We start from the raw sequence: 144,179 nt of genomic DNA on the forward strand, positions 1-144,179 counted from the left end.
ATGCGACCATGGGGTCCCCTAGGCGACTAGGGGCCACAGGCTATCAGGGGCCCCCATGAGACCAGGCCCCCGGCTACCAGAGGCCCCCTAGGCGACCAGGGGCCCAGGAAACTGGGGGCCCTTGGATGACTACAGGGGCCCCTCGGGTACCCAGGGCACATAAATGAAACTTTAATACATATCAATTTTTCTTCCGAGTAAAAGACGTTTTATCCAGTGTTTAAAAAAATATCCTGGGGCCTGAGGGGCCCCCTGAGCGCCTTCGGCGCTCAGGGGGGGGCCTTGGCCCCCGTGGCCCCCCCTTGGGTACGTCACTGGCTGATGCCACATGAACACACAAGAATCCGTTTTCGCCGGCCGATAGGCGTTATCACAAGTGTATTCGCGGCCATTGGGGCGACGTAAGAAAAGAAGAAAACAACAGGCCCCAAGAACTTTAAATCATCAAATAGCATGCACCTTTTCCTTGATATGTAGAGAATTTACCATTAATTGTTAGAGAAAATTGCATTTAAAATCTTCCAGTTATGCTTTTTTCATCGTTTGCACAGTATGTTCTTTTACTAAGCTAGAAACACTAATTAGAAATAGTTCCCGCATCATCAAGAACAATAGGGAAGGCTTGAAGTGAATACAATAATCTAAACGGTTTTGTAATCCATGTGAAGACACTTCTAAAATTGCCTGTAGAAATATTAAAGGCAAAAGTTCAACTTTTTCACAATACGGATGGCTACAAACCTATTCAACGTGTGACAACTCAGCCGGTATTTCGTCGCCTACAGCCCAGCTTTCCCTAGTGACCGATAGAGGCGCTGCTATCGATGTCCGCCCGTGCCGCCTAACGCATTTCCATCTGCTCCCTCCCTCCGCTCCCCGATACAAGCCGTTGCCAGGCAACCGTTGCCATGACAACCAATCTGGGCATTCCAATTGGCCGAGTTTCCCGCCATACCGGGATCCAAGATTGTGAAGGATGCACAGTTCACAGTTCGCATGTCGCATTGGCCTGGGGGGGGGGGGGGGACTTCCCTTTTCGTTGATTCACTATCCACCCACAAAAATGCCTGTTTTTTGTTATATGGTGAGCTTGAGTGGGGTTAACCCGCCCCCCGTATGGCCGTCAACCGACCCTGCCACCCGTGCCCCACACCCCCTCCCAAAGATCTCGGAAAGTTACCGACCGATTTTCGAATTTCAAACGACATTCGATAGCTTATTTGTTTATTTGTTTATTTATTTCATAACAACCACAGGCCGAGGCCTATATTAACCCGGCTGGGCCCGGGGGTAATCCAAACTAGTGATGTCAATTTCAGAAATTTTGGAAACCAATACCAAACCGATACCGACCAAACCCACTGAGAGTATACCAAAACCGAACCGATTTTCAGAAATAGGGGGGAAATACCGACTAGATACCGAAATCAGGGAATTATCAGACATGTGCTTCAAACTTTCTCAAGACATACGAGTATGATTAGCCTTGAAAGGTATCTAATACTTTAACCCTCGCATGTGTAGGGGGGGGGGGGTCGGATGGACCCCCCCCCATGGTTTTTCGCGAATAACTCGCGTGAAAAGCGGCCGATCGCGACGAAACTTTCAGTACCCTCGCATTGATCAATTTTACACCTACCCTGAAAATTTCATGACCCTGACCCAAATGACCTTTGACCTGTGACCTCTTTTCCGAGACCATGTATGGCCGGAATCGCGATTTCGCGTATGTCGGCTCGCACTAGCCGCGTGTTTGCAAGCTTTTCGTGGTTTCAAACGTTCGAACATGTGATTTGATGTTACTCCCGTGTGTGTCAAGGTCACCTGAAGGTCAGGTCAGGTCATTGACCTTTGGTGACCTCGGGTGACCTCGGGTCACTTTTTCGAGTTTTACATGTTTCTAGGCTAGTTTTTGGAGCTGAATTCGAATTTAGCAACCATTTTAACATTTACGAAGTAGTTTTGGTGCTTTCGTAACATGTTACGAAGCTGTCAGAGGCGGTTGACACGTACTACGAATACCCGTCACGACGCCTACTGGTTGACCTGACCTGACCTGACCCGACCTGGTCTAAATGCTTCAAGACGTCATCTGTGATCAAAACTAACACGATATTCGTGATCAGCACCCCGAAAAACCCCTTAGCAGCCACACTTTACGACTTTCTAATAGGTCCCGATTTTCCCGACTTTGGGTCATTGACCTGACCTGGAAGGTCAACCAATAACCTAGGACCTTAAAATTGGGTATCATCGGCTTCCTCTCGTCACGGGCAACACGCTCGTTTTTTCCGCGAAGCTCTAGCTCGATCAGGGGCCAAACGGCAAGGGGGGGGGGTCCAACCGACCCCCCCCCCCCCTACACATTAGAAGCTGGCAAACGCCGCACACATGCGAGGGTTAAAATAAGGGAACAAAAACAAATCAGGCAACCTCTTAACTATTTGCACTGCAAAAAACATTCATAACTGTATTTTGTAACTATTAATATTCAGGTCAGTTATTTAACTGGAATGTGGATTCAAGTCATCTGCATAAGGTGTTAGAACAATAACTTGTCCATGCCTGAACCAACAAACGTTCTTTCAATTCCAGTCATTCATTTCGAGTCCGGTCAAGACAGGGTTAAGTGTGTTATCATGATCCAAAAGTGGTGACCCCATTGACAATGATAACCTACATCTTGGGCTACACCATTAATGTAAACAAAACCCATGATACCTACAGTTCAAGGACAACACTATTCGACCGCCACCCTTGCAGCCATTCTATAACTCAGGAACTACTGGACCGATCGGAACGAACGAAACACCAATCGAATCAGGAGGTACGATTTTATCAGCCGTTTCGAAGCTCGTGACCCCAAGTGACCTCGATGACCTCAAGAGGTCAACTCGGCATTGACGCCTATTGCAGCCATTCTATAACTCAGGAACTACAGGGCCGATCGTGACGAAAAAACCACCAGTCGATTCAGCGTATGCGATTTCATCAGCCGTTTCGAGTATGAGGTGACCTCGGTGACCTCAAAAGGTCAACTTTACGTTTTCGCCTATTGCAGCCATTCTATAACTCAGGAACTACTGGGCCGACCGTGACGAAAACACCACCAGTCGATTCAGCGTATGCGATTTCATCAGCCGTTTCGAATATGGTGACCTCAGGTGACCTCGGTGACCTTGGGAGGTCACATGACCAATGTGGCCTATTGCAGCCATTCTATAACTCAGGAACTACTGGGCCGATCGTGACGAAAACACCACCAGTCGATTCAGCGTATGCGATTTCATCAGCCGTTTCGAATATGGTGACCTCAGGTGACCTCGGTGACCTTGGGAGGTCACATGACCAATGTGGCCTATTGCAGCCATTCTATAACTCAGGAACTACTTGGCCGATCGTGACGAAAACACCACCAGTCGATTAAGCGTATGCGATTTCATCAGCCGTTTCGAATATGGTGACCTCAGGTGACCTCGGTGACCTTGGGAGGTCACATGACCAATGTGGCCTATGGCAACCATTCTATAACTCAGGAACTACTGGGCCGATCGTAACGAAAACACCACCAGTCGATTCAGTGTATGCGATTTCATCAGCCGTTTTGAATATGGTGACCTCAGTTGACCTCGGTGACCTTGGGAGGTCACATGACCAATGTGGCCTATGGCACCCATTCTATAACTCAGGAACTACTGGGCCGATCGTGACGAAAACACCACCAGTCGATTCAGCGTATGCGATTTCATCAGCCGTTTCGAGTATGGTGACCTCAGGTGACCTCGGTGACCTCAAAAGGTCAACTTTACGTTTTCGCCTATTGCAGCCATTCTATAACTCAGGAACTACTGGGCCGACCGTGACGAAAACACCACCAGTCGATTCAGCGTATGCGATTTCATCAGCCGTTTCGAATATGGTGACCTCAGGTGACCTCGGTGACCTTGGGAGGTCACATGACCAATGTGGCCTATTGCAGCCATTCTATAACTCAGGAACTACTGGGCCGATCGTGACGAAAACACCACCAGTCGATTCAGCGTATGCGATTTCATCAGCCGTCTCGAATATGGTGACCTCAGGTGACCTCGGTGACCTTGGGAGGTCACATGACCAATGTGGCCTATTGCAGCCATTCTATAACTCAGGAACTACTTGGCCGATCGTGACGAAAACACCACCAGTCGATTAAGCGTATGCGATTTCATCAGCCGTTTCGAATATGGTGACCTCAGGTGACCTCGGTGACCTTGGGAGGTCACATGACCGTTGTGGCCTATGGCAGCCATTCTATAACTCAGGAACTACTGGGCCGATCGTAACGAAAACACCACCAGTCGATTCAGTGTATGCGATTTCATCAGCCGTTTTGAATATGGTGACCTCAGGTGACCTCGGTGACCTTGGGAGGTCACATGACCAATGTGGCCTATGGCACCCATTCTGTAACTCAGGAACTACTGGGCCGATCGTGACGAAAACACCACCAGTCGATTCAGCGTATGCGATTTCATCAGCCGTTTCGAATATGGTGACCTCAGGTGACCTCGGTGACCTTGGGCGGTCACATGACCAATGTGGCGTATGGCAGCCATTCTATAACTCAGGAACTACTGGGCCGATCGTGACGAAAACACCACCAGTCGATTCAGCGTATGCGATTTCATCAGCCGTTTCGATCGGCCCAATAGTTCCTGAGTTGTAGAATGGCTGCCATAGGCCACATTGGTCATGTGACCTCCCAAGGTCACCGAGGTCACCTGAGGTCACCATATTCGAAACGGCTGATGAAATCGCATACGCTGATTCGATTGGTGGCATTTTCGTCACGATCGGCCAAGTAGTTCCTGAGTTATAGAATGGCTGCAATAGGCGAAAACGTAAAGTTGACCTTTTGAGGTCACCGAGGTCACCTGACGTCACCATATTCGAAACGGCTGATGAAATCGCATACGCTGAATCGGCTGGTGGTGTTTTCGTCACCATCGGCCTAGTAGTTCCTGAGTTATAGAATGGCTGCCATAGGCCACATTGGTCATGTGACCTCCCAAGGTCACCGAGGTCACCTGAGGTCACCATATTCGAAACGGCTGATGAAATCGCATACGCTGAATCGACTGGTGGTGTTTTCGTCACGATCGGCCCAGTAGTTCCTGAGTTATAGAATGGCTGCCATAGGCCACATTGGTCATGTGACCTCCCAAGGTCACCGAGGTCACCTGAGGTCACCATATTCGAAACGGCTGATGAAATCGCATACGCTGATTCGATTGGTGGCGTTTTCGTCACGATCGGCCCAGTAGTTCCTGAGTTATAGAATGGCTGCAATAGGCTACAACGGTCATGTGACCTCCCAAGGTCACCGAGGTCACCTGAGGTCACCATATTCGAAACGGCTGATGAAATCGCATACGCTGATTCGATTGGTGGTGTTTTCGTCACGATCGGCCAAGTAGTTCCTGAGTTATAGAATGGCTGCAATAGGCGAAAACGTAAAGTTGACCTTTTGAGGTCACCGAGGTCACCTGAGGTCACCATATTCGAAACGGCTGATGAAATCGCATACGCTGAAACGACTGGTGGTGTTTTCGTCACGATAGGCCCAGTAGTTCCTGAGTTATAGAATGGCTGCCATAGGCCACATTGGTCATGTGACCTCCCAAGGTCACCGAGGTCACCTGAAGTCACCATATTCGAAACCGCTGATGAAATCGCATACGCTGAATCGACTGGTGGTGTTTTCGTCACGATCAGCCCAGTGGTTCCTAAGTTATAGAATGGCTGCCATAGGCCACATTGGTCATGTGACCTCCCAAGGTCACCGAGGTCACCTGAGGTCACCATATTCGAAACGGCTGATGAAATCGCATACGCTGAATCGACTGGTGGTGTTTTCGTCACGATCGGCCGAGTAGTTCCTGAGTTATAGAATGGCTGCCATAGGCCACATTGGTCATGTGACCTCCCAAGGTCACCGAGGTCACCTGAGGTCACCATATTCGAAATGGCTGATGAAATCGCATACGCTGAATCGACTGGTGGTGTTTTCGTCACGATTGGCCCAGTAGTTCCTGAGTTATAGAATGGCTGCCATAGGCCACAACGGTCATGTGACCTCCCAAGGTCACCGAGGTGACCTGAGGTCACCATATTCGAAACGGCTGATGAAATCGCATACGCTGAATCGACTGGTGGTGTTTTCGTCACGATCGGCCCAGTAGTTTCTGAGTTATAGAATGGCTGCCATAGGCCACATTGGTCATGTGACCTCCCAAGGTCACCGAGGTCACCTGAGGTCACCATATTCGAAACGGCTGATGAAATCGCGTACGCTGATTCGATTGGTGGTGTTTTCGTCACGATCGGCCCAGTAGTTCCTGAGTTATAGAATGGCTGCCATAGCCACATTGGTCATGTGACCTCCCAAAGTCACCGAGGTCACCTGAGGTCACCATATTCGAAACGGCTGATGAAATCGCATACGCTGATTCGATTGGTGGCGTTTTCGTCACGATCGGCCCAGTAGTTCCTGAGTTATAGAATGGCTGCCATAGGCCACAACGGTCATGTGACCTCCCAAGGTCACCGAGGTCACCTGAGGTCATCATATTCGAAACGGTTGATGAAATTGCATACGCTGAATCGACTGGTGGTGTTTTCGTCACGATCGGCCCAGTAGTTCCTGAGTTATAGAATGGCTGCCATAGGCCACATTGGTCATGTGACCTCCCAAGGTCACCGAGGTCACCTGAGGTCACCATATTCGAAACGGCTGATGAAATCGCATACGCTGAATCGACTGGTGGTGTTTTCGTCACGATCGGCCCAGTGGTTCCTGAGTTATAGAATGGCTGCAATAGGCGACAACGTAAAGTTGACCTTTTGAGGTCACCGAGGTCACCTGAGGTCACCATATTCGAAACGGCTGATGAAATCGCATACGCTGAATCGACTGGTGGTGTTTTCGTCCCGATAGGCCCAGTAGTTCCTGAGTTATAGAATGGCTGCCATAGGCCACATTGGTCATGTGACCTCCCAAGATCACCGAGGTCACCTGAGGTCACCATATTCGAAACGGCTGATGAAATCGCATACGCTGAATCGACTGGTGGTGTTTTCGTCACGATCGGCCCAGTAGTTCCTGAGTTATAGAATGGCTGCAATAGGCGAAAACGTAAAGTTGACCTTTTGAGGTCACCGAGGTCACCTGAGGTCACCATATTCGAAACGGCTGATGAAATCGCATACGCTGAATCGACTGGTGGTGTTTTCGTCACGATCGGCCCAGTATTTCCTGAGTTATAGAATGGCTGCCATAGGCCACATTGGTCATGTGACCTCCCAAGGTCACCGAAGTCACCTGAGGTTACCATATTCGAAACGGCTGATGAAATCGCATACGCTGAATCGACTGGTGGTGTTTTCGTCACGATAGGCCCAGTAGTTCCTGAGTTATAGAATGGCTGCCATAGGCCACATTGGTCATGTGACCTCTCAAGGTCACCGAGGTCACCTGAGGTCACCATATTCGAAACGGCTGATGAAATCGCATACGCTGAATCGACTGGTGGTGTTTTCGTCACGATCGACCCAGTAGTTCCTGAGTTATAGAATGGCTGCAATAGGCGAAAACGTAAAGTTGACCTTTTGAGGTCACCGAGGTCACCTGAGGTCACCATATTCGAAACGGCTGATGAAATCGCATACGCTGAATCGACTGGTGGTGTTTTTGTCACGATCGGCCCAGTAGTTCCTGAGTTATAGAATGGCTGCAATAGGCGTCAATGCCGAGTTGACCTCTTGAGGTCACCGAGGTCACCTGGGGTCACGAGCTTCGAAACGGCTGATAAAATCGTACCTCCTGATTCGAATGGTGTTTCGTTCGTTCCGATCGGTCCAGTAGTTCCTGAGTTATAGAATGGCTGCAAGGGTGGCGGTCGAATAGTGTTGTCCCAGTTCAACCGTTCAACCCACTGAACTCTATAATGTGGAATGCGCATCGGCCGCCAGATGGTGTCCAACGGTGCCGCCATGTTGCGCAGACCAGGAAGCGGCCGCCGCCTGTGTTGGGGAATAGGGAATTCGGGACCTCGATTTACGTTTGCGGTCGCTGCATGCGTTACGTTCAAGCTATGTGGACACGGAACCCGGCATCTTACGCAGAATTGAGTGGAGAACAAGATGGAATCCTAAAAAATCCTCAGATACAAGGAACTAATACGTTAAACCCTTATAAGTCAATGGGGAAATATGAAAATTGCTATATTTGCGCCGAGAATGATCTGAAACTATCTCAAGCATATAGAATCATGATTTCATGCACTCCTTGCAAGGTTCTATGCTTCATATTTGCATTGTTGCCCTTGCGTGACGTCATTTGTGACGTCACAAGTGTCACAATTTTTCTTCAATAACTCCCGATCAAATTGAGCTAGCGAGTCGGGAAAGCCACCAATGGACTCAGGAAGACCTGCCGAATCGAATGATATGCGACATGACCTCTTTCGACCAACTTCGTGACCTGGGGGTGCTGACCTGACCTTGACCTGAGGTCAACACCCTAAGTTGACTTGACCCGAACAAAAAGTATATCACTCGATGCGCCTGAGCTAGCTGAACACGATGGTGCCAAAATCGCGGCTCTATGGCCATTTTTGGCGAAGTTATTAACCAAAAGCGAACACGTGCCTTAGATCACTTGACCTGACCTCAGAGGTCACCGGTTGACCTGAGACCTTTACAGCGGGTTCCTACCAGTCATTCTGCATTATACTTTGCCGCATACGACCACTTTACCGCTTAATTATAGTTTAATTAGCGGCGCATTAGCGAGGTGGGTTCAATCAACCCCTTCGGCCGGGGCAAATGTAGGTCGGGCGAGTGAATTTGAGGAATTCTGAAGATACGATCGTGTTCCCCATTCAATTCTGCGTAAGATGCCGGGTTCCGTATCTACGTAACTTGAACGTAACGGATGCGGCGGCCGCAAACGTAAATCGAGGTCCCGAATTCCCTATTCCTAAACACAGGCGGCAGCCGGTTCCTGGTCTGCGCAATATGGCCGCCACCGTTAGACACTACGGCCAATAGGGTTGAAGCGGCATTGCTCCCCTGTGGTTCAACCCAAGTAGCATGGTGATTGGTGACGATACTGACGCAGCCAATTTTTCTTCATAAACAAATGTTTAACACAACAAAACTTGATAAATGATTACTTACGAGGCACACTGATAGATAGCAGACACCACGGTAATGATATCGCGATGAAATCTAAGTAAAATGTCCATAATTTTACGGAAGCATTGACACACGTCACGTGTCATCTCTTTCATAATGGCGGCCTTAGAGGCGGCGGCCATTTGCATTAAGCTGTATAAAATAAAGTTTTTCTTTTCTTTTCCTTAAGTCCACTTAAATCAAAATTCCTTGTATAAATTTCGACATCTTAAAATTAATTCAAAAAAGCTTGTAGGCCGTTTTTGCTGAAAAATGAAGTACCAGAAAAACAAAGTTGTTCAATTATTTTCAATTAGCTATTGAGCTACATCGTTACTTGGCGCAGCTGCGACATTGAAATGTTTTTAGATGGGGACCGTGTATATCACACCACGGTGAGATTTACACAATACCGGCCATTTGTGTAAATCACACCCACCCCGGTGTGATATACACAAAATCTACTAGGTAGTGTAAATCACACCCGGGTGAGGAATACACAGAGAGGGCAGCTGTGTGTATATCTCACCACGATGTGACGTCATAGCAACGCTGAACGTCCATTGGTCAGAGCAGTGACTCTGCTCGCCCATTGGTCAGATCAGACTAAGCACTACGAATATTCCGGCGGGATTCCGGGCGTCCTCTCTCCCGGAATCAGTTGACCGCGTGGCCTAGTGGTGAAGGTGCTTGCACCATGATACGAATGTTGCGGGTTCGAGTCCCGTCGGCGCGGGCGCTTTTTCCCGCATTTTCGCTTTTCCTTGGTAGCGGTTAGAGTTCTGCACGGCTGCAATTTTCCACAGCCTAGCCGCCCAGCAGCCGTGGCTCCACAGCCACAGCCGCCCACAGCCGTGGCAAACTGTGGGCAGCCAGCCGTCAGCCGGCCGTGGATACTTTCAATGAAATGCAACCAAATAGTATATAATAAGTTGTTTTTAGTTGAAACATATAGCCAAAAGCACATTGCAATGGGCTATAGATTCTCAAGCTCATGAAGCATCATAGGTTAAGTGGTTGTGTATCTGTCTTTAGGCCAAAGGCCTGAAGCCTGTTGCGCAACGCATGCCTACACAAGCCCTTGCAAGGGGTTAAGAAAGATGGGTAGGTAGGTACCTACATCAATAGAAAACATAAACAATGAACCACAATAGAAGCACTAACAGTGTAGACATCTAATGCCAAATCCTGAAGCATGGTTGTGGGACAGAACAACAGACCCTGATGCTTTTCATTATGTTAGTATGAAAAAATGAAACTGAAGTTGATGGACTGTCAAACAGTGATTGTCTAGTCAAAACTCTTGCTTCTTTCTTACCTTGCATATTTTCTGGGGTGTGATATGCCAGGCTTGAAGCAGCCTTCTGAGCAAGTCTCAAACTAATTTGATATGCAAGGCATCGCCTGGACGCCGGTGAAAACAGGGCGCCGGAGGGCATATTAGTCACGTGATATTTGGAGCTTCTCCCCTTCCGCGGGCCTTCTGCATGCTAAACGTCACGTGTAAATTTCACGAACCTTGATCAAATCGCCCCAGGCGCCCTGTTTTCACCGTCGTCCTCAAAACACTAGTGAGCATCCAAGAAAGAAAAACATTCATCTATTTTAATTTTTCCAAATAATGATCTTCGCTCAAATCCCCAAGGACGTGCGAGCCACAATTGCCTCTTTCAATCAAAAATTTTACTTGAGTTTAAATGACGTCAGTAGCAAAGAACTGACAATAAATTGTTTTGTGTCACTATTAACAGCCAGAAAAATATAACTAATAAATAATAATGCTGTACAGCAAAAAACTTGCTCTCAAACAAAGAAAAAGTATCAAATTTTTACATTTTTAGAAGAAGACGTCATTTTATTAGTAAAGTCAACAGCTCGCGTAAGAAATATTGTGTTCAGGGCAAGGCTATATAGTTCAGGGTTTTCACCGTCATGTAAATTACGTGTTCAGGGTTTTCACCATCATATGAATTAACCGTAAGTAAGGTTCATGCTCACTTATAATATAATTCCATTGGCTTCGTTGATCAGCATTTTCTGTTAGCGGTCACTCACACACCAGTTAGAACATAAAGCGCCAGTTTTGTATTATGTAATTGGGCTTGCCGAAAATCCAGAAATACATCTAAGAGTTATTTTAGATAATATTTTACGAAGCCTTTACCTGCCTTTACCTAGGCGTGATTTCTTTTTCTATTACCTGAAAGAATTATTGAACGCTCGTCTTCAATAGCTGTAAGGTGCTCTCCTAATGACCAGGTGAGATTGGTTTGAGAGGGATGTGACAATGCAACATGTTGCATTTTCTGAAACTGTCAAGCTCTTGATGATGAAGGAACAATTGGTACCTATAATTAGTATTCTGTACCAGAGTGCAAACTCCCCTACAGCAAATGGTAAAATCATTACAGGTTTTCAAAGGCTTCACCACTTTCAATGTTGCTGGGCATGATTTTTGCAGGCTAGACTGCTTATCAGAATGTAAGATTAAGGATTTAAAATTAAATATTTGAGTACTTAAGATTGAGCTTGAAATCTCACAGCCGTGGCCACAGCCGTAGCCGTGTTCTTGGAGATATTTGCAGCCGCCCCGGCCCACAGCCGTGGGGCTGCAGCCAGCCGCGGCTGCAGCCGGCCGGTGCAGACCTCTAGTAGCGGTGGGTTCGCTGCCGACCGACAAGTTTAAAAGCACCAATACAATATGGAAAGCGACGTCTGAATGCTCGTGGCGAAGCGGTGCAGTGTCGAAGGCAATGCCTTAGGAGAGATTACAGGCAATGGTAAGTCAAATATTTTTAGGTTAAGTGGTTGTGTATCTGGCTTCAGGCCGAAGGCCTGAAGCCTGATGCACAACCACTTAACCTAAAAATATTTGACTTACCATTGCTTGCAATCTCTTCATGCGAGTAACTTCTTCCTCATCCACGGGTAGGCAAAAATCAGTAGGTCAGGTTAGGTTAGGTTAGGTTAGGTTAGGTTACCTTAGGTTAGGTTAGGTTAGGTTAGGTTAGGTTAGGTTAGGTCAGGTCAGGTCTAAGGTTTGGTTAAGTGTCTTGTTACCGTGCCTACTGTGTAAATCTCACCCAGGTGCTGCGTGGTTTGACACCCAGGTGTGATTTACCCACTACCGAGCACACAGTGTATATCACACCCTGGTGAGATTTACACATTGGCTAGGCCTACTGTGTAAATCACACCCAGGTGCTGCGTGGTTTGACACCCGGGTGTGATTTACACACTAGGAGCACATTGTGTATATCACACCCCGGTGTGATTTACGCATTGCCGGCCCACTGTGTAAATCACACTCTGCGTGGTGTGATATACACAGGAGTAGTGTATTGTGTAAATCACACCCGGGTGAGGTTTACACTACAGTGCGATGCATTATGTAAATCTCACCGTGGTGTGATATACACGCGTCCTTTTAGATGTGTTCAGTTTTGAAACTGCTGTGTGCGAATCAAGCCAAGAACCAACTATATTTTATTAATGCTTATGATAACATTGCTAGCGATCTGTATCTGTTGAGGTGAGCAGGAAAGAGAACACTAATTGAAGAAAATAAATTATCCACAGGATCATGACAGGATCGCTCACTACAGAGGCTTTTGAAGTTGAGCGAAGTTGAAGATTTGTGGGATGATGATGAAGTGACAAATGCTGCCTTCAATATTAGATGATAATGGTGAATCTAGTGCTGTATTAAACAGGGTTTTGGATAATGTAATTGCATTGCAGTGAAATGGAGAGCAAGACAAGGTCAAGATCAATCACAGACTCCTCAAAACAAAGTCAAATTTGTTGCTAATAAATGCTTTGGAAATTTTGAGAAAGGCACACTGAAAAAACTTACACCTAGAGAGTTATTTTTGGAGTTTTTCCACTCCAGTTTGGCGAATAATCACGCACCAATGGCATATAATGATTATGTTTTGTAGCGTATTCTTACTCTCTGCATTGCATTAAGGGCGTTTTTGAAAGTTATTCTTAAGCCTGGTACTATAATCATCTCTTTTGTGTTTTAGCAAGTGGTAATTTTATCTTCTAATTTTATCACGTGTCCTTTTCATTCTTTCGGGTTATAAATTTATATCAGTCTCAAAGAGGCATGGGGTAATTTTAGCTTATTTCACAGTGATAAACAAGGTCATTGGAATATATTTGTGCTGAACTCCCATTAGATGGTAATAAAATTGACAGCTAGAGTACTTTTATCAAAACTGCATAAAAATAAACCGCTGTGGAGTAATTAGGGTAATTTTTATACTCCATTACGGCTGATAAATTGACGCGACAGAATAAAACTATTCTCATGTAGGTGTAAAAATTACGTCCTTCGTGATAAAACTATCATGTCCGGACAATAATTTTATAACCATGGAGTAATATTATGTGGTAGCATTACTAACATTATTCTTCGGGAGTATTCGGGAGCGTATTTCAAGCAATACTGTATCACTTTCTTGATAATCCTATTCCGTTGTGACATAACTAATCTAAAAGTGATTAATCTATTCGTCCAGCACAGTATTATTCCAAGAATAATATTTTCGGAATGTCTCTTCAGTTCGCGACCATTCGCGACCGCCATTGTGCTCAAGTCGTCAGAACCAAGGCCTTCTGTCAGAGAACCGAGCAAGCGTCCCAGTCCTCGAAGGTAAGCTGAAATTACTTTTATACTTTGTGTTTTGTTAGTATGACTTTACAGTAATCCGTAGTAGGGGAGACCCGGGAGGTATGGGCCCCCTGGAGGTATGGGCCATCGCAGTTTTGAAAAAGTGTTGCGTATTTTTACACATTTGACGGCGTTAACTGGTAGCAGCCATTCCATTATACAACCCACGTGATTTTCAAAATCTTCCTCAATCTTCTTTGGCAATGAGCGGTGATAAAGCGTTTTTGCCCTCTTCGAGTAAAATACGGTGCATACAGAAAATTCGTGATAAATTTCAACCAGGCTCGTTTTATGATGTCAGACCATCGCTAACATAAAGTTTGAAGCATGGAAATTATGACTGGATAGACAATTTGAAGCTTTCTTGCAAGATTATGAGCTAAGATGCTACGCACATTCTGGCGTCCTAGCCGGGAGGTTCGGGCCACCCACCCCGTTGATCCTAAATAAATAAAAAGGGTGCTTTCATTGATTGTCCTCGTCAATAGCTTTTATTTTTGTCGCGCAAGGTCAAAAATTTAACTTCAAATTTCATTCGAACAGAAAAAAATATTTTTGATATTATTTCATGGTGCATGATTGAGTTAACCAAAATACATATGGGCCCAAGTGACCTCCATGAAGTAAGCTGTTGGCCGCTTATGCGGTTCCTGAGCTCTAAGAGAGATCAAGGTAGATACCAGCTACGAGTATTATTCTCATTGTCGAGAAAAGAATATGAAACATGGCACCGGCCCATACCTCCCGGGCCATGGCCCATACCTCCCGGTGTATTTTGATGGATCGAAAAAGCACATGATTTATTGAAAGTTATCTCAAGACAAAATAGTTGATCCCCGATGCCTAAAATCAGGCACACGTTGCAGGCGAAAGGTAATTTCACGCACACAGAGTGAAAAACCGGGTCTAGCCACTGCCCACTGGAAGAAAATTGCCTTTTCACAAAACCGGCCCATACCTCCCGGGTCTCTCCTACCTATGACCATACAATTCAAGAAATGCGTTGACGTAGATTTGCGGACGAAGATTTCCGCGATGATGAAATTCTGGAAGACAAATTGTCAAAACAAATTGACAAATTGTTGTTACAAACAAACAAAACAAATTGTTAAAACGGTCATATCCGGACATCTACTTTTTGTTGTTTCTATCCTCCCAATATCACGATAGAAGAAAACACGTTTAATGAACGTATTTATATCTTGTTCAGTGTTCATTGCCTGATAAAGCTGTCCATGAAATTTAAAAAAAACGGTTCTTTTCTTTCTCAAAGGTGACTCTGCGGAAGAACAGCTTCCGACAGAAACTTCGGAACAGTCAACAGATTCAAGAACTGTCGAAAGCCACTGAGCATTGAGCAACGCCGTCATCGACACGGAAAGACGAGCCAGGGGCATCGTTGTGAAAAAGCGTGCGGCAGCTGAAGAGGGGATGCCGGGGATGTTTCCCAAAACGAAGAAGTCGAAGCTAGACATCTGCACCGAAACCGCCAAGTTCAGTGCCAAGCTAAAGCACGCCGATGTCACTAACAAGACATCTGTTCTCAAAGATTCCTTCGAGGTTCGGCGGATATGCCTCACGAGCAACCGAAACCGGAAGACTGGCGAGGAGATGAAGGAGATATTCCCGGATATGTACCTACAGCGAAGCTGCCGTAAGTGTTGCTTTATTCGGTATTTAAAAGTCTTGTCTAATGTTATGTGTGATTGAACTCGAGATTCCTTTACTAACAGGGTAGTTCAGTAGGAAAATTTGACCGCCACGGTGACGTCACAGTGGCTATGCGTAAGCGTGGTGTAGTTAAAATGTCACATTTGACTTCTGTGCCTTTTAAGGGTGGATTATCGAGAAACGGGGCTTCAAACATTCATGTAAACGTGTTGTTTTTATAAACTTCCCAATTATAAGCTCGCCAGTTGACCCAGATGATCATCATCTTCCTATGTATTATGAATGCGTGGGAACTTTTTTCCCGCCAGCGCGGCAGCGTGATGTAACGGTAAAGGAATTTTGAAACTCGTTAACGGGGGATGGTTGAACTGAACTAACTATATAATTAGTGGCACCATTTTATATCCGCGCTATCAGGGAACAACATTGGATAGGAAAACATCTGGAAAATTTGTATAATTTTTAACCCACTCCCTCTGGTTTTTCTACCGCCTGCCGGGAAGTCACCCCCCCCCCTCTCCCATCTAACTTGGCGGGTCCTAAGCAACGTAACCGTAACGAAACGCTCAAAGCGGAGTTGGGAATCTTGTCACAAACCATGACGAAAGCATTCCAGTCATTTTTATCAGGTAAAAGATCACCAGAGGTTGACACTTGACGTGGCGCGCTTTCAAACTTTTTGTGAGCTGGAGTAACTTAGGTACCTGACCTGACCTTCCACAATGATATAATGTTCACTTGATGTTGCTTGATGTTAATTCCATTCATTAATGTGATTTTGCGATGTTTCCAGGTGTGGACTGACTTGGGAATGATCATGGGGCTCGAGGAGGACGTGAAGGAGCATGTCCTGCACAAAATCAGACATACCGCGAAGAAGTATGCCCAGACGATGATAAACGTGGAGCCGGCCGACAAAGACGGTGAGTTTTGAACGAGCACAAGCACACCTTTTCGGATGAGGTGTTCCGCTAGCAACAATCGTGCCGGGGGGGGGGGATACTCTTCTTCTATATTACTGGGCTCGAGCCGATCATCGTAGACAATATATTCCTGGCCAGGGCTGGAATAATGTTTAGATCTGACTGATTTTTTTTTAGCGAATGTAAAGTTAGGCCCGAGGTATTTTCGATATATACGAGATCAGGCCAAAACATTAGCCAAGACCAAGTGTAGGAAGGTATTTCCCACGCATGCTTCTTCCTGCACGATGGAGAAATGACGTTTCACATATCCCAATGGCGTAATACATTAATAGCAGAGGGCAGGACAACTGTTTATTTTCTTGATGATTTTGTTTGGCTTAAAGGAAGACTGCCACCTTTTTTACACAAAACGGTTTTCACTAGACCTAACCCACCTATGACCTACCCTGAAGTCTGTTTCCCGAAATTCGGCCTAGTTTTCAAGATATCCGCAATTGGACTTCAGATTAAAGCCATCACAAATGTGTGGAATATGGGAATGTAACATTACCATGTTAAAATCCCATCTCCCACACTTTTTGTGATGGCATCAATGTGAAGTTTGAATGCGGATATCTCGAAAACTAGGACGAATTTCGGGAAACGGACTTCAGGGTAGGTCATAGGTGGGTCAGGTCTACTGAACTGAAAACCGTTTTAAACCGAAAACCGTAAAAAGGTGGCACTTTAAAGGAAAAGGGCCACCTTTAACATGGGGATTGAAACTGAGATAGCCATCTTGTAGCCCGTGTCCGAAAACCAAGCTGTCTACCTCCTTACGGCCGATTTCGGCCTCCATTCGTAGTTATCGGCAATTTTAAAAGAAAATACGCCAGGAATGCGTCCTTATCCCAGGAATGCGTTCTTATCCGACAATACAGCCACCCGCGGCGAGGCTTTGGTTTTTTACCAATCAGCTCCAACCAGCTCAGCTTTAACCAATCAGTTTATCTGACACAATCCGACGAATCTGTCTTCTGAACGCTGATTGGCTTGAGTGTGACGTCATCGCTATGCCATCATACAGTAGGTGCCGTAGAGAGTATCAACATAGTACCAATATGTTAAATAGTTTTAAATACTTTTTTCGCGAATTGTGCACTTCTGGCACCAGTTTTAAAAAGAAAATGAAAAATAATAATGTCAAAATGAAAAACAACGATATCTTCATATTTCACGAAGGTGGCCCTTTTCCTTTAACGACGGGCGGGACAACATGTTTTACCACATGCCGAGATATCCCTTTAACATTAGCACGTGCATTTGGGAAATGGCTTCGGCCCGCCTCGGCTAATGTTGAAGGTATTTGGGAAACGATTCGGCCCTAGGGCTTTTTGATTTTCCCAGACAAAGTTTTACTGAATATTCTGAGCGGAAGAACCAATTTCAAAGAAGATATTTACGAATTGTGTGTTCACTAACAGCAACAGCAAAAGTGAGTGACTGCGTGTTTACATACTTTTGCTGTCAACGTAATTCAACTAAACAAGGTTATCGTTCCAATGCCAATGTATTTATTGCTGCAGAACATGTTCGGAATAATAATTATTTCTACATAATGCACGCAAAAAAAAAAACGAACAATTTAAATGCGTGAAGCATCTTAACGTGCCACAATGAAACATTTGATATTGTTCCAGCTGGGATCCAAGACGCGTTTGATTCAGCGTTTCACCCAATTTTTAGTTTTCATCACGGTTTCCTCACTCCTGCTGGACTCCATATCTTTATTCTAACTTCTGGCGCTTCACCATCTTCATCCTCAGCTTTTTCAAACCCTAAATAGGTAAGGGGGAAGTAGGAATTTCATCTTTCATACTCAACGGCCAACGCAGCCTAATAATGAAAAAGAAAAAATAATAATCACGGTGACTATAAATATGAACATAGTATTGATATAATATTAACACAATATTAAGATTAAAGTGTAAAATATCAAATGAATATGATATTAACTATTGCGCCGGTACGGCATGTGGTAAATCTCTTCCCAACCTTGGGCTGTGAAAATGCAGTTTTATTCACCTCGGTTTTTGGCTACGGACCTCGTGCCTACCGGCACTCGGTCCTCCGCACAAAAACCTCGGTGAATAAAACGCATTTTCCCAGCCCCGGTCGGGAATATATAGTACCTCACCTTTGGACAGCCAATCGTCGTTGGTTTTGCTATTAGTCAAAAAGTGTTGTTTAACTCTAGTGATATTGAAAAGTCGTGGTTGTCTCCATTCAGGTTGTCTCCATTCATGGTTGTCTTCATTGTCTCCAAATATACCACAGTTACATGCAGTTTGATACCTATACTTGCACTTCATACTTAACCATGACAGCGGAACATCGGGTACCGTAAACGGGGGTGACTTTGCCTTGCTGGGTGACTTTGCCATGCTTCTCAAAAAATGCTTTAGGGTGATCTCCAGTGATATTTTACGAAGAATGTAATAATTTTTTTATGCACAAATGAAAGATAATTGATGGGTCTCCCAACATAACCAGCAATGAGTGATAAATTACCACTAAATACCTAAGTGGGCTCCGTTTTATTTGACTTATTGAGATGGTCAAATTTGAAGAGGTCCGAACTTTTTATTATCTAACCATGTTCTAGACCAACTGCGATGCTGAAACTTGGTATGGTTGATAATGACAAGGCTGTTGAGTTAACATATCCAACAAAACTAGAATTTGTCACTTCATTTAGCTTTTATTGTTGGTGGCCATTCTTCCATGGTGAATTGCAGGCCACATGGGGTGACTTTGCCACCATGTTATCAATGCAAAAATGAATTACTTATCCGATGCAATTCAAAATAAGTTTTAAATATAGCATCATTTTGATCTTCAAACTGGTTTTTAAAACGTAAAAGTTTATATGTTGAGCATTAACACAGGAATGCACAGTGGGAGTATAGAAAGGCAAAAATTACCAAAATAAAAAAATGGATGAAACTGGGCCCAACTTTTTAGAACAGCCATGATCATCTACAACTCCTGAGTTTGCCAGAAAGACTGACTGAAGAAATTTGTATCATTTTATAGATCAAAATGCTGATAATATGGGTGTCGGTATGTTCCCGCAAGAACGTCCTTTTTTTGTTCCTCTTAATGCCGCTGGAAAAAAGCGACAAGGTCCTAGAGTACCGATACAATAAAATATGTGCTTGTTTATCTATTCTGAACCATTTTTCAGTTATTTTCTATCAAATCTCAATTATTTTCAACAAATATAATGTACTATAAAAAGTTAGGTAGGTATCTCTCCTTTTTGGTAAATCGTTTAAGAGCAAAAAACCTCGAATTGCTTTATTTTTCCTATTAACCCGCGCCCCGCTGGGGGGGGGGGGGCAGAATCTGCCCCCCTCCCGTTTTTCGCCAATAACTTCTAAACGCGTTACGCCAGCGACGTCAAACTTTCAGTACCTTATCATACATCAATTTGACACGTTCCCTGAAAATTTGAGCGAAATCCGTCGGAAAATTTTTGAGCAATTGACGTTTTAGTGACGTCATGTTCGCCATTTTCGCCTAAAAAACGGCAAAATTTCAAACGCCGCTAACATCTTCATTTTTAAAGGAATCAAGACGTAACAAAAAAGGTTATACGTGATTCTACTTTGTCTATCAAATGGCAATCTCGGTTTTTTGAAAATTTTGGATTTTGGCCAAAATTTTTCAAAAAACTGACTTTTTTGGGAAAATATTTATAAAATCCAAAATTTTGAGTTTATCGAAAAAACCGGAATATATGTCAAAGAAGTGGTCTATGTGCACCTACATACCAATTTTTTGAAGAATCGGTTTAAAAATGTGGGAGTTATTCAAAATTTTATGACGTCACGACACACAAAAAAATTGAAAAATGATTTTTTGGAAGTTCTAGACCTCGTACGGAAACAAAAATAGCACCATTCGATTCGCCGTGAAAAACTGCATCGAATAGACACCTTTTTAGGCCTTAACAACCAACTTCAAAATTTGACCTCACTTGACCTGACCTTGACCTGACCTCGACCTGAAATTCATCCAGAGGTGGTCCATATCACTTATTGAGTGTGCCTATTGAATTCCATGAGTAAAATGACCCATAAAACATGTGTCGCACATGCCCTTTTCTATATTTTGTTTTTGGTGGCCTGACCTGACCTGACCTGACCTTGACCTTGACCTTTGAATGACATTGTGTGCAACGAATATTGTCTTGGTAGTCTAAGAACACGTTTTGGGCAATCAGTCTCAGTCCATTCTTCGGCAACTACGGTGCAAGACCGATACTGTAGAAACTTGTATTTTGTACCCTTGACCTGACCTTGACCTGACCTCTGACCTACTTAAGCAAAAAAAATTGGGCTCTTAAGATCCGCCTTGTTGAGAGCTTTCGATTGCCGTTTTCCCCGTCTTTCTACGACCATCGGTTCGGAAGTTAGACAGGGGGGGGGGCAGAATCTGCCCCCCCCCCCCAGCAGGGCGCGTATGGCTGAATAGCCCAGCGGGGCGCGGGTTAAACAATTAAGGATGGTTGCCCTTCCTCATACAATTGAGCAAAAATGCTTGAAAAGTATTTGATAGCGTTACAAAAACATTATTTGGCATAGTGGCAAAATCAACCCTTTTTCAGTTTAACTTTGCCACGACTCATTTTCCTTAAAAATTTATATTTTTAGACAAGCTATAGATACGATAATAGCAAAACCCAAAGAGCTAATCTTCATCCGTGTTTTGAACATAGAGTCATCCCAATGAGTTAACGAGTTAAAAGAATACAAGCGTCTAAAGTTGAAAACATGGCAAAGTCACCCCCGTTTACGGTAGGGGAAGTTGGGGCAATGCCGGAGTTGGGGCAAAGCCGAAATTCGAGATATTTCTAAAACCGTACGACATGGATGCCACGTCTCAGTGATGCTCTGAAGCATAAGTGACTACAATTATCGCATGTTTGTTACGAGTTGTCATTTGGAATACTTCGGCTGTGAGGGCGCCAAAAGCGTTTTCAAGGTACGTTTCCCTTGTACTACATGCGCCTTTGAAGCTGCATTTCTTACTCATCATGCTACCGTTTGTCTGGCCAATTCGGTCAAGTAATCTTCAGCATGTCTTTGCATAAGTGTGCTGCCTATTTGAAATTTATACAGCACGTTTAAAAGTTATGGGCCTGCAAATGAAAGTATGGCTGGCTGGGGTACCTAATGCCGAAAACGTGCAATTACGCACGTTAAAGCACGCTACGTGGACTTTACTGCTGTAGAATAGCAACGCGTATTTTTAGTCAAACAAATTACACTTTCAGCCGGCACAACGGCCTGTTACCTATAAGGAATGATTTACCTAGCATTTTTTTTTTTTTTATTATATCACACAGTTATAACTTCCAGTGTGCACCAAGCGTCCTCAAGCTCTTAAAACGCGTGTCAGCTTTGATGAATTTTGGATAAAGTTTAAGATAAATTGGCAAAACATCAATGTCGGCATTCCTCGTAGATCATTTATCCCATTTTCGGCTTTCCCCGCAGTCCGGGGCAACGCCGAAAAAGTCAGTTCTTTGATATTTTTAGTTTTTGCGCTTAACGGTATGCGAATTCATCAAATGCGCCTGGTATGTTTGAAAGACAAAAGACTGGCCTCTCGAATGACGCCAACAAGAATAGCTTATGTTGTCTACCTTGCGTGCTACGGGCGTCAGAAAAAAAGTATTCGGCGTTCCCCCAACTTCCCCTACTAATTTCTTATTTCACTGAAATATTTTAACGACGTATAATTATTTTGTAACTATGCACCACGTTTAGTTGTAAGAGTGTATCGTACTACGCAAACGTACTACGCATCGTACTACGATTTTGAGAGTGAAAAGAAATCAGGAAAAAGCGAAGAATCGTCTCCAGATACTGTATATAGATGGCATAGCCAGCTACTGTACGAACGCGGTTCCTTGTTTCTCTCCTAAGTTTCCTTTACGTTTATTTGTACGATATGCATTGATGCCAACTGACAGCAATATTCTTTTTCACGGCAGACGACGAGCTGCTAGCTCTACTTGCCTATAGTTGTGGAACAACCATTGGCACCTTGGCGGATCCGAGAAACGGGGTTCGTCAGGCAGGTGAGGAACTATCGGTGGACGGTGTGGTGGTCTGCCAACTGCCGGCCACCAGGTTGGAGACCGTGGCCCTAATGACGGCCGCCCACGCTGTCTTCTACACAAAGTTCACGGGGCCCTGTAGGGCCCTGTTCGAGATTCTTTACCGGAGTGTGGGATTCGATGCAAACCTATCTGGCTTATCACAGAAGGTGTGGGAGGTTACCCAGGTAGTGTAGAACCAGCATCGGAGATGCCCACTTCGAATGACTGGCGACCTGTGGCTCACCTGTGGTTCAAGTGACTCGTGACTTGTGGCTCACCTGTGGCTCAAGTGACTCGCAACGTGTGGCTCACACTACTGGAGCCTCTGTATTATGACTAATTCAGCTGCGGCGGTCTCAGTACGCCAATGAGTCTCAGTACGTCTTTCATAGCCCAGATCACGCTCGTTTTATATGCCATCCGTGGCGGTGGTTCTGTGCGCAGATGTTATTCGTTAGCCTCAGTGTTAACCATACACGCTCGTTTTATCTGCCATCCGTGGCGGTGGTTCTGTGCGCAGATGTTATTCGTTAGCCTCAGTGTTAACCATACACGCTCGTTTTATCTGCCATCCGTGGCGGTGGTTCTGTGCGCAGATGTTATTCGTTAGCCTCAGTGTTAACCATACACGCTCGTTTTATCTGCCATCCGTGGCGGTGGTTCTGCGCGCAGATGTTATTCGTTAGCCTCAGTGTTAACCATAACGTCCTTGTGAGTTGTGACCTTGAACGTCCTTCCAGTGATTTCGCATTGCGGCCGGCAGAGACGAAGTTTTGCCTCCCAGTTGAGACGCCGCTTCTCAACTAGGAAGCAAAATTACGTCCCTGTCGGCCGCAATGCGCCATCACTGGAAGTGCGTCCAAATTAAGATGTACCTGCTGATGCTCAGGTACCATTCGTTAATCAATTGTTGGTGTTTCAATACATTGTTTAAATGCATTCCTTATTTTACACTTGGTCATAATATTATCACATCACCCCGCATTATCAGGGGTGGTACTTTTACACCGGGGCTTGATTTTACCGGGGAGTTACTCCGGGGTAAAATTATCGAAAAAAGGAGTGCTTTTTGGCATGGCAATATTATTCCCCGAATGGGAGTAATTTTGGTATTAAGTTAATAAAATTATCATCTGGTGTAATTTTATCCAAAGATAGCATACTTTTATCCTCCGTCATAAAATTACTCCCTAGCGCGAATAATATAAGCGTTCGGATACTAAATATATTCTATATGCTAGTTTTATTCCCCAAAACTCCCCATTTTAGGCGCTTATGCCAGGTCATAAAATTATTCGATTGCAGGAGTGCTTTTTGGCATTCTAAAATTAGAAAATGGGGAGTAAGTTTTTTTTCAGTGCAGTTAAAGTAGGGTAGACCGGGGCAAGTCGCCCCGCCGAGGTAAAACGCCTCGCCGATGTTTCTCGGAACTGGCAGAGTTCTGGGGAAACATCCTCTCTTCTATAAAACGTGCACTATATGATCATTATATGAGCAGACTGGAAAGAAATTGTGATGACTCTTTCGGGAGACATAGCCAAAAATGTGTTTTTTGAGTGATTTTTATGTTTTGTTGTCAGATTATGCATCATGGCGTTCTTTTATGGGCCACATCAGGTTAACGACTTTTATGTATTTTGAACAACTATTGTCTAACGCTTATCATGCCGGGTTGGTTCGTGTTCAATTATGTCTTGCTGGAGTGCAAAGCGTTGTTCTCTGACCGAACTACGTGATGGGGTAAAACGCCCCAGTAGGTCGCGGGGCAAAAAGCCCATGGGGCGTTTTACCTCATGTGTTGTTCGGGCTACCCACTTTCTAATGTTCGGTAGCTGGCGAACAGTAAGTTTCTATGCCTTTATGTGTATTTTTCCCAGCAACTGGGTGGCAAAGGAAGTATTCTGTAAACATTTGCATTGCAATAATTTATTATTTGGTCTTATGAGGCAGGTGAAAAACCTGCTCATACAATAGTGTCATAGCTGAACACCTGACAGGATGGAAAGTGGTAACTTCAGCGCCGTGCCCTCAGAGGTGTAACGGAGCTCTCACATAAGATTTAGCCAACTACCACGTTAAATCTGTAATCTAAAGTATGGGGCTACTTGCCCCATGCCGTGGGGCGTTTTGCCCTGGGGTTGGGGCAAAATGCCCCATTTGCAGTTGCTTCACAAATCACTTCCTAGCTTGGAGTCCGATCACAAGTGAATGAATTTGAGGGGTGCAATTTAAAGTAAAATGTCCAAAGAACGCATTGAGCACAAATTTGGCCTTCCAGGTGATTTGGGACAAAATTTATGCGGCAAAATAAATTATCTGGGGCGTCTTGCCCCAGGCTACCCTATGTTTTCCAGCATACAGTGAGTAAAACATTAATTCATGTTCATGTCTTGCACATTGGCTTTCTTTGTAAGATAATTATCCTCATGGTATTGGAATTTGCTAACACTGATAACTGATAAGTTGCCATTTAACATTGGTGGTCTGATGTATTTGATATTGCAGCTCATGTGTTTGCCCATTTGTTAGGACATCATGCATTTGGGAGAAATGTGTCATGATTGCCATTTTTCTTCATCCAGTGTCATTTAGCAAATCAATTTTGAGTTCAGAAGGTTTATCAAAAATGCTTTCAAATCTTTTATGGCAGTAGTTGATTTTCATGATACCGACAAAATACCAAATGCTTTTGGTATATCATACCGAATACCGAATCGGTTTTGGTTCGGTATCGGTATACCGAAATTTTGGTAACCGATTGACACCACTAATCAAAACCACCGCAGCCCGGGGGAGCGTTTTTCGCCCCCCTGTCTAACTCCGTAAATAAGGGAGCTACGGAAACAAAAGCGAAACCAAACGAAAGGTCCTTACGAGACGATTCTAAAGCACCTAAAATTTTTGACCTCAGGTCAATTTTCAAGGTCAGAGGTCAAGGTCAAAGGCAAAAACCGGCACATGTGTAGTGATCTCAAAGTAAGCCTTCTAGAGGACGGCAGGCGGCATCAAACCAGCAAAATTGGGTGTCAAACGAAAGAAGAGAATCTGAGACAATGCCATCGGAGAGGATTCCGAAAATGTGCTCAAAATTAAAGGTCAAGGTCAAGGTCACGCTCAAAATTGACCTCAAACTTGGCACTTTTTCGCACATCTTGCATGCTAACTTTCAAGATGTTTTAAAATGTTTTGAGGCTTATCAGTTCCCTATTTGTGGTTCCTCTTACGATACAAGGCTGCTCAAAGGTCAAGGTCACTGAAGAGTATCCCTGCTAGAGGCTGTTTCACTAATTCAAGTTAGTAATAATAAATAAGACAATTTTGCCATCCGGAAGCTCTAAATGAAGACTTAGAGGAAAATAGATGCCAGATTCGTGATCAGCGGGTACAAATCCATCATAAACGACCTTTCATGCGTCAAGGTCAACCAGAGGTCATTCGAGGTCACATGAGGTCAATATAAAACTTGACCTTTTCCGAACAAAATATATATATATATCATTCGACGCGGCTTGACAAGGCGAATGCGATGGTACCACTGCCGTAGCTCTAGGACCATTTTTGTCGAAGTTATTTGCGAAAAACTAAAACCACATTCGGGGTCGTTGACCTGACCTCTGACCTCAGGTCACCAAAACTATTTTTCTATTTTTCTCTAGGTCAAACGCTACACAACCGTGCTCGTAATTTGTCTTTATCTCTAAAACTCTATTTTTAGCAGCTATTTGAAGTTTGCGTCTGTGACGCCGAAGTTTGCCGTGCAGGGGTCTAGAAAAATGGACCTTGTGACGTCATCAAGGGGGCTAGGTCCAAATTTTTTACTTCAGAAGATGTCAAATTGATGGGACAAAAGGTACTGAAAGTTTCGCTTTCCTATCCCTAAGCGTTCGGGAGCTATCGCAAATATTCGCCAGGGGGGGGGGGCGAAAAACGCCCCCCCGGGCCCGCGAGGGTTAAGGCTGCAGTCGCAATAAAATCTAATTTCCCATCCCACCCCCTCAGGCATTCAACCCGCACTGCCGTCCCCCTACACACATACAATCCCCTCCCAGCATACATACACAATACACATACACCAGACGCGATCACAGAAAGTAAGTAGCAAAGAGTGCTGGCTGACATCAGTCGATATCACTCATTAACCCGCGCCCTGCTGGGGGGGGGGGGTGTTTGAACACCCCCCCCCCCTTGTGGTTTTTCGCGAATATCTCAAAAACGGCGGCGCGGAGCGCCGCCGTTTTTGGTACTCCTTATCATACATCAATTCTACACATGTTGTGAAAATTTCAGACCAAGGTCATTCAAGGTCAGGTCACCAGGTCACTTGAAGTGACCTCACCTCATAACAAGTTTCAATGTCTTTCATAGCTACACCGAGTGACCGATCGCTTTGAAACTTTCAGCGATTGCTAAGAGCAATAGCCTGTACAAAATGTATATCTCAGAATTTTGATATCGATGACCTAAGGTCAGGTCAATTTTGCGACCTCCCCATTATAAGTCAATGGGAGAAAATTGAAATGCGCCTCTTTTGGACAAAAGACATTATAAACACTCCCAAACACCGAATTACAAGTGGTTTAGACACACTGAACATGAAAATGGTGTCCGTGACCCTTGTTTATGCCCTGAGGTCATCTTAGGTCACGAATGGTATCTAACAGTTTTTCGCAAATAACTTTTGATAGAGGCATGCTAGAGCGATGAAAACGCCTTAGATGTGTTCAGCTCGACGATACGGATCGACTGATATGCAACATGACCCTTTCCGGTCAGGTCATGACCTTGACCTGAGGTCAAATTTTCAAGTTGACCTTTCAAGGTCAACTTTGACCTTTCAAGGTCAACTTATAGTTCATTCGATGCGTCTTGACGAGAGGAACACGATGCCGGTAAAAGTAAGCTCGTACAAGGCTTGGGTCAAAAGTTATTGCAGAAAAACTGTTTCCGAAAAAATCCGCTATTTTTGCAGTTTTTGCCCCCTGCAGGCAAAACCGTTGACGTTAGGTCAAATCTGAGAGAATTACCCAGAAAGGGCTTTAATAGGGCTATCGAATGCGCTTTTCCGCAGCGCTGTAGCTCTATTGCTTCTCGAGTTATGCGTTGGCTTCTTGGAAATTTTCGACATTCGACCTGGAAATCGGCGAAATTTTGCCTTCAATGACCTCTGGTGACCTGACCTTTGACCTGACCAAAAAATTGACCGAAGTGATTTCGTCATTATTTTTGACGCTCTTTCGAACGCCGCCTTCCGCGTATCGCTACGTGGCCCAGGAGCCGAGTTACAAGGGGGGGGGGGGGGTGTTCAAACACCCCCCCCCCCCAGCAGGGCGTGGAAATCCAGGACCCCCAGCCGGGCGGCGAGTTACCTAAGTGTGGAACTACAAGTCGATTCTAGGGCTCTGATTGGTGACTTTGGTCGGGGGATGACGCTTATAGCATGACGTCACTCGCGTACTTGGCCGGACCAACGGCGCAGCGCAGGCGCGCCGAGCCAACCCAGAGGCTCTCAAACGCAATTGTACAGATCCTGCGCATTGAATGGCGAAACTTCGGCGAGTTCGCTTGAGTTTGGAAGCCCCTGCCAGAGAACTGGAGACGGCCGGATTATTTGCTGGACAGTGGGCAGCGCAGATAGCGATTGACGGTGCCAAAAAGATGATAGGGGAAAAGGAGTTGAGACTTTAGCAGTGAATTATAAGCCTGTTGCATAGCTGAGTGGTAAATTGTAAAATACTTAGGGTTTGAAGAGATGCAGTGTAGTTTAGCCAACTCAGGGGCATTCTGCCGAGTTATGTAAGGCGGAAGGGTCGCAACTCGCAAGTCGTTTGTTTCCATGATTGCCTGATTAAAATGTAAAGCGTATCTAATGTTTAGTTGATAATACAGCGAGGTTGGGCATCTGCTCAATCCATTTCTTCTCTGCAATAGTGCATTCGCCACTGTAATTCATTGTAAGAGGCACTGGGCTGCGCCGCCTGTTAATTATTCCGAAACCACCAGTGAATTCATTTGCTGTCGTCACAGTCACTCACAACAATACGAATCGTTCAGTCGTGCGCTGGGGCCTGGGGATCCGCCAGGTTTAATTGTGCTGCAGAATGCGGACTGGACCGCCGAGAATATAACACTTCCGTCTCCCTGGGCGAGCGGCGCATTGGAGCCGAAGGAAACTGCTTCAGTTTTTTTTTTGTGGGGAGGATACCCATGTTTGAAAATTATGTTATGGAATGGTGTGATAAGGAAAAGGACGGTTTCTTGAATTGAGGGCTGTGGAGAAGAGGCAGATTTTCTCATTTGCTACCCGATGCAACGCGAAACGACGCAAATGTTGCACATTGGGCTTAATAAGTCTAATGAAAGATAAGGGACTTCGTGAATCATGCCTAATTGACCGCGACCAAGTTATTTGCCAATGCAGGTAGGCACTAGGTAGGTAGATACTCATTTGTGAACAGAACGTTCCACCACCCCTCGCCAGAAATTCAATCAGCAGTTGCTTATTAAAACGTTTGAGTGCATCTGACAACCTTTAAAAATGACGTCCTCCCTTTCAATGGTTCGTGCGAAGACACAAAGCCAGAATCAGCCAAGCAATATCGGAATCCATTGCGCAGTGTGTCGGATGTACCCCCAGTTTTCAATCCACATAGCATATAGCACACACTGCTAAATGCAGGTACGCTCACTTACACATTAGGTATTCGAAGGACTTAATAGCTCATACACATGGAAGAAACACATGAAATGTGATTTATAGCTGCAGCAGAAGTTTGGCGTTCGATGCCTCTTCGCCAAGTTAAGACCATGCCAATCTCGGCCAGTCTGCCGCTGCGCCGGCACTGGCCGTGGTGTGACGTCATCCGGCCGGCTCGGCGCTGGGTAGTTCCACACTTAGGTAACTCGCAGCCGGGCGCGGGTTAAAGGTGGGATAGTCCCTTTAAGTTTCTTTGACTGTATTTTTGGTAAAAGCTTCTCAATTCATGATCTCATGTAATATATAATAATAGGGACACACAAACCAATCGGTGCACACATCACTATACACAGACACAAACACAGACATACAAACACATATCATTGACCTTGACCTAACCTGACCTGAATTGACCCCAGTCAGCAAAAGTTAGTCGGATAGTGTAACAAAGAGCTGTTCTAGCTGGCTTGACACCAATACTGCAGCGTCATCGGTATATGGTAGGCATTAGGCACTGCACGTGATATTCCAACGGTGGCCCCAAACAGGAACATTATTTAGTTTGACCTGACCTGGAAGGTCAATGACTGCACATTGAGGTAAAATTGGATACCATTGGATTTGTCTCTTCTAAAAGAATCTGTTAGTTTTTACCGCGAAACTCTATCTTCAGCAGGAACGAAATGGCGCGGGAGTATAGCACCCCCCCCCCCCCCCCCTGTGCGCTCTACGGTGGAAAAATGGCATGTGCGGGTGAGGGTTTAAAAAACTAACTCCGACCACTCTAAGTAGGTACCCTGTCCACCGACTGCCGTCCTGTGTTCTTATCAAACATCAAGGGCTAGATGGCGATAGTAATGACGCTGATACTGAACAGTTTTAGTCAGGTACAGTACCGCGAGTCAGCGTCTTATTTGTTACATTATCACCGTGAGGCACGATGCAGCATTATTTGAACAAATCGTAAAATTAAGAAAATCATTATCCCGCGCCCCACTGGGGTCTGCGTATAACACGCCCTACTAGGGGGGGGGGGGGCTATTCATAGCCCCCCCCTCCTAACTCCGAAACTACTGGGCTGATCGTCAAAATTCAAACGGCGTCTGATAGCCCCGGAAAAACTGTCGAGCGAAACCTAATTTCATTGACCTCGAGGTCACCGATGACGTCACAGGTCAGGTCAAAGTAAAAATTATTAGCATTTTGGCTTCTTCACGTTTTGGGCTCTGGCCGCCGTCTTACAAGTCAGATCAGGCTCATTTTCGGTTCACACACTCGTGAACAGATGCTCTAGATGCCCTGAGGGTACCAAACTTGTACTTTGATTTTCAGGTCAAGGTCAGGTCATCACAATTCACAGGTCACGAAAATATTATATCATGCGTCGGTTACGTGACACATGTTTTATGGTCCATTTAGGCCAAAAATTTCGAATTTGATGTCTGTGTCATTCGAGGTCATTTTGAGTCAAATTTAGCTTAGGTCAGGTCACTTTCAGGTCAAAAATGGTCAAATTTTGAAGTTAAAATTAGTCAACAAAAAAGATGTCTATTGGATGCAGTTTGAGCTCAGGAATACGATGGTGCTATTTATATTGGCGTACGATATCAAATACGTGCTGAAATTTGATTTGAAAAATTAACCCGCGCACCGACGGGGGGGCGGATATCCGCCCCCCCCCTGAGGTTTTTCGCGAATAGCGGGAACGCCGCGAAATTTGGTACGACTATTCCCTCATCAATTTTACACATGGTGTGCAAGTTTGAACCTCCTACCTTTTAAGGTCAGGTCACCAGGTCACTTTGAATGACCCAACCTCAAGTCACTTTTTTGCAAATTTGTCACCGTGCCAGAGCTACAGTAGATGTCGGAGGCCTTTGAAAGTCGCAGGATGTTATAAGGTCATTAGTAGCTACAATTTGTATATCTCGGAATTTCGATATCGGTGACCTAAGGTCAGGTCAATTTCGCGACCTCCCCATTATAAGTCAATGGGGGAAAAATCAACTCCCTATTTTTACCACTAAAACGGGTCGGAATGGCCCCATATACCATACATGACTTCATATACGATCAACCTTCACTACCTTGAGGTCTGTTTTGCTGTTGGGCAGCTGTGAGGTCATGTGACGTCATCAAAGGTCACCAAAGGTTTTTGGCCAATAACTCCGTACAGGAACAAGATACAGCCGCGTGAATGGTCTCATTGTGTTCAGCTCGTCAAGACGCATCGAATGATATACATGATGACCTCGAGGTCACGTGACCTGAGGTCAACCTTTGACCTTGACCTTTCGAGGTCAACATATATATCATTCGATGCGGATTGACGAGAGGATCACGATGATGCCCTTAGTTTGCTCCTATCTTGACTAATTCGAAAGTTATTCGAGAAAAACTCTCTCCATATCTAGCGCCGCCATTTTGAATTTTTCGACCCCTGTGACGTCATCTTTGACCTGACCTGAAAATGACCTTTGTAAAAATTGTAGATCTTGATCGTGCGTATCCGATGCCGTTTACCGCTTGTCGCTATCTTGGTTTGTTCTCGAGATCTCAGGGGGGGGGGGGCGGTCATCCGCCCCCCCGTCGGTGCGAAGTTGGCGCAGACCCCCGTCGGTGCGCGGGTTAATAATTGTGAATTTTTTGCAATGATGCGTATAACTTGGCCATTTTTGAAGATATTTAGCTTAAACTTGCTAGAGTTAGTCATAATAATGTGTTCTATCACATATATTCCGTTTTTTCGAAAATACAAAAAGTTTTTGAAAAAAATGTAAAATTTTATTATATTAAATTTTCGAAATTTTCAAAATTTCGAAAATTCGAGATAGCAGTTTGATAACGCAGTCTATTCTAAGTCCTCTCATGCAAAAAAATTGGATCTAGCTTAAAAACAGAGCTCTTAGGAGCGATTGCCGTGATTCAATGTTTTGCGTCGAAATCGGCCGAACATGACGTCACTCTGAAGTCATTTCCGGCCGACCTATGGTAGGTACGAAGCTCAAATTTTGACACAAGGTGTCGAATTGATGCAGCCGAAGGTACTAAAAGTTTGGCGTCGATACATCAAGCGGCTTGGAAGTTATTGCAGAAAAACGGGAAGGGGCTATAAATAGCCCCCTCCCCCAGTGGGGCGCGGGTTATTTAACCCTCGCCCGCACATGGGGGCGGGGGGGTGGTTGCCACCCCCCCCCCCCCCCAGGTAGTTTTTCTGCTCTGCACTCGACATTTTTAGAGCTAGAAGGCTGATTTTTCGTATAGCTGCTCCTCTATCCTTCCTTGATGTTCACTGAAAATTTCAAGTTTCTGTGACTTTTGGTTTCGGAGATATGGCCTTGTTTTTCAGGTCATGTCATGGCCCAAATGGCCAATTCTCAACATCTTGCGTTTGCTATGGGCCTTGTGAGCTTTTGACACCTTGATTTCGGCCTTTTTTGCCAGTCTTACCTCCCACCTATCATGGAACATGTTGTTCGACGATGTACAGGTGTCAAGGTCAGGGTCAAGGTCAACCTAGGTCATCTAAGATAATTGCGTTTTAGGCAAGTTAAATTTACTTTTTGTGAAGTTTTTTGACTGCATTTCTGGTAAAAGCTTATCAGATCATGATTTCATGTAATATGGACACATAAACAATCGGTGTACACATCAGTATACACACAGCCACACACAGACATACAAACACATATAAATGACCTTGACCTAGCTTGACCTGAAATGACCTCAGCAACAAAAATCTGGTCGGGTAGTGTGTCAAAGAGGTTCTAGATGGCTTGGCACCAGAAAACGGCATCGTCATCGGAATATGCTAAGCAGCGCACTTGATATCCAACGGTGACCCAAAACAGCAACATTTTTAAGTTTGACCTGACCTGGAAGGTCAATGACTGACCTGAGAAGGTAAAACTGGGTATCATTGGATTCGTCTCTTCCCAAAGAATCTTTTTGGTCTTAACCGCTAAGCTCTATCTCCAACAGGAACGAAATGGCGCGGAGGGGGTGGCAACCACCCCCCCCCCCCATGTGCGTTCTAGGATGGGAAAATGGCATGTGCGGGCGAGGGTTAAACAAATCGTAACAAATCGTAAAGATAAATGCATAAAAACATGTTGAGCGGAGTAACCAGATTTGGCAACTCTCTTGCCCATGCTGATAAATGGCATGCCATAACACATGGTTTTTACCTTGTACTATGAATAGTGATCCAGTTTTATTTCGATTTGGTCGCCTATCGACCGTCCTCCCAGCATATGACTTCTGCCTGACCTGCTGTGTTCCAGACTCGTCGCATGGTGACCGCGACGGAGAGATCGAAGACGAGGAGCAGCACTGCGATGAGGAGGAGCGGCCATCAGATGGTCCTCCTCGCCCAAGCCAAGGTCGATGTCAGCAGCTGGAACCGCGAGGTGCCGCACACAGTCGCAGCGGTCTGAACAAGAAACACGCAGAGGAGCGTCGGCAGCAGGAGCAGGAGCACGACGATCAGCGACAGAGCCTGCTGGCGCGCCACCAGGAGGAGCGCGAACAGCTCCTTCAGCAGCACGAGGAGGACTCTCGAGGTGTGAGCGTGCTGGCAGAGAGACAGTCGCTCGTGCGCAGAGCTCGACTTCAGCTGGAGCGCCAGCAGCTGGATCAGAGACGGCGAAGAGAGCTGGAGAGTCTGGAGCGAAATCACACACTCCAGCTGGAGGTACTGCGACTGAAGATAAGGCGTGAGAGAGAACAACTAGAAGAACAACACCGACAAGAGTCCAGGGAGCTGGATTGCCGCGCAAACGACTGAGAGAAGCATCGAATGAAGACGAAGTGTTCGAGGCACCACGAAGGATGTCCGAGGCACCACGAAGGATGTCTCAGGCACCACGAAGGATGTCCGAGGCACCACGAAGGATGTCCGAGGCACCACGAATGATCTCGCATCAGGATCTCACATGTCTCAGGCATCAGACGCTGAAAATGTTCTGGCGACGAGACCAGAGTATGACGTCATCACGGTGTCCGGTCTCCGCCGCTCCCTGTTTACGGTGAGTCCCGGACGCCGCTGGGAGATCCCCCCCGTGGTGGCCATACAGTCACACAGGGGCGCCGCTGGGAGATCCCCCCCCCGTGGTGGCCATACAGTCACACAGGGGCGCCGCTGGGAGATCCCCCACCGGGGTGGCCATACAGTCACACAGGGGCGCCGCTGGGAGATCCCCCACCGGGGTGGCCATACAGTCACACAGGGGCGCCGCTGGGAGATCCCCCACCGGGGTGGCCATACAGTCACACAGGGGCGCCGCTGGGAGATCCCCCACCGGGGTGGCCATACAGTCACACAGGGGCGCCGCTGGGAGATCCCCCACCAGGGTGGCCATACAGTCACACAGGGGCGCCGCTGGGAGATCCCCCACCGGGGTGGCCATACAGTCACACAGGGGCGCCGCTGGGAGATCCCCCACCGGGGTGGCCATACAGTCACACAGGGGCGCCGCTGGGAGATCCCCCACCGGGGTGGCCATACAGTCACACAGGGGCGCCGCTGGGAGATCCCCCACCGGGGTGGCCATTAGGGTGGTTCGAAAAAATCGATTTTTGGAAAGTGCAGCCTACAACAAGTGCAAAAGTGGCCTCATACCTTTAGAACACCACATGCAAATTTTTAGTGCGATTGGAAAAGTGTCTACATGGGCGCTTTGCTGTTGAACGAAGGTCTGCACTCACGTTTCAGGCGTTGCAGTCTCCTATAGTGGGGCGGGTCGGCGGGTTGTATCTAACACCAGGTGGTGCGGCAACTTCTGTTAAGTATGCTGGGAAACGTTTTCCGGGCCAGATTGGTGATTTATTGTTACATTACGACTAAATGGAAGCATAATCATGCATTTATGGGAATTTTTAAAGTACAATACGTAGTAAGCTTGCATTGTTGCTATAGTAAACAGTCAATAATACCAACCTAGTGGCTTCGCTGAGGAGCCATATGCTAGCAATCCTCCTGGGGTTGCTTGGTACAAGTATATTAATGCCCCTAAACGAGTAGACCATTAAGAAATTTGATATTTTCCTCAGTTGTAAAATTCTTATGAAACTATTTATCCTTCGATAAAAGGTGTTTCCGGGAGGAGATTTTCTCCCATTGTGCTCGCTGTTTTCATCACTCCTCGTCACACAAGGCAGCCGGCAGCCGCCCCGTGCCCTTCTCGCCGTCACATGCCCGACCTCCAGGCGGATGCACGAGCCCGTCGTAGCCCATGTCAATACAAAATGCAAGCTCACTGCATGTGCCAGAAAAAGGCAAGGTGCCTCCCGCTGAATGGAATTTTTTTACGAGACTAAAGAGGAAAAAGACAGCAGGTGATTGGAGCAGTAGACGTGAAAGGGACACGAGCCATAGCTAGAAGGAGACGACGATCTGCAGGTCGGGACAGTCCTGCTGATGCCATGGTGGTAGCACAGCACAGGAGCTGCAGGAGCACGCTGATATTAGCGTGGGTGCTGCACACCCAAGTCCTGCTGACTCTGTCAACGAGGCTGAAAATACGATATCAGGTACGACAGCGACGTCCTCCGAATCGGTGCAGAACCGAATTGTCATATCAAACTTCAATCCACAGTGTATATAAATATCAATCAAACTTCAATCAAACTTTTCAAAGCGCGGGTTAGACCTCACGGCAAACCACATCGGCGCGTAGACTTGTGTATACCTTACCAGGTGTACTAGGCTTTCGCTGGGTTCGTCTGTTCGGGTGTATAGTCGGTCAAATATGTATCTTTCCCGGCCGGCCCTCCCCACGCTGGGCAGGTCGGTAACTTGGCTGAATCCGCCGGCCGCTGCGAGTACTACGGAGGGGAGGGGACAGGTTGTGCGGTTGCCGCGTCGGCCAATGAGCGCGGACCTGGCGAGCGGGCTGGGGCCACGGCGTGTTGACCTAATATGGTCAAAGGTTCATGCCCTGCGGGTATGGTCTGCGGCCAGCTGGCCCACTGATTGAGCCACAGCACCGGGTCGCGGAAAGGTTTCGATAGGTATCTGAATTGGAGAGTGGAGACCGTTAGCTTGAACTTGAGTGTAGTCGCTCTAGGTTTGAGATGCCGTATCACTGCACCGTTTTTGAAAAGGGGAGAATTATTCAGTTGAGTGATGAGGGTAGAACGGTTGCAGAAATTTAACGGTTTTACGGTTTTACGCCGGTTTTACGCCCCCCCCCCCCCCGTCTAACTCGACTCCTGAGCGTCGTAGAGACAAGCGGTAGGCGGCGTTCGAAAGAGCGATAAAAAACGTTTTTACTTCTGATACTTTTTCTTAAATAGCTTTTGATCCAGACAAGATAAAGGATCGATTCGAACGTCATCGTTCTTAGCTTGTCAAAGCGCATCGAAAGCTATATCATGTGACCTCGAAAGGTCAAGTTGAAAATTTGACCTAAGGTCAAGGTCATGACCTGACTGAAATAGGTCATGTTGCATATCATTTGATCCGCATTGATCAGACAAACATGATAAACGTCGAACGGAGTCTCTATTTCTATTCACTCAAAAGTTATTGCAGAAAACCCCCGCTGGTGACCTCAGGTGACCTCGGATGACCTAGCGACACCTTCCAAAGGTCACCGGTGACATCTTTCGGTAGAATGACCACCAGGGACCTGCAACACCATGCTCCTGAATATATTGTGTGGATCGGGTGGCATTCAGATGAAGTTGAAATTTATCCCATTGACTTGTAATGGGGAGGTTGTGAGATTGACCTGACCTCAGGTCATAGATAAAAAAATCCGAGACATACATTTTGTGGATATTGTCACCGTTACTAACTCCTGAAAGTTTCATATCGATCGGTCAACAGTTGTAGCTTTGGTGCAAGTTCAAACTTTTTGTGACGTTAGGTCACTCAAACCGACCTGTTGACCTGACCTTAAGTCATATAAGGTCAAAATTCGCACACAGTATGCGCAATAGATGGAAAAACAGGTATGCAAAATTTGGTGGCGCTGCATGCCGCAGTTTTTCGGCTATCTGCGAAAAACCTGGGGGGGGGCGCAAATCGCCCCCCCCCCGGCCCGGCGCAGGTTAAGATTTTCAGTAGATATGGCTTAACACTTTCCCGTTAATGCCAAAAAAATGAAAAAAGTTTTTGCTTTATCAAAAAATAACCGGTCATAATTCGATTAAATATTTCTCTTGCGCTAATCATCATATCACCAAGCATTCGATCGTATCAAGAGCAACCATCTTAATTTTTAGGTCAGCGACCCCTGTTGAAACACCAGATAATCCTTTGATAGCTCATAGCACTCAGTCTACAATTTACACGGCGCATGAAAGCAGAGCCATCATTAGACCATCGCGCTGCCCTCACATTCGTTAGATTCCTAACGCATCCGCTTGCTCGCCTCTCCCGGCCAGACCCGCCGGAGCACCCGGCGGCGAGGCCGTCCAGTGCTGGTCTGCGGTCACTCTCCAGCCGGCCGCTGTGTAGCTCCGCCCCCCGCGCGTGACGTCACAGGGCCGCCAGAGCCGCCAGGGCAGCTGGGGTGTGGGCTCAGCCAACTATCGAATCCAGACCGTAGCGCCACTTGGCGGCCGGGAAAGATACATATTTGACCGACTATACAGTATCAGCAGCCGGGTGGCCAGTGTTAACCCGCGCGGGGCTGGGGTCTCCAGCCGAACGCGCGGGGCTGGGGGGGGGGGTAAATTTTACCCCCCCCCCCTGTTATCTCCCGAACTAATGGTCCGATTTGGAAAATTCAAACGCCAATCGAAAGCTCTCATCACGAACTACTAAAAACATGTACTTAATTTTAAGTTTGAGGTCAAGGTCAAGGTCAGGTCAAGAGTACAAATTGCAAGTTCCTACAGTATCGGCCTTGCACCGTAGTTGCCGAAGAATGGAGTCATGGACTGAGACTGATCGCCCAAAACGTGTTCTTAGGCTACCAAGACAATATTCGTTGCATACAATATCATTCAGAGGTCAAGGTCAAGGTCAGGTCAGGTCAGGTCAGGTCACCAAAAAACAAAATATAGAAAAGGGCATGTGCGACACATGTTTTATGGGTCATTTTACTCATAGAATTCAATAGGCACACTCAATAAGTGATATGGACCACCTCTGGATGAATTTCAGGTCGAGGTCAGGTCAAGGTCAGGTCAAGTGAGGTCAAATTTTGAAGTTGGTTGTTAAGGTCTAAAAAGGTGTATATCTGATGCCGTTTTTCACGGCGAATCGAATGGTGCTATTTTTATTTCCGTACGAGGTCTAGAACTTCCAAAAAAGTCATTTTTCAAAAAATTTGTGTGTCGTGACGTCATAAAATTTTGAATAACTCCCACATTTTTGAACCGATTCTTCTAAAATTTGGTATGTAGGTGCACATAGACCACTTCTCTGACATATATTCCGGTTTTTTCGATAGATTCAAAATTTTGGATTTTATAATGATTTTCCCAAAAAAGTCAGTTTTTTTTAGAAAAAAATTAGGCCAAAATCCAAAATTTTCAAAAAACCGAGATAGCCATTTGATAGACAAAGTAAAATTACGTATAACCTTTTTTGTTACGTCTTGATTCCTTTAAAAATAAAGATGTTAGCGGCGTTTGAACTTTTGCCGTTTTTGAGGCGAAAATGGCGAACATGATGTCACTAAAACGTCAATTTCTCAAAAATTTTCCGACGGATTTCGCTCAAATTTTCAGGGAACGTGTCAAATTGATGTAAGAAAAGGTACTAAAAGTTTGGCGGCGCTGCGCGCCGCCGTTTTTGAGATATCGCAAAAATTCGCGAGGGGGGGTAAAATTTACCCCCCCCAGCCCCGCGCGGGTTAGCCAGCGGGAGTAGTTTACTGGTCTGGGCTTTCTTCGAGCAGTGGTGACTGGTATCCGACCAGCGGCGAGTTCCTGGCGATAGCTCAGTAGTAACTGCTGATCGGCGGAGAGATCCGACTGTGCGTCACCGGTCGGTTGCTAGACGTAGGTGGGTATGGGTTGATACTCAACCACGGGGAGCTGGTAGACGTCCCCGCACAGCCTCTGTCCCAGGGGACACTTTAACGTTTTTGGTCCAGTAGTGCCATGGCCACCGTCCATTGCCGTAAACAAGTGTCTGAGTGGCAGCTCATTCGCGTTAGGTAAGCATATCAGCCACTGGAAGTTTTTAATCTCAATGTCCCTCTTACTTCGACTATTGCGCCGTTTCTCCAGCCTGCAGTGTTCACATTGGCTCCATCCGCTAGAACACCTTGCAGAGTGTCTTTAGGTTCTGTTTCTCGAATGCGGTCAGTCACATTTCTCGCTACAGTCTTGCTGGTGCCAGAGTCGCGGGTGCTGTGGTCGATATATGTGCAGCCAGGCTCTGCCTCGTATATGTACTGGATGGTCTTCCCGTTTAGTGTTTTTAGGTTGAATAATTTCACCACCTTCGACGGTTTCCTCTATCACTTGTGATGTCTCGTTTACCATCAAAACCCGCATACGTAGCTTTCCATTGAGCTGCTCCTTCAGTATTTTTTTTTTCTCTCTCTCTAGGTGTCTGTACACTATTATTAATGTAGACCTCCTCACCTTGGACCTGGTAATAAGGCTCGACTGGTCCATCTCTGAAACTATTTCGACGTGTCATCAGTGCAGAACCCAGTGCGGCAGCAGCTCCGTCACTGAGCTAGTACCGGTCGCATTCTCGAGCGAAGTTTGATATGACGATTCGGCTCTGCACCGATTCGGAGCCCGGAGGACGTCGCTGTCGTACCTGATATCGTATTTTCAGCCTCGTTGACAGAGTCAGCAGGACTTGGGTGTGCAGAACCCACGCTAATATCAGCGTGATCCTGCAGCTCCTGTGCTGTGCTACCACTGGCATCAGCAGGTTTGTCCCGACCTGCTGATCGTTGTCTCCTTCTAGCTATGGCTCGTGTCCCTTTCACGTCTATTGCTCCAATTACCTGCTGTCTTTTTCCTCTATGGTGTCGTAAAAAATTCCATTCAGCGGGAGGCACCTTGCCTTTTTTCTGGCACATGCAGTGAGCTTGTATTTTGTATGGGCATGGGCTACGACGGGCTCGTGCAGCCGCCTGGAGGTCGGGCATGTGACGGCGAGAAGGGCACGGGACGGCTGCCGGCTGCCTTGTGTGACGAGGAGTGATGAAAACAGCGAGCACAATGGGAGAAAATCTCCTCCCGCAAACACCGTTTATCGATGGATAAATGCTTCATAAGAATTTTACAAATGAGGACAATTTTAAATTTCTTAATGGTCTACTCGTTAAGGGGCATTAATATACTTGTACCAAGCAACCCCAGGAGGATTGCTAGCATATGGCTGCTCAGCGAAGCCACTATTATTGACTGTTTAGCAACAATGCAAGCTTACTACATATAATTAATTGTACTTTAAAAATTCCCATAAATGCATGATTATGCTTCCATTTAGTCGTAATGTAACAATAAATCACCAATCTGGCCCGGAAAACGTTTCCCAGCATACTTAACAGAAGTTGCCGCACCACCTGGTGTTAGATACAACCCGCCGGCCCGCCCCACTATGGGAGACTGCAACGCCTGAAACGTGAGTGCAGACCTTTGCTCAACAGCAAAGCGCCCATGTAGACACTTTTCCAATCGCACTAAAAATTTGCATGTGGTGTTCTAAAGGTATGAGGCCACTTTTCCACTTGTTGTAGGCTGCACTTTCCAAAAATCGATTTTTTCGAACCACCCTAATGGTGGGGGATCTCCCAGCGGCGTCCCTGTGTGACTGTATGGCCACCCCGCTGGGAGATCCCCCACCGGTGTGGCCATACAGTCACACAGGGGCGCCGCTGGGAGATCCCCCCCGTGGTGGCCATACAGTCACACAGGGGCGCCGCTGGGAGATCCCCACCGGGGTGGCCATACAGTCACACAGGGGCGCCGCTGGGAGATCCCCCACCGGGGTGGCCATACAGTCACACAGGGGCGCCGCTGGGAGATCCCCCACCGGGGTGGCCATACAGTGACACAGGGGCGCTGCTGGGAGATCCCCCACCGGGGAGGCCATACAGTCACACAGGGGCGCCGCTGGGAGGTCCCCCACCGGGGTGGCCATACAGTGACACAGGGGCGCTGCTGGGAGATCCCCCACCGGGGTGGCCATACAGTCACACAGCTTGAGCTACTTTGGTAAGGGCGCATGTGTTTTTGATAGGTGAAAAGAAGGGGGGAGTAAAACGAATCGTCATGGTGAGGGTGAAACGGTTACTGATGTGATGGATCTAAAAATATGTCCGTGTGGTCAGAATTGTATGACAGGGCTTACGTCTTCTTTCAGCTCCAACATCACCATCAACCCCAGCATGACCATCATCATCACCATCAGCAGCACCATCACCAGCACCACCACCAGCACCACCGGCTCCGGGATCGATCCCACCACCACCAGCATGTCCGTAAGTGTCAAATCATAAAATGACCATGAGCTTGTGAAACGTATTCCTATCGTCATAGTTTTGATCAACCTGTTCGTCTTACTTCTTTGTCTTACAGTATTCAACACGCTGATCTAAAATCATACTGACTGTTTTTCAGATAATCTACCAGCATCACCAGCAGCATCACCAGCAATCACCAGCACCACCACCAGCACCACCGGCTCCGGAACCAAGCCCACCACCAGCCTCCGTGAGTACAGACGCGATAACCGGGCAGACTGTTGCCTGTTGCTTGTCTCTGGGAAACTCAAACATTTGACGATGCTCGATGATGCGGAGACAAAAAAAAAAAAAAAAGAAATAAAAGCAATGAAACAATTGGTTCTGTCAAGGTCTTCGTTACACATATATAGATTCGATATATCAAACTGTCAGTTTCTACTCTTTTTCCTGTTACCAATAGTCATATTTCTGTGGAAAAATAACATCCACATGGAACTTTTGTAGTTATATATTTCACGGTTAAGTTATATGTTGTCGAAACCTTTTGTGTTACATGTAGGGATGTGTCAGAACAATTTTGTTCACTGCCGTAGACATGGCTACCCTGTATGCTAGGGCGACCATTTGGTTTGTCATATAGAATAATTCAATTGTTTATATTACTTCAGGTCCGCCATCACCACCGGCCCCATCACCATCACAATCACCAGCACCACCGGCCTCAGGACCAAGCCCGCCACCAGCCTCCGTGAGTTTGGAATTATTGTTTGAACCTGAAAATATAAACATTGTTATAAATTTAGGGGTTTTTGTGCGTTCTCCTCCACAAATAGATAGACAGGAATACTATCATACTAATTGAATATAAAAATATATTGTTTGTTTAGATCATTTACATTGTGCTTTTAGAATTATGCTCACTTGTCAAAATGGTCAGGTGTATGTAGTAGTAAAGCAACTACCTATTCCGCGCCCCACTGGGGGGGCTATTTATAGCCCCCCCCTCCCGTTTTTCTGCAATAACTTCCAAACCGCTTGACGTATCGACGCCAAACTTTCAGCACCATCGGCTGCATCAATTTGACACCTTGTGTTAAAATTTGAACTTCGTAGCTACCATAGGTCGGCCGAAAATGACGTCAGAGTGACGTCATGTTCGGCCGATTTCGACGCAAAACATTGAACCACGGCAATCGCTCCCAAGGGCTCAGTTTTTAAGCTAGATCCAATTTTTTTGCATGAGCGGACTTAGAATAGACTGCGCTATCAAACTGCAATCTCGGATTTTCGAAATTTTGAAAATTGCGAAAATTTTATATAATTAAAATCAAAATTTACATTTTTACATTTTTTCAAAAAAGTTTTTGACTTTTCGAAAAAACCGGAATACTTGTGATAGAACGCGTTATTATGACTAACTCTAGCAAGTTTTAGCTAAATACCTTCAAAAATGGCCAAGTTATACGCATTATTGCAAAAAATTCAAAATTATTAATTTTTCAAATCAATTTTTCACCACGTATTTGACATCGTACGCCAATATAAATAGCAGCATCGTGTTCCTGAGCTCAAACTGCATCCAATAGACACCTTTTCTGTTGAAAAATTATAACTTCAAAATTTGACCTTTTTGACCTGAAAGTGACCTGACCTAAGCTAAATTCGACTCAAAATGACGTCGAATGACACAGGCGACATCAAATTTGAAATATTTGGCCTAAATGGACCATAAAACATGTGTCACGTGACCGACGGATGATATAATATTTTCGTGACCTGTGATGACCTGACCTTGACCTGAAAATCAAAGTACAAGTTTGGTACCCTCAGGGTATCTAGAGCATCTGTTCACGAGTGTGTGAACCAAAAATGAGCCTGATCTGACTTGTAAGACGGCGGCCAGAGCCCAAAACGTGAACAATTCAAAATGCTAATAATTTTTACTTTCACCTGACCTGTGACGTCATCGGTGACCTTGAGGTCAATGAAATTAGGTTTCGCTCGACAGTTTTCCGGGGCTATCAGACGCCGTTTGAATTTTGACGATCGGCCCAGTAGTTTCGGAGTTAGGAGGGGGGGCTATGAATAGCCCCCCCCCCCCCCAGCAGGGCGTGTTATACGCAGACCCCAGTGGGGCGCGGGCTATGTTCCTCGTTTTCGTATATCTAGCAGTGCTACTGCAAGGTGCGAATTTGTCTTCAAGAATTGATTACAAACATTTTGCCTTGTTTCAGGTCCGCCATCACCACCGTCCCCAGCATCACCATCACCGTCACCAGCACCGCCACCAGCACCACCGGCTCCGGGAACAAACCCGCCACCAGCCTCCGTGAGTGTGTAATCATTGAATGCAACCTACAACGCAAAACTTGTTCTTTTCTCAATGTTTTATAGGATTTGTGGTCCATATTGTTTTTTTTTTCATAATCAGATCGATAGGAATAACAAATAGTAATATTGATATAATTATACCTACAACTATAATAACGGATTCCGTCATAATTTTTATGACCGTAGGGCTGGTTGAGAGGTGAATCCACTGTATTTTATAGGAGTTCTATCGGATTGTGGTCAATTTGTATTATCTCCCTTTCAGGTCATCTACCAGCACCACCACCAGCACCACCGGCCTCAGCACCAAGCCCGCCACCACCAGAACCACCGGCCTCAGCACCAAGCCCGCCACCAGCCTCCGTGAGTGTCTTATCATCAAGTGACCAAAATGCTATATTTTTTTATTTTAGTCGTAAGTTCGAGACACACTGATATTTTATTTTTCATCACCAAATTTATATCGATAGGCTATATATTTTACTGTAACAAATATTACATCAGGAATGCAGTGCTAATGAGCGAATGATGTGTAATAAAAGTGGCGCAATAATTTTCTTACAGTGAATACAAGTGGAACTCAACATGTGCTACTTCTTTTCAGGTCATCTACCATCACCAGCACCAGCACCACCGGCCTCAGCACCAGGCCCGCCACCAGCCTCCGTGAGTACAGACGGGATATCGGCGGACACACTGTCTTCTCCTTTGCCACACGACTCAGTAGTTTGATATTTAGCCAACAGATGGCTCTGGCATACAGCACCTGAAGCATGCTGTACCGCACTACTCAGTAGTTTCTTATGTCGCCAACAGATGGCTCTGGCATACAGCACCTGAAGATTGCTGTACCGTACGACTCAGTAGTTTCTTATGTTGACAACAGATGACTCTGGCATATAGCGCCTGAAGCATGCTGTACCGCACGACTCAGTAGTGTCAGTGTTAGCCAACAGATGGCTCTGTCATACAGCACCTGAAGACTGCTGCGCCGCAGGTCTCAGTAAATACATAGGGAAGACCACCACCGGTCTCTGAGAGCTCGGATACGATGTCATTTGGCACACTGTCGCCCGTGGCTAGTTTCTAGCAAAGGAACGCTTGATGTTGATAATTGATACACAGACGAAACAAATGGAATAATTTGTTCCGTCATTGTCTTGGACACACTTATTTAGATTCGATATACGAAATTGTCAATTGTGACTCTTCTTTGCTGTGTCCAATAGCCCTCTATCTGTGTGAAATGCACCATGAACTTGTTTTTTAGTTGCAGATTTCACGGTTTCGTTATATGTTATCGAAACTTTTTGTATTTTACTGTCAGACTAATTTTGTTCATTTTGCCGTAGACAGTGCTACCGCTCTGTCTGTATGATAAGGTGATTATTTGGTCTGTCATGTACAATAATTCAATCGTTTATATTATTTCAGGTCTGCCATCACCACCAGCCATCACCAGCACCAACACCAGCACCATCACCATCACCAGCACCACCGGCTCCGGAACCAGGCCCACCACCAGCCTCCGTGAGTGTCTGATTTTTTATTGAAACCTGAAAACGTAAAACTTGTTCTTCTCGCTATGTTACATAGGATATTTTTTTTCGGTAATTTCTTCTTCATAATCAGATCAATAGGAAGAATAATATGTAGGTATAATAAAGTAAAACGCTGTAATAATAAAATATAATAATAAAACGCTGACAACGGATTCCGTCAGGATTTGGACTGGTTGAGAGGTGAATCAACTGTATTTAATTACAGTTACAGCGGTTTACGGTCAATTTGTATTCTTTCGCTTATAGATCATCAACCAGCACCACCGCCAGCACCACCGGCCTCAGCACCAAGCCCGTCACCATCGTCCGTAAGTGTCTTATCACATATTGACTTTAAAATTGGAGGTATTTGATTTTGGTCGTAAGTTCGAGGCACATTTTTAGTTTGTTTTTTCATCACCGAATCTATTACGATAGGCTATACATTGTACTGTAACAAATATTCCATCAGGAATGCTAATGATCGTAAAACCTGTTAAGAAAAGAAGTGAAGCTATATTTTCTTACAATGAATAGCAATTAAAACTCAACATGTGCTGATTCTTTTCCAGACCATCAACCATCACCACCACCAGCACCACCGGCCTCAGCACCAAGCCCGCCACCAGCCTCCGTGAGTACAGACGCGATATCGGCGGGCACATTGTCGCCCGCTTTACTCGTCAATAGGAAATAAAATATTTGGCAATTGTAATGAATGTTGATAGGATACAAATTTTATCTAAATGATTGTTTTCAACTGCCAGACGATCAGTTCTGACTTTTCATTTTGTTATGAATGGTCGGGTTTCTGCGTCAAATAACCACAATTATCATTTTTTTGTTTTTTTTTTACGGGATTTTTATCAAAATAAAAGAAAAAATTGGTACAATATACCTAGGCCTATTTGACATTACGTATGTAATGTCAAACCAATTTCAGTAATAAATGTTGTGTGATTAGCAGTTTTACTATATCTGTATTATATGCGGCGCTAGTTGGTCTCTACGTACCTAATAATTGAAACCTTTGTATTATTTTAGGTCCACCACCATCACCAGCGTCCAGCACCGCCACCAGCACCATCGGCTCCGGGACCAGGCCCACCACCAGCCTCCGTGAGTGTCTGATTTTTTATTGAAACCTGAAAACGTAAAACTTGTTCTTCTCGCTATGTTACATAGGATATTTTTTTTCGGTAATTTCTTCTTCATAATCAGATCAATAGGAAGAATAATATGTAGGTATAATAAAGTAAAACGCTGTAATAATAAAATATAATAATAAAACGCTGACAACGGATTCCGTCAGGATTTTGCTGACGTTTGGACTGGTTGAGAGGTGTATCCACTGTATTTTATTACAGTTACAGCGGTTTACGGTCAATTTGTATTCTTTCGCTTATAGATCATCAACCAGCACCACCACCAGCACCACCGGCCTCAGCACCAAGCCCGTCACCATCGTCCGTAAGTGTCTTATCACATATTGACTTTAAAATTGGAGGTATTTGATTTTGGTCGTAAGTTCGAGGCACATTTTTAGTTTGTTTTTTCATCACCAAATCTATTACGATAGGCTATACATTGTACTGTAACAAATATTCCATCAGGAATGCTAATGATCGTAAAACCTGTTAACCCTAGAACGCCTAGGGGGGGGGGGTTGTATCAACCCCCCCCCCCCTGAGGTTTTTTCGAAGTGCACGCTAAACGGCTTGTCGTAGCGGGCTGAAATTTTCAATACCCTCTGGGGCAACCTTTGCGCATCTTTTGCCGAAAAAAAATTGATCGGGTCATGTCAGGTCACGGAGTTATGACGTCATAAAGGGAACAACCTCCGGCCAGATTTACGCTAAATTGGAGATTGCTTCACATTGGTATAAATGCCGACTGACCTGACACACTGATGGATTGTTTTAGAACCATAACTGGCTGATTTGACATTGGCACAATGTCCGTTGACCTTTTCAAGGTTACTAAAGGTCAAGGTCAGGTCAGTGACCTCGGTTGACCTGTAATGACTTCTTGCACTTGTATGCCTTTTCGGGGTATTTTGATGCCCTGAATTCGAATTTGCTATCCATTTCAGGCATCGTCGGTTGTTTCTTGTAGTTCATTTTGGGTCAGGGTCAGGTCAGTGACGTCACACGCCTGACGTGACCCAATGCACAAATGACCTTGCAGACTTCCGATGCTCCCAACGCATCATTTTTAGAGTTATGACATCGAAATACGCACCAAACGATAGAGAATTGATCAAGGATCACGATAGTGAAGGTTTCAAGTCGATATCTCTTACCGTTTTGCCGCAATCGGCGCGGAAATCTGAAAAAGTTAGATTTTTCCGAAAATTTGACCTTTGACCGGTCATAAGTAGGTCAAATGTTGACCTAGGACCAAAAAATATACCACCAATCGCGAGATCTCGTTGAGAGCAATCCGTTGGTTTTTTCCGCTAAGCTCTACGACCTTCCGTTTCGAAACGCCAGGGGGGGTCGTAACAACCCCCCCCCCCCTGGTCGTTCGTGTTATGAGAAATGGCCTGGTCGTGCGAGGGTTAAGAAAAGTAGTGAAGCTATATTTTCTTACAATGAATAGCAATTAAAACTCAACATGTGCTGATTCTTTTCCAGACCATCAACCATCACCACCACCAGCACCACCGGCCTCAGCACCAAGCCCGCCACCAGCCTCCGTGAGTACAGACGCGATATCGGCGGGCACATTGTCGCCCGCTTTACTCGTCAATAGGAAATAAAATATTTGGCAATTGTAATGAATGTTGATAGGATACAAATTTTATCTAAATGATTTTTTTTCAACTGCCAGACGATCAGTTCTGACTTTTCATTTTGTTATGAATGGTCGGGTTTCTGCGTCAAATAACCACAATTATCATTTTTTGTTTTTTTACGGGATTTTTATCAAAATAAAAGAAGAAATTGGTACAATATACCTAGGCCTATTTGACATTACGTATGTAATGTCAAACCAATTTCAGTAATAAATGTTGTGTGATTAGCAGTTTTACTATATCTGTATTATATGCGGCGCTAATTGGTCTCTACGTACCTAATAATTGAAACCTTTGTATTATTTTAGGTCCACCACCATCACCAGCGTCCAGCACCGCCACCAGCACCATCGGCTCCGGGATCAAGTCCTCCACCAGCCTCCGTGAGTGGCTGATCTTTGATTGAAACTGAAAACGAAAAACTTTTTTCCTATGCTGCACATGATATTTTGTCAGTAATTTCTGCTTCACAATCAATGCAATGGAAGAACTGCAGTACCTACTATCCTCACTCAAATATTGATTACGGACTTCGTCATGAATTTTTTGTTTCTGACCATTAGACTGGTTCAGAGGTGAACCCATTGTATTTCTGAACAGTTGCATCTATTTGCGGTTAATTTGTATTTCTTTCCTTTCAGACCATCCACCACCAGCACCACCACCAGCACCACCAGCACCACCAGCCTCAGCACCAAGTCCGACACCGGCAGGTAGGTGCAGCTCCAGAAATATTCCCCTTTTCCAAACCTTTGACCTTTGTGTTGTTTCAGTTTGTATGTTTCAACTAACGTTAGAATATCGACTGCGTGTTTGTTTGTTTGTTTGTTTGTTTGTTTGTTTGTTTGTTTGTTTGTTTGTTTGTTTGTTTGTTTGTTTGTTTGTTTGTTTGTTTGTTTGTTTGTTTGTTTATTTGATTGCTTGTTTGTTTGTTTGCGTGTTTGTTTTATTAGCAGGCTGAGGTTCGTTACGACGAAACAAACACATCCTCATAAATGTTTGGCTGTTACGTCAAAACTGAGGTCATTTATCTCCCGACTGTTAAGCGTTAAGTTTTCTACAGAATCTCAGCAAAATAAATGAAAATATGCTCAAGTATTGATGAAAATTACCATCTATTTTAGGTCCACCATCACCACCAGCCATCACCATCACCACCACCAGCACCACCGGCTCCGGGATCTCCACCACCAGCCTCCGTGAGTGTTTTAGTATTGTACTGACAGTGGACAGACACGCATGAATTGTGTATGTGTTATCAATACATTGAAAAAGGATTTGATAGTTATCTCAAACAGCTTTGTGTATGCTTAGTGTTAGTTTATTTCTACCTTCATCTTAGAAATATTGTGAGGAGTCTTGCAAGCGATACCTACCTAGGCCAGTTGTCTTTTAAGAATAAAAAACTGTACGAGTTACGATGTATACCTACAAATGGTGCAAGTGCTAAATATTTATATATTTCAGATCCCCTGCCAGTATTGGCAGCACCGCCACCAGCACCGCCGGCCTCAGGACCAAGCCCACCACCAGCGGGCGTGAGTTCACCAGCGGAATCAGCTTATTGATGTACATGTTACAGGCAATGTGTGGAATCAGGCATTCTATAGAATGCCTAGGCATTCTATAGAATGCCTGACCGACCAGGCATTCTATAGAATCCCTAGGTATTCTATAGAATGCCTGACCCACCAGGGATTCTATAGAATCCCTAGGCATTCTAAAGAATGCCTGATTTTCAGGCAATATATAGAATGCCTAGGAAATACACGAATCTTTCCAACATATAAGTGTATGTTGTATAAGATTATGAGCACAGACCGACATGTAACATTAAGTTATTTTCTGCCAGGCTACCTTGCGTTCAGCTATTTATGTTCATTCAGTCAAATGTTCATTCAGTCAAATTTTCCGGTCAGGTATTCAATCTGACCTTATTAGGTCAAATTGTATCAGGATTTCATTCTGAGAGTACAGAGTATTTATCTTAACGCTAGAAAGACGATGGTGGTAATGTCAATATCGGAAACGCCTTTGGTAAAAAAATTACACAGAAAAAATTGACAAATCGTCCATTTTTGGAGGTGTTTGCCTTCTAAGGAATTGATTTAAGGTCAAACTGGAGAAAACGGCTACGAGCCAAAAATGGACAAAAATTGGGCTGACCTAAAAATGGCTTAGCTATTTGTTTTAGAAATGGCACCCTTTCGAACATTGCCAAAGAAGAACTAAAGTAAAATTTCATAATTTTGAGTCTTTGACGACCTTTCGAATACCGCATGGCCCAGAAGTCAAGCTGGAAGGGGAGATCGAACAACACCTAATCCGGCTCTTGTTACGGCCGGGCCACCGCCCAGACGTGGAATAATGAACCATTTATTCAGGTTATTCCTTGACATTACGGTGTAGGTTGAGCTGTCCATGTATGTATATTGAGAGTCGTTACACAAAGTGCTTATGACGACATAAAATGTGACCTTTGGTGTATTTTTCACCTTCATTTCTAACATCAGAACAAAGCCATCGTCATTCGCAGTCACTTTCGATTCAAGCCTACGGTCCACCCTCCCAGCCAACACTCTTCTAATGCAGCTTCGTATCTGTAGCAGCATAATCCTCCGAGGGTAACCGTTTAAGCGACTGGTTGGCCTGTGACTCTCCCGCGTGCCTTGCGCCGTGGCTCTCCCGTGCCAACGGAATTGGATCAGCTGCTGCTTGCGGCGCACCATTTGGTGGTCGGCATAGCCCAATACCTCCCTCGCTTCCTCTCAGCTCATTGCCCTGAAATGGTGTGAGGTGACGACCGGCCTAGGCCAACAATGAAAATTAGGTAAACAAATAGCATTACTGCCACTGACCCCTAATTTTCGAAGTGTGTTTCGGACAATCAAAATACTTAGGCATTCTATAGAATGCCTGGGAGCTTAAGCCAGGCATTCTATAAAATGCCCAAGCAGTCAGGGATTCTATACACCATTTTCGATGCATTTTAAGACAAATGAAGTCCAATTTAAAACAGTTGATTTCTGAATTAAAACAATTGACAGGCGCGCTAAAACACGTGACATTCAGCTTAAAACAACTGACACGCGATTTAAAATAAATGAAAAGCAAATTAATATAAATGACATGCAATTCAATCATACAAATATAGGTAGGGTAGACCGGGGCAAGTCGCCCCGCCGAGGTAAAACGCCTCACCGATGTTTCTCGGAAGTGGGAAGGTTCCGGGGAAGCATCCTCTCTTCAATAAAACGTGCACTATATGATCATTATATGAGCAGACTGGAAAGAAATTTTGACGACTCTTTAGGGAGATATAGCCAAAAATGTGTTTTTCGAGTGATTTTTATGTTTTGTTGTCAGATTATGCATCATGGCGTTATTTTATGGTCCACATCAAGTTAACGACTTTTATGTATTTTGAACAACTATTGTCTAACGCTTATGATGCCGGGTTGGTTCGTGTTAAAATATGTCTTGCTGGAGTGCAAGGCGCTGTTCTCTGACCGAACTACGTGATGGGGTAAAACGCCCCAGTAGGTCGTGGGGCAAAAAGCCCCATGGGGCGTTTTACCTCATGTGTTGTTCGGACTACCCACTTCCTAATGTTCGGTAGCTGGCGAACAGTAAGTTTCTATGCATCTATATGTACTTTTCTCAGCAACTGGATGGCAAAGGAAGTATTCTATTAACATTTGCATTGAAATAATTTATTATTTGGCCTTATGAGGCAGGTGGAAAACCTGCTCATACAATAGTGTCATAGGTGAACACCTGATAGGATGGAAGGTGCTAGCTTCAGTGCCGTGCCTCCCATGGTGTAACGGACCTCTCATTCAAGATTTAGTCAACTAGCATGTTTAATCTTTAATCTAGAGTATGGGGCTTCTTGCCCCAGGCCGTGGGGCGTTTTGCCCTGGGGTTGGGGCAAAATGCCTCATTTGCAGTTGCTTCACAAATCACTTCCTACCTGGGAGTCCGATCATATGTGAATGAATTTGAGGGGTGGAATCTAAAGTAAAATGTCCAAAGAATGCATTGAGCACAAATTTGGCCTTCCAGGTGATGTGGGACAAAAGTTATATAGCAAAATAAATTATCTGGGGCGTCTTGCCCCAGGCTACCCTACGTAAAGCTATGCTGAATAATTATGTTCTACTGCAAATGGACAAAATGTTGTGTTCGACTACATGATTATTTGTAGGGAGAAAATTGAAAGACGCCTCTTTTGGACGAAAGTCATTTAAACACTTTCAAACACCGAATTACAATTTACAAGTAACGTTGACAGTTGACCCAATGAACATAAAAATACATAGCACCCGTGACCCCTGTTTATGCCCGTGAGGTCATGTCAGGTCACGAAGGGTATCTAGCAGGTTTTAGCAAATAACTTTGGATGGAGGCAAGTTAGAGTCATGAAAACGCCTTAGATTTGTAAGCTCCACCATACGAATCGGCTGATACGCAACATGACCCTTTCCGGTCAGGTCAAGACCTTGGCCTGAGGTCATTGTTCAATTTGACGTTTCAAGGTCAACTTATAGTTCATTCGACGCGTCTTGACGAGAGGAACACGATGCAGGTAAAGTTTAGCTCGTGCAAAGCTCGAGTCAAAAGAAAGTGCAAAAAAACGCCAAAATCGTCCATTTTGGCAGTTTTTGCCACCTGCAGGCTAGAACGTTGACGTTAGATCATATATGGGAAAAATATTCAGAGAGAGCGTTAAGTGGGCTATCAAATGCACCTTTCCTCGGTGCTGTAGCTCTCTTGGTTCCCGAGTTATGTGTCGGCTTCTAAAAATTATTGACATTTGACCTGAGAATCTGCAACATTTGGCCTACAATGACCTCTGGTGACCTGACTGACCTTTGAGCAAAAAGTGACTGAAGTAGTTCCGTCATTTTGTTTTGTCGCTCTCTCGCACACTGCCTTCCGCGTATCGCTACTTGGCCCAGGAGCCGAGTTAGAAGGGGAAGGGTGTTCAAAACACCCCCCTCCCCAGCAGGGCGTGGAAATCCAGGACCCCCAGCGGGACGCGGGTTAAGACGGAGAAGGACAGTGTAGTAGAGGACTCAATGTCATCGTATGGAAGCTCTAACGCCAATCAGTCATTTTGAATTTTTAATCCAATGAAGCATATGTTAAAATTCTACGAACTGTCAATTGCAAACATGTGGTCGAACACTTTATTTATTTTATTTGCACTAAAACGTGATTATTCAACATAGCTTTAAGAACTAAAATTGTATGATTAACCCGCGAGTTGCTGGGGGGGGGGCGTTAAACGCCCCCACTTTTTTCGCCGGCCCATAGCATAAAAACGGCGCGCCGCAGGCGCGCCACATTTTGGATACCTGTAGGGAATTGATTGAAGTTTATTTTGACAAAGTTTCAAAAAATTCGGTCGGAAATTTTTTGAGATATCGAGGTTTTAGTGACGTCATGATTTCTGAGTTTTCGACCAAAAACGGCATATGTTCAAAAAATCATATTAAAATCACAGAATAGACATACAGACATGCCGTAAACGCCATTAGACTGCCAATACCATGATCAATCAAATGGCTATCTTCGATTATTGATTATCGTTCCGCATTTTCCAAAATCTTGAACTGAATCTTGGCAATTTCTCGTGACTACTTCACGACCATGATACATGAATTTCTTAAATTGAACTTTTTTAGCCAAACACGTACACATATGATAAAATGAATGTCACCATCGTGTTCTACGCTCCAAATTACCTATAAAACATGTGTCACAGGCTGCGAATATCAGTTTTGATTTTCGGGGATATGTGCCTACCCGGTTGACCTGACCTTGACCCTGACCTATGCTTGACTGACCCCTATATGAAGCTGACACTCTTGTAGGCCTTATAAGATGGATTGTGCTCCGTTTTGACAGAGTTTATGGCGAGAGGCGCCCATTGCGAAGTCCTGAAGTCTATGCTACTGAAAGCCCGATTTCAGGTGTTTGACCTGACCTTGACCCGACCTGTGACCTCAAAATTCAACTTTAAAGTACTCATCTGAAGCGTCTCGTCGCGCTCTTTCGTTTGCCGCCTCGTGCGTTTCGCTGCGCCTATTGGTTCTCGAGTTATCGGCTGGGGGCGTTTAACGCCCCCCCCCCCCCCCCCAGCAAAGGGTGGGTGGCGAAATACCCCAGCAACTGCCGGGTTAAATTGCATGTCATTTATATTAATTTGCTTGTCATTTATTTTAAATAGCATGTCAGTTGTTTTAAGCTGAATGTCACGTGTTTTAATCCACCTGTCAATTGTTTTATTTCAGGAATCAACTGTTTTAAATCGGACTTCATTTGTCTTAACCCTCGCACGACCAGGCCATTTCTCATAACACGAACGACCAGGGGGGGGGGGGTTGTTACGACCCCCCCCCCCTGGCGTTTCGAAACGGAAGGTCGTAGAGCTTAGCGGAAAAAAACAACGGATTGCTCTCAACGAGATCTCGCGATTGGTGGTATATTTTTTGGTCCTAGGTCAACATTTGACCTACTTATGACCGGTCAAAGGTCAAATTTTCCGAAAACATCAAACTTTTTCAACTTTCCGCGGCGATTGCGGCAAAACGGTGGGAGATATCGACTTGAAACCTTCACTATCGTGTTCCTTGATCAATTCTCTATCGTTTGGTATGTATTTCGTTTCCCTAGCTCAAAAAATGGCGCGTTGGGAGCGCCGGAAGGCGGCAAGGTCACAGTCGGCGGCAGAAATTCGAAAAATCAAAATTTAAATTTTTGAAATCTGATTGTATTTTTGGATTTGGGAGGTCCATTTGCTCCCTGTAGAAGCTAATATTGCTGCATATTCCCATTGAGGTGACAAGAATTAGCAAAATAGTGGTTCGGGCGCTTTTCAAAAATAGTACCGGACGCTGTTCCTCTTGTGACGTCATAGCTCCGTGACCTGACCTGACCCGGTCAATTTTCTTGCACCACACGATAGCCAATGCTTGCCCCAACATGCATGGGAAGTTTCATCATGATCCATCAAACAATGTGGGTATCACCGGCAGAAAACCTAGGGATTCGGCGCACACGTTTGGTAACTGTCGGCCGGAGGCTGTACCTCTTATGACGTCATAACTCCGTGACCTGACATGACCCGATCAATTTTTTTTTCGCCAAAAGATGCGCAAAGGTTGCCCCAGAGGGTATTGAAAATTTCAGCCCGCTACGACAAGCCGTTTAGCGTGCACTTCGAAAAAACCTCAGGGGGGGTTGATACAACCCCCGCCCTAGGCGTTCTAGGGTTAAAATGCATCGAAAATGTGTAGAATACCTAGGGATTCTATAGAATGCCTGGTCGGTCAGGCATTCTATAGAATGCCTGATTCCACACATTGCCTGTAACATACACATATTTTTATGTGTCAATATCCTGTGTTCCGTTCCGTGTCCCGTCCCCGTGTACCTTTTTTATTTAGTCCCCTTTACGTGAAAAATAAGTAAATACAACTAGAAACATGCCGGTCATATCATAGATACATCAGCTGGAGTAACCATCTGTCCATTTACTGTACCGGCAGGTTGACGGAGGCGGGTGTGCGGCTCTGGCGCAGCTGAGCCGTCGACCGCCGGAGCCAATCCGGCAGTCCGGCATTTCAGCTGCCGCACACTCGCCCGTCACAGGATCAGAGGCCTCCCGAGACAGGTTAGTCTCGGGGAACGTTTTTTTGGGGAGGGGAATTGATGCTCTGGAATTAATTTGGAGCTGTACTTGATAACAAGCAAGCTGTTGATCATGCCATTTCTCAAAACCATTAAACCATTAAATTTACCGTTACCATACCATTAAATTTAAAGATATCTAATGAAAACATTTATTTTAGCTATCTCATTTCAGGTGCAGCTGAGAAGTGACAGTCGCCACATCGCTCCTCGGGTGGTAAGAGTCAAATGTGAAATTGGAGAACGATTTAAGAGTGTTGTGATAGCACAAGTGGAGTTTTACTCCATTTTGAGGCAATAATTTCATTAACCCGCGCCCCGCTGGGGGGGGGGGGGGGGGGCAGAATCTGCCCCCCACCCCACCCCTCCTCCCGTTTCTCGCCAATAACTTCTAAACGCGTTACGCCAGCAACGTCAAACTTTCAGTACCTTATCGTACTATAATATGACACGTTCCCGGAAAATTTGAGCGAAATCCGTCGGAAGTGTTTTGAGAAATTGACGTTTTAGTGACGTCATGTTCGCCATTTTCGCCTCAAAAACGGCAAAATTTCAAACGCTGCTAACATCTTCATTTTTAATAACCCGCGCCCCGTAGGGCTACCGGCGGACCCTACCACCCGTAGGGGGGGGGGCGTTTCGGCCCCCCCCCTAAGATCTCGGAAAGTTACCGGCCGATTTTCAAAATTCAAACGGCTTTTGATAGCCCTACCCGGGAACTACCTTGTGACCAAATTTCATTGACCTAGGTCAAACCGATGACGTCACAGGTCAGGTCAAAGGTCAGATTTTCACCGTTCACAGGCAATTCAAGAAATGTGCTGTGAAATCAAGTAAATTGGTAATTTATTGAAAACCATCGATGGTATATTGTTCGTCAAATACATACTTTGCTATCTGAGGTCACTGATACCAGGTCAGGTCACAGCGAGGTCAGGTCACCGGGGGTCACAATATGAATGTGTCGTGTGATACATGTTTTATGGTCCATTTTACATGACAAATGCGATTATGTGGGTTAAGCAGCCTTTGGGGCCAGCCTAGGTCACGTTTTGGTGAAGGTCAGGTCAAGGTCAGGTCAAATTAGGTCAAATTTCAAAGTTGATATTTTTGCATAAAATGGGTATCCATTCGATGCAGCTCTTCACGGGGAGTCTAATGGTGGTCTTTGTTTTGCTCTACGAGTTCTAGAATTGCCAAAAATTGAGTTTGAACATTTGACGTCATCATTTTTGAACAGTTTTTTCGCTATAACTTGGCCAAAAAACGAGGTATCGATCTGAAATTGGGTATGTAGATAGAAGACGGTAGGTACTATCACATATATTCCGGTTTTTTCGAAACTCAAAAAACTTTTTGGATTTTTCGGCTAATATATCCAAAAAAATGCTTTTTTGATTTTGGGGATCAAAACTCAAAAATTTCAAAAATCCGAGATAGCAGTTTTGTAGCCCTTTCAATTCTACACCTTTTATGTGTTGATCATTTTTCTGTATCTTCAAAGCTGTAGGCCTGACAGGTCTTCTCGCGAAGGTCTTTTTTCGGTCGAAAATGACAGAACATGACGTCATTCTGACGTCATTTGTGGCCAACCTATCACAGCCTCTGGAAAATTTTTGGTCACAATGTGTAAAATTGATGCCCGGAGGGGTCCTGAAAGTTTGGTGGCGATATCTCCAGCCGTTTAGGAGATATTGACCGAAAAGGACAGGGGGGGGGCCGTTTCGGCCCCCCCCTACGGGGCGCGGGTTTAAAGGAATTAAGACGTAACAAAAAAAGGTTATACGTGGTTCTGTTTTGTCTATCAAATGGCTATCTCGGTTTTTTGAAAATGTTGGATTTTTGCCCATTTTTTTCTTCAAAAAACTTACTTTTTTGGGAAAATAATTATAAATTCCAAAATTTTGAGTGAATAAAAAAAAACGGAATATATGTCAGAGAAGTGGTCTATGTGCACCTAAATACCAATTTTTAGAAGAATCGGTTCAAAAATGTGGGAGTTATTTAAAATTTTATGAAGTCACTACAAACAAAACTTTTGAGAAAAAAAAAATTGGAAGTTCTAGACCTCGTACGGAAACAAAAACAGCACCATTCGATTCGCCTTTTTTGCAAAGAAATAAGCTGCCACTAAACACAAGTCAATTGTCTAGGTGCTGGTAATACAACTATCGTCTTTCAGGTTCTCTGCCAGCATTGGCAGCACCATCACCAGCACCGCCGGCCTCAGGACCAAGCCCACCACCAGCGGGCGTGAGTACACCAGCGGAATCTGCTTATTGTTTTTTGTTTTACCAATTGACCGGTTATCGTGTCCCGTTCCCGTGTACCTTTTCCGTGTCCCGTTTCAGTTTTGTGCATTATCAAGTCCACCTTACGTTTATTCTAACCCTCGCCGGACCTATTGGTTTTCTACATACGCGCCGGCCGTGGGGGGGGTGGGGGGCGGGTACGACCCGCCCTCGCCGTTTCGCCCCTGGTGGAGCTAGCGTGTCGCGGAAAAAACGAGCGTGTGCGCCGTTACGAGACGCAGAGATTGGTACCCGATTTTAAGGTCCTAGGTCAATCGGTGACCTCTGAGGTCAGGTCAAGTGCCCCAACGTACGGTTCAGTTTTTGGTGAATAACTTCGCAAAAACGGCCGCAGAGCGCCAATTTTGGCAGCATCTTGTTTGCCTCGCTCAGGCGCGTCGATTGATATACTTTTTGTCCGGGTCAGGTCAACTTGGGGTGTTGACCTCAGGTCAAGGTCAGGTCAGCACCCTCAGGTCACGAAGTTGGTCAAAAGAGGTCACGTCGCATATCATTCGAATCGGTATGTCTTCCTGAATCCATTGGTTGCTTTCCCGACTCGCTAGCTCAATTTGATCAAGAGTTATTGACGAAAAACTAATATGACCTTGATGACGTCATAAACGACGTCACGTTAGGTCAACATTGCAAAAGTGACGCATCTAACCTTGCAAGGAGTGCATCAAATCACGATTCTGTGTGCTTGAGATAGTTAGAGATCGTTCCCGGCGCCAGAATAGCAGATTTCATTTTTCCCCATTGACTTATAAATTATAAGTCATTTTCGTCATTTTCATGACCTCACCATTATAAGTTATAATGGTGAGGTCACGAAAATGACCTGACCTCATATGACCTTTAGGAAAAATCCGAGATATACAAGTTGTGAGACTTACCTATAATGGATACTAGATCCTGCAAGTTTCATTTCCCTGTGACATTTCCTCTGGCAGTGAGGGCGTTGCGAAGTTGCGACATATGAAGACCGTGCATAGGTTCACTTATGACGTCATAGGTCAGTGACCTGACCTGACCCAAAAATGCGGTTGGTGTCAAAAGATCCGGCTTGAATCAAAGGTCAGGTATGCCAAGTTTCAGCTCTCTATCGCCAGCGTGCTCGGAGCTATCGCGAAAAAAAAACCCTATGGGGGGGGGGCGGCACCCGCCCCCCCCCCCCCTCGGCCGGCGAGGGCTAAATAATGTTGACTACATGAATATAAAAACACCATACATAAATCATCTGGAATGACCATCTGTCCATTTACTGCACTGGCAGGTTGACGGAGGCGGGTGTGCGGCTCTGGCGCAGCTGAGCCGTCGACCACCGGAGCCAATCCGGCAGTCCGGCATTTCAGCTGCCGCACACTCGCCCGTCACAGCATGAGAGGCCTCCCCGAGACAGGTTAGTCTGGGGGACTTTTTTTTTGAAGGGGGAGAGGATTTGATGCTCCGGAATTTATTTTGTAACTATACCTACTTCATAACAAGCAAGCTATTGATCATACCATTTCTCAATCATATCCACCAAATTATAGATCTCTAATGAAAACATTTATTTTAGCTATCTCATTTCAGGTGCAGCTGAGAAGGTGAAAGACACCACACCGCTCCTCGGGTGGTAAGAGTCAAATATGAAATTGGAGAACGATTGAAGAGTTTTGTGATAGCACAAATCGAGTTTTACTTCATTTTGAGGCAATAATTTCATCGAATTACTTTTAGCATAACGTTTCAGTTTGGCATATGCCTTATTCTTCTGCGTATCGAGTAGTGATATCAATTACGGAAAATCGGAATACCGATACCAAACCAAATACCAACCAAAACCACGGGAAAATACCGAAAACAAACCAACTTGGGAAATGAGGGAAATACCAACTTTTTCCGATTTCTTAGCCTCTTATACATTAGTGAAGGTTTATGATACAAACAAAATACCAAACACATTACGATTGAAATACCAAATACCAAGTTGGTATCGGTTTGGTATCGGTATACCAAAAAGTTGGTATGTGATTTATATCTCTAGTATCGAGTATCCAGTCGTATATAGAATATCGAGGAGAATATCGAGTAGACGTGCTGTAGAAAATTGATTCATAAAATACATTTGTAAGAAGTGACGAATTACAATGCTCTAACGTATGCGATTTTTTGCACCTAAATAAGCTGCCACTGAACACAAATCAATTATCTAGGTTCTGGTAATACATCTACCGTCTTTCAGGTCCCCTGCCAGCATTGGCAGCACCACCACCAGCACCGCCGGCCTCAGGACCAAGCTCACCACCAGCGGGCGTGAGTTCACCAGCGGAATCTGCTTATTGATTTTACCAATTGTCCGGTTATCGTGTCCCGTTTTCGTGTCCAGTTCCCTTGTTTCGCTTCCGTGTCCTGTTTCCCGTGTCCCGTTTCAGTTTTGTTCCTTATCAAGTCCACCTTACGTTCATTCTAAGTAATTGTGACTAGTCATGAAACTAGGAACATCATACATAAATTAGCTTGAATAATATTTTGTCCATTTACTGTACCGGCAGGTTGACGGAGGCGGGTGTGCGGCTCTGGCGCAGCTGAGCCGTCGACCGCCGGAGCCAATCCGGCAGTCCGGCATTTCAGCTGCCGCACACTCGCCCGTCACAGCATCAGAGGCCTCCCGAGACAGGTTAGTCTGGGGGATACTTCTTGTGTGATGCATATTTGTGATTCAACCTTTGTAGTTGTACTTCATGGGAGGTGAATATATGTTACTGAACGGCTCTGGGAAAGAAAAATGGAAACCGAGGTCTTTAAAAAATTGTAGGCACGAGGCGTAGCCGAGTGCCGGAGATTTTTTTGAAGACCGAGGTTTCCATTTTTCTTCCCAGAGCAAGTTCAGTAAGATATTTCCCATACGTCGTTTAATATCTATTCAGAAACTCACAATTTAATTATTGAAATCACCTTTTTAAAGATTTTTATCAAAAAATCACCAGAACTGTAGGTCATCAACCCGTGCCGGAAAACAGTGCAGGAAAGATCACGTGCAGATGTTTCCCGCACGGCTAGGATAATGCTAAAGGGATATCTCGGCGTATGGGAATGGTTTTTTTTCATCATTTACCGGTTAGACCTTTGTATTGTCTCTATTTATTTTTGATGGCGGCCCTCAATTTCAGCTTCCCGTTTCCGACCGGCTGAGGCGGGTGAGCGGCGGCGGCGGCGCAGCTGAGACGGTGAAATACAACACACCGCTCTGGTGGTCAGAGACCAATGTGACGCTCTGTTCAGTCGTTTGTGGCGCAGTTTGACGGTTTTAGTTCAAAATTTAATAAGATCCTATTGAGCGTTTGGCATAAGCTTTACTATTCTGCATTTCCAATATTGATTCAAAGATAGGATCTCGAGGATAGGATATCTTGTAGACGTCCTATACTTTGTAGATTACTCAAGACTTTGTAGATTGTGTGACAGATAACGAACTGCATCGATATGCGATTTTTGCTCGGCACTAAATTGTAACTGACAAACAATCAACTGTCAATAGCAAGGTGCTGGATATTCATCTCTTGTCTTTCAGCTCCCGTCCCAGCATTGGCAGCACCATCACCAGCACCGCCGGCCTCAGGACCAAGCCCACCACCAGCGGGCGTGAGTTCACCAGCGGAATCTGCTTATTGTTATTTTTTTTACAAATTGTCCGGTTATCGTGTCCCGTTCCCGTGACCTGTTTGTATGTCTGTTTCCGTGTCCGGTTTCCGTGTCCCGTTTCCGTGTCCCCGTTTCCGTGTCCTGTTCCCTTGTTTCGTTCCCGTATCCCGTTTCCCGGGTCCCTTTCAAGTTTTGTGCCTTATCAAGTCCACCTTACGTTCATTCTAAATAATTGTGACTTGCCATGAAACTGGGAACATCATACATAAATTAGCTTGATTAATATTTTGTCCATTTACTACACCGACAGGTTGACGGAGGCGGGTGTGCGGCTCTGGCGCAGCTGAGCCGTCGACCGCCGGAGCCAATCCGGCAGTCCGGCATTTCAGCTGCCGCACACTCGCCCGTCACAGGATCAGAGGCCTCCCGAGACAGGTTAGTCTGGTGGACGCTTCTTGTGTGATCCATATTTGTGATTCAACCTTTGTAGTTGCACTTCATGGGAGGTGAATGTTTTTTTCATCATTTACCGGTTAGCCCTTTGTATTGTCTCTATATATTTTTGATGGCGGCCCTCAATTTCAGCTTCCCGTTTCCGACCGGCTGAGACGGGTGAGCGGCGGTGACGCAGCTGAGACGCACGGTATATAGAGAACTAGGTAAAACCGGTTCGAAATTACAACACTAAGGTATTTTGACCACTATTTTCAGCTGACCTTTAAAGTCTAAAAAAGGGAACTAAGCAACAAATTTCGATAAGTTTTATGATTTGTATATATATTTTTGATTAATGATCACAGAGCACGTCATGTGTGAACCTGTGAAGCATTAACGAAAATAAATTGTTGGCTATCTCCGCCATTTCAAAAATTATATATCTTAAAACGCAAAGATTGCTCATGGACAAAATTAATTTTTCGCAATCAAAAATTAAAATTGAAGGACAAAAAGTAGTATCAAAGGCCGACACTCTTTCATTCAAATTCGAAATTATCATGGTTCTGAGCTGTTCAGCCTACCGGACCTGCCAATGCTCTACCCTGAATTGGCGAGTAATTTCAGTGATGTGGGGCTTCCATCATGGTCAATAAATATCAAAATTAAATTTTCTATCAGATTATGTCAGTTTTGTTGCTTTTTAAGCGTTGGAAACTGCATTTAGTTGATGTTGAATGCACCACCGCCATTGGTGTCCTTGGTCACCCTGTTCCACTAAATGTAATATTTCTCCAAAACTAGACTACGTCGGTGTCTAAAACATTTACCAAAATTTACAAAATTGTCAACGCTACTACCTATCAAAATCTTGAAGCGCTATGATCTTGGGAAATTTTAGAAATGTATTTACGAATCTCGAACTTATATTTTTTGGAACCGATGACTGCTGAACAAAAACATCTCTATTTGGTAAACTTGTTAGGCATATGCTATTAAAACGTCTATATCAAAATGAGAATTCAATTTTCTTTAAAATTGCGCATATTTCATTGCAGTTTCGAAGATGAAAGGTCTATTTTTTTGGTCTAGAATGAATGATCTTCCAGTCTGCTGAAGGTAACACTATGACAATTAATGGAATATTACTAAAAAACAAGACAATGTCGGTGTCTGGTTCAAGCTTAATAATTAACATAAAAGAATTCTCTATCTTTTGATATGAGTCATAAAACAAGATGAACTTGGGAAATTTACGAATTTCGGTATTGAAAACCGCAGAACACCCTCAGTTGTGCTTTGTCCACTGTACTGTAAATGCTGCTAATATACCTCTGTCGCTAGCAGACGCATGTCATTGCATTGGATTGGTTGAACGGCATTTCGTTTGCTGATGGAGAACACCTTTGTTTTAATTTGTATTTTGTCATCGGTTATGTTATTTGTTTTGTCTGTTACACTGAACTCTATAATGGGGTCTGTTATTTGATTTGATTTTGTGGTAAAGATGGAAGGCACTGTGACTATAAATAATGGAAGGTAGGTGTTGGTTTGGTACCTTGTTTTAAAACTTTTTTTCCTGAGATTTTGCCCGTGCGAGCACCAGGCTGGGTGATTTTGTGTTTTAGATCCTTTTCTGAGGGCTGTTCACGGGCCCTGTGTGCGGTCGGACCGCACACAGCCTCCAAGCTCCGCCCACTGCGTCCCTACGTCAGCTTTCCGTCACCGCACACAGCGATCGCTGTGGCCGGTCGGGACTGGCCACAGCGGACCGTCCACCGCACGCAGCCGTGACGTCAGAACCGCCTACCCATCCCCTACCCCCACGCCTGCTGGACGCACCGCACACAGCGCACGCAGCAGTGTGCGGTGCCCGTGAACACCCCTCTGAATTCTGTGGTTCAGTTGAGATTCAAATCAAAGTAGGTAAAAGGTAACTAGGCCAAGGCCAAAGGTAGTTGATGTTTTGATTGATTTGTCTTGTAGTTGTGGTAATTATCCTACCAAGTATGCTCTATCCCAACGGCCAGTTGACGAAGCATGGCAATTTCGACGAGATGTTGTCATCGTGGGGTTGTTCAGCTGGTGTGGGTTTGGTGCGTTGCGGATTTGGCTTGGTGCAGCACAGATTTAGTGTAGCGTGGTGCGAGTTTGGCCTGGGTGGTGTTTCACCGGTGATAGTGATTGCAGCACGCTGCTATTACATGTGTCAAATTAGGTTTCCATGGAGACATCAACAAGCCCCATTCACATTGCTTCAACACAACCACAAGTGTGACGTCAGCAGAATAGCAGCGTGCTGCTATCACCGGTGAAACACCACCCTGGTGACGGACTTGACGGGGTGTCAATAAAGCTGGAGTCACCTTCAGCGCCAGCCAGTAAATGTGTAGATAAAAGGAAGCTGAAATTTAAAAACAATCTAACCTCACCTAACCTAATTTATTGACTAATAACATACTAACCTATACCCTACACCCTACCAACTGATGGTGACACCAGCTTTAACATAAACCGTAGGTTGTAGTTTAGTAGGTAAGGTTAGGTCAGGTTAGATAATGTTTTTTTCTGTTAGACTAAGTAGGTATTTGATTAGATTTAAAAGCGAATTTTGTGTAAATGTCTCAAGAACTGGAGAGTCTAGCGACTTCACAAATGGGTGGCAGCATGTGAGATGCCTGCTATATGAATACCAGAAATCCTTCTCTATGCCTTAACCCCCTGTTCTGGGCTGGGCAGACAATTTCATCCCATGTGGGAAGCTCCCCTAGGAGCATACACGGAGCCAGGTGCAGTGTCAGGGGCTGGGTGCCCTGTCCACTGGATGGGCTCAGCCCCAATAACTTGTACCAGGGTGCTTGCCCATACCAATAGCTCCCCCTAATTCCTATCATTCCTCCAACTCTGTAGTCTTTTTGGGCCAAAACTTGAAAGAGCCCAGCCCAACAAAACTTTAAATTGATTTTGTAACATGTGGCATAGTACTAACTATTTTGCCAGTCTGGCAACATCCCATTACTGCCTTGACTGGCTTTCTTCTCTCTCAGGCTGATCCTGTGTCACAGAGCCACATAGATGAGCAGCTACCCATCGTAGGATGCACACTCAACCTCCTGCTAGTTTCTGAGCCAAGTCAGCTTGACAGAGGGGTCTGCTAATGCACAGCCACCTAGCCACTGCTAACAGATGCTGGCTGGGACAGACGTTCATCAAAGGTGTGCCACACGACATGGGCATTCTCGTTCTGCATCAAGCCTCAAGGTGCCTCAGCCAAACGGCAGTGAGAAATAAGGGTTGGAATAAAAGAAGAGGACTGAGCAGAAAATCCATTTACCACAATTTTATCACTGTGGACCATCGCGAATGCGTAGTGTAATAAACCTATTAACTTAGCAGACCAGCACGCTCAAGAGATCTTGGAAACTGGACCCCAGATCAGTAGATGCAGACATGCACATGCAGACGAAACACCAGCGCCATGCATGGGGCCCAATCTCACCATGGAAATGCCCAAGCACACAGCTCAAGCCATGCTGCCATCCACATGACGTGCGGACAGGTATCCATTATCAGACTAGATATGTGATATCTGATTTTTTTATAACATAGCCATTTGCAATCTTTTGTGGCGATGGAACTTTCTTAGCATAAAAGACCGCCGTTGTGTACCGTGCCTGTGGCCAGCTTAGTCGTTTCCATTGTATGCTTTGTGGTTTTTTAGTTCTGAGCATGTTATCTTTCAACAGGCTCGTTGCTGTCGGCGGTTCTGAAGACAGCGGTTCGATCCAGCTGAAGGACGTCACCTGGCAGAAAGTTGCAGAGTGTAGTGGCCAGTATCAAGCCACATTGTCCAGAAACCATCACATTATCTCCAGGTCAGTAATTGTGTGAACCGGGGGGGGGGGGGCAGCTGCGCCTTGGTCACCACTGTGTCGAGTTGTGGACGCCTGGGCCACTGTGTCGAGTTGTGATAGGAAAATCCTGCGAAATTCCTCCCACTTCTCCGTAGGTCTCTGCTGCTTTAACACAGCTGTCCAGTCCGTGTCGGTGAGCTGCCAGTTGAACTGGTCAGGATCGACCCGCTGTAAGCACCGGCGCTGAACCGTCGGGCCGGTCGCCGCACGCCACCAAACCGCAGCCCTACGCGGGAAATAATCGAGCTTGGACTTCTTGGATGAGATGTTTATGCACAGGCTAATATTATGATTTATGTACTGTAATTATGACTGAGTGTGCGACAGAAGACGTTGTGACTATGAGTCATACTCGCCGTGGCTGGTATTTGATGACCGTCGTGACCTGTGACGGTCGCTGTGACTGCTGTGTGACGATCACCGTGACTGTAATGTGACGGTCGCCGTGGCTGGTACGTGATGTTCTCAGTAACTGTTTATATAACGGCCGTCGCGACTGAAAGGTGACGACGTGACGTGACGCGACTCGCTTTGTTACAGGTCACTAGTCGCCGGTGCTCGAGCTGACGGCGTCGTTCGAGGGCTCCACGGTGACAAGCGCCGTCACCGCTGCCGCCGCCGCCGAGACCATCCGACTCCTGGGCCCTGTTTCACGGCAGCGTACTACAGCGCGCTACGCAGCGCTGCTGTGTTAGTGCGGCGATTGAGACGAATTCGGCTCGACGCTCCAGCGTTGCGAAACACCCGTGTCTATGAAGGATACGCCGATACGTCTCCCAGCTTCAAGCCCTTCCCGCCCCCCCCCCCCCCGCCCCGTCCCAACGGTGTTGGCCGAGATTGGGGTTTGGTATTTTAACGGGCTCTCCGATGACGTCCCGCAATTTGTGTTATGTAATTTGACGATTATGTCGTAGTCTCATTCTGTCTCGATATGCTAATAAATGATAAATGGGACGGAGGTTGGAAGTAAGGTGTGAGTGGCTGTAACCGGCAGGTTTTGGCGAGCGCGATATTAGTTATCGTGAGCGCGCCAGCTGCGCGCTTCTGGCGAGAAAATACTTGCTCTGGAACCTAGAAGTTTGTCGTGAAATCTATGTACCTTTGGATTGAATTATTAGAACATAATGTACTTTCGGTGTCCAGCACTGCAGCTCTGGAAACAGAAATATGGATGTTGGCTGTTTGATGTAGTAAGGGCTAACAATCCGCGTCAAGAATCAAAAGCTGTATGCAAATTTAAGTGAATATATTTCAATGAATTTTTAAATTTTGTGATACAAAACATAAATGTGTCAACTACTGATTACACCCGGCTGCAAACACTGTAACGCTTGCAATGCTGTACGGCAAATAGATAATATAGATTCTCTGGCTGCCGATTGGCGCGATCCGAGGCTGCTGACTGTTGTTGTATAGGACAACACGGCTGAATGGCTACGATCGAGAGTACGGAACGGTGCTGGTGACTGGCGGACCAGCGAAAACAGGAAAGGAGATGAATAGCTCTAGCTCCCGTCTGCGCGCGGAAGGGCGCTGATTGGCGCGGCTCGCAGACTCCATTGGCTCATCAGACTGTTGTTGGTTTTCCTCCTCCCCTCCCACAGGCGTAGCCAGGTAGCTTAGTTGTGCGCGGAAGCGAGCGGCCAGAGCGGCGCTAGGTGTCGCCCTCCCAGCGACCGGGCAGTGCAGCTGGACGTGCCGCGGATGGTCCGCCTCTGATCTCGACACACTCGGAAGAGTGCGGCCGGACACTCCATGGAGTTGCATAGCGTCGATAGGCCGTATGGTGTCGCTGTCGTAATTATAAAAGCGTAAGTAGAAGGTTGAAGCAAGATTTAGAATGTTTTTCTATACATTTAATATCGCAAAGCACAGCTTTATGCGCTGGCTACGATATGTGCGCGTCGGTTGCGGCAGTAATCATCGAAGAAATATATGGTTTATGAACGTTTCTTGATCATAAAATGATAAAACATTGCAATGTTTGCCTGTTGTGAAGAAAACTCCTATACTGCCGCTCTATCGTCCGGAATTATTCGTGTCTGATTACGGCGATTCCGCCACTCTATCAGCTGATTTTTGTTTCCGAGTCACGTGACCAACCGGTGTCTCCCTGCTGAGACGGTGAAATACAACACACCGCTCTGGTGGTCAGAGACCAATGTGACGCTCTGTTCAGTCGTTTGTGGCGCAGTTTGACGGTTCTAGTTCAAGATAAATAAGTTCCTATTGAGCGTTTGGCATAAGCTTCACTCTTCTGCATTTCCAATATTGATTGAAAGATAGGATCTCAAGGATAGGATATCTTGTAGACGTCCTATACTTTGTAGATTACTCAAAACTTTGTAGATTGTGTGACAGATAACGAATTACATGGATATGCGATTTTTGCTCGGTAATAAATTGTAACTGACCAACAATCAACTGTCAATAGCTAGGTGCTGAACATTCATCTCTGGTCTTTCAGCGCCCGTCCCAGCATTGGCAGCACCACCGTCCACCACCATCACCGCCGGCCTCAGGACCAAGCCCACCACCAGCGGGCGTGAGTTCACCAGCGGAATCTGCTTATCGTGATGAACATAATTTCCTGGGTCAATGACCTGTGTTCCGTTCCCCGTGTCCCGTCCCCGTGTATTTTTATGTATATAGTCCTTTTTGTGTTATATATGCTAACATAGACTACGGCTATGTCAATAATGCAGTTGTCAGCATAACAGTTGGTATTGGTAACAGTAATACAGTAGTCTATGATGCTAATCAAAGTAAAACTCGAAAGATGCAGATGACTTTATGCATAAACCCGGCCGGGCCCGGGGGTAATCCCAACCACCGCAGCCCGGGGGGGGGGGCGTTTTTCGCCCCCCCTGTCTAACTCCGTAAATAAGGGAGCTACGGAAACAAAAGCGATACCAAACGAAAGGTCCTTACGAGACGATTCTAATGCACCTAAAATTTTTGACCTCAGGTCAATTTTCAAGGTCAGAGGTCAAGGTAAAAGGCAAAAACCGGCACATGTGTAGTGATCTCAAAGTAAGCCTTCTAGAGGACGGCAGGCTGCATTAAACCGGCAAAATTGGGTGTCAAACGAAAGAAGAGAATCTGAGGATTCTGAAAATGTGCTCCAAATTAAAGGTCAAGGTCAAGGTCACGCTCAAAATTGACCTCAAACTTGGCACTTTTTCGCACATCTTGCGTGCTAACTTCCAAGATGTTTTGAAATGTTTTGAGGCTTATCAGTTCCCTATTTGTGGTTCATCTTACGATGCAAGGCTGCTCAAAGGTCAAGGTCACAGAAGAGTATCCCTGCTAGAGGCTATTTCACTGATTCAAGTTAGTAATAATAAATAAGACAATTTTGCCATCCGGAAGCTCTAAATGAAGGCTTAGAGGAAAATAGATGCCAGATTCGTGATCAGCGGGTACAAATCCATCATAAACGACCTTTCATGTGTCAAGGTCAACCAGAGGTCATTCGAGGTCACATGAGGTCAACATGAAACTTGACCTTTTCCGAACAAAATATATATCATTCGACGCGGCTTGACAAGGCGAATGCGATGGTACCATTGCCGTAGCTCTAGGACCATTTTTGTCGAAGTTATTTGCGAAAAACTAAAACCACATTTCGGGGTCGTTGACCTGACCTCTGACCTCAGGTCACCAAAACTATTTTTCTATTTTTCTCTAGGTCAAACGCTACACAGCCGTGCTCGTAATTTGTCTTTATCTCAAAAACTCTATTTTTAGCAGCTATTTGAAGTTTGCGTCTGGGACGCCGAAGTTTGCCGTGCAGGGGTCTAGAAAAATGGACCTTGTGACGTCATGAAGGGGGCTAGGTCCAAGTTTTTTACTTCAGAAGATGTCAAATTGATGGGAGAAAAGGTACTGAAAGTTTCGCCTTCCTACCCCTAAGCGTTCGGGAGTTATCGCAAATATTCGCCAGGGGGGGGGGGCGAAAAACGCCCCCCCCCCCGGGCCCGCGAGGGTAAATCAGCGGGAATAATCATCTGTCCATTTACTACACCGGCAGGTTGACGGAGGCGGGTGTGCGGCTCTGGCGCAGCTGAGCCGTCGACCGCCGGAGCCAATCCGGCAGTCCGGCATTTCAGCTGCCGCACACTCGCCCGTCACAGGATCAGAGGCCTCCCGAGACAGGTTAGTCTGGGGACGCTTCTTGTGTGATGCATATTTGTGATTCAACCTTTCTAGTTGCACTTCATGGGAGGTGAATGTTGTTTTCATCATTTACCGGTTAGACCTTTGTATTGTCTCTATATATTTTTGATGTCGGCCCTCAATTTCAGCTTCCCGTTTCCGACCGGCTGAGACGGGTGACCGGCGGCGGCGCGGCTGGGACGGTGAAATACAACACACCGCTCTGGTGGTCAGAGACCAATGTGACGCTCTGTTCAGTCGCTTGTGGCGCAGTTTGACGGTTTTAGTTCAAAATTAAATAAGATCCTATTGAGCGTTTGCCATAAGCTTTACTCTTCTGCATTTCCAATATTGATTGAAAGATAGGATCTCAAGGATAGGATATCTTGTAGACGTCCTGTACTTTGTACATTACTCAACACTTTGTAGATTGTGTGACAGATAACGAACTACATCGATATGCGATTTTTGGCTCGGCACTAAATTGTAACTGACAAACAATCAACTGTCAATTAGGTGCTTGACATTCATCTCTGGTCTTTCAGCTCCCGTCCCAGCATTGGCAGCACCATCACCAGCACCGCCGGCCTCAGGACCAAGCCCACCACCAGCGGGCGTGAGTTCACCAGCGGAATCTGCTTATTGTTTTTTTTTTTACAAATTGTCCGGTTGTCGTGTCCCGTTCCCGTGACCTGTTTGTATGTCTGTTTCCGTGTCCGGTTTCCGTGTCCCGTTTCCGTGTCCCCTTTTCGTGTCCAGTTCCCGTGTTTCGTTTCCGTGTCCTGTTTCCGTGTCCCGTTTCAGTTTTGTGCTGTATCAATTCCACTTTACCTTTATTCTAAATAATTTCGACTACATGAATCTAAAAACACCATTCATAAATCAGCTGGAATAACCATCTGTCCATTTACTACACTGGCAGGCTGACGGAGGCGGGTGTGCGGCTCTGGCGCAGCTGAGCCGTCGACCACCGGAGCCAATCCGGCAGTCCGGCATTTCAGCTGCCGCACACTCGCCCGTCACAGGATCAGAGGCCTCCCCAGACAGGTTAGTTTCGGGGACGTTTTTGGGAGAGGGGAATCGATGCTCTGGAATTAATTTTATAGCTATACTTGATAACAAGCAAGCTGTTGATCATACAATTTTTCAATCATATCCAGGAATTTATATATCTAATGAAAACATTTATTTTAGCTATCTCATTTCAGGTGCAGCTGAGAAGGTGACAGTCGCCACACCGCTCCTCGGGTGGTAAGAGTCCAATGTGAAATTGGAGAACGATTGAAGAATGTTGTGTAGCATTTTACTCCATTTTTAGGCAATAATATATATTTAATTGCCAGGTCCGAGCACTACAGTCCCACGCACAAGGGGGAAAAGCTCAAATTATTGAGCGCTCAAAATATTGAGCGTGTGACGTCAGAGGCTCCCATAGGCGTAATGTTGAGGGCTCAAAAAATTGAGCCGTTTCAGGAACACGTTTTGCAAAAGCAACTCGCAACACCTAGGGAGAAATGGCAACACCCTAGGACAATCACTAATGATGCAAAACAGATTAGGCTTTCATATTTTTCACTGCTCAAGCTTCAATGATTGGGGGAACACCAATTTAAAGGTCGAAATCTTACGGCATACCAGAATGACTTAAAAACAGGCCAATATTTATGTCGAAATAAAAGTTATTTTTTGTCCATTCACGTTTTTTACTAGGGTTCTGTTGGAAAGAGCATTTTTCATACTACCCAAAATGATTGCGACTCAATTTCACATTACTCATATCGGAGAATATTTTTCATTTGGCGGCGCCGTTTGTTTATTTCGTCGCGACGTCTCCGGTCGAGTGGTTGTCGTCGTCCTCGTGTTGAAGGCAAGTTTTTATCGTTTTAGTTATATTTAGATGTTAAAAGGTACACTGAAAAGTTTGAATATGCTGTGATTTTAAATTTGGAAACACGTAAACGTCAATCAATTCACGTTTTCCTCGATTTGCGTGCAGATAAGTAACTGTCGACGAAAGTGGCGCCATCCGATATGATGTTTTGAAGGAAGGAGACACAACATATTTACGTGAAAATTTTTGTTTTTTAGTGGTCTTAGTGCTTCAAAGAGGCTGTGAATGTTTTCTTCACACAATTTTTCATTAGGTATGATGAGGTAAAAGGTAGTTTCAGTCTTAACTTTCATATAATTGACATTAAAACATATGATAGTCCACTCCTATCAGTGATTGAGCACCTTGATATTTGGCATTTCTCATTAATTTGAATGTATTCTCTATCCATATGTCCTGATAGTAAGTGACAATACTCTGCCAATATGTTTCCATAGTTTTCACATTCATTTTCCAGTCCTTTACATAACATCACAATTTATAATCAACAAAACTCAACTCCTTCGTTACTTCACAACACTGACAGCATGAGAGACTGACGGTCAACTATTGTGTGTGTGAATGCTGAAACAGGATAGCCACTTTGCTGACTGGCTCATATGAAATAAGATAAAAATGATCCTTTATATCATTTCCATCTGGAGGATCGGAGTCAACGGAAAAGGAAGGCCACTTTCAAGCCTCAAGGTCTAGGCCGCCAGACGCCAGTCGACAGTCACCACCAAATGTATAATAGATTAATTCATTATTATACTTTGAGACCCTTAGGTCACTGGATCGGCATCACATTTTCAGTTTCAATATAGCAAAGGTTTTTATTTGTATGATGTGAAATATTTTCCTGAATCAGAATTTAATTATCCCTAGGTACCTGGTAGAGGTTTCGGATTTAATGCTCATTGTTGGTGTGCAGTCAGGATTTTTTGACAGGTCCAGATAAGGAATCCTGAGCAATTTTGTAGTAAAGTAGCCTCCTTATAAGTTATAATCACCACACATTTTATCAAAACTCAAAAGCATTTGCAGAATTCATTCAATGAAGAATTTTATCAATGTTGCACCCATTTCTTAGACGACCTAGGCTGCATCTTTTTTTAGTTCCTGTTGTATGACATATTTTCCATTTTGTTCCACTGCATAAAGAAAAAATCGTTTGAGATCACCGAACAGCTTTTCTTTTTCTGGCAGGTCTGCACAACCAAGCGGTCGCTGGCGAGGACGTCGGCCGTCCCTGTGGGTAAGGTCATCTGCTCAGCCTTTGTGGAGATCAGCAAGACGTCACCAAGATGAAGACTTTGCTGGAGCAGAAGCCGCTGACCCGTGTCCGATTGGGCAGGTCATGCTCGACGGCACGAGCCACAACTTGAACGACTCGGTGACATCAACAACATGGTGGAGCAGGTGAATGAGTTTGGCGACGTGTTGTGCGACTGCAAGAAGGGTTGTCTGCGTGTTCTGGCCGGCGGAGCGGCGACGCTGCGCAGTCTGTGCTGGCGGTGAGCAGCTGGCCGTGGTGACCGCGCGCGCCCACATGCGCCGACAACCTGTGCGGCTTCGACGGCCCCGGGACAGCCCGATGCCGCCCACTATGCGACGCCGACCGCGCAATGTCCGTACGGCCACATGGAGGTGTGCCCGCGCCTTTTGCCCGCACGCCGCTACCTCGCAGCTGGTCTGCAACCACGCCGTCGCCGCCTGTAGCCCAATAACAAAACGGCTGTCTGATAATGCCGCGTGTTCTTTGTGATGTTGCTACTGTGATGGTTGCTACTGCTGGTCTGAGACTCGATGTTTCCATTCGTCCCTTACATGTTAAGGATTTGATAATGATTAGCTTAGTCCGAGCTTAGGTCGTTTATATCATTTGTTATATGCAGAGCTGGGCAATTGCGTTCCTTTAGTGCGTTCCTGCGTTCTTCCGTACGTACGCACCGCCCTTTTTAGGAACGCAAGAACGCAGGAACGCAAAGTTTTTCAAAGGAACGCAAGTAAGAGGAACGCACCACCCGAAATTTTGAAGCGTTCCTGCGTTCTTGCGGAACCACCCGAAAAATTATATTGCTGCCAATGACCTCTGTGTCAAATGTTTGAATCTCGAGTACGTGTGTTTGCCGGTAGAGGCGCCACTTGTCGGTCGAATCGAGGAAGGCTTGCTTAGATTTAGTGATGATGTTTACTATTCGATTCGGTTTCAGGCATTAAATGTGTAAAGATTTTTAGTGGTGATGTTTACTATTCGATTCAGTTTCAGGCATTAAATGTGTAAAGTAAATATGATAACTTTTACTAAGATACATCTTTTAAAGGGACCCTCCCACCTTCAAAAAAGTTAATGAATTGGCATGAAAGTGATGTCGCTCGGTTCAGAAAGAGCAAAAATGAATATCTACCAAATTTCATCGAAAAATATTCACCGGTTTTCAAGATATTAGACTTTTACTTTTGTTTACTTTTTGGGATCTCCGCTGTTCCTAGCGACTTTATTTGAAAGTGCGGCATTTGTTGCGCGCAAAGCAGCATATACCACCGCGTGCTGCCAAACGTTTTAGTAAAAGATTTAAAAATCGTTAGATCTCCGCTGACGTCACAAATTCTAAGGGGGCATACCAATGCATTAGCCCCTTAGAATCCGAAAACTGCAAGTTTGAAATTCCATATCTCCGAATTAAAGCATTTTTCGATATTGTGAATGCCCAAACCGGTATTTTCAGGCCATGGCCACCAATTTGGCTATCTCAACTCAAAACTAATGTTAAGGTGGGAGGGTCCCTTTAACTTAACTATTGTTTTTAAGCAGGTCGTATTTTTGTTGAAAACCCTACGGATGATATTGGTAAAACGTATTTCAGATATTCGATTCGGAAACACTGGCGGTCGCAGCCGCTAGTAAAAGGGGGGGCCAATGTCACACTCGCGGGACATAACATTTATCCGTCACCGGGAGGGGGGGGGGGGTGATCGGCTAATTTTTACGTCCACGAGGTGCCGCGCAGTTGGCATTACTTATGCTTCATCCATCTGATTCTTGCGTGAAATCTTTAAGCTCAATTTAGGGCAAAATCACCAGTTCCATTTCCCGTCCCACGGTGCTTCCACCGGTCGGCCCACTGCACCATGACGACGGATCGGTGTAGCATAGGTATACTGGAAGGTCAGGCACGCGGATTCATGACCTTACCACTATAAAACAATTCGGAAAAGTACAGATACCTCTTGCTTTGAACAAGCATGTGAAACCCAGAGAGCATTTTCAGACTATGACATTTACCCATATAGGTAACATACCTAGTTGTGTGGCGGCGGGAGAGAGTAGGTACACCGACCTCTGGAGACCCCCCACAGGTTCCGAGCTTTCAAAATTGGCATCTGAGGGCCGCGCGCGACTCCTACGGGGCTTCGAAACGGCTCTATTGGGGCTCACTCAACTTGCCTAGTCTTACTGCTAAAAAGACTGGCCCTGAGCCCTAAGGACTTCATCAGTCTCTGCCAGCCCCAGGACCCACACCGGCTCATGGGGTCCCGACGTCGAAATATGAGGGAATCTGCGCGGGACCATCAGGACGTAAAGTAATCTCGATCAGGACCAACGTAAGGCTGTGCCGGAGACTGCGTGAGCCCTCTGATCTTCAGAAACCCACCCATGTATGTTTTCACGTAGAGGCCAGTTTAGGGCCCTCAGAGACCAGTACAGGGCCTGCAAACTACAAAGGCCAGTAGTTTGAGACAATCAGTGACCGAGTTGGGCTCTCAGAGGCTAATGTGGGTCATTACAGGCCAACATGGGCCCTCAGAGGTCAGCGTGGGGCCCTAAAAGACCGGCATGAGCCGTCGTTGGACCCCAGAGGCCAGCAGAGGGCCCTCAAAGGCCAAGATGGGCCCTCCTCACAGGCCAATGCAGGCCCTTAGAGGCCGGCATCGGGTCTTCAGCAGCCAGTGCGCCGTGCGGGGCCCTCATTGGCACCTAAAGGTTCGTCTTGGGACACCACAGACAGAAATAAAGCCACCAGAGACCGGTGTGAGACCCTCAGACGCCGGTTGGGACTCCTGAGGCCGGTTAGGGGCCCTCATAGGCCAGATGTGGGGTCTCAGAGGTTGATGTAGGCTCTTAGCGGTCAACGTGGGCGCTTGACCGCCACTGAACTTCCCTCAGAGGTCAGTGTAGGACGTTCAAAGACCGGTGTGGGAGCTATATTAATAGCTGGGCGTGGGTTTTTGAGCCTCGTGACGATCGAATAATTGCCAGGGCCCCATACACCTATATGGGGGCCCATTGGTTGTTTGAGGGGGGGGGGGCAAATGATATGATGGCCCCCTTTATTGACCTTTGGGGGGCATGGCCCTGATGCCCCCCCCCCCCCGCGACCGCCACTGTGTACACATTACACACATGCCTCTGAGATTACATACTAGCTCATGCAAACTCTATGCAGGCCCCGGAGTTCCCACGCTAATCCTTAAGAAACCAAGCCGGCATACGGCGTCACCACCGGGCTTCTGAGGTGCACAGCACCAACCCATGAGGTCTTACTTTAGTGTCTTAGAGCCAATCTCCTTTAGCAGGGCCCACCCACCACTGCCGAAGAGGGTCTCATGCCAGCCATTGCTGGGCCTACGAGAGCCTCAAGTAAACCCACGCTGATATTCCATATAAGATCCGGCCATACTCGTGAACCGGTGCCAGCGACGCTGACCGCCAAATTGACAGAATACGAAACTGAGCCCACTCATGAGTGAAATTTACGTCCTTTGATGGCGCAAGAAAGAAAATGAAACATGCGAAAAGCTTTTCTAGTACTTTTGTTCGATCTGAAAGGTGGGGCCAAAAGATAGTATGGCCCCACCTTTCAGCACCAAAGGGGGGGCCATGGCCCCCGTGGCCCCCCCCTGGGACCGCCAGTGTTCGGAAAAGAGATGTCGAGCTGCTTTTCGGCCCCACGTCGCCATTCTGGGTAGGGGAGACTGGGGCGATGCGTTACACTTCTTGGTCTTCTGCACTTAGTGGCCAAGCTATTCAATGACATTGCACCAAATTTGGTCACATGCTAGCTGAATCAATTTGGAAAGCACATGCAAACTTTCACTTCTTTACGACTATTCACTTTTATGTGAAATTCAGAAAACCAAAGCAAGATTTTTGGGGTAAGTTGAAAAATTGTGGGGCAACTTGATACACGGTATGGGGTAACATGTTACACTTCTTTTTTCGTAGTTTCTTCATCACTATAACAGTCATTGCCCGTCCTATCGGAACCGATCGTAAGCCTCCCTAATGGATAATACTAAACATGCTTTCCTTTCTCATTGAAAGGCAAGAACAATAAAGCATAAACCATTACTGTACTCCACACGCATGAAAAGGCTCATCAAACATGGCTCAAGCTCTGATTTGCCTTTACTGCGACGCCATGGGCACCATGCATTGCCATACTGACCGGAGTTTCATTTTCTGCACAAAATTTACGCCCAGGTAAAACGGAGCACGCTATAAGCAGTCTTGGGTAGCCATCTTTAAACATGCCCCGGCCCTGCGGCGGCCGAATTTCTCAAGACTGAACTCAAATGTTTGTTTACATGAAGAGGCTAGCGCGTTTTACTTGGTGATCTTACAAAAGAAATCATCGCTTAATTTTGTGAACATACATTCAGCATTCTTACACAAATAACCTTGACAAAAAACGACCCAAAGTGTTGGCCAGCAAAAAATACTTTTGCTGTCACAACTTACCCCAGTGCGCCTACAGGGCGACATGGCGTTCCACCAGGTCTGAGCCTGCAGTGACATGTAAAATGTGCGTAACCTTTCTGCTACCGTAAATATTGGCGCCATATCAAGAGTATTTTTAAAGATATTTCCTATGTAACAACTTACCCCTGTAACAGCTAGCCCCACTCTCCCCTATTCTGTGATCGATTCGCCCCGTGTTTGGTTGGGCCCGCGCCGCGTGGTTCAGCGGTATTTTTGAGGGAGGAACGCAGGAACGCAGGAACGCCAACGCACCGAGCGAAAAAAAAAAAATTGAGGAACGCTATTCCAGGAACGCACTAACCGCGGCCGGAGGAACGCAGGAACGCTAACGCACTACCGAAAATCGAGGAACGCGCCCAGCTCTGGTTATATGGCATATTTTGGATCAAAGCAGTACGACACTGCCTCCTGCTTTTGTGATGTATGCTGGCAAGACGCAGGTTCCGGTCGCAGGTCACCCGGTTCCAATGTGGTCGGGCTGGCATGCGATAATGTGATGTTGTTTTGCTCGTCTCTGTGTTCCACACTTGATGATGTTTGTGAATCTAACCCACATTGTATAGTATTTTGTTTGTTTGCGGCCGATGGCCTTGAAAGTTGTAACCGTGGCAATACAGTTTTTCCTGCTATAATTCTCCAATATTCAAGCGTGGGTGGATATCTTTCTGTATTCACGTATTCCCTTCTCCCAGTACAGTCAGAGAATATCAATACAGTATTCATACGGATTATTCAAGCCCTGTATAATTATTTGAGGTGTGCCGAATCCGAAAGGCGACCGATAAAACTACTAGCGGAAAATGTGACATGATGCCATGGGTTTGTGAAAAGTTTAGGTACCACGTAGCATTCAACTTCCTGCATTTCTGTTTCAACTCAGTTTAACGTATTTCAACGAACATAACATCAAAAATGGCAGCCAGTACCGGCTTCACCTGTCACGGAGAACGCTCAAAAAATTGAGTGTAGATGCTGGCCGGCACTCAATTTTTTGAGCGCCAGCTGACTGTCGTCTGTCGTGGCGCTCAATTTATTGAGTATCGCGGTCCCGAACGACAAGTGGCGCTCAAAAAGTTGAGCGTCTTTAGGGCATTTTCTTTCCAAAAACACCGATATAAATTATCACGGCGAGTGTTCGAGAAGAAACCTTGTTGCTCTCTCTTGCCATTGATACCTTATTTGGATACGATATTTGCCGTAGTGTGACGCTAAAGGCATTTTAAAATACCATTGTTTCGCCTATTCCTTCATAATGGGGCCCGCTCAATTTTTTGAGCGCTCAATTTTTTGAGCTTTTCCCCCTTGTGCGTGGGACTGACTATACCAGACATTATTCGGTCGCTTTCCCAAGGGTGTTTTAAAATAATGTCCGAACGAAGTGAGGACATTATTTTATCGAAAATAGCGTCCGAACGGAGTGAGGATGCTATTTTCGAAAATTGCACGAATGAAATGAGTGCAATTTTCGCATTGAATGTGCGAGCCTGCGAGCATATTCAATGAAAACACCCTTGGAGATAAGCGACCGTGTCATGGCTGGGATGGTATTCGGACCGGGCAATTAAATTTATTATAGTAAATTTTTGGCACCAAGCACCAACGCTTCTCTGAGAAAGGGTTCGCTTTTGGGCTTCGACATCAAGGAGGGGCACGGAAGATGGGGGGGGGGAGGGCAGCAAATGGGTAAAGCTTTGGGCGTATAATGAAAATTATTGCCAATGGACTTTAACACACGATGGGCGAATAACGAAATTAATCTACCACTTGGTCTCAGTATACCTATACAAATTGCGAATTGCCTACCACGTCGTATTTTGCTTGAAATTCGTCCCTCTTTTCTCAGATATTTCCTGGTGAACATGCGAGACGCGTCTGTTACTTTTATTAGACATTCATGCTACGAAGCAATTGCGAGTGAGAAGTAGGCGTTGCGGAGACATGCTTTGTCCTCATTAGTGGGAAAATGTCGTTGCGTTCCCTCCTCTTTCCTATATTTTTACATCCAATATCCATGAAGGTATGATAACAAACGTCGATCTTACTACGAACACTAGCTCCTGGCAGTGCTGTCCTTCCCGTTTTGTAAGGGTCATCTTCAATTGCTCTTCACTGGCTCTTGAGAACTAAGTGTGCCTCGAAATCTGCCTTCTACATTTCCGCGTAACCTGCTAAGCCATCTCTTTGAAATACATACGATAAGTCATAACATTAAGGCTGTGTTCTTTTCAAAATTCACCTGTCAACCTGTTTCGCAATTTACTTTATTCCAAGCTACAAGCTTCTATGACCGGACTTTTATTGAAGTTTCAGTCATCGAACGCATTGTTTAACAGGGAGCTTTTGAAGAGAAGAAAACTGCCGTATAATGAAATTAACCGCCGTGTTTTTATGCATGGGTTTTGATAGGCATTTCCGAGTTTTGGCGTCGACTGAAATTAACCGTCTCTCGCGCTTCTGGCTTTCAGCAGGCCACCTTTATACAAAAATTTAACTGAACTTTTTTAACATGCGTCGGTGGCAAAAATGTACTATAATTTCATTTAACCCGCGCCCCACTGGGGTCTGTGTATAACACGCCCTACTGGGGGGGGGGGCTATTCATAGCCCCCCCTCCTAACTCCGAAACTACTGGGCCGATCGTCAAAATTCAAACGGCGTCTGATAGCCCCGGAAAAACTGTCGAGCGAAACCTAATTTCATTGACCTCGAGGTCACCGATGACGTCACAGGTCAGGTCAAAGTAAAAATTATTAGCACTTTGGCTTGTTCACATTTTGGGCTCTGGCCGCCGTCTTACAAGTCAGATCAGGCTCATTTTTGGTTTCCACACTCGTGAACAGATGCTCTAGATACCTTGAGGGTACCAAACTTGTACTTTGATTTTCAGGTCAGGGTCAGGTCATCACAGGTCACGAAAATATTATATCATGCGTCGGTCACGTGACACATGTTTTATGGTCCATTTAGGCCATAGATTTCGAATTTGATGTCGTGTGTGTCATTCAAGGTCATTTTGAGTCGAAATTAGCTTAGGTCAGGTCACTTTCAGGTCAAAAAAGGTCAAATTTTGAAGTTGAAATTTTTCAACAAAAAAGGTGTCTATTGGATGCAGTTTGAGCTCAGGAACACGATGATGCCATTTATATTGGTGTACGATATCAAATACGTACTGAAAAATTGATTTGAAAAATTAATAATTGTGAATTTTTTGCAATAATGCGTATAACTTGGCCATTTTTGAAGATATTTAGCTAAAACTTGCTAGAGTTAGTCATAATCATGCGTTCTGTCACATATATTCCGGTTTTTTCGAAAAGTCAAAAACTTTTTGAAAAAAATATAAAAATATAAATTTTGAATATTATTATATTAAATTTTCGAAATTTTCAAAATTTTGAAAATCCGAGATGGCAGTTTGATAGCGCGGTCAATTCTGAGTCCTTTCATGCAAAGAAATTGGATCTAGCTTAAAAACTGAGCTCTTGGGAGCGATTGCCGTGGTTCAATGTTTTGCGTCGAAATCGGACGAACATGACGTCACTCTGACGTCATTTCCGGCCGACCTATGGTAGCTACGAAGTTCAAATTTTGACACAAGGTGTCAAATTGATGCAGCCGAAGGTACTGAAAGTTTGGCGTCGATTCGTCAAGCGGTTTGGAAGTTATTGCAGAAAAACGGGAGGGGGGCTATAAATAGCCCCCCCCAGTGGGGCGCGGGTTAACCCGGCAGTTGCTGGGGTATTTCGCCACCCACCGTTTGCTGGGGGGGGGGGCGTAAAAGGCCCCCAGCCGATAACTCGAGAACCAATACGCGCAGCGAAACGCACGAGGCGGCAAACGAAAGAACGCGACGAGACGCTTCAGATGAGTACTTTAAAGTTGAATTTTGAGATCACAGGTCGGGTCAAGGTCAGGTCAAACACCTGAAATCGGGCTTTCAGTAGCATGGACTTCAGGACTTCGCAATGGGCGCCTCTCGTCATAAACTCTGTCAAAACGGTGCACAATCCATCATATAAGGCCTACAAGAGTGTCAGCTCTATGTAGGGGTCAGTCAAGCATAGGTCAGGGTCAAGGTCAGGTCAACCGGGCAGGCACATATCCCCGAAAATCAAAACTGATATTCGCAGCCTGTGGCACATGTTTTATGGGTAATTTGGGGCGTAGAACACAATGGTGGCATTCATTTTATCATATGTGTACGTGTTTGGCTAAAAAAGTTCAATTTAAGAAATATGTGTATTATGGTCGTGAAGTAGTCACGAGAAATTGCCAAGATTCAGTTCGAGATTTTGGAAAATGCGGAACGATAATCAATAATCGAAGATAGCCATTTGATTGTTCATGGTATTGGCAGTCTAATGGCGTTTACGGCATGTCTGTATGTCTATTCCGTGATTTTATATGATTTTTTGAACATATGCTGTTTTTGGTCGAAAACTCAGAAATTATGACGTCACTAAAACCTCGATATCTCAAAAAATTTCCGACATATTTTTTTGAAACATTGTCACAATAAACTTTAATCAATTCCCTACAGGTACCCAAAATTTGGCGCGCCTGCGGCGCGCCGTTTTTATGCTATGGCCCGGCGAAAAAAGTGGGGGCGTTTAACGCCCACCCCCCAGCAACTCGCGGGTTAACCCGCGCGGGGCTGGGGGGTAAATTTTACCCCCCTCGCGAATTTTTGCGATATCTCAAAAACGGCGGCGCGCAGCGCCGCCAAACTTTCAGTACCTTTTCTTACATCAATTTGACACGTTCCCTGAAAATTTGAGCGAAATCCGTCGGAAAATTTTTGAGAAATTGACGTTTTAGTGACGACATGTTCGCCATTTTCGCCTCAAAAACGGCAAAAGTTCAAACGCCGCTAACATCTTCATTTTTAAAGGAATCAAGACGTAACAAAAAGGTTATACGTAATTTTACTTTGTCTATCAAATGGCTATCTCGGTTTTTTGAAAATGTTGGATTTTGGCCTAAATGTTTTCAAAAAACTGACTTTTTGGGGAAAATCATTATAAAATCCAAAATTTTGAGTCTATCGAAAAAACCGGAATTTATGTCAGAGAAGTGGTCTATGTGCACCTACATACCAAATTTTAGAAGAATCGGTTCAAAAATGTGGGAGTTATTCAAAATTTTATGACGTCACGACACACAATTTTTTTGAAAAATGACTTTTTTTGGAAGTTCTAGACTTCGTACGGAAACAAAAATAGCACCATTCGATTCGCCGTGAAAAACTGCATCAGATAGACACCTTTTTAGGCCTTAACAACCAACTTTAAAATTTGACCTCACTTGACCTGACCTTGACCTGACCTCGACCTGAAATTCATCCAGAGGTGGTCCATATCACTTATTGAGTGTGCCTATTGAATTCTATGAGTAAAATGACCCATAAAACATGTGTCGCACAAGCCCTTTTCTATATTTTGTTTTTTGGTGACCTGACCTGGCCTGACCTGACCTTGACCTTGACCTCTGAATGATATTGTATGCAACGAATATTGTCTTGGTAGCCTAAAAACACGTTTTGAGCGATCAGTCTCAGTCCATGACTCCATTCTTCGGCAACTACGGTGCAAGGCCGATACTGTAGAAACTTGCAATTTGTACCCTTGACCTGACCTTGACCTTGACCTCAAACTTTAAATTAAGTACATGTTTTTAGTAGTTCGTGATGAGAGCTTTCGATTGGCGTTTGAATTTTCCAAATCGGACCATTAGTTCGGGAGATAACAGGGGGGGGGGTAAAATTTACCCCCCCCCCCAGCCCCGCGCGTTCGGCTGGAGACCCCAGCCCCGCGCGGGTTAATGACTTTCAGCATGACGTTTGGCATATGCTTTATTCTTCTGCATATCGAGTATCCAGTCGTATTTAGAATATTGAGGAGGGTATCGAGTAGACGTGCTGTAGAAACTTGATTCATAAAAGACATTTGTAAAAAGTGACGAACTACAATGATCTGACATATGCGACTTTTTTGCAAAGAAATAAGCTGCCACTAAACAAAAGTCAAATGTCTAGGCTCTGGTAATACATCTATCGTCTTTCAGGCTCTCTGCCAGCATTGGCAGCACCGCCACCAGCACCGCCGGCCTCAGGACCAAGCCCACCACCAGCGGGCGTGAGTTCACCAGCGGAATCTGCGTATTGATTTTTGCAAATTGTTCTGTTATCGTGTCCCGTTCCCGAGTACCGTTCTCGTGTACTTTTTCCGTGTCCCTTTCAAGTTTTTTGCCTTATAAAGTCCACCTTACGTTCATTCTAAATAATTGTGACTAGTCATGAAACTAGGAACATCATACATAAATTAGCTTGAACAATATTTTGTCCATTTACTACACCGGCAGGCTGACGGAGGCGGGTGTGCGGCTCTGGCGCAGCTGAGCCGTCGACCGCCGGAGCCAATCCGGCAGTCCGGCATTTCAGCTGCCGCACACTCGCCCGTCACAGCATCAGAGGCCTCCCGAGACAGGTTAGTTTCGGGGACGTTTTTTTGTATGCTGCATATTTTTGCTCAGCGTTTGTAGTTATGCTTGCTACGAGGCGATCTGCGGTTAACAACATTTAAAAATGACACTTTTCTCATTATTTGTATTTTCAGCCCCGGATGACGCGTTTCCTTCCGCTGGTGGCGTCGCCAGCTCCCCGCGCGGCCAGCTGTCGCCATGACGGTGACCAGAGCCCGGGGACAGACGCTCGGTGGGGTGTCCGTCTCTCTGAAGGAGCCAGTGTTCAGCCATGGGTGGACAGGTGTACGTGGGCCAACAAATGGAAAACTGACATGTGCACATGTTATCGGAGCTGGCTTGGGTGACCTTCCCAGCTCGAGCATACATTATGATTTATCAGAATGTAAACCAATCTATTCAATGACATATTATGGAAAAATATATGATAAAACGCCAGTCGTTGTACGGCAGTGCCCTGACCCACCGGTATATTTTCAGCCACCACGATCAGCTGGTGTAGGCCATCCACGACAGATGAGTGCTATACAAGCCTGCCTCCGCCGTGCTTGGAGAGCTGACTCACCCAACGGCCGTTTGTGCCGCCACCAATCGGCTGCGAGTAGCACACACCGAGTGCTACTCGGGGCCGTGTGGCCGCCGTGTCTTCCCTCAGGAAATGGTGGGCTCTGCACTACCTGAGGGGTCTCGGGCGATAATAGAGACGCAGTCCGATGTGGCAGCCTCCACGTGGCGGACTGCGGGTCATGCTAATAGCCACACAGAGCCACACGTAAGTATTGCACTGTAGTATTCACCAGATTTGAGTGTGTTGCAGGAGCCTGACATGTGACGTCACCTGTACCGCTGTTTCCGCTTCTAATGACGACGTGGTCAGGTGTCGGCTCTGCTGCAGTGTCAAGAGGACGCACGGGTTCTCCGACAGCATCATCTTGGTCGTGGTGGCGACTGTATCCGCCAGTGGGGGTGGTATTCAGGAGATCACTAACCCCTCGTCCTATTCTCCTCTCCATGCGGTGTACTCGGCAACTACAGGTTCCGGACCAGACCGGTAGGCGGCGCTAGTGTCGCTGACGTGCTCTGTCTGCGGCTCTGTGCTCCCCTCCTCTGCCCGCTGCTCCTGTTGCTCTACCCAGACCTCACAGGTGGGTCCCCCTCTTCTGGTGGTGTCTACTACACACATTGTCAGATGGCTGGTACAGTGATAAGTAATGGACAGTGCACAGTGGACCGTGGTGCAATATATATTGACGATAAACCAGTCTGTGTTGTTTGTCACGCCGATGTTGTTTGCTATTTATGGCGACTCCGTGTGTGCTGTGTAGTGTGTGTCACATATCATCTATGGTGTTTGTTGTGTGTTTGTTGTGACTCCGTTGTGTTTGTTGTCTGTTACAGCTCCGACCCGTACCGACATTGACTCACTACGAGTCTACTGAGTCATACAGAGTCATGGGGAGTCATCCAGAGTCAACGGATTTCATGGGAGTGAACATAGGTGTCGAGGAGTCCTTCGGAGTCAGCGAAGTCATCCAGAGTCTATAATAGAGTCCTGGGAGTGAAAATGAGCTGTGTTAGCGGGTTAACCCGCGCCCCGTAGGGGGGGGGGGGGCCGAAACGGCCCCCCCTGTCCTTTTCGGTCGATATCTCCTAAACGGCTGGAGATATCGCCACCAAACTTTCAGGACCCCTCCGGGCATCAATTTTACACATTGTGACCAAAAATTTTTCCAGAGGCTATGATAGGTTGGCCACAAATGACGTCAGAGTGACGTCATGTTCTGTCATTTTCGACCGAAAAAAGACCTTCGCGAGAAGACCTGTCAGGACTACAGCTTTGAAGATACAGAAAAATGATCAAGACATAAAAGGTGTAGAATTGACAGGGCTACAAAACTGCTATCTCGGATTTTTGAAATTTTTGAGTTTTGACCCCCAAAAATCAAAAAAGCATTTTTTTGGATATATTCGCTAAAAAATCCAAAAAGTTTTTTGAGTTTCAAAAAAAACGGAATATATGTGATAGTGCCTACCGTCTTCTATCTACATACCAAATTTCAGATCGATACCTCGTTTTTTGGCCAAGTTATAGCGAAAAAACTGTTCAAAATTGATGACGTCAAATTTTCAAACTCAATTTTTGGCAATTCTAGAACTCGTAGAGCAAAACGAAGACCACCATTAGACTCCCCGTGACGAGCTGCATCGAATCGGTACCCATTTTGTGCAAAAATATCAACTTTGAAATTTGACCTAATTTGACCTGACCTTGACCTGACCTTGACAAAAACGTGACCTAGTCTGGCCCCAAAGGCTGCCTAACCCACATAATCGCATTTGTCATGTAAAATGGACCATAAAACATGCATCACACGACACTTTCATATTGTGACCCCCCAGTGACCTGACCTAGAGGTCAGGTCGCTGTGACCTGACCTGGTATCAGTGACCTCAGATAGCAAATTATGTGTTTGACGAACAATGTACTATCGATGGTTTTCAATAAATTACCAATTTACTCGCTTTCACAGCACATTTCTTGAATTGCCTGTGAACGGTGAAAATCTGACCTTTGACCTGACCTGTGACGTCATCGGTTTGACCTAGGTCAATGAGATTTGGTCACAAGGTAGTTCCCGGGTGGGGCTATCGAACGCCGTTTGAATTTTGAAAATCGGCCGGTAACTTTCCGAGATCTTAGGGGGGGGGGGGGCGAAACGCCCCCCCCCCCCCTACGGGTGGTAGGGTCCGCCGGTAGCCCTACGGGGCGCGGGTTAAGACGCTGTTTATACGTATATCCCGGCTAGGCCGGCCGTCGCTCGGTGTCCGGCGGTCGGTGCGCCGCGCCGCCCGCCCATGTGTCACGGCTGGCCGGCTGTGCGGGTGTCTCCTGCCCGCCGGCCCGTGATCGGTCCGTACCACGAGGGCTGAGAGGGGACGGGCCCCGCGGCGGTCAGCAGCAGCTCAGAGAGGCCTCGGCCGGTCAGCCGACGGTGCGGCGTGTGTCCGACGGGTCCGACGGCGGCCTTACAGACGTGAACGGACCCGAGCAGCCGAGCTGAGGGCCAGCTGCCCATTCTGATCGGCGTGGCCTACACTTGTCAGACACTGCAGCCTATACTGATCTTGAATACACTTTGTATATGTGAAGGATAACTGTATATGGTCCTCGGGTGACGAACGAGTACGAGTGAACGAGTACGAATACGAGCCAACAAGCTCTGAAGAGTCATTGGGAGTCAACAGAGTCGTCAGAGTGACCCGGAGTCAACGGACTCATCACGTGTCCTGGGGAGTCATCCGGAGTCAGCCGAGTGATGGGTGAGTCAACCGAGTCCCTCTGACTCCGAGTCACACCCTGAGTAGGAGCGAGTAGGTGGTGGGGATGGCTGAGTCAAATATGGCGCCGATTGGTGACGGCGCGCGGTGCCCACTGGTGACGGCTGTGGTGACGTCACTGGGACGTGTGTGTGTGTCTGTGTGACGTCACAGAGGTGTGACGTCACATGTCGCCCCCTCTACAGCCGCTGCCCCCGACACAGAGTCTCTCCAAAAAGGAAGGCCGTCCGAGCCACAACAACTTCTACCGTATCCATTCTAATTTATCATTGTTGCTTCGAAATTCGCCTCGTTGGTTTTCTTATGCACGCAAATATTTCAATCACATTGAATTTGGGTTTGCTACGTCTAAGTGAATTGTAGGTTATAGCAATATCCATTAGCTGCTCCAGTGAAACAGGGGACAAAACGTGGCAAGAAGGTGATAACTCAGAGCCGGCCGGAATTTCCATAGAGACGATTCTCTGTGACGTTTGCCACTAAACTAGACCTTACTGCTGTCTCCAGAGACACAAAGTTTCACTAGTACGCTAAGACAAATCCTGCGCAATAGGGACAGCACAGCGCAGCTTCTGAACACACCCTTGGGATATGCGTAGTGGGTTTGAAGCGACGGCAAAAGGCAATTGAAGCTGCAAGGTACTGGAGTAAGTGGGGGAGTTTGAAAAGCAAAAGTATATTATCGGTCCGGTCAGCCGGGCCGGCTCCGGTCGACATTGACAGGTCAGCCGGGCCGGCTCCAGCCGACATTGACAGGTCAGCCGGGCCGGCTCCAGCCGACATTGACAGGTCAGTCTCCAGCCGACATTGACAGGTCCGCCGGTTCCAGCCGACATTGACAGGTCAGCCGGCTCCAGCCGACATTGACAGGTCAGCCGTCTCCGGCCGACCCCGGTCAGCCGGCGGTGTATTCAGAGGTAGGGGGATCACCACATGCCACAAACAGTCATCTGCACCGTGAGACTGTGCCTGTAGCCGGTCAGCCTGTCTATGGGGATGCCCGTTCAGTATACCGGGGACACACCGTGAGTCGGCCGGTCACCGTCTCACCAGGACAGAGTCACAGCACCGGGGGACGGACGGGCTCCACCGATAGCGCTGCTCCAAACCGCCGCCACCACACAGGAAGGGTGACCGCGCCGCTGCAGCTGCAGCCCACAGGAAGGACGGCAGATAGCCGGGGCAGTACCACCGAGTCCCAGAGCCGCAGGCAGGATGGTGTGTTGAAACCGCCGGCGGCCCTGGAAGGGGGGACGGGGCGGAACAGCAATCTGGTCGGGAACTGCGCAGTTCACAAACGGCGCCGTTGGGTCCGGGTCAGGTCACTGTGAAGGTCGGTGGGTCCGGGTCAGGTCACTGGAGAGGTCGGTGGGTTCGGGTCAGGTCACTGTGAAGGTCGGTTGGTCCGGGTCAGGTCACTGGAGAGGTCGGTGGGTCTGGGTGAGGTCACTGGAGAGGTCGGTGGGTCCGGGTCAGATCACTGTAGAGGTCGGTGGGTCCGGGTGAGGTCACTGGAGAGGTCGGTGGGTCCGGGTCAGGTCACTGTAGAGGTCGGTGGGTCCGGGTCAGGTCACTTGAGAGGTTGGTGGGTCCGGGTCAGGTCACTGTAGAGGTCGGTGGGTCTGGGTCAGGTCACTGTAGAGGTCGGTGGGTCCGGGTCATGTCACTGGAGAGGTCGGTGGGTCTGGGTCAGGTCACTGGAGAGGTCGGTGGGCCCGGGTCAGGTCACTGTAGAGGTCGGTGGGTCCGGGTCATGTCACTGGAGAGGTCGGTGGGTCTGGGTCAGGTCACTGGAGAGGTCGGTGGGCCCGGGTCAGGTCACTGTAGAGGTCGGTGGGTCTGGGTGAGGTCACTGTAGAGGTCGGTGGGTCGGCTCATGTCTGGTCTCAGCCCCCCCCCCCGTTGCCGCACACGGCGGTACCTTGCCGCCGCGCGGTGTCCCGTCTCTCCCCCCCGGGCCCGCCGCCCCCCTCTCGACGGTAGCGACGCGTCGCACGCGATACGGCTGACCAGACGGCGGTAGGGCGGCTCGGCGGTGGTGATCGGCGCCGGACCGGCACCCGAGCGGCGGCCCAGCGGCTCAGCCCAACAGAGTGGGCCCGGCAGCCGCTCCCCAGAGCCACCGTGACGTCATCACGGCGTCCAGGCCGTGTGCACTCTCACGAATCTCGGCAGTGAGACTGCGTTACCGAAGACTCGGAGAGTGACAATGCACCGGTAACTTGTACCGACCTGTTAGTGACGAATACTCTCTACTCGCAACGATTTGGCACTTAGTAACTACATAGTCGCTCAATCGCTGTGAGTTATAAATGGCAGCGTACTCTTATTTTCTTTTCGAAGAAAGCAAGCCAACTTAGCATATCACATATAACCCTCGCCGGCCGAGGGGGGGGGGCGGGTGCCGCCCCCCCCCCCCATAGGGTTTTTTCGCGATAGCTCCGAACACGCTGGCGATAGAGAGCTGAAACTTGGCATACCTGACCTTTGATCCAAGCCGGATCTTTTGACACCAACCGCATTTTTGGGTCAGGTCAGGTCACTGACCTATGACGTCATAAGTGAACCTCTGCACGGTCTTCAGATGTCGCAACTTCGCAACGCCCTCACTGCCAGAGGAGATGTCACAGGGAAATGAAACTTGCAGGATCTAGTATCCATTATGAGTCCCACAGCTTGTATATCTCGGATTTTTCCTTAAGGTCATATGAGGTCAGGTCATTTTCGTGACCTCACCATTATAAGTCAAGGGGGAAAAATGAAAACTGCTATTCTGGCGCCGGGAACGATCTCCAACTATCTCAAGCACACAGAATCATGATTTGATGCACTCATTGCAAGGTTAGATGCGTCACTTTTGCAATGTTGACCTTTCGTAACGTCATTTATGACGTCATCAAGGTCATATTAGTTTTTCGTCAATAACTCCTGATCAAATTGAGCTAGCGAGTCGGGAAAGCCACCAATGGACTCAGGAAGGCCTGCCGAATCGAATGATATGCGACATAACCTCTTTCGACCAACTTCGTGACCTGGGGGTGCTGACCTGACCTTGACCTGAGGTCAACACCCCAAGTTGACCTGACCCGGACAAAAAGTATATCTTTCGACGCGCCTGAGCGAGGCGAACACGATGCTGCCAAAATCGGCGCTCTGCGGCCGTTTTTTGCGAAGTTATTCACCAAAAACTGAACCGTACCTTGGGGCACTTGACCTGACCTCAGAGGTCACCGGTTGACCTAGGACCTTAAAATCGGGTACCAATCTCTGCGTCTCGTAACGGCGCACACGCTCGTTTTTTCCGCGACGCGCTAGCTCCACCAGGGGCGACACGGCGAGGGGGGGTCGTACCCGCCCCCCCCCCTCGGCCGGCGCGTATGTAGAAAACCAATAGGTCCGGCGAGGGATAATTATTTTTTTTTTTCAACACCGGATTCGAGTCGCCAATAATGCGTGACTGGCGATCGATAAACGGTTGTTTGTTTACAACAGCTGCCTCAAAAGTTCAGCAGCATGTGCTGTTTTATGGCGACACTTTGTGTCTGATATCTGGCGGCTGTGGACACTGGCTGTGACTCCACAAACTCGGCACGCAGTAATCTAGCCCGGCGGCCGCACGGTCTCCGCGCCCGACCCGCCGGCCGAGAGAGAAGAGGGGGGGGGGGGGTTTCCTTTGACGATAGCGTCCCAATGCGAAGAGACATACCCGTAGAAGCAAAGCCTTGCACACATATTCCTGTACAGCTATTCGAAGTCGTTTTCGCTAATTTGGTGTCGATTCCATTTGAAATGACGTCACAGTGACGTCATCAGTCCAATTATATATCGGTGTTTCTTAGTTTACCAACGATGTATCCGATATGGGGCCGAATGGTGAATATATAGGACTGATGAATGGTCAGGAAGTATGTGTGTAAGTGTACTAAGATGTGCCAGGATGACAGCAGGTGCTGTTTAGTACCTACATTTACCGTTGCGTGTCATGCTCAGTGACACCAGACACGCTCCATATCGGAAAACGACCAAAGTTTATGACGTCTCTCTAGTGCTATCCTCAGAACTACAACCACCTAACTTTTTCTTAAGTTTGGCCTCGGCATTCATTTGAAGCTACACGAAGTTTCAAGTTCACATCTTATCAGGTTCCGGTGATATGACCCAAAACGTAAGGGGGTAACTTTACGCCCCCAGCGGCTGGTGTGTTGGAGCGGTCCGAAGCAGTAGGGACTGGTGTCCGACTGCGGTCATCGGGCAACTGTTTGTCAGTAGTCGTTGGCAGTTCAGCGTCTGACCGAGTATCGTACCCGTCCGCCGGTCTTGGACACATCATGGTGACGTCCCTAGTGTGGTAAGTGTGACGTCACACTAGTGGCGTCACAGTAGGAACGGCATAGCTTCTGCGTCACCCTGGAGTGTCTGGAGGCGCTGATCGGTCGTAGAATTGACTGCCAAATCGGCCTTGGTGACCTGTCGGATAGCCAGCTGATCCGGCGCGGGCAATACTCGGCCCCGGTTTGGCCGCAACTCTCAAATATATTATCGGTAGTGTATATAAACGGCAAAGGGTCGAGTCTGCGGACAGTGACCAGCCTCGGACCCCACTCCCCAGTAGCGGTGCTGACTCACGGCCCCCTCCACTGTCCGCCGAGGGAGGGGGTAGTGTAGGGGGGGGGGGGTCAGCTGCACTATCAGCGCAGTGGTGCAGAGCGGTGCCATGAGCCGTGTGCAGTTTCTACATTGGGGACAATGTCGAGACATGCTTTTAGCATGTGTGCTGAACAACTTTGCTAGCTACACAACAGTCGGTATCCGTCTATGAGATATCGGTGCTACCTGGAATAGGCTACTTTTTAGGTAGGAGGACTAAGTTGTAGCTGACCATTCAATACTTCCCACATTTCTATGTGAAATATTGAGTATCGGACGACGCTGCGGTAATACGTTCCGTTCCTGCGTTGTGCCATTTCGTTCCTGTTGGAGATCGACCTTCGTGGTAAAGACCAAAAACATTCTTTGGGATGAGACGAATCCAATAATACCCAATTTTACCTTCTCAGGTCAGTCATTGACCTTCCAGAAAATGTTGCTGTTTTGGGTCCCCGTTGGATATCAAGTGCGCTGCTTATCATATACCGATGACGATGCCGTTTTCTGGTGCCAAGCCAGCTAGAGCCTCTTTGTCACACTACCCGACCAGGTTTTTGCTGCTGAGGTCATTTCAGGTCAAGTTAGGTCAAGGTCAATGATATGTGCTTGTATGTGTGTGTGTGTGTGTGTGTGTGTGTATACTGATGTGTGCACCGATTGTTTATGTTTCCATATTACATGAAATCATGATCTGAGAAGCTTTTACCAAAAATGCAGTCAAGAAACTTCACGAAAAGTAAGTTCAGCTTGCCTAAAACGCAATTATTTTAGATGACCTAGGTTGACCTTGACCCTGACTTTGACATCTGTACATCGTCGAACATTATGTTCCATGATAGGTGGGAGGTATAAGATTGGCAAAAAGGCCGAAATCAATGTGTCAAAAGCTCAAAAGGCCCATAGCCAACGCAAGAATTGGTAATTTGGGTCATGATAGGTATCACCTGAAAAACAGGTCATATCTACGAAACCAAAAACCACAGAAACTTGAAATTTTCAGTGGACATCAAGAAAGGATAGAGAAGCAGCTATACGAAAAGTCAGGCTTCTATCTCTAAAAATGTAGAGTGCAGAGCAGAAAGACTACCTGGGGGAAGGGGGGCAGCCTCCCCCCCCATGTGAGGGCGAGAAGTAATCGTGTATAGCATTGATTGGCAAATGAATACTTTTGAGCTTGTAGTAGTACACCCTCGCCCACACATGGGGGGGGGGAAGGTGGTTGCCAACCACCCCCCCCCCCAGGTAGTTTTTTTCTGCTCTGCACTCAACATTTATGGAGCTAGAAGCCTGATTTTTCGTATAGCTGCTCCTCTATCCTTTTTTATGTCCACTATAAATTTCAAGTTTCTGTGTTTTTTGGTTTCGGAGATATGACCTTGTTCTTCAGGTCATGTCATGACCCAAATGACAAATTCCAAATACTTTTCGTTGGCTATGGGTCTTGTAAGCTTTTGATACCTTCATTTTGGCCTTTTTTGCCAGTCTTACCTCCCACCTATCATGGAACATGTTGTTCCACGATGTACAGGTGTCAAGGTCAGGGTCAAGGTCAGCCTAAGTCATCTAAAAAATTGCGTTTTAGGCAAGCTGAAATTAATTTTTATGAGTTTCTTTGACTGTATTTTTTGGTAAAAGCTTCTCATTTCATGATCTCATGTAATATGGACACATAAACAATATGTGCACACATCAGTATACACACAGACACACAGACATACAAACACATATCATTGACCTTGACCTAACTTGACCTGAAATGACCTCAGCAGCAAAAACCTGGTCGGATAGTGTGACAAAGAGGTTCTGGCTTGCTTGGCACCACAATTCGGCATCGTCATCGCCCATCGGTATATGTTGAGCAGCGCACTTGGTATCCAACGGTGACCCAAAACAGCAACATTTTTTAGTTTCACCTGACCTGGAAGGTCATTTACTGACTTGCAAAGGTAAAACTGAATATCATTGGATTTGTCTCTTCCAAAATAATCTTTTTGGTCTCTACCGCGAAGCTCTATCTCCAACAGGAACACAATGGCAAGGGGGGGGGGGGGGGTGGCAACCACCATGTGCGTTCTAAGATGGTAAAATGGTATGTGCGGGCGAGGGTAAAAAGGAAAAAAAAAACAGTGATGATTTTTAACTACTGCTTAGGTTTCGGACATCTTTGGACAAATGGCTGATTTGGACATTTTTGGACGGACATCCTATTGGACTCCGGACGGACATTGGACAAGCTTTTTCTGAAACTGACACCACTAGCTCTCGGCCACTGTGTTTTGAAGAATTTGAACGTGCGCACCAGACCGCAGTACACATCCAGCCAGGGACCCGAGCCGGTCAGGCCACGGACAAAGACGGTGACGAATCGTGAGCTGCCTTTCCGCTCCACCGATAGCGCTGCTCCAAACCGCCGCCACCACACAGGAACGGTGACCGCGCCGCTGCAGCTGCGGCTGAGAGGAAGGACGGCAGATAGCCGGGCTAGTACCGCAGAGTCCCAGAGCCGCAGGCAGGATGGTGTGGTGATCTAAAAAAGGTCCTCTTTAAAATTATGTATAAAAAAAAATTAGGTATAAAATTAAAAGTATGGCCTACTGATCGCTCTAAGAAGTCCTATTTTATCTAAGAAGGACCCTCTTTCCGATTTCAGCGAGCCCTGCCAATCTACAGAGGGCCCTCTGTCAGCATTTAACCCTCGTCCGTAAACGGTGTTTCGCCACCTTCGCCCATGCAGGGGGGGGGGGGTGCGACCCCCGCCCTGGCGTTTGAAAACGGAGCGTCGTAGAGCTTAGCGGAAACGACCAACGGATTGCTCTCAACGAGATCTCGCGATTGGTGGTATATTTTTTTTAATCCTAGGTCAACATTTGACCTACTTATGACCGGTCAAAGGTCAAAGTTTCGAAAAATCTAACTTTTTCAGTGTTGCGCCGATTGCGGCAAAACGGTAAGAGATATCGACTTGAAACCTTTCCTATCGTGATCCTTGATCAATTCTCTATCGTTTGGTGTGTATTTCGATGTCATAACTCTAAAAATGATGCGTTGGGAGCATCGGAAGTCTGCAAGGTCATTTGTGCATTGGGTCACGTCAGGCGTGTGATGTCACTGACCTGACCCTGACCCAAAATGAACTACAAGAAACAACCGACGATGCCTGAAATGGATAGCAAATTTGAATTCAGGGCATCAAAATACCCCGAAAAGGCATACAAGTGCAAGAAGTCATTACAGGTCAACCGAGGTCACTGACCTTACCTTGACCTTTAGTAACCTTCAAAATGTCAACGGACATTGTGCCAATGTCAAATCAGCCAGTTGTGATTCTAAAACAATCCATCAGTGTGTCAGGTCAGTCGGTATTTATGTTACGGCCCGTTTGAAAACCCGGCCCGTATTAATTAATGCTGCCCGGCCCGCATTAATACTGACCGGAGACCTGGCCCGTATTAATACGGGCCGGTCAGCATTAATGCGGGCCGCCTTGCCGGTCGGTATTAATGCGGCCGATTTAGGTGGGCAGTATTAATGCTGCCCACCTTTTATTTCAAAACTTATCCATCTGCTGCAAAATCAATTACATTAGCATGTTTTTATAGACGGCGGCTTACTGATAAAAGTTGAACGCCATGTGTAAATATTCGCCAACCCCGCCTCGAACCCACAACCATTCGATTACAAGACCGGAACATATACCCCGAGACTAGCGAACAGATCGAAAGGCAGTGAATTGGGCAAGCAGTTCAAACCAGTGCTCGGCAATGATATGGAACAAAACGTGCTCGAGAAAATAGATGCTATTATACGTGATTAACCCGCGCCCCGCTGGGGGGGGGGGCAGAATCTGCCCCCCTCCCGTTTTTCGCCAATAACTTCTAAACGCGTTACGCCAGCGACCTCAAACTTTCGGTACCTTATCATACATCAATTTGACACGTTCCCTGAAAATTTGAGCGAAATCCGTCGGAAAATGTTTGAGAAATTGACGTTTTAGTGACGTCATGTTCGCCATTTTCGCCTCAAAAACGGCAAAATTTCAAACGCCGCTCACATCTTCATTTTTAAAGAAATCAAGACGTTACAAAAAAAGGTTATGCGTGATTCCACTTTGTCTATCAAATGGCTATCTCGGTTTTTAAAATTTTGGATTTTGGCCCAAATTTTTTCCCTAAAAAAACTGACTTTTTTGGGAAAATAAATATACAATCCAAAATTTTAAGTGTATAAAAAAACGAAATATATGTCAGAGAAGTGGTCTATGTGCACCTACATAACAATTTTTTAGAAGAATCGGTTCAAAAATGTGGGAGTTATTCAAAATTTTATGACGTCACGACACACAAAAATTTTGAAAAATATTTTTTTGGAAGTTCTAGACCTCGTACGGAAACAAAAATAGCACCATTCGATTCGCCGTGAAAAACTGCATCAGATAGACACCTTTTTAGGCCTTAAAAACAAATTTCAAAATTTGACCTCACTTGACCTGACCTTGACCTGACCTCAACCTGAAATTTATCCAGAGGTGGTCCATATCACTTATTGAGTGTGCCTATTGAATTCTATGAGTAAAGTGACCCATAAAACATTTGTCGCACATGCCCTTTTCAGTATTTTGTTTTTGGTGACTTGACCTGGCCTGACATGACCTTGACCTTGACCTTTGAATGACATTGTATGCAACGAATATTGCCTTGGTAGTCTAAGAACACGTTTTGGGCAATCAGTCTCAGTCCATTCTTCGGCAACTACGGTGCAAGGCCGATACTGTAGAAACTTGCATTTTGTACCCTTGACCTGACCTTGACCTGACCTCTGACCTACTTAAGCAAAAAAATTGGGCTCTTAAGATCCGCCTTGTTGAGAGCTTTCGATTGCCGTTTTCCCCGTCTTTCTACGACCATCGGTTCGGAAGTTAGACAAGGGGGGCAGAATCTGCCCCCCCAGCAGGGCGCGTATGGCTGAATAGCCCAGCGGGGCGCGGGTTAACCCTCGCATGTGTAGGGGGGGGGGGTCGGATGGACCCCCCCCATGGTTTTTCGCGAATAACTCGCGTAAAAAGCGGCCGATCGCGACGAAACTTTCAGTACCCTCGCATTGATCAATTTTACACCTACCCTGAAAATTTCATGACCCTGACCCAAATGACCTTTGACCTGTGACCTCTTTTCCGAGACCATGTTTGGCCGGAATCGCGATTTAGCGTATGTCGGCTCGCACTAGCCGCGTGTTTGCAATCTTTTCGTGGTTTCAAACGTTCAAACATGTGATTTGATGTTACTCCCGTGTGTGTCAAGGTCACCTGAAGGTCAGGTCAGGTCATTGACCTTTGGTGACCTCGGGTGACCTCGGGTCACTTTTTCGAGTTTTACATGTTTCTAGGCTAGTTTTTGGAGCTGAATTCGAATTTAGCAACCATTTGAACATTTACGAAGTAGTTTTGGTGACTTCGTAACATGTTACGAAGCTGTCAGAGGCGGTTGACACGTACTACGAATACCCTTCACGACGCCTACTGGTTGACCTGACCTGACCTGACCCGACCTGGTCTAAATGCTTCAAGACATCATCTGTGATCAAAACTAACACGATATTCGTGATCAGCACCCCGAAAAACCCCTTAGCAGCAACACTTTACGACTTTCTAACAGGTCCCGATTTTCCCGACTTTGGGTCATTGACCTGACCTGGAAGGTCAACCAATGACCTAGGACCTTAAAATTGGGTATCATCGGCTTCCTCTCGTCACGGGCAACACGCTCGTTTTTTCCGCGAAGCTCTAGCTCAATCAGGGGCCAAACGGCAAGGGGGGGGTCCAACCGACCCCCCCCCCCCTACACATTAGAAGCTGGAAAACGCCGCACACATGCGAATTGCGAGGGTTAAAATAGTTCAAAACACCATTTAGAGAAAACAAACGAGGGTTTATCATAATTTTGTAGAGACAACCAGCAATATTCATCTAGACGTTGCCCAGGGTAATAAAAGCAGGTCTAACACATCGCCCAAGGTCACCTCAGGGAGTGCCGATGTTAGAGTGAGTTTGCGAAATCGGTGGATCCGCGGAGTCCCTAGGGAATCCACGGAGTCCCTAGTGGCTCCGCGGATGAACATCAAGTCTAGTATATTCGCGGATAAACGAGCGGGGATCCGCGGATGAACAAGACTCTTCAGGATAACCGCGAACTCCCTGAAGAGTTGACGAGATCCGCGAACCACCCGGGGAATCCGCTGAGTAACGATTCATTTTAGTGAGTTTGCGAAGTTCCTATGCGTTTCATGCAGCTATCTTATGACAAGAATGCAAGGGCATATTGGTTAGATCGTCTGCGACTTAACCCTCGCCCGTATTGGTGTTTTCCCAGTTGCTGTTGGAATTCGCTAAGTAGGTAACGATTCATTCTAGTGAGTTTGCGAATTATTTTTGTTCATCTCGCTTAGACGTCGCTCGCAAATATCAATATACAATTAAATAATAGACGGTAAGCCATTTTTGGCGTGGTTGAACTTCTGCGACCAGTCTGCTTACTTTTCTCCCAACCATGAATGGAAAGCTGGAAAGGCATCTGAGCGATCATGTGAATGTATGCAAGTGTGTATGAATAACAGTAATGCTCACTCTTCCTCAGAGGCGGAGCTTCCTGTACAGCCCTCAGCAGACTGCGTGGTAGGTATTCTTTTTTGGACAAAACCGATAATTACTCAAAGGCTATATTATCAGTCGGTCGGAACTCACTGCAAATAGATGCGCCATGCTCCACTCCTTCGATTGGGTCTATCACTAAGCAAAGTATATGCCTTGTGTGGCAATAAAATGCAAAAGTTTTTTGGGGGGCAAATATAAACTTTTGGGTTTCGTTGCCAAATTGGATGGAAAATGAGCACGATGATAATGTCAATCTAACGTGCGGAGTCTCATGCGTCTTGCTGTCACGATTTCCGAGTGACCGATAGCATAGTATTCGCGTTAGGTATTCTCAGTTTTGTCGAAAAAAGAATACCTACCACGCAGTTTGCAGAGGGCTGCACAGTTGGTGGGGCAGTTGCCCCCTCCCCCCAACTTGCCCTTTTGCCACAGCCGACCTGACCCGACCGGTCAGCACCGCGCCTACAGCCGCTCCAGCCCGGCGCCACAGTATATCTATTCTGGGGAACATTTGGACTGGAGGGGCAATGCTGAACTCCGATACGAGAACCCAAAACGTACCTATCAACCCGCGCAAAAATATCAACTTTGAAATTTGAGCTAATTTGACCTGACCTTGACCTGACCTTCACCAGAGCATAACCTAAACTGGCCCCAAAGGCTGCCTTACCCACATAATCGCATTTGTCATGTAAAATTGACCATAAAACATGCATCACATGCTATTTTCATATTGTGACCGTCTGTGACCTGACCTGGCATCAGTGACCTCAACTAGCAAAATCTGTGTTTGAAGAACAATTTCCCATCGTTGATTTTCAGTGACATGCATTTTACTCTCAGTGACTCGATTTTACAAGCACAACACATTTCTTGAAATGCCTGTAAACGGTGAAAATTCGACATTTGACCTGACCTGTGACGTTATCGCTTTGACCTAGGTCAATGAAATTGGGTCACATGGTAGTTCCCCGCTGCGGCTATCCAACACCGTTTGCGGCTTGTCGCTATGTTACGTGGTTCTCGAGATCTTAGGGGGGGGGGATGCTCGGCAGACCCCAACGGGGCGCGGGTTAAGTCGCAGATGATCACACATATTCCCAAAACAAGCATCGGTGGACATTTCATCTAGTTGTGTTTTGGTGGACTTCTTAATGGCTTGAGCTACGGCCTTGAAATCTTGCCTGGTGATAGACTTGAGCCACATCTACCAATATTGTTTTGACCTCTTCTATCGGTGCAATGCTTCAGAAAATATAAGCGTTTAAAAAATGGTATCCAAATCGCTATAGGTGGACATTTCAAGGACTGAACCAGACATTTGGGGGGACACATATCTGTGGTCTTCAGACAATTTTCAGTGGACGTAATTTCAAGGAAATGATTGTCTCTTGGATGGACACCTTTTGTTGAGCTATACATAATATAAGTGGACTTGTTAATATGAATACGTGCTGTCGCAACCGTTCGTTCCTCGTTATCTTATGGGGGGGGGGGAATAGTTGTATGAGCGGCAGGCCGGGATTTTATATTTCAGCAGCCGTGCCACCGATTGCCATGGTAGTTTCCTTTGCTGGATAGCTTCATCTCTCTTACCATGAATATTATCAACACAGGCGTTCTGGGATACGCCCGTATCGATAATATTCATAAAATAAATCTCTAACTATATCAAGGCAGCGGATGGGCCGATCGTCAAAAAAACGTGACATGCATCACCTGGAAGTGACCCAAGAGCTAACGGTTTGGCAATAGTCCGGATAGGGATAACTCCGCACATGCAACGTGCACACAATACACATCCGAAAACTTTTATTTTCTTATCTCAGCAACGAGGTACATTTTATTTTAGGTGGACCTGACAGGTCCACCTATGCTTCCAGGTCCACCGATTGTCAGAAAAGATTCCCAATTTGTCCACCTATGCTTGAAAAGGGAAGGTACCAGGATGTGTATTGTGTGCACGTTGCACGTGCGGATTTATCCCTATCCAGACTATTGCCAAACCGTTAACTCTCGGGTCTCTCAGTAGATGCATGTCAAGTTTAATGGCGATCGGCCCAGCCGTTACCTTGGTATAGTAAGAGGCCTATTTTCGACGCCCCCTGCTCTTCACGTGCCACGTGTTACGGTGTTTAAGCTGGTGCTCCTTGCACTGTATCACAAATACTTACATGCATTTATAATTTATACTTTAAAGGGATACCTAAGTATCATGCGTGTATATTGACCACTATATAAATGCTGAATACCGCAACTGCGAGTGCTGTGTATTATACTACGCAGCTCTCCTTCTAGTCGCACCACTATTGGGGCTCACCCCGTTCGGTGTCTTGAGTGCGCCTCAGCGAGGGTGTCGTCCTAGGCCTACCGGAAAACTGATCACTGGTGGTAATGCTACAGTCCTTCGCAGTGGTGAGTGTGTTCAGGTCAAGGATGGACTGTAGTGTGGACATTAGCCGGTGTGCGGCTTTTTACAGCACTTGACGTGTAAGAGGGAAGCGTTGGACCCCCCCCCCCAACCATTATGTCCCTGATGGACCTAGAGCTTCACAGAAAAAAAAAACAAGCATGCAGCCCACAATGGGACAGAAAACTAATGGTACCCAATGTTAGGGTCTTAGGTGAACCGGTGACCTCAGAGGTCAGGTCAAACATTCGAAGCCGAGCCAATCTTAGTCACTGGAGACGGAGCTCTTGCGGACGCTATAAGCCAATAAAAACGGGTAAATCATGGTCAAACTGAGTTAGGACAATAAAAATTGCCCTAAACTTGACCTTAAGCGAAAAAACGGCAATCTAAGATCATCCTAGATCAGTTATCTCAAATGACCTCGGATAACCTTGACACATGGCGGGTTTTCTGGCAACCATTTTGCTCTAAATAATCACCTTGATGCTCAAACTCGCAAAGAAGTTGATAACAACTATTTAATTGACCTTAAATATGCTCAGAAAACTAGTAACCTGCCCCTATGAAGCCAGACCTTGTGTGACCTTGACCCTGAGTGAACTTTATATGGTGTAGGGTACTGCAGGTCAAAGGTTTCGTGGTGATCTGCCGCGTTTTGCGCGAGTTGTTCGCGAAAAACTGCGGAAGGTTCAGTCCCCCCCCCCCGTCAAGTGCCAGGGTTAAAATAACAAACGACTTTTTGTGTGTGCAAATATAAACCCTGAAGTGAACGTCAGCCATTTATTTCAATAGCATGAAACACAGGAACAAAACAAAAGACCCACATGCCGCGGATCTACGACTTGTTTGAGTTTACCAGAACTCTAAAGGTCCCGCATCAACCAAAGTGGAGACACTGGGTCTGTCAATGCTCTCAACTCATCAACCAGCTGTTGTTGTTGTGTTTCCCCCCGGCTACCGACGGAGCGGTAGCGTAGTCGGTAATCAGCTCTTGTGGTCCATGTAGCCAGCGGCCAAGGCCGCCACCACATCGTCGCGGCGGACGTCGTGGGCCGCGCCGATTATGTTGCCCAGCGCACGGAGCCGGGGGCCGTACAGGCACGGGCACACCAGCAGCACGTGCGCCGGGGTGTCCGCTGCTTCAGAGCAGACCAGTCAGCGGCCCGCTGGACACTCTTTGTCTTTGCATTGGGCGCACTCAGGCGATGATCTTCGTCCAATCCGGTGGAGGTAATGTAAGTCGACGGCCTCCTCCCTGGTGGCGGTCCGGACCGGGGCGGGGGCGCGGCCCCCCATGACGGTGCGGTACCAGTCGGCTGGCCAATCCGCCCGCCACTTCCTCCTGGTGGACCGCGGGACAACCCGCGTGAGGGTGCGGACATCAACCGGGGTTGACTGCTGGAGCACAGCGGCGGCCTCCTTGGCCAGGGCGTCCGCTCTTTCATTACCGGCGAGTCCAGAGTGGGCCGGGACCCATTGCAGCGTAACCGTGCTGCCGTCGGCCGTCACGCGCTGGAGCTGGGTTCACAGCCTAGCGCCCAGTATCGAAGCCTGGGCCGCAGCGCCAGGAGCAGCAGAGCCGCCTTCGAGTCAAGACAGGCGACTACAGGCACTCCTCTGCAGCCCGGCAGCTCGGCGGCCGCCTCCAGAGCCGCCAGCAGCGCGCCGCCATGCTGAAGTTCTCCACGCCACCCTCCGCCGAGCCGTCCGACCAGACCCATACGGCCTCGGGTGGGAGCTCTCGAATGCGCTCCTCCGCCACGGCACGGCGGGTCTCTAAGGTGCCGCGCGGCTGGCCCGCGGACCGAGGTCCAGGTAGAATCCGAGTGCTGTCGGTCCACGGCGGCAGGGAGTGATGAAGGCGGGCCTCCACTGGGACGTCTCGGGCCCCCGCCGCTGAGAGCGCAGCCAGTTCCACCTCTCTCGATCCCTCGGTGCCATCCCACAGCACGGGCCGCGGCGCGCAACTCTCTTGCTATGAGCTCCACGTGTGCTGGGGGGGGGGGGGGGGGATCGACGGCAGCCAGGCGGCTGCAGAGCGCCCCCCCCCCCTCCTGACGTAACCTTTGCTACCGTCCTTAGTTGCCGCTCCTCCAGACCCCACGAGCGTCCTGTCAACTTCCTGAGCTGGACTACCCTGGGCCTGACTTTGCGGCGGAGTTCCGCACAGTGTGGACCAAAGTACAGCAGGCGGTCGAACGTCACTATAGTCCTCCTCATATTCTGAAAAAAAAAACAGTTGGTTACCAGTGTGGAGAGAGAGAGAGAGAGAGAGAGAGAGAGAGAGAGAGAGAGAGAGAGAGAGAGAGAGAGCGAAAGAAAGAGAGAGAACGTAAAGTATTTGCTGCTAAATAGTATTCAGGGGCGTAGCCAAGGGGGGGGGGGCACAGGGGCAATGGTCACCCTTGAGCCCAAAAGGGCCCCATTGCATTGTCAAAAGTACGGTAAAGGGCATAATGAAATAGCGTAAGTAGAATGAAATATGAAAACAAACTATGCGATGGTGCAAAATTGAACCGTCATTAGTTACCTACTCAGTGGCGGTCGCTGCGGGGGAGGGGGTCAGGTTCATTGCCCCTCCAAAGGCAAATCAGGGCGGGCCATCATATCATCTGCACCCCCCCCCCCCAAAGAAACTGATGGGCCCCCGGGGCCGTGACCCTTCTTCGATTGTCACGAGGCTCAAGGAACCCACGCCAGCTATTAACCCTCGCCCGCACATGGGGGGGGGGGGTGGTTGCCACCCCCCCCCCAGGCAGTCTTTCTGCTCTGCACTCAACATTTTTAGAGCTAGAAGGCTGATTTTTCGTATAGCTGCTCGTCTATTCATTCTTGATGTCCACTGAAAATTTCAAGTTTCTGTGATTTTTGGTTTCGGAGATATGACCTTGTTTTTCAGGTCATGTCATGACCCAAATGGCCAATTCTCAACATCTTGCGTTTGCCATGGGCCTTGTGAGCTTTTGACACCCTGATTTCGGCCTTTTTTGCCAGTCTTACCTCCCACCTATCATGGAACATGTTGTTCGACGATGTACAGGGGTCAAGGTCAGGGTCAAGGTCAACCTAGGTCATCTAAGATAATTGCGTTTTAGGCAAGCTGAATTTACTTTTTGTGAAGTTTTTTGACTGCATTTTTGGTAAAAGCTTCTCAGATCATGATTTCATGTGATATGGACCCAAAAACAATCGGTGCACACATCAGTATACACACAGACACACACAGACATACAAACACATATAATTGACCTTGACCTAACTTGACCTGAAATGACCTCAGCAGCAAAATTCTGGTCGGATAGTGTGACAAAGAGGTTCTAGCTGGCTTGGCACCAGAAAACAGCATCGTCATCGGTATTTGATAAGCAGCGCACTTGATATCCAACGGTGACCCAAAACAGCAACATTTTTTAGTTTGACCTGACCTGGAAGGTCAATGACTGACCTGAGAAGGTAAAACTGGGTATCATTGGATTCGTCTCTTCCCAAAGAATCTTTTTTGTCTTTACTGCTAAGCTCTATCTCCAACAGGAACGAAATGGCGCGGGGGGGGTGGCAACCACCCCCCCCCCATGTGCGTTCTAGGATGGGAAAATGGCATGTGCGGGCGAGGGTTAACAGCTCCCATCCCGGTCTTTGGGGTCCTATACTGACCTCTGAGGGCCCTTCAGTAGCGGTAAGGCGCCCACATTCACCACATCGATCTGAGGGCCCTCCAGTGGCCTTTGAGGGCCCCTAAACCAGCCTCAGGGGGCCCCAACCGGCGTCTGAGGGCCTCAAACTGGCCTATGTTGGCCTCATTTCTGTTTCTTGGGTTCCACTTAGGTGCCTCTGAGGGCCCCGACTTCTGAAGACCCGGTGCCGGCTTCTAAGGGCCCGCATTGGCCTGAGGACCTATCTTGGCCTTTGAGGGCCCTCTGTTGGACTCTGGGTCCAACGCTGGCCCATGCCGGTCTTTTAGGGCCCCACACTGACCTTTGAGGGCCCCATGCTGGCCTGTAGGACTAGGTACCCACATAATTCTCCTAGTTAAGGGCCCAAGTCGGCCTCTGATGGTCTCAAATTGCCCTTTGAAGGCCCTGTACTGAGCTCTGAGGGCCCTAAATTGGCCTCTGAGGGCCCAAACCGGCATCTTAAGGTCCCACACCGGCCTCTGATGGTCCCATTTCTTTCTGTGTCTGGGACCCAAGACTGACCATTATGTGCCTCTGATGGCCCCCAGGCTGATGGGATGGGTCTAACGGTATGTACACAAAATCAAGGTGTAAATAATATGCATATTTTATTGTAGAACATCTGACGGACCCTCTGTTAAATAAACCGTTAGTTGCGTTAGGAGCCTTTTTGGACCGAGAGGGCCCTCTGTCGGTCTGAGGGACACTCGATGGCCTGATGGGCCTTTTCTTCATCCGAGGGGCCTGTATCAACTGGAGGGGCTTTCCCCACCTGAGGAGGTCCTCTATCGATATGAGGGGCCTCTGTTAGTCTCAGGGGCCCTCTCCTGACCTGGGAGAGACCGTCCGCTGCTTTGATGGCCCCTGCCGGTCTATGGGGCCCTCGATCGACCTGAGAGAGCCCTCTGTTCACTTGAGGGGCCCTCTTTTGATCTGTTGGTTTCCGACTGTTGGTGTGACCACGTGTCGGTTTGGGGTCATCTCAGATCGGATCCACGGTCGATCCGAGGGGCCCCTAGTGGTTTGAGGAGACCCTCAAATGACCCGAACGGGCCCTTACTTTGTCTGAGAGGGCCCTCCGTCGGTCCGACAGTGCCTTCTGCAATTGCAAGGGGGGCTTTTGTCAGTCTGAGTGGCACTTAGACGGCTTACATGACCCTCAGACGGCTTACGAGGCTCTCATGGGCTGCGGGGGCCTTTGACGGTCTGAAGGACACTCATCCGACCTACGGGGCCCTCACTCCTCAGTCCGCCTTCAGAACCGGCTGAGCGACTCTGTGAAGCTATTTATTCGTGGGCCTATCTAGCAGGGGCCCATGGACTGATTGCCCCCTCAATTCTAACATTTTTTTAAAATACACATTTTTCAATTTTTTAGGCCCCTTCCAAAAAATAGTGGATGAAATACGCTGACTTTTTGGATTTTAAAGGGGTTACCTTGAGCCCCTGTAAGTTTGCCCCCACCCCTTGAGGAAATTCTGGCTACGCCCCTGATATTATCCGATCGGCCTTTAGCTTTATCTATGACGTACTCCTAAACGCCCCATTAGTAGCATGGGGGCATGAACGTACTCCTCCCCTCCTCCCCCAGGCTATTATGCAACGCTCCGGAGTAAGAAACGGTACGTCCTCACAAAGCATCATAGGTATCTTTTATTTGAAGTGGACTTGGAAGGTCCACGTTAGGTCCACCTATGTTCTAACCAGGGGCGGTCGCAGACTTGGAGTTTGGGGGGGGGGGCCAACTTGGCAAAGGGGCCCCTGCGCTGACCCGGGGGGCCCGGTGCTAGAAGGGACCCACGGGCGTAGTGCACGGGTGCAGAAATCCAGGCCATGGCCGGTGAAGCGGGGGGGGGGGGGGGGGGGGTAGGGAGCGGCACCCGAGCGGAGGCTCATTGCGAGCTTTGAGGATGTTCCATGTCGAAAAGGTACCGATAAGTGCATTTTAAAGCATTGATAATGCCAATAACTCACGCAAATGTGAATGGACTACCGCAAAAGTAAAGACGGCTAACTTTGCCATTTTCTGAGATCATCGTGCTAAAACTTTTGACAGTGGGTCATCGGTATCTGTTCACTGTTCAATCACACGTGTTCCGTTTCATTTTTGTTTTTTATGTACTTGAGCACAAATGTAAGTTTTGAAGACCATTACAGTAGCAAATGCTTCGAAAGATGGATAGTGGGCAAAATATCCTAAATTTGTCGTGCTGCATGGAAAGTAGTGTTGCTGAGAAAAGGGGGTTTGTTCCAGATTATTGTGGATGCAGAATACATTGTCTGCACCCTATGCAGAATTATTGTTGGTGCAACTGCGCCCACTGCACCCATGGTTCCTACACTTACTTCGGCCCATCGATAGCGCTTCAGCGATACCTATCGCCTAGAGGCTGCAATGGGGCCCTTATAGTACGGTGTCAGACCCCCAGAGGCCGGCGTTGGATCCAAGGGTCAGCGAAGGGCCTCAAAGGCCCCAGGTAGGGCCCCAGAGGCTGATGTGGGCCTTCAAAAGCAAGTGCGTGACGTCCAAAGGTAAGGCTTGAGCCCCCAGAGAACATAATAGGGCCATCAGTGGCCGGTGTAGAGACCTCATAGGCCAGTTTTGGGCCCCCTCAGAGGCTAGTGTGGGGCCTCAGGTGACGGTATGAGGCACTTAAAGACCGTTATGGGTCCTCAGAAACCGGCATCGATCCTTCAGAAGCCAGTACGGGGCCCTCAGAGGCACATAAGGGTCAGTTTGGGTCCCAGAGACAGAAATGGGACCATCAGAGGCCGGTGTGGGACCTTTAGAGGCTGGTTTGGGTCCTTAGGGGCCAGTTTAGGGCCCTCAGAGACCAGTACAGGGCCTCCAAAGGGCAGTTTGAGACCATCAGAGATCGAATTGGGCAGGCACTCAAAGGCTAATCTAATGTGGGTCTTTACAGGCCAGCATGGAGCCCTCAGAGGTTAGCGTGGGGCCATAAAAGATCGACATGGGCCGGCGTTGGACCCCAGAGGCCAGTAGAGGACCCTCAAAGGCAAAGATGGGCCCTCAGAGGCCGATGCGGGCCCTTAGAGGCCGACATCAGGTCTTCAGAAGCCCGTGCGGGGCCCTCAGAGGCTAAGGTGGGTCCTTACATGACAGCACGGGCCCTCAGAAGTCAGTGTGGGGCCCTAAAAGATCGGCATGGGCCGGCGTTGGTCTCCAGAGGCCAACAGAAGGCCCTCAAAGGCCAATATGGGCCCTCAGAAGCCGATGCTGACCCTTAGAGGCCGGCATCGGGTCTTCAGATTCCAGTGCGGGGGCCATCAGAGGCTAATGTGGGCCTTTACAGGCCAGCATGGGGCCCTCAAAGGTCAGAATGGGACCCTAAAAGACTGGTATTGGCCGGCGTTGGACCCCAGAGGCCAGCAGAGGGCCCTCAAAGGCCAAGATGGGCCCTCAGAGTCCGATGCGAACCCTTAGAGGCCGGCATCGGGTCTTCAGAATCCAGTGCGGGGCCCATAGAGGCTAATGTGTGTCCTTTCAGGCCAGCATGGGGCCCTCAGGTCAATGTGGGGCCCTAAAAGACCGGTATGGGCCGGCGTTGGACCCCAGATGCCAGCGGAGGGCCCTCAAAGGCCAAGATGGGCCCTCAGACGCCGATGCGGGCCCTGAGCTGCCGGCATTGGGTCTTCAGAATCCAGTGCGGGGGGCCCTTAGAGGCTAATGTGGGTCCTTAGAGACCAGCATGGGGCCCTTAGAGGTCAGTGTGGGGCCCTAAAAGGCCGGCATGGGCCGGCGTTGGACCCCAGAGACCAGCGGAGGGCCCTCAACGGCCAAGATGGCCCCAGAGGCCGATGCGGGCTCTCAGAGGCCGACATCGGGTCTTCAGAATCCAGTGCGGGGCCCTCAGAGACACTTAAAGGTTAGTCTTGGGACTCGAGAGACAGACATGAGGCCACCAGAGGCCGGTTGGGCCCCTGAGGCCGGTTTAGGGCCCTCAAAGGCCAGTGGAGGGCCCTCAGAGGTCAATGTGGGTCCTCAGCGGTCAATGTGGACGCTTGACCGCCACTGAAGGGCCCTCAGAGGTCAGTGTAGGACCCTCAAAGACTGGTATGGGAGCTGTTAATGGCTGGCGTGGGTTTCTCGAGCCTCGTGACAATCGAATACGGGCCAGGGCCCCATACGGCCATGGGGGCCCATCGGTTGTTTGGGGGGGGGGGGCAAATGATATGATGGCCCCCCCTGATTTGCCTTTGGGGGGGGCATGGCCCTGATGCCCCCCCCCCCTGCGACCGCCACTGGTTCTAACGTCCACCGTTTAACGGAAAAGACGCTCAATTTGTCCATGCAGATGTTTAAAAAGGGCGACAAATTGCTACTACCTATGAAATTGATTTTCAAAACTTCAAAATTATTTGATTTCATTTTATCACCAACTGAAAGAAAAGGAAACATTATGAATTGCAGGCACATTAGGGGAAGGGGTATCTTTTATTTGAAGTAAACTTGGAAGGTCCACGTTAGGTCCACCTATGTTTTAACGTCCACCTATTACCGAAAAGATGCTCAATTTGTCCACCGATGAAAAAGGGAAAGTTTACTACCTATTAAATCGATTTTCAAAACATAAACATAAAACATTTCAGAACTTAAACCTATTTGATTCCTTTTCATCTACAATTAAAAGAAAAGCAAACATGATGAATTGTAGCCGCATTAGAGGGAGGGGGGAAACTTCAAGTCCCACAGGAACCACATTTTTATTCGCATTTTCACATTGCCACTTCGTAGAGGTCCTTCCAAAAATGGGCAATGGCGCTTGTGCTTTTCAAGATATAGCCATTACATTTTGCACTATACAATTGTTATAATCTTAGACAAGTCTGAAAAGGGGAACTAAAGCGGAGCCACCGAACAAATTATCACGGAGCCATGATGTTTGCTATCTGCGAATGCAGGTGACTACCCAGGTACTTATGCATGTATAATGTAGTTATAAATGTTATTGTTTAGAACTATGCATGTATAGGTAGGCACTTTGTAGCGTAGCAGGGGCCTATAAAGGTCACACGCAATTATGTACAGCATGCATGCATCCTTACTTACCTCCTTAGCTGCCTCTCTCCTCCTTTTCTTTATCTCGGTTGCTTTTTGTGTCTTGAATATTAAAACAAACAGGACACAAGCCACGACACAAGCCACACAGCAGAACGCAGACACCTTCAATTTCCTCTCCAGCAAGAAAATGCCACAGCCCGCGCGCAACAGCTGACTGCCATTTCGCGACGCTATCGCCACGTGGTGGTGACGTTCGGAACTAACTTTCGCCAAAAAAGTGAAGGTGGTATCTGAAATTGTTTTGGTGGACATAATTTGAGGTCCACGTATGCAAAATGACGCGTTAAATGAAGTTGTGTCCCCTGATAACGCCTCTGGCACCTTTTATTTTAGGTGGACCTGACAGGTCCACCTATGCTTCCATGTCCACCGATTGTCAGAAAAGATTCCCAATTTGTCCACCGATGGTTGAAAAAGGAAAGCTACCCAATATCCCATGCATTCTAGTCTAGATAGCTGTATGAAACGCATAGGAACTTCGCAAACTCACTAGAATGAATCGTTACTCCGCGGATTCCCCGGGTGGTTCGCGGATCTCGTCAACTCTTCAGGGAGTTCGCGGTTATCCTGAAGAGTCTTGTTCATCCGCGGATCCCCGCTCGTTTATCCGCGAATATACTAGACTTGATGTTCATCCGCGGAGCCACTAGGGACTTCGCGGATTCCCTAGGAAATCCGCGGATCCACAAATTTCGCAAACTCACTCTAACATGTTAGAGTGAGTTTGCGAAATCGGTGGATCCGCGGAGTCCCTAGGGAATCCACGGAGTCCCTAGTGGCTCCGCGGATGAACATCAAGTCTAGTATATTCGCGGATAAACGAGCGGGGATCCGCGGATGAACAAGACTCTTCAGTATAACCGCGAACTCCCTGAAGAGTTGACGAGATCCGCGAACCACCCGGGGAATCCGCTGAGTAACGATTCATTTTAGTGAGTTTGCGAAGTTCCTATGCGTTTCATGCAGCTATCTTATGACAAGAATGCAAGGGCATATTGGTTAGATCGTCTGCGACTTAACCCTCGCCCGCACATGCCATTTTCCCATCCTAGAACGCACATGGGGGGGGTGGTTGCCACCCCCCCCCGCGCCATTTCGTTCCTGTTGGAGATAGAGCTTAGCAGTAAAGACCAAAAAGATTCTTTGGGAAAAGACGAATCCAATGATACCCAGTTTTACCTTCTCAGGTCACTCATTGACCTTCCAGGTCAGGTCAAACTAAAAAATGTTGCTGTTTTGGGTCACCGTTGGATATCAAGTGCGCTGCTTATCAAATACCGATGACGATGCTGTTTTCTGGTGCCAAGCCAGCTAGAACCTCTTTGTCACACTCTCCGACCAGAATTTTGCTGCTGAGGTCATTTCAGGTCAAGTTAGGTCAAGGTCAATTATATGTGTTTGTATGTCTGTGTGTGTCTGTGTGTATACTGATGTGTGCACCGATTGTTTTTGGGTCCATATCACATGAAATCATGATCTGAGAAGCTTTTACCAAAAATGCAGTCAAAAAACTTCACAAAAAGTAAATTCAGCTTGCCTAAAACGCAATTATCTTAGATGACCTAGGTTGACCTTGACCCTGACCTTGACCCCTGTACATCGTCGAACAACATGTTCCATGATAGGTGGGAGGTAAGACTGGCAAAAAAGGCCGAAATCAGGGTGTGAAAAGCTCACAAGGCCCATGGCAAACGCAAGATGTTGAGAATTGGCCATTTGGGTCATGACATGACCTGAAAAACAAGGTCATATCTCCGAAACCAAAAATCACAGAAACTTGAAATTTTCAGTGGACATCAAGAAAGGATAGACGAGCAGCTATACGAAAAATCAGCCTTCTAGCTTTACAAATGTTGAGTGCAGAGCAGAAAGACTGCCTGGGGGGGGTGGCAACCACCCCCCCCATGTGCGGGCGAGGGTTAACCCTCGCCCGTATTGGTGTTTTCCCAGTTGCTGTTGGAATTCGCTAAGTAGGTAACGATTCATTCTAGTGAGTTTGCGAATTATTTTTGTTCATCTCGCTTAGACGTCGCTCGCAAATATCAATATACAATTAAATAATAGACGGTAAGCCATTTTTGGCGTGGTTGAACTTCTGCGACCAGTCTGCTTACTTTTCTCCCAACCATGAATGGAAAGCTGGAAAGGCATCTGAGCGATCATGTGAATGTATGCAAGTGTGTATGAATAACAGTAATGCTCACTCTTCCTCAGAGGCGGAGCTTCCTGTACAGCCCTCAGCAGACTGCGTGGTAGGTATTCTTTTTTGGACAAAACCGATAATTACTCAAAGGCTATATTATCAGTCGGTCGGAACTCACTGCAAATAGATGCGCCATGCTCCACTCCTTCGATTGGGTCTATCACTAAGCAAAGTATATGCCTTGTGTGGCAATAAAATGCAAAAGTTTTTTGGGGGGCAAATATAAACTTTTGGGTTTCGTTGCCAAATTGGATGGAAAATGAGCACGATGATAATGTCAATCTAACGTGCGGAGTCTCATGCGTCTTGCTGTCACGATTTCCGAGTGACCGATAGCATAGTATTCGCGTTAGGTATTCTCAGTTTTGTCGAAAAAAGAATACCTACCACGCAGTTTGCAGAGGGCTGCACAGTTGGTGGGGCAGTTGCCCCCTCCCCCCAACTTGCCCTTTTGCCACAGCCGACCTGACCCGACCGGTCAGCACCGCGCCTACAGCCGCTCCAGCCCGGCGCCACAGTATATCTATTCTGGGGAACATTTGGACTGGAGGGGCAATGCTGAACTCCGATACGAGAACCCAAAACGTACCTATCAACCCGCGCAAAAATATCAACTTTGAAATTTGAGCTAATTTGACCTGACCTTGACCTGACCTTCACCAGAGCATAACCTAAACTGGCCCCAAAGGCTGCCTTACCCACATAATCGCATTTGTCATGTAAAATTGACCATAAAACATGCATCACATGCTATTTTCATATTGTGACCGTCTGTGACCTGACCTGGCATCAGTGACCTCAACTAGCAAAATCTGTGTTTGAAGAACAATTTCCCATCGTTGATTTTCAGTGACATGCATTTTACTCTCAGTGACTCGATTTTACAAGCACAACACATTTCTTGAAATGCCTGTAAACGGTGAAAATTCGACATTTGACCTGACCTGTGACGTTATCGCTTTGACCTAGGTCAATGAAATTGGGTCACATGGTAGTTCCCCGCTGCGGCTATCCAACACCGTTTGCGGCTTGTCGCTATGTTACGTGGTTCTCGAGATCTTAGGGGGGGGGGGGGGGATGCTCGGCAGACCCCAACGGGGCGCGGGTTAAGTCGCAGATGATCTACCCAATATCCCATGCATTCTAGTCTAGATAGCTGTATGAAACGCATAGGAACTTCGCAAACTCACTAGAATGAATCGTTACTCCGCGGATTCCCCGGGTGGTTCGCGGATCTCGTCAACTCTTCAGGGAGTTCGCGGTTATCCTGAAGAGTCTTGTTCATCCGCGGATCCCCGCTCGTTTATCCGCGAATATACTAGACTTGATGTTCATCCGCGGAGCCACTAGGGACTTCGCGGATTCCCTAGGAAATCCGCGGATCCACAAATTTCGCAAACTCACTCTAACACCGACATCAGCCGCTGTTTTGACCGTTAAAATAATATAAAATGTATGTTTCATGTTTCATAAAGAGCTTCTGTATTCAAAATATCCTCAGGAAACAATCTTCCTCCACGCCGCAACCCCCTGATCCGGACTGGACGGGAAACTTCATCCCATTCGGGATTGCCCGTAAGCCGAGCTCGCCCGTAGCCGGGTGCGGTGAGTGCTTGGGGGCTGCTCGGCCTATCCTTTGGTCAGGCTCAGCCCCGGCAACTCACCAGGGCCGGGCCCAGTTCATAATGAAAGGCCAGTCGGCAAGTGTCACTTTGCCAAAGTGCCACTTATCAAAGGGACACTTTGGGAAACGTTGGTGCAGGTGTGTAAGAGTGGCTATTCGCAGCTTACGTGTCATGATAAAATGCATATATGTGTACCTGAGCAGTGGGTGTCAATTTTAATGCTGTATTATGTTCCATTGACTGGACACATAATAACCACATCGTGGACGTGTCTCTAATAAATGACTTTGACTTTGACTTATATGAATCCATTGTGGGGTCGCCCTTTCCAATAAGTGTCACGTAACAGCAATGGGACCAGGGACGCTACATATATGAACTGGACCCAGGGTGCTCGCCAAGAAGACCAATGTCTCCATCCTATCATCCTTCCGGCTCTGAAATGGTCTTGTCAGACCGAAAGGGCATAAGCCAACAAAACAAACTAACGTCGCTATCTGGCTGAGTGGTGTAGTGGTTAGCGCGGTAACCTCGCGTTTAAATGACACGCGGTTCGAATCCCATCGCCGGCTGATACTTTTGGCGTGTTGTCCCAGTAAACATGCCGACGTCGGCGACTGGGGGGCTCGAATCCCGCCACCGGTTGATATTTTTGGCGCGTTGTCCCAATAAACATGCCGACGTCGGCCCCGTCGGTCCGACGACAAACGATCTCGTCAACCTCGGCAAACGACCTCAGCCCGACGTCGGCTCGACGTCGGCTGGACTTCGGCTGGACGTCGGAACATGCGGGCATATCCGACGTCCAGCCGATGTCGGGCCGAGGTGGAACCGACGTTGGGCCGACGTCGGCATGTTTACTGGGAGGTTGTTCCCTTTATGACGTCATAACTCCGTGAACTGGCATGACCTTGACAAAAAAAAGTTGCGCAAAGGATGCCCCAGAGGGTACTAAAAATTTGAGCAGGCTATCTGAAACGGTTCGGCGTGTAGCTAAGAAAAACCTCATGGGGGGGGGGGGGGGGGTTGCACCAACCCTTCCCTACATGGGCGAGGGTTAACCCACGCAAGGCCGGGGGGTGTTTGAATAGCCCCCCCCCCCCGCGGTTTTTCGCAGATGTCTCAAAAACGTCGACGCGGAGCGGCGCCGTTTCTTATACACCTGTTCATGCATCTTTTCCACACATGTTGTGAAAATTTCAGACCCAGGGCTCTTAACCCGCGCCGGGCCGCAAATTTACAAACTGTATACACGTCTTCGGAGACCGAGCCGTGACGTCATGCCAATGGGCGGAGCGAAAAGCTGTAGCGGCGCTTGGCAGGTGACGTCAAGTGCAGGGGTGGAGCGGAAGACTCGCGGATCGTGGAGCTTACCTACTCGATGAGAAATAATGTTGTTGTCAATAATATGTTGTTGTTAAATAATGTTGTTGTCGATAATAATAATGTTGTAATGTTGTGTTGAATATTTACAACTAGCTAAAACCCCTGATCTTGTTTGGGAAAATAGTTCATCCGAAAGACCAAGTTATTACGGAGCGAGCGAAGCGAGCGGAGTCTTACGTAGAATAACGGAAATTTCTGAGTATGAGCGGCCGGCCGGCCGTGGTCACGATTCTGCGACGCTTATATCTCAGCAACCACTTGACCGATTTACATGCGGTAATTTTTGTAGGGTAGCTTCATTCCTTCTACAAAGTATTGGACTATTCCCGATGCATGTGGGTGACCCCTTATGCACGTGCCGGTGCCACGTGCAAAACGAAGAGGTGTCACTTTTGTAATTGTTGCAATATCTCGGTAACTACTTGGCCGATTGCGCTAAAAGTTGGCATGTAGGTAGGCACCCACTAGGCAATGCATATCCATGTGCCAGAGCTGGGGTGCTGCTGCACGTGCGCATGTGCAGGGGTCGATTCCAGATCTCGAGAACGGCTGGACCGATGGCGCTCAAATTTGGCACATGGTTAGGGACCGGTTAGCAGGGTGCCGTGCAAGAGTCAGTTGGGACCCATTTTGCACGTGCGCACGTGCAGGGTGGCGCTTCCAGATCTCGAGAACGGCTGGGCCGATTGTGCTCAAATTTGGCACATCGCTAGAGACCGGTTAGTAGGGTGCCGTGCACAAGTCAGCTGGAGGTACCCCCTCGAAATTTCGCACGTGCAAGGCTCACCCCTCTCGCTCGCTCCGTCAGTCGCCCCAAAAGGCGTTATACTGGTGCTATCGTTAGTATCCTCATCCATGATACTCGTCGCATCACATCAATCAAACAATCAAAATCAATCACGCTGCAACCATCTATACCAATACGGCCTTGGCAACGATTGTTTATGTAGCAGGCTACATCTTTTTAGATCCCAACTTTACATTTTACGCTTCAGGCTGGTCCGTCACGAGCCGGCTCAGCCGGGCAGTATCCACGACCGTTCACACGTCTCGCCCTCCCCATTCCCCATCCCCTCCCTCCTCCCCCCTCACCCATCACTGTCCGCACAGAATGGGCCGCCATTAAACTCCAATTAACCCTCGCACGACCAGGCCATTTCTCATAACACGAACGACCAGGGGGGGGGTTGTTACGACCCCCCCCCTGGCGTTTCGAAACGGAAGGTCGTAGAGCTTAGCGGAAAAAACCAACGGATTGCTCTCAACGAGATCTCGCGATTGGTGGTATATTTTTTGGTCCTAGGTCAACATTTGACCTACTTTTGACCGGTCAAAGGTCAAATTTTCGGAAAAATAGACTTTTTTCAAATTTCGGCGGCGATTGCGGCAAAACGGTGGGAGATATCGACTTGAAACCTTCACTATCGTGTTCCTTGATCAATTCTCTATCGTTTGGTACGTATTTCGTTTCCCTAGCTCTAAAAATGGCGCGTTGGGAGCGCCGGAAGTCGGCAAGGTCACAGTCGGCGGCAGAAATTCGAAAAATCAAAATTTAAATTTTTGAAATCTGATTGTATTTTTGGATTTGGGAGGTCCATTTGCTCCCTATAAAAGCTAATATTGCTGCATATTCCCATTGAGGTGACAAGAATTAGCAAAATAGTGGTTCGGGCGCTTTTCAAAAATAGTACCGGACGCTGTTCCTCTTGTGACGTCATAGCTCCGTGACCTGACCTGACCTGGTCAAATTTCTTATACCATATGATAGCCAATACTTGCCCCAACATGCATGGGAAGTTTCATCACGATCCATCAACCGATGTCCGTACCACCGGCAGGAAACCTCGGGCGTTGGCACTCAGTTTGTGAAAATCCGGCCGGAGGCTGTGCCTCTTATGACGTCATAACTCCGTGCCCTGACATGACCCGATCAATTTTTTTTCGGCAAAAGATGCGCAAAGGTTGCCCCATAGGGTATTGAAAATTTCAGCCCGCTACGACAAGCCGTTTAGCGTGCACTTCGAAAAAACCTCAGGGGGGGGGTTGATACAACCCCCCCCCCCCTAGGCGTTCTAGGGTTAAGACAAGCACCTCTGAAGACAGTCACATCAGGATGAGTCATTGGTAGTCAGTACATAGCAGCTGAAGCTACAAGCAAACGTCGGCACACTGTGAGACCACGCGCAGGCTTAAGGCACGTAGCACATTGGGTCTCACGTAGCCATGGTAGCACAACAGTGCGTCTCACTGCAACGGAATCTGCTAAGCTTAGCAGACAACCTCCGAAACAGACGTAGTTCAGGACTTCTCCACTGCGGACAGAAAGCGCTGTTGTCCGAAACAAACGTAGTTCAGGACGTCCCCACCGCGGACAGAAGGCGCTGTTCTACAGACCCCCCCCCCTCCCAACCAAGATGACGTCAGTGGGCGGAGCAAGAGTGACGTCACAAGGGGCGTTGCCGGCAGACGAAACGGAAGGAAACAAAAGTTTGAATAAAATGAAATTGAAGAATCAAAATTAAAACTCGAAAATCACCAACCTTTCGGGGATTGGTTTATGCCAGCAACTACTAACATGATAAAGCACTCAACACGAAGACGATTCGACGGCCAAAAATTGCAGACACAGAGGAGCAAGGTGATTAAACAGGACAGAGGGCGCCATCTTACGGGCCCACCCACAAGAGGAAGGCAGAGGAAGATGACGGCGCAAGGGCGTGGCAGTCACCCCCTCCCCCAAGCTATAAAAGGGTGCACCACCCAACCAGAATCACAGTCGAGCAGCCGAGAGTCACAGTCTGCAGCTGGAGCCGGAGACGCCATCTGGGAGCCGCCGTCAGTCCGGGGTCACCCGCGAGAAGCCTCTTCAGTTCGACCGACCGGAGCCGGAGGACAACCGCCGACGCTTGTGACCACACTGAGAAACTCCAGAATGTGAGTGTTGTTGAAAAGTCTGCTCAATCCCAATCCTTGACCCCCCCCCCCTCTGCCCAGCCTGCGGTGCCGTGACGACTGCCAAACATTTTCGGTTGCCATAAAATGCACTCTCAATTGGAATTGGAAAACTTAAATTACTTTGAACTTATTGGTCCAGACACCCTAGTTGCATATTAGGATCTGAATTTTGAGGTCATGTGAGAGTCGCCAGCAATACGTTATTGTCAGTTGGAGTTCACGATTAGGCCGAGAGCGAGATACTAAAATTTGAATAAGCATTGCATATGTCTTGGTCTTTGGTCAAACTGGTTCGTTCGATTTATTATCGGCGGTTGTCAGGTGCGATTTGAGGTTGGAATTCGTTTGTGAAATTAAGGGTTTAGATTCGTGCTGTACTCACTAAAAGTTGCCATTGCGAAATCATTGGTAATATTGTAGGAATTAATTGCGAAGTCGAAATCAATTATAGAACAGGTAAATACGGTTGAAAAGGAATGTAATGTTTTAAGGTGGCGACTGATTCATGCGATCGATCTATGAATATGGCTATGAGTTATGACTTTCGACAGATACGAATGCTTGAGCTTACGGCGGAATTTTTTCTGTTACTTAGGTGCAGAGTTGTGAGCAGTGGTTTGAGGTTGACGGTCTGACACTTTGCGACTTGAGATGGTCCTTGTACTTTGCGTCAGTGAAATTGCGAAATGTCGAGTAATAGGTAGATGTAGAATTGTTTGTGGTTAGAACTAATATGCGACTAATATAGGTACCGATCGTTGTGCTTTTGTAGAATAAATACTAGAAAGGACCACCTTTGTTGGGGAACGATTAAATGGGACAGGAATTTAATTTAAAAAAAAAAACTTACGTTGAATGGAGCTGATGAGATGTCGAACAGGGAGATATTGCAGCGATATTTTACCAGATTCACACTCACTGACACATCCGGTGAATCCACCCGGCCAGAAGAGACAACACGCACGAGCACTGCACTGCGAGTGATGACGCGCCCATCGCGGCGTGGCCTTGACTGACTGTCGACGCGACGCCAGCCGGCGGCCAGTATCGTCGTCCCCGACGCGGGCGTTGAGCCGCCAGAGGGCGTAAAAAGCGGCCACAACAGGGCAGTGGGTTAGCCGTAATTTGGGCGCGGGCGGTAGGTGAAGGTCACGTATAGGAGCCTGGTTAGTTGTGGAAAGTTGCAACGGGATAAGAACGTAGACAGTTAAATATGACATGCTATATGATATCTAGGACTGCACTTCGTTTGATGCGCATTGTTTACTGCTAATAGGATGATTTAAATTAGATTCCCTATGAAAGGCTAGGGACCCTATGACAATATTCTGGCACTCTATATAGATAATTTGTTTAGGTAACTAGTAGCCCATCAGAAGCTATCGAACGAGTTTCAAGGAGGCATTTCCGTTTGAGCATTCAGTAATTCACTATGATACGGTGGATCACAACCAGACGGCAGATCGATGCGTGTTAATTGGTTCTAGATCATATGTCTGATAAAATCAAGAGCGGTTCAAGGTCTGCTAGGATTGTATACGAGAACTGATGATAAGGTTCACGCGTGCAGCAGCAATTAGGACTTGAGATTACGATTAGGTTCGGATAAATTATGCGTTTCTGTTATTCGCGTTCTTGCGAGTTAGCGCCAATAATTACTCCAACAATATTGGCACAGGGCATTTTGAGGCACAGACGGCTTGTTTGCCCGCCTCCTATGGCGTAACGTTTACCAGCATGACTGTATGAGACACAGATGCACTTCTCTAAACCCACGTCCAGACCGGAATAATAAGAGGGACACACCGTCACGTACGCAGGGCATATGCACGTTTTCCGCCAGTGGTACCGGCTACTGTTAGATTTCCCGCTTAGGTAATACTGGGTAACGAGGCAGTGAGAGGTTTCTACGGCAGGGGGAAGGGGAAGATTGGCACAGTGCAGTGGAGAGTAAGTTATGCCAAAGGCAAGAAGCCGAGGGTCAGGGGTGAGTCACCCAAAGGGCGGATAAGGCAAGCCGTAGTGTCCCGAATAAGTCCTCATACTTATTTTGTAAAGGTACCTTAATCGGTACTGGACAGCCTCAGGGGAGGTAACGATGTACTCCAGGACACGTAAGGCCTTGAAAGTAAATCCCAGGGTTTAAGGAGAGTTCCTGAGGAGAGTTCCAGGATATGAACGGTGGTCCCTGGGTCGTGAACGGAGGTGTTACACGCGGACCGGAAGAGGGCATAGGTAATCTCTCCCGGATAGAGAGATAAGTCGGATGTAAATCGCGTATATGTGTACCATAAGTCTATCGGACGTGTAGTGAATCCCATATTTAGTAGGGTGGATATTTGTGCAATTATTCTGGACGGCCCTGCGATAAGTATCTTGTCGCCGGTTAGCGGAGGATACAAATGGATTTCGGAAAGAGACATTTATCTCGCCGGGGAGACCATGGTTTGTAAGACGCCTAACACTATCGGAGGGAATTTCGGGGGCTACCAATTAAATTTGGGTGAATACATGAAATGCGAACGTAATGCGAGCAAGGGTGTGAGAATGATGACGTATGAATCTTAGAGTAAGGCCGATAGGAATTTGGTAGAATTCGGTTATGGCAGTCGAACAAATGATTCTCGAGGGCAACTAAACTAGCAACGCTAATACGAATTAAGTGGGCAATTTTCTTAATGGGGAGGCCAGCGATATAGGAATGGGTGACTGGACGAATGATCACATTCAATTTATCAATGTAATTACCACCCATATGTTTGGCAGTGGTCATCGGGACTTCGAATGCCCTGTCCTTCACCTACCCAACTGTGCCGCAAACCCAGCTGATCGGACCCCTTTATCCCTAATCCGAGCAGTGAAGAAGCATCTCGTGCATCATGGTCTATACAATGAACAGAATCATCAAGCCTCTAAATTAAAAAGCATCTTCCATCAGATGTATTTGTATGCAAGGTGGATCTATACCTACATCTATCTCAGGATCTCATCACTATCTGGATCTCTCTCTAGATCTATCTCGGGATCTCTTCAACGACTCTCAGGTTCCCCTGTATCACCAGCTCTACTACCGACAGCATTACAGCAGCGAATTATTCTCTCTGCTACAACAGCCGAACAACAGTGGACCGCAGTATTTGATGAACCGCAAAGAAGATGCAGTTTTTTTATTCCTTCTTTCTTCTTTTCTTTAAATCCCCTCGCTACAAATGGCGCCCATAACGTGGGGATTTGATAATTCTCAAATTGTGAAGCTGGTAGACTGGCACAAGCCGCCGAACCCGAAGTTGATGAATTGAAAGTCAACCGTATGGAGAAGAGGAAGAAGTTGAAGAATAGAGCATGTGTTCGAAAATACTGGCAGCAGTGGAAATGAGCGTGCTGCAGGGGTCGACGTGAAGAAAGAGGATGAGCTAAAGAAAGCTGTGTGAAGATGATGAAGCTTATGGTGATGGCTGATGACAGGGAAATTGAAGAATTGAGCAGGTGTTCGAAATACTGACAGTAGTGGAAATGAACGTGCTGCAGGGGTCGACGTGAAGGAAGAGGATGAGCTAAAGAAAGCTGTGTGAAGATGATGAAGCTTATGATGGTGGCTGATGAGAGGAAGCGGTCTTACGAATACTGAAAAGGACATAGAAGAAGTTGTTGAAGATAAGATAAGGAAATGAAGCTGTCTCATGAAACAAAGGATCAGACCAATACAGAAGTCAGACCGAAAATGAAACTTGACAATTGTTTGCAGCAGCATATCAATTCTTCTACGTTCTGCTGTACAACAAGTACAAGTCAAGGTCAGCTGATGTATTGCAAATGGAGCTCGAACTTTCTAGAGTATTGATGATAAGAGGACAGCAATATCAAAAGCAGCAGAGGAAGAAGAACAGGCGGAATGCTCGTGTTGTAATGAATCAAAATCAAGCACGGCCGTCTTCACAACACAGCCAAGGCGATGATCAAGTTGGTGAACGAGGAGAGGGTGCCAGGATGCTGCAAGACCAACTGCCAAACGATCCATTGAGATGGGCTGCTGCAGAGATCACCCACCTGAGCTGCCACGAAGGTCATCTACTCGGGTGCTGCCTCGGAGGTCACCCACCTGAGCTGCCGCAGAAGTTGCCTACCTGAGCTACCACGGAGGCTGTCACGGGTCTGCCACGGAGGTCACCCAACCGGGCTGCCACGGGGGATGCATTGCTCTCGCGTGCTGCCTCGGGGACCACTCACCTGAGCCGCCGCGGAAGTCACCTACATGAGCTGCCACGGAAGATGCATTGCCATCGCGTGCTGCCTCGGGGGTCACTCACCTGAGCTGCCGCGGAAGTCGCCAACCTGAGCTACCACGGAGAATGTCACCGGGTCTGCCACGAGGGTCACCTACCTGGGCTGCCATGGAGGTCGCCCACCTGAGCTGCCACAGAGCCTGCCACCCGGGCGGCCACGGAGGTGGCGGCAGGGCCGGCCATGGAGATCACCTACCCGGACTACCACGGAGGTCATCCACCTGGGCTGCCACGTAGGCTGCCCACACGGGTCGCCGTGCGAGCTGCCCACCCGGGCTGCCAGGGAGCCCGCCACCCGGGCTGCTGTGGAAGCTCCCCACCCTGGCTGCTGTGGAGGCCGCCCCACCTGGGCTGCCATGGCAGGCTGCCACCCGGGCTGCCGTGAAGGCTGCCCACCCGGGCTGCCATGGAGGCTGCCACCCGAACTGCTGTGGAAGCTCCCCACCCTGGCTGCCGGGGAGGCCGCCCCACCCAGGCTGCCATGGCAGGCTGCCAACCAGGCTGCCGTGAAGGCTGCCCACCCGGGGCTGCCATGGAGGCTGCCACCCGAACTGCTGTGGAGGCCGCCCACCTGGGCTGCTATAGAGGTCTTCGGTCTCCTGAGAAGCCGCTTACCGGACGGCGACCGACGACATCGGGCTAACCAAAATGGTTGGTGCCCGTGACCTGGATCTGGTGAACGACAAACTGAGGTGGGGACGAGGAACAACAGGTGCGTGTGTGTGCTGTACTAGGTATACGATGTCATTTTGTAGGCGTTGCGGAACTTAACATGATTGTGTAGATTTAGATGAGTAAGGGAGGCGATTTTTTTTTTTTGTATTAGTTGCGAGGACGCAACTAGGGTTGTTTGGACTGAAGATGTAGCAGGCTACATCTTTTTAGATCCCAACTTTACATTTTACGCTTCAGGCTGGTCCGTCACGAGCCGGCTCAGCCGGGCAGTATCCACGACCGTTCACACGTCTCGCCCTCCCCATTCCCCATCCCCTCCCTCCTCCCCCCTCACCCATCACTGTCCGCACAGAATGGGCCGCCATTAAACTCCAATTAAGACAAGCACCTCTGAAGACAGTCACATCAGGATGAGTCATTGGTAGTCAGTACAAAGCAGCTGAAGCTACAAGCAAACGTCGGCACACTGTGAGACCACGCGCAGGCTTAAGGCACGTAGCACATTGGGTCTCACGTAGCCATGGTAGCACAACAGTGCGTCTCACTGCAACGGAATCTGCTAAGCTTAGCAGACAACCTCCGAAACAGACGTAGTTCAGGACTTCTCCACTGCGGACAGAAAGCGCTGTTGTCCGAAACAAACGTAGTTCAGGACGTCCCCACCGCGGACAGAAGGCGCTGTTCTACAGACCCCCCCCCCCTCCCAACCAAGATGACGTCAGTGGGCGGAGCAAGAGTGACGTCACAAGGGGCGTTGCCGGCAGACGAAACGGAAGGAAACAAAAGTTTGAATAAAATGAAATTGAAGAATCAAAATTAAAACTCGAAAATCACCAACCTTTCGGGGATTGGTTTATGCCAGCAACTACTAACATGATAAAGCACTCAACACGAAGACGATTCGACGGCCAAAAATTGCAGACACAGAGGAGCAAGGTGATTAAACAGGACAGAGGGCGCCATCTTACGGGCCCACCCACAAGAGGAAGGCAGAGGAAGATGACGGCGCAAGGGCGTGGCAGTCACCCCCTCCCCCAAGCTATAAAAGGGTGCACCACCCAACCAGAATCACAGTCGAGCAGCCGAGAGTCACAGTCTGCAGCTGGAGCCGGAGACGCCATCTGGGAGCCGCCGTCAGTCCGGGGTCACCCGCGAGAAGCCTCTTCAGTTCGAGTGATCAGAACCGGAGGACAACCGCCGACGCTTGTGACCACACTGAGAAACTCCAGAATGTGAGTGTTGTTGAAAAGTCTGCTCAATCCCAATCCTTGACCCCCCCCCTCTGCCCAGCCTGCGGTGCCGTGACGACTGCCAAACATTTTCGGTTGCCATAAAATGCACTCTCAATTGGAATTGGAAAACTTAAATTACTTTGAACTTATTGGTCCAGACACCCTAGTTGCATATTAGGATCTGAATTTTGAGGTCATGTGAGAGTCGCCAGCAATACGTTATTGTCAGTTGGAGTTCACGATTAGGCCGAGAGCGAGATACTAAAATTTGAATAAGCATTGCATATGTCTTGGTCTTTGGTCAAACTGGTTCGTTCGATTTATTATCGGCGGTTGTCAGGTGCGATTTGAGGTTGGAATTCGTTTGTGAAATTAAGGGTTTAGATTCGTGCTGTACTCACTAAAAGTTGCCATTGCGAAATCATTGGTAATATTGTAGGAATTAATTGCGAAGTCGAAATCAATTATAGAACAGGTAAATACGGTTGAAAAGGAATGTAATGTTTTAAGGTGGCGACTGATTCATGCGATCGATCTATGAATATGGCTATGAGTTATGACTTTCGACAGATACGAATGCTTGAGCTTACGGCGGAATTTTTTCTGTTACTTAGGTGCAGAGTTGTGAGCAGTGGTTTGAGGTTGACGGTCTGACACTTTGCGACTTGAGATGGTCCTTGTACTTTGCGTCAGTGAAATTGCGAAATGTCGAGTAATAGGTAGATGTAGAATTGTTTGTGGTTAGAACTAATATGCGACTAATATAGGTACCGATCGTTGTGCTTTTGTAGAATAAATACTAGAAAGGACCACCTTTGTTGGGGAACGATTAAATGGGACAGGAATTTAATTTAAAAAAAAAAAAACTTACGTTGAATGGAGCTGATGAGATGTCGAACAGGGAGATATTGCAGCGATATTTTACCAGATTCACACTCACTGACACATCCGGTGAATCCACCCGGCCAGAAGAGACAACACGCACGAGCACTGCACTGCGAGTGATGACGCGCCCATCGCGGCGTGGCCTTGACTGACTGTCGACGCGACGCCAGCCGGCGGCCAGTATCGTCGTCCCCGACGCGGGCGTTGAGCCGCCAGAGGGCGTAAAAAGCGGCCACAACAGGGCAGTGGGTTAGCCGTAATTTGGGCGCGGGCGGTAGGTGAAGGTCACGTATAGGAGCCTGGTTAGTTGTGGAAAGTTGCAACGGGATAAGAACGTAGACAGTTAAATATGACATGCTATATGATATCTAGGACTGCACTTCGTTTGATGCGCATTGTTTACTGCTAATAGGATGATTTAAATTAGATTCCCTATGAAAGGCTAGGGACCCTATGACAATATTCTGGCACTCTATATAGATAATTTGTTTAGGTAACTAGTAGCCCATCAGAAGCTATCGAACGAGTTTCAAGGAGGCATTTCCGTTTGAGCATTCAGTAATTCACTATGATACGGTGGATCACAACCAGACGGCAGATCGATGCGTGTTAATTGGTTCTAGATCATATGTCTGATAAAATCAAGAGCGGTTCAAGGTCTGCTAGGATTGTATACGAGAACTGATGATAAGGTTCACGCGTGCAGCAGCAATTAGGACTTGAGATTACGATTAGGTTCGGATAAATTATGCGTTTCTGTTATTCGCGTTCTTGCGAGTTAGCGCCAATAATTACTCCAACAATATTGGCACAGGGCATTTTGAGGCACAGACGGCTTGTTTGCCCGCCTCCTATGGCGTAACGTTTACCAGCATGACTGTATGAGACACAGATGCACTTCTCTAAACCCACGTCCAGACCGGAATAATAAGAGGGACACACCGTCACGTACGCAGGGCATATGCACGTTTTCCGCCAGTGGTACCGGCTACTGTTAGATTTCCCGCTTAGGTAATACTGGGTAACGAGGCAGTGAGAGGTTTCTACGGCAGGGGGAAGGGGAAGATTGGCACAGTGCAGTGGAGAGTAAGTTATGCCAAAGGCAAGAAGCCGAGGGTCAGGGGTGAGTCACCCAAAGGGCGGATAAGGCAAGCCGTAGTGTCCCGAATAAGTCCTCATACTTATTTTGTAAAGGTACCTTAATCGGTACTGGACAGCCTCAGGGGAGGTAACGATGTACTCCAGGACACGTAAGGCCTTGAAAGTAAATCCCAGGGTTTAAGGAGAGTTCCTGAGGAGAGTTCCAGGATATGAACGGTGGTCCCTGGGTCGTGAACGGAGGTGTTACACGCGGACCGGAAGAGGGCATAGGTAATCTCTCCCGGATAGAGAGATAAGTCGGATGTAAATCGCGTATATGTGTACCATAAGTCTATCGGACGTGTAGTGAATCCCATATTTAGTAGGGTGGATATTTGTGCAATTATTCTGGACGGCCCTGCGATAAGTATCTTGTCGCCGGTTAGCGGAGCATACAAATGGATTTCGGAAAGAGACATTTATCTCGCCGGGGAGACCATGGTTTGTAAGACGCCTAACACTATCGGAGGGAATTTCGGGGGCTACCAATTAAATTTGGGTGAATACATGAAATGCGAACGTAATGCGAGCAAGGGTGTGAGAATGATGACGTATGAATCTTAGAGTAAGGCCGATAGGAATTTGGTAGAATTCGGTTATGGCAGTCGAACAAATGATTCTCGAGGGCAACTAAACTAGCAACGCTAATACGAATTAAGTGGGCAATTTTCTTAATGGGGAGGCCAGCGATATAGGAATGGGTGACTGGACGAATGATCACATTCAATTTATCAATGTAATTACCACCCATATGTTTGGCAGTGGTCATCGGGACTTCGAATGCCCTGTCCTTCACCTACCCAACTGTGCCGCAAACCCAGCTGATCGGACCCCTTTATCCCTAATCCGAGCAGTGAAGAAGCATCTCGTGCATCATGGTCTATACAATGAACAGAATCATCAAGCCTCTAAATTAAAAAGCATCTTCCTTCAGATGTATTTGTATGCAAGGTGGATCTATACCTACATCTATCTCAGGATCTCATCACTATCTGGATCTCTCTCTAGATCTATCTCGGGATCTCTTCAACGACTCTCAGGTTCCCCTGTATCACCAGCTCTACTACCGACAGCATTACAGCAGCGAATTATTCTCTCTGCTACAACAGCCGAACAACAGTGGACCGCAGTATTTGATGAACCGCAAAGAAGATGCAGTTTTTTTATTCCTTCTTTCTTCTTTTCTTTAAATCCCCTCGCTACATTTACAAACAAAATCGCGCGCTCGCCGCACTGCGCCGCCCGACGCGCTGTGAAAACAGCTGGCTAACCAACTTCGCTCCGCCCCTTCTCTGACGTCATGGCCGACGTCACGTCAGCGGCTGGTGCAATATGATTGGCGCTCCGAAGGCGTGTATACAGTTTGTAAATGCGCCGCCGGGCCGGGGGGTGTTTGAGCACCCCCCCCCCCCCTGCGGTTTTTCGCAGATCGCCGCCGTTTTTGGCACACCTGTTTGTGCATCTTTTCCGCACATGTTGTGAAAATTTCAGACCCAGGTCACCTTAGGTCAGGTCACCAGGTCACGCCAAGTGACCTTACCTCAGAAAAAATAAGAATGCTCGTCATAGCTATACCGATTGATCGATTGCCTAGAAACTTTCAGCGATTGATTAGAGCAACATTATCTATAAAATGTATATCTCGGAATTTTGATATCGGTGACCTAAGGTCAGGTCAATTTTGCGGCCTCTCCATTACCTATAAGTCAACGGGAGAAAATTGAAGAGCGTCTGTTTTGCACAAACGCTATTCTAGACACTCTCAAACATCGAGATGTAGGTAAAATGGACACACTGAACCGGAAAATGGCAACTGTGACCCCTCGTTATGTCCCCGAGGTCATCTCAGGTCACGAACAGAATCAAACAGTTTTTGGCTAATAACTTCTGATAGAAACGTGCTAGAGCGCTGAAAACGCCTTAGATGTGTTCGGCCCGACGTTGCGGATCGACTGATATGCAACATGACCTTTTCCGGTCAGGTCATGTCCTTGACCTGAGGTCAAATTTTCAAGTTGACTTTTCAAGGTCAAATTATAGTTCATTCGACGCGTCTCGACGAGAGGAACACGATGGTGGCAAAAGTAATGTCGTGGCTCTTTTGAGTCAAAAGTTATTGCCTCGTAAAAACGGCTATTTTTGGACTTTTTGCCCTCTGGAGGCTAAACCGTTGACCTGAGGTCAAATCTGAGAACATTTCTCAGAAAGGCCTGTAAAAGGGCTATCGAATGCGCTTTTCCGCGGCGCTGTAGCTCTATCGGTTCCCGAGATAGCCGTTGGCAGTTTCCAAAATGTTGAAATAGTCAACATTTGAACTTTGGTGACCCCTGGTGACCTGACCTTTGACCTGACCCAAAAAATGACTGAAGTGTTTTCGTCCTTATTTTGGACGTTCTTTCGATTGCCGCTTACCGCGTGTCGCTACGTGGCCCAGGAGCCGAGTTAGAAGGAGGGGTGTTCACACACCCCCCCGGCCCGGCGCGGAATCTCGGAGCACCGGCCCGGCGCGGGTTAACCCTCGCCGGACCCATTGGTTTTCTACATACGCGCCGGCCGAGGGGGGGGGGGCGTGTACGACCCCCCTCGCCGTTTCGCCCCTGGTGGAGCTAGTGCGTCGCGGAAAAAACGAGCGTGTGCGCCGTTACGAGACGCAGAGATTGGTACCCGATTTTAAGGTCCTAGGTAAACCGGTGACCTCTGAGGTCAGGTCAAGTGCCCCAAGGTACGGTTCAGTTTTTGGCGAATAACTTCGCAAAAAATGGCCACAGAGCCGCGAGTTTGGCAGCATCGTGTTCGCCTCGCTCAGGCGCGTCGAATGATATACTTTTTGTTCGGGTCAGGTGAACTTAGGTTGTTTACCTCAGGTCAAGGTCAGGTCAGCACCCCCCAGGTCACGAAGTTGGTCGAAAGAGGTCATGTCGCATTACATTCGATTTGGCAGGTCTTCCTGAGTCCATTGGTGGCTTTCCCGACTCGTTAGCTCAATTTGATCAAGAGTTATTGACGAAAAACGAATATGACCTTGATGACGTTATAAATGACTTTACGCATGGTCACCATTGCAAAAGTGACTCATCTTACCTTACAAGGAGTGCATTAAATCACGATTATGTATGCTTGAGATAGTTGGAGATCGTTCCCGGCGCCAAAATAGCAGTTTTCATTTTTCCCCATTGACTTAGGACCTACCTATAGGAATGGTGAGGTTACGAAAATGACCTGACCTCATATGACCTTTAGGAGAAATCCGAGATATAAAAGTTATGAGACTCATAATGGATACTAGATCCTGCAAGTTGTATTTCCCTGTGACATCTCCTCTGGTAGTGAGGGCGTTGCGAAGTTGCGACATCTGAAGACCGTGCAGAGGTTCACTTATGACGTCATAGTAGGTCAGTGACCTGACCTGACCCAAAAAATGTGGTTGGTGTCAAAAGATCCGGCTTGAATCAAAGGTCAGGTATGCCAAGTTTCAGCTCTCTATCCCCAGCGTGTTCGGAGCTATCGCGAAAAAAAAAAAACCTATGACGGGGGGGGGGGGGGCGGCACCTGCCGCCCCCCTCGGCCGGCGAGGGTTAAGGCTCTCAGAAATCAGAGACCAGTACAGGGCCTGCAAAGGGCAGTTTGAGACCTTTAGATGCCGACTTGGGCCATCGGGGGCTAATGTGGGTCCTTACAGGCCAGCATGGGCCCTCAGAGATCAGTGTGGGACTCTAAAATACCGGCATGGGCTTACCGGCATGAGAAAGTAGCTGCACGGGATCTGAGGGCCCCGCAGTGCGGGGCCCTCAGATCCCATGCCTCAGATCCCATGCTCAGAGGCACCTAAAGGTTAGTCTTGGGACACCAGAGACAGAAATGATGCCACCAGAGGCCGGAATGAGGCCCTCAGACGACGGCTGGGCCCTTGAGGCCGGTGTAGTGGCCCTCAAATGCCAGTGGAGGGGCCTCAGAGGTCAATGTGGGTCCTCATCCGTCAATGTGGGCGCTTGACCGCCACTGAAGGGCCCTCCGAGATCAGTGTAGGACCCTTAAAGACTGGTATGGGAGCTGTTAATAGCTGGCGTGGGTTTCTTATTAACCCTCGCCCGCACATGGGGGGGGGGGTTGCCACCCCGCCCCCCCCCCCCAGGTAGTCTTTCTGCTCTGCACTCAACATTTTTAGAGCTAGAAGGCTGATTTTTCGTATAGCTGCTCGTCTATCCTTTCTTGATGCCCACTGAAAATTTCAAGTTTCTGTCATTTTTGGTTTCGGAGATATGACCTTGTTTTTCAGGTCATGTCATGACCCAAATGGCCAATTCTCAACATCTTGCGTTTGCCATGGGCCTTGTGAGCTTTTGACACCCTGATTTCGGCCTTTTTTGCCAGTCTTACCTCCCACCTATCATGGAACATGTTGTTCGACGATGTACAGGGTTCAAGGTCAGGGTCAAGGTCAACCTAGGTCATCTAAGATAATTGCGTTTTAGGCAAGCTGAATTTACTTGTTGTGAAGTTTTTTGACTGCATATTTGGCAAAAGCTTCTCAGATCATGATTTCATGTAATATGGACCCAAAAACAATCGGTGCACACATCAGTATACACACAGACACACACAGACATACAAACACATATAATTGACCTTGACCTAACTTGACCTGAAATGACCTCAGCAGCAAAATTATGGTCGGGTAGTGTGAAAAAGAGGTTCAAGCTGGCTGGGCACCAGAAAACAGCATCGTCATCGGTATTTGATAAGCAGCGCACGTGATATCCAACGGTGACCCAAAACAGCAACATTTTTTAGTTTGACCTGACCTGGAAGGTCAATGACTGACCTGAGAAGGTAAAACTGGGTATCATTGGATTCGTCTCTTCCCAAAAAATCTTTTTGGTCTTTACCGCTAAGCTCTATCTCCAACCAGAGGCGGATCCAGCTCAGAGGTTTGGGGGGGGGGGCAAACCATAAAAATTTATCGATTCTTAAATCTAAAATCATGCCGTTTGGGGGAAGGGGCAAATGCCCATTTTGCCCCCCCCCCTAGATCCGCCACTGTCTCCAACAGGAACGAAATGGCGCGTGGGGGGTGGTAACCACCCCCCCATGTGCGTTCTAGGATGGGAAAATGGCATGTCCGGGCGAGGGTTTAAGCCTCGTGACAATCGAATAAGGATCAGAGCCCCATACGCCCATGAGGCCGGTTGTTGGGGGGGGGGGAGGGGCAAATGATATGATGGCCCCCTGATTAGCCTTTGGAGGGGGAAGGGCATGGTCCTGATCAGTGGCGTATCCAGGATCTTGAAAAGGGGGAGGCCAAACCTGCTCAAGGGGCCCCACCCTTACCTTAGGGGTCCCAGTGGTAGCATACTTAACCCACGCACAGGTGCGGTTCTTTACCACTTTCGCCATGAGAGGGAGCCTTTTTAGGCACACTTGGCAATCTAAAAACTCTGAAGGCTCATTCTGGCCTCTGAAAGCCCCTATTCGGCAACAGAGTGAACGACTCTGGCTTCAGCTGGCCCATATAATGGCCTCAGGCAACCCATGCTATTGCTGACCTCCCAGGGCCCCACGCTGGCTCTTGGGAGCCTGTGAGTCAGTCTGATGACCCTATGCCGCTCTCGAACCCACGCCGATCTCTAGAAGCCCATGCTGCCCTCTGAGGGTTCCGCGCTGGCTTCTAAGGGCCGCTCCTACCTCAGGGAGCTCAAACATGCATAAGATCTGAAGTATGGCTGCCGAGGCCCTCGAAGTGGCCTCTAATGGCCCGACGCCAGCCCATGAAGGCCCCGTGCTGGCTTCTGAGGGCCCAGCACCAGCGTCTGAAGTCAGATGACAGCTGGCCCCACGCTGGCCTCAGAGGGTTCACGCTGGTCACAGAGGACCTCACACTGGCCTCAGAGGGCTCCACATTGTCTTCAGAGGGCCCCAAGCTGGTCTCAGTGGCCAGTGGACCTCAAACTGACTTCAGAAGGCCCCACGCCGCTGGGCTTAGAAAACCCCAAGCTGGACATAGACAGCCCCACACTGAACATGAGGGTCCCACACTGGCCTTAGAAGGCCCCACACTGTCCTTAGAAAGCCCCACAATGGACTTAGAGGGCTCCACGGCTGGCCTTAGAGGGCTGCGCGCAGGCTCCTTAGGGTTCCATGCCAGCGTCAAAGGGTCCCACGCCCAAGTCTAAGCTTCTGTAGGACCACTGAAGCGGCCTCTGAGGGCCTCAGCGCTAGCCTCTGGGGCTAGTTCTCAGCCTCTGAGGGCCCTGAGACGGCCTCTGAAGGCCATCAAACGGCAAATTTATGATAGTTTGACGTAGTTGACTTTATTTAATGACTTAATGACGTAATGACTTTATTTAAGCTTGGGCCAGTAATTCGCATTAGGCCCTGAAGGTCGTTTCTCTTGGAACACCCAAGCATGCACGTACCCAGGATTTCGCCCAGGAGGGGGCAACCTGCTCTCGAAGGGGCCTCGGGTTACCTGGGGGCCACTGTCAACCCAGGCAGGGACGTATCCAGAACATTTCGATGGGGGGGATTGGGCACGGTGGGTCTGGTCCCCCTTGCGGACGGGCCCCTCTGTCTGTCTGTCTCACTGTCTGCCTGTCTGTCTGTCAGTCTAAGCCATGAGAAAATGTGGAAAATTGGCAGACAAAAATTTCATTTTCCCTGAGAAATGTGCATAAAATGCACGGTCTTTTATGAAGAAGCGAAGCGAGCGAGCCCCTCAGAGTCGCCGGTGTTGGTCCCTCAGATGAGATGTGTCTGTGAAAGGCCGTCAGATGCGCTAATGTGGGGTCCACACAGGCGCCGTTGCGGGGGCCTTAGGGCTTAAAGACGCTGGTAGGGGCCGTCATAAGCATGTATGGGGCCCTGAAAGTTACTAGTGGCCTTTTATAGGCCGGCAAGGGAACATCAGATGCCGGTAAGAGGCCCTCAGAGTCGCTGCTAAGTGGCCGTTAGATGCGCTGGTACAGAGCCCTCGGAGGCGCCGGTGAGCGGGCCTTCAGAGCCACAGATGTAGGTCGTTAAGAGGCACTGGTGTAGGGCCCTTAGAGGTGGCGGTGAGGGCCCTCCCAGGCGCCATTGTCAGGGCCCTCAGAAACATTGGTGTGGGCCGTTGGGGCATAACAAACAGGTGTGGGGCCCTTACAGCTGATCCCTCATTAGCCTTCAAGGACCTCAGAGGGCGGCAAGGTCCTTCAGAACCTGGGGTGGGGCCCTTCTGGAGATAAGTGTGGCTACATAAGAGCTCATGACGTGTTCTCAAAAGCCCCGTGGTGTCCTTTCACTCCTTTCCAGTTGAAGCGTGCCGCGTGGCCAGCGCGAACCCTCTGATGTCAATTGGCACCGTAGGGCCCCTCGGGCCCGAGGGGACCCTAAACCATAAAACCGACACGTGTCCCCTCTCCCCCTGGCTATGCCATTGAATCCAAGTGATCAGGGGCCCTCTAGGTAATCAGGGGCCTCTCAGGTGACTGCAGGGGCTTTTCAATTGATCAGGGGCCTCTCAGGTGACTGCAGGGGCTTTTCAATTGATCAGGGGCCCACCAGGTTACCGTGACCAGGGGATCCTCTGATAATCAGGAGCCGGCTATACCAGGGGCTCCTCGGGTAACTATGGGCCTTCATGCGACTGCAGAGGTCCTTCAGATAACCATGTACTCCCCGGGTAAACATGAGCCCCTTAGGTGACCAGGGCTTCTTCAAATGACTGGCCAGGGGCCATCCAGGGGATCAGGGGCCCCTTGGGTAACTAGGGGCCCCTCCGATAACCAGGGGCTCCTCAGGTAACCAGAGGCCCCTCGGGTAACCAGGGGCCCCTCAGATAACCAGGGGCCCTCGTAACCAGGGGTCCTTTACCAGGAGTCCTTCAGATAACCAGGGGTCCCTCAGGTAACCAGGGGCCCCTCAGGTAAACAGGGGTTCCGTGACCAGGGGCCCTCAGGTAACCAGGGCCCCTCAGATAACCAGGGGCCCCTCAGGTGACCAGGGGCTCCTCGGGTAGCCAAGGGGTCCCTTAGACAACCAGGAACTTCTCGGACAATCAGGTAACTCAGGTAACTAGGGGCTCCCTAGATTACTGACCAGGGGCCCTCAGGTAACCAGGGCCCCTCAGATAACCAGGGGCTCCTCAGGTGACCAGGAGGACCCTCAGGTAGGGGAGAGTGGGGTGGGTTGTATCAGTTTTTACTCCGAGACCCATAACCTCGTAACTATCCGTGATATACTCATTATTTCCATACTATCTCCTTCCTTGATTCTTCTGCTTTTTTGTGCAAATTAACTTTTCCGCTACCTCTACCAGTTTTTCTTCTACGGTCTGCCGAATAGAACAATGTTTTTGATACAACTTGCCCCATGGCTTGGGTGAGTTGTATCACATGGTGGGGTAATTTGTATCACTATGTATTTCACGTTTCAGGGAGTGTGCTTGCTACTGGTTTTGAACATAACAACAACATTAAATGGGGTTAATACAATGTATATGCTCAAAGGCTTCACTTTTATTAGACCAAACTTAGGTCAATGCAATCCGAACGAAACATCGAAACGAACGAAACATCAACAGACTAGATGCAAAAGTGGCCCGTTAAGAGCAAAGAAGCCAACACATTGTGCCGAAATGGAACGAGTATTGACTAGCTGCCTACAAACGCGAGACAGGGCCTAGCTTTCGCGATCAAAAGCAACATGCCCATACATACATACATGTTACAACATACCCCACCCGGCTCTGATACAACATGTACCTCGCCGCCATCTTGGAAAAAACATCCTCGTGCTCAAAAACAGCGGACAGCTGGAGAAATCCATTTTCACTCACGCAGCCTTAGAACCTACCCTCACCACCGCTACGGAGATCTTTCCAATTCGTACACATCTAAATGCCCATAGCACACATTTTCTTGCAACTCATTTTTTTAGAATGACATTAAAAAAACATAAAATCGGCTCTCACCTCGAGACGCATCCACCCAGCCACACGACAGAACAGGGAAAGATGGCGCCCGGAAAACCTCGTCGGCTGGTCGTGTCACGAGCGCTATCTATTGGATAAGTTTGGCACAATTCGCCCTGATACAACTTGGACATGATACAACTCTCCCCGCTCTCCCCTAACCAAGGGGCCCTTCAGGTAGCCAGGGGCTCTCAGGTAGTTAGGGGCCCTCTGTGTTCGTCACTGTGATAGATATCGCTCTTTGATAGTTTTTCTTCCGAGTAAAAGACGTTCTGTCTAGTACTGGAATTAAGGCAGGGAGACCCAGAACGCCTTCGTCACGCTGGTCCCCCTGACCCTGAGTTATCATTGGACCTCAGGGGCCCCTGTGGCCCCCTTGGGTACGTCACTGCACTTAAGTGACCCAAAGGGCCCACTTGCATGTCTGATCCCAAAGGGGGAGGCCATGGCCTCTTGGCCTCCCCCCTGGATACGCCACTGGTCCTGATCCCCCTCTGCGACCGCCACTGCACTGAAAGTGGAAGGGGGAGGGGAAGATAGAGACATTGCTGGCCCCCAGCCTGTTTGAACCGAGGCAGGGGGCACGGTCACCCTGACCCCCAGCTACTACACCTTTGACGAACTATGCCGACTCCAAGCAGATCCGGTCAAGCGTTGGTCGTTTGTATACGCATTCTCCTGCACCGTGCTAGTATTGTCTTACCTATACCTTTTCAGTGCCCGCTCATTCCGCGTCTCGTATTCAACAAAATGCTGCCACCAGGACTCACAGTTTTGTCTGATATGGTTTTCTTCATTTTCATTGAGTGAAGGAAATTGCGGTCAATAACGCTGTAGAAACAAAAGGGAATGTCCATTAACCCTCGCCCTGGCAGGGGGGGGGGGGTCGATGCGACCCCCCCCTAAGGTTTTTCGAAGATAGCGTAAAAACGGCGGCGCGCAGCGCCGCCAAATTTGGCACAGCCTATGGGGCAACCTTTTTACATATGACCTGAAAATTTCAGGTCCAAGTGACCTTGGGTCAGGTCACCAGGTCAGAAAAACCGGTACAAGGTCATGGTCAAATTTCAATTTTCTTTTTGCACCTGTCCAACTCACAGTTTTGCACTGATTTCCTTCAAACTTTCAGGATGTGCTAAGTTCACCGAGTTGTATAACATATATTTCGGGTTTTTTGAGGTCACTGACCTGAGGTCAGTTAGAGGTCATTACGTCGTAATGTTAAGCCTATGGGAAAATACTAAATTAGGAAAATACTGGAGATATCCGCTTCGTTCTATCACTTTTGTGCTTTGAAACCACAGTACTTAACAGCAGGTCACTTGGTGCTTCTTTGTTTGGTGTACTTATCCATGGGTCAGGTCAAATGAGGTCAACTGAGGTCAAATGACGTTTTTGCCAATAACTTGGCACATAATGACGCTAGAGCTTAAAAAATGGTATCATTGTGTTCCTGGTGATCAGCCGAATCGAATGATATGCGATATGATGCAATTTGGTTAACTTGAACTTAATTTACTAATTTAAGTTTACTTAAAATTTAAGAAAAACTTTAAGTACACTTAAGCATGCTAAAAAGTATATCATTCGACGCGCCTTGACGTGCTGAGTTCACTGGTGCTTTTATTTTTGCTCTATCTTAATTAGATCAAAAGTTATAAGCGAAAAACTTTTTGCCTGTTTTTAGCGAAATTTTTACATTTATACCCCCCAAAACCCCCCTAAATATTGACCTAGAGCAACCAAATTTGCACAGGGGCGAGAACTCCAGGGGGCCCACCTACCTACCAAATTTGGTGTTTCTAGGTGCCATAGGAGCCAATCGCGAGGGGGGGGGTCGCATCGACCCCCCCCCCCCTGCCAGGCCGTGTTATGAAAAATGCCCTGCCAGGGCGAGGGTTAACCCGGCAGTTGCTGGGGTATTTCGCCACCCACCGTTTGCTGGGGGGGGGGGGCGTTAAACGCCCCCAGCCGATAACTCGAGAACCAATAGGCGCAGCGAGACGCACGAGGCGGCAAACGAAAGAGCGCGACGAGACGCTTCGGATGAGTACTTAAAAGTTGAATTTTGAGGTCACAGGTCGGGTCAAGGTCAGGTCAAACACCTGAAACCGGGCTTTCAGTAGCATGGACTTCAGGACTTCGCAATGGGCGCCTCTCGCCATAAACTCTGTCAATACGGTGCACAGTCCATCTTATAAGGCCTACAAGAGTGTCAGCTCCATGTAGGGGTCAGTCAAGCATAGGTCAGGGTCAAGGTCAGGTCAACCGGGTAGGCACATATCCCCGAAAATCAAAACTGATATTCGCAGCCTGTGACACATGTTTTAGGGTAACTGTGGGGAAAACGCACCCCTGGGTTAAACGCCTCCCCTAAAAAAATCGTAGATCTTATCGACGGATAGGTGTTTTATCCTGGCTTTCAGAACAGTCAGCTGCTTGTTTACGTAGTTCTCTATTTCCGGTTCTGCGTCTTGACGAGCGGCGTGGGTAGGTGCTGATGTTGGTTTTGGGTGCTGTTTTTGTTGTTTTTACAGAAGATTCCTAAGCTTTTGATGCCCTCTTTATATCACAAAACTTGCTATTATGCACATCACTCAAAACTGCGTTTTATTGTCATTCTGTTGAATTTATTATGCTGCGGCGTTAGCGGTGCGTTTTTTGTCAATATTTTGTTGACCGGACAGTGGCGGATCTACGTTGGGGCAAAATGGGCAATTGCCCCCCCTAAACGGAAAACCTCTGGGCAAACATATGTTTTTGCCCCCCCTAAAAAAACTACAACTTGAATGCTAAAAATATGGTGTTTGAAAAGAAAATGTGAAATAAATGGAGGACTAACTAGAAGGTTGTCATATTCGTGATATTAAGTTGTGAGCTGATAAAAAGTCCTCCGCCCCATGAATGTCAGTCCATCATCCATCAGCAGTGCTACTACTGCTACTGCTACCAAAAAGAAAAAAATAACGCGATTTATTGAAACCTTGAACCAAGTAAACAAACCGTCAACAGCAGACCGCCAGACGCCTGTCACTCCAGTGGGGTCAGGGGTCACCACACTGGTGAGCGGTTGGACAGTTGTGGGTTTGCATGGGTATATAAGAAGTGTTTGCATAATATTTTATTGCTAGATAGCATGGGTGTAGGAGCTGAAAAAATATTGGTGGGTCTAAATATCCATTAGTACCTAGCATTTCCACTGTGGCTACATTAGTTATGTCCAGAGGCGGATACAGCCATTTCCAAAGGGGGGTGCCAAAAGGGTGCCAAAGTCCGAGAGTCTCTACAAGAGCTGCATATGTGTATGCATGAAGTGCGAGATAGGTTTCTGAGAGGAATAACGTAAAGAAGATTACCAATCGCGGCTTTTTCATGAGCCATACCGTTATCTAACGGGGACAAACACAGAAAGGCTCAGTCAGAGCTTTTGGTTTGCGAGGTGTTGGAGAAGCTCAGTATGTTGTGGGAACTTAACGCTGTTCAGTGTGATTCCGTTGGCTGTTGCGCTGTGGTCCTATGTAGTCTGTAGAAGCATCGTTTATCTCCTCTCGAAAGTAACACTGTATAATTTTGCTAGCTCGCGAAGTTTAGTCCCAAAGTTAAGGAATGTTCATTGTAATTGCATCAATAAATGCAGGACCGAAAACAAATGCGCTGTTCTTCGTCTATTTCTTGTTGGGATTCTTAATCGACTGATCTCATTTTCTATTACCGGAAACAACTGTTAATACGTTTAACTACGTGGCAACCCTGACTGCGTATAGTATCGCAGGTACGCTGATGTGGCCTTTGGTCGTGGGCATTTACACATGAACCTGCTGCTGCGACCCTTATCGGTCTCCGGATACAGAAGCCCTTGAGAACCGGCGCGGGCGAACCTTTCGGACGAGGTCTTGCCGAGGTGATGCGGGAGGTAGAGGACGGACCGTCCATAGCGCCGGTGAGCTATTCTCTAACCCGCGCCGGGCCGGTGCTCTGAGATTCCGCGCCGGGCCGCGGGGGGTGTTTGAACACCCCCCTTTTAACTCGGCTCCTGGGCCACGTAGCGACACGCGGTAAGCGGCTATCGAAAGAACGTCAAAAATAAGGACGAAAACACTTCGGTCATTTTTTGGGTCAGGTCAAAGGTCAGGTCACCACAGGTCACCAAAGGTAAAATGTTGACTATTTCAACATTTTGGAAACTGCCAACGGCTATCTCGGGAACCGATAGAGCTACAGCGCTGCAAAAAAGCGCATTCGATAGCCCTTTTACAGACCTTTCTGAGTAATGTTCTCAGATTTGACCTCAGGTCAACAGTTTAGCCTCCAGAGGGCAAAAACTCCAAAAATAGACGTTTTTACGAAAAACGGTTTTTCGGCAATAACTTTTGACGCAAAAGAGCTATGACATTACTTTTGCCAGCATCGTGTTCCTCTCGTCAAGACGCGTCGAATGAACTATAATTTGACCTTGAAAGGTCAACTTGAAAATTTGACATCAGGTCAAGGTCATGACCTGACCGGAAAAGGTCATGTTGCATATCAGCTGATCCGCAACGTCGAGCCGAACACATCTAAGGCGTTTTCAGCGCTCTAGCGCTCCTCTATCAGAAGTTAGCATCGAAAAACTTAGATTCTGTTCGTGACCTGAGATGACCTCGGGGACATAACGAGGGGTCACAGTTGCCATTTTCTGGTTCAGTGTGTCTATTTTACCTACATCTCGATGTTTGAGATGTAGGTTTGAGGTGTCTAGAGTAGCGTTCGTGCAAAACAGACGCTTTTCAATTTTCTCCCATTGACTTATAATGGAGAGGCCGCAAAATTGATCTGACCTTAGGTCACCGATATCAAAATTCCGAGATATACATTTTTATAGATAGTGTTGCTCTAATCAATCGCTGAAAGTTTCAAGGCAATCGTTCAGTCGGTGTAGCTATGACGAGCATTCTTATTTTTTCTGAGGTGAGGTCACTTGGCGTGACCTGGTGACCTGACCTAAGGTGACCTGGGTCTGAAATTTTCACAACATGTGCGGAAAAGATGCACAAACAGGTGTGCCAAAAACGGTGGCGCGGAGCGCCGCCGTTTTTGAGATATCTGCGAAAAACCGCAAGGGGGTGTTCAAACACCCCCGGCCCGGCGCGGGCTAACTATCTCCCGGAGTCAGGGTGGCTGCAAATTTTTTTGCGCTGCCCTGGCTTGGCCGGACTGACAAAATTGTAAAAAATAAAAAAAGTAATTCCCGAAATCCGAGGAGAAAAATAGGGGTAGCTCGTTTTTTTCGTCCCTAAGACTGGATGTTTGAAATTCTCGCCGACTTGCCTGGCGGCGCAATGTTTGCCCCCCCTAAACTCGAATCCTAGATCCGCCACTGTGACCGGAAATGGAGTGGATGGGGAAAGACGCCTACTCGATGCATGGGGCAAGACGCCCCCAGTTTTCTGAAATCTGAAAGGGGGGCGTTTTGCACGGTGATGAGAGTGCAGGGTAGCGCCGTGTAGGTCGGGGCCAAAAAGGCCTCTCCCTGTCCTTTTTTGCTGATATATCCTAAACGACTGCAGATATCGTCACCAAACTTTCAGGACTCCTCCGGGCATCCATTTTACACATTGCAACAACATTTTATTCCAAAGGCTATGATAGGTTGACCACAAATGACGTCAGAATGACGTCAAGTTCTGCCATGTTCATCATTTTCTGTTGATGGATGGGGTGGGGGCGCTTTGCACATGGGTGTGGGCGTATTACCCAGGGTGTGGGGCAAAACGCCCTTTTGTAAGGGTATGCGGAAACCTTTTTGGGGGGTTAAATACCACACGAAGGTGTCTTTTCTTGGTCTCAAAGCGTAGTAAAAAGAATGAGCTACATGATGGTGCCCAAAGGTTTGAGTACCTAATCTGGGTTGGGTTGAGTGTCAGAAGGTTTCGCGCTTAATGGGGGCGTTTTTGACCTATTCACCCTATAGGTAATTTGGGGCGTAGAACACGATGGTGACATTCATTTTATTATATGTGTACGTGTTTGGCTCAAAAAGTTCAATTTAATAAATTCATGTATCATGGTCGTGAAGTAGTCACGAAAAATTGACAAGATTCAGTTCAAGATTATGGAAAATGCGGAACGATAATCAATAATCGAAGATAGCCATTTGATTGACCATGGTATTGGCAGTCTAATGGCGTTTACGGCATGTCTGTATGTTTATTCTGTGATTTTATATGATTTTTTGAACATATGCCGTTTTTGGTCGAAAACTCAGAAATCATGACGTCACTAAAACCTCGATATCTCAAAAATTTTTCCGACCGATTTTTTTTTGAAACTTCGTCACAATAAACTTCAATCAATTCCCTACAGGTACCCAAAATTTGGCGCGCCTGCGGCGCGCCGTTTTTATGCTATGGCCCGGCGAAAAAAGTGGGGGCGTTTAACGCCCCCCCCCCCAGCAACTCGCGGGTTAAAGGGCAGGCTGAATAGTCGTCAAGTTCTGGCGTTTAGAGTACCGGGTGGTAGCCAGGTACAGACAGACACTAAAGTCAGCAAAAAGTGGGGGGGGCAGTTAACATTGCTGCACCCCCAAACCTCCGAAAGTGGGGGGCAGGGCCCCCGCCCCCCCCCCTGTTCCTACGCCTATGATTGTGCTTGCATGTTACCTACGGTTGATGGTTGAGTCTTCACTTCCAAGCAATCGCCAATCACCGTTCTTCAAACAATGTTGAACCGTTAGTTTTCAGGATAGGTGTGAGCTGCGTGCCCCCCCATCTCTAGCTCCCCCTCGCTCCCCCCCCCCCCAGCAGACAGCAAAGGGTTCCAAGAAGTCGTTTATTTCAATACTTCAGCACTGATGTTCCAGCATCACCGCACTCGGTGCTCATTGGACGTTCCAGTACGGACGGACGAGTCCATTATTTTGCTCATACAAACGGGGGAGGTAGTTTCCATCCCCGTCGTGTATAAACAGCACGGAACAAGGCAATTATGTTTGTTTGCAACTAACAAGACTGAAAAATGATTCATATTGTAATGAATAGATCGGCGCAGGTACCACCTCTGGTGTGTGGCCCCGCGCCGGCCCGGCTCGTCTCTGTGTTGGCCGTGACACCGGCAGCCGGAGGTGACCGCCGGCCGGCTCCAGTCGGCGCCGCGCGCCTGTCGCTGCCGGCAGTGGCGGATCCGGGGGGGGGTGGCAAAATGGGCATTTGCCCCTCCTAAACGGCATAATTTTCACCTTACGCCTATGGACTAGGCATGGAAAGAATCGATTAATTGTTATGGTTTGCCCACCCCAAAAAATCTGAGCTGGATCCGCCTCTGGCTGCCAGCGGCCGGCGGCTCTTATCGGGGCCGCCGCCGGCGGTCGGTATATCTGCTGCGGCGCCGGCCGGCACCGGCCAGTCCGTCTGTGACAGTGATCAGTGACACCTAGTGTTTGCCTTACGTTAGATCGCTTACCTATTTCAACTGCCTACATAGATACAAGTATGTCTAAAATCATTGATGCCGCTCGCTTTTACAGGGTGGAGCGGAATTGGAGGCTGGTGGAGAGCAGGCTGAGCCCCGCGGTGCAGCAGCTGGCGGCGAGGTGCGGGTCGGCGGCCCATCTGGTCGCCGACACGCTGCTGGTGGCGAAGGACCTGGTGGTGAACCCCGGCCCGGGACTACAGGCCCACATCACCGTCCAGGAGGTCGATGACGCCGTCCGTGATCTGTTGCGCCGCCCTCTGCTGTCGGCGCTGGCGGAGGTCGGGGCCGCCGCCGCCGCCGCCCGGTGTCGTCACTGCCAGCCCCGCCAGCCGCTCCGGCTGGTCACCTGTAACAGGTCGGGGAGCTCGGCTGAGGGGCTGGATGACCTTATCATCGGTAAGGGGGGCACGTCAGATTTCGACGCAATGTTTGAGTTTGACGGCCCCTTCCGCTGGGCGCCGCCGGGCGCGGAGAAGCCGGCCGACATCGAGCCGCGCTCTGCGCCGCAGCTGTGGGCCCGGCCGACCGACAACGCCGGCTTCGTGACGCTGCACTGGGTGCGGACGGACCGGTGCGGCCACGACGCCCATGGCCATGGGGCCGGTTGTTGGGGGGGGAGGGGCAAATGATATGATGGCCCTCTGATTAGCCTTTGGAGGGGGAAGGGCATGGCCCTGATCCCCCTCTGCACTGAAAGTGGAAAGGGGAGGGGAAGATAGAGACATTGCTGGCCCCCAGCCTGTTTGAACCGAGGCAGGGGGCACGGTCACCCTGACCCCCAGCTACTACACCTTTGACGAACTATGCCGACTCCAAGCAGATCCGGTCAAGCGTTGGTCGTTTGTATACGCATTCTCCTGCACCGTGCTAGTATTGTCTTATACCTTTTCAGTGCCCGCTCATTCCGCGTCTCGTATTCATCAAAATGCTGCCACCAGGACTCACAGTTTTGTGTGATAT

General features: G+C 47.5%; 5 long non-coding RNA genes across 5 annotated transcripts; all 5 read left to right on the plus strand.

Annotated features, from left to right (window-relative positions):
* Nucleotides 1-49,864: 49,864 nt before the first annotated feature.
* On the plus strand, nt 49,865-84,924 carry LOC122383171. The gene is made up of 6 exons (XR_006256790.1): nt 49,865-49,935; nt 55,954-56,078; nt 59,962-60,004; nt 84,221-84,291; nt 84,518-84,642; nt 84,812-84,924. It is a non-coding gene; the product is annotated as an uncharacterized LOC122383171 (long non-coding RNA).
* LOC122383173 lies at nt 61,944-62,652 on the plus strand. Its single transcript, XR_006256792.1, has 3 exons — nt 61,944-62,013; nt 62,324-62,448; nt 62,599-62,652. It is a non-coding gene; the product is annotated as an uncharacterized LOC122383173 (long non-coding RNA).
* Nucleotides 64,341-67,731, plus strand: LOC122383170. Its single transcript, XR_006256789.1, has 2 exons — nt 64,341-66,323; nt 66,903-67,731. It is a non-coding gene; the product is annotated as an uncharacterized LOC122383170 (long non-coding RNA).
* Nucleotides 68,698-71,489, plus strand: LOC122383172. Its single transcript, XR_006256791.1, has 5 exons — nt 68,698-68,907; nt 70,396-70,520; nt 70,670-70,696; nt 71,066-71,136; nt 71,443-71,489. It is a non-coding gene; the product is annotated as an uncharacterized LOC122383172 (long non-coding RNA).
* On the plus strand, nt 71,500-73,648 carry LOC122383175. The gene is made up of 3 exons (XR_006256793.1): nt 71,500-71,567; nt 71,729-71,771; nt 73,600-73,648. It is a non-coding gene; the product is annotated as an uncharacterized LOC122383175 (long non-coding RNA).
* Nucleotides 84,925-144,179: the final 59,255 nt, after the last annotated feature.

This window comes from Amphibalanus amphitrite, unplaced genomic scaffold, assembly GCF_019059575.1.
Source record: "Amphibalanus amphitrite isolate SeventyFive unplaced genomic scaffold, NRLGWU_Aamphi_draft 000157F_arrow, whole genome shotgun sequence".
Taxonomy (NCBI): domain Eukaryota; kingdom Metazoa; phylum Arthropoda; class Thecostraca; order Balanomorpha; family Balanidae; genus Amphibalanus; species Amphibalanus amphitrite.